Source organism: Phascolarctos cinereus, unplaced genomic scaffold (genome assembly GCF_003287225.1).
Source record: "Phascolarctos cinereus isolate Bilbo 61053 unplaced genomic scaffold, phaCin_HiC Scaffold_4;HRSCAF=312, whole genome shotgun sequence".
NCBI classification, from domain to species: Eukaryota; Metazoa; Chordata; class Mammalia; order Diprotodontia; family Phascolarctidae; genus Phascolarctos; species Phascolarctos cinereus.
Genome location: NW_027555847.1, coordinates 89,259,452 through 89,403,630, shown reverse-complemented (window position 1 = coordinate 89,403,630; position 144,179 = coordinate 89,259,452). Strand labels below are relative to the sequence as shown.

General features: G+C 46.4%; 1 protein-coding gene and 1 long non-coding RNA gene across 2 annotated transcripts; both read right to left on the bottom strand.

Annotated features, from left to right (window-relative positions):
* Positions 1-67,461: 67,461 nt before the first annotated feature.
* COL7A1 (collagen type VII alpha 1 chain) lies at positions 67,462-127,221 on the bottom strand. Its single transcript, XM_078152403.1, is given in 120 exon segments — positions 67,462-68,017; positions 68,768-68,941; positions 69,040-69,132; positions 69,347-69,439; positions 69,770-69,802; positions 70,007-70,055; positions 70,184-70,237; positions 71,028-71,105; positions 71,304-71,420; positions 72,323-72,385; positions 72,634-72,696; positions 72,885-72,938; positions 73,093-73,146; positions 73,498-73,578; positions 73,764-73,799; positions 74,152-74,223; positions 74,525-74,596; positions 74,990-75,046; positions 75,157-75,192; positions 75,590-75,625; positions 76,223-76,267; positions 76,454-76,513; positions 76,668-76,703; positions 76,948-77,019; positions 78,228-78,344; positions 78,706-78,765; positions 78,991-79,026; positions 79,322-79,366; positions 79,501-79,545; positions 79,820-79,861; positions 80,024-80,046; positions 80,049-80,058; positions 80,743-80,811; positions 80,988-81,059; positions 81,156-81,191; positions 81,376-81,438; positions 81,672-81,704; positions 82,013-82,057; positions 82,832-82,867; positions 83,257-83,292; positions 83,976-84,020; positions 84,664-84,726; positions 85,053-85,097; positions 86,030-86,098; positions 86,689-86,733; positions 86,840-86,875; positions 87,207-87,407; positions 87,931-88,044; positions 88,414-88,449; positions 88,569-88,616; positions 89,316-89,351; positions 89,526-89,561; positions 89,788-89,883; positions 90,151-90,186; positions 90,299-90,334; positions 90,544-90,588; positions 90,787-90,849; positions 91,210-91,245; positions 91,718-91,798; positions 91,998-92,033; positions 92,131-92,166; positions 92,735-92,815; positions 92,996-93,043; positions 93,505-93,531; positions 93,812-93,856; positions 93,994-94,065; positions 94,296-94,340; positions 94,844-94,879; positions 95,100-95,180; positions 95,332-95,367; positions 95,474-95,533; positions 95,629-95,682; positions 95,983-96,015; positions 96,217-96,255; positions 96,479-96,514; positions 96,663-96,707; positions 97,997-98,032; positions 98,362-98,406; positions 98,655-98,690; positions 98,916-98,975; positions 100,048-100,110; positions 100,271-100,321; positions 100,428-100,454; positions 100,859-100,927; positions 101,075-101,143; positions 101,245-101,280; positions 101,598-101,633; positions 102,106-102,168; positions 105,308-105,367; positions 105,492-105,527; positions 105,706-105,732; positions 105,849-105,884; positions 106,002-106,174; positions 106,318-106,464; positions 106,695-106,821; positions 108,680-108,816; positions 109,048-109,194; positions 109,599-109,733; positions 110,262-110,414; positions 111,377-111,499; positions 111,614-111,760; positions 112,135-112,260; positions 112,510-112,653; positions 112,912-113,031; positions 113,203-113,346; positions 113,573-113,698; positions 113,880-114,026; positions 114,344-114,478; positions 114,670-114,819; positions 115,154-115,270; positions 115,414-115,560; positions 115,710-115,826; positions 116,286-116,415; positions 116,510-116,673; positions 123,028-123,189; positions 123,370-123,463; positions 124,731-124,887; positions 125,103-125,283; positions 125,989-126,068; positions 126,912-127,221. Coding segments are annotated over 120 exon segments (8,793 nt in total). The 5' UTR covers positions 126,926-127,221; the 3' UTR covers positions 67,462-67,991.
* Positions 127,222-127,299: 78 nt separating this feature from the next.
* On the bottom strand, positions 127,300-129,535 carry LOC144456627 (uncharacterized). The gene is made up of 3 exons (XR_013485625.1): positions 129,443-129,535; positions 128,869-128,958; positions 127,300-127,504 (listed from the first exon to the last, which is right to left on the bottom strand). It is a non-coding gene; the product is annotated as an uncharacterized LOC144456627 (long non-coding RNA).
* Between the last annotated feature and the right edge of the window lie 14,644 nt (positions 129,536-144,179).

Sequence of the window (144,179 nt, the reverse complement as noted above, 5' to 3'; positions counted from 1 at the left end):
CACAAATCATATTGAGGTCCTTTCTAAAGCCGAGAAGCAATAAAAGCTTTGGCAAAATCTCCTCATACAATATTCATAGCCCGGGGGAAGGAGAGGTGGACTTGCCCTTAATACATGAACTCCTGTTTTGTTTAACTTTCTGCTAGATTGGGAAACCTCAGCCAACCCTAGTCCTCCAGCCTTTCAGGGTAGAAGCACCTGGCCTCCTTCCCCACGTTCCAGGGAAACAGACCCATCACCCTTGCCAGGTTGGGTCTTACCTTTGAGCTCTTGCTGCCATGGTTCCTCCTGTCTCTGCTTGCAGTGTCCTCCCTGGCCCTTCCCCACCCCAGAAGTCGGCACTAAGGTCTGTCTCCTCTGACTTCCTAGGAGGCAGTTAGTATTGTCCCCATTTTACTCTCCAGCTCAGTGACTTACCCAGAGTCCTATAGAGATGGTGACTTAGCTGGCTTGAGACCTCAGGCCTCCTGGCTCTTACTCCACCGAGGCAACAGGATACTGTGAACATGGGGTCAATTCTGCCTCTGATACTTATTAAAAGTGTGGCCATAGGGGGCAGCTAGGTGGTACAGTGGATAGAGAACTGGCCCTGAAGTCAGGAGGACCTGATTTCAAATCTGGCCCCAGACCAAACACTTGACACTTACTAGCTGTGTGACCCTGGGCAAGTCACTTAACCCCAATTGCCTAAAAACAAACAAACAAAAAGTGTGGTCATGGATCAATCACTTTACTCTGAGTCTTGGCTACCTAGAATAGAAATAATATTTTTTTCACCACCTACCAAATTGGGTTATTTGGAGGAATATAAATACTTTGTAAACTGCAATAATAACTGACATTTCTTTTTTTTTAACTTTGACAGTTTTTAATAGTATTTTATTTTTTCTAATTACATGTAAAGACAAATTTTAACATTCATTTAAAATTTTTTTAAAAATTCATTAAAAATTTTCAAAATTTTTCCCTCTCTCCCTTACTTCTCCCTTCCCTAAGACATTAAGCCAGGGGTGAGGAACCTTTGGCCTCAAGGCCACATGTGGCCTTCTGGGTCCTCGGGTGTGGCCTTTTTACTGAGTCCAAGTTTTACAGAACAAATCCTTTGATTAAGGGGATTTGTTCTGTGAAGTTTGGATTTAGTCAAAAGGCTGGACCTAGAGGGCCACACGTGGCCTTGAGGCAGCAGGTTCTCCACCCCTGCATTAGCCAATTTGATATAGGTTATAGATGGGCAATCATGTAAAATATATTTCCATATTAGTCATAATAACAGACATTTGTATAGAATTTTATTATAACTTAGAGCTCACCTGACTACATCTCCTGGTCTAGACGATTTGGGGCAGCAGGGCAGGGCAGGGTCTGCTTCTGCTAAATTCCGTCTCACTCAAGCTATGCTTCAGAACATCAAAGATCCATGACTTGTGCTGGGGTGGGTACTCCATCCATGAATGCAAACTGCAACCTCTCTATAACTTAGAAGGTAGGCTCCAAGGTTGCTGAGGGCCAAAAGCTCATGCCCCACCCCCTTAGCCCACTTAGAAAGGAGTATCTCTTTCCCTCATTTACCTAGGTAGAACCTCAGACAAGATACACAGTCTATCACCAAGCCCACAATCTACTTAAAGGGTATGATTTCAAGGATACCAAGACTCATCTACCTTCAAATCCCATCTTCATCTGGGTATATAAATTCAAAAAAGCCCTAGGTGAGAGACAGGGGATCTGGGTTCTCATCCTAGACTTGTTATTAATTTGTGTCACCCTGAACAAGTTATGTCCCCTCCTCTGAGTTTCAATTTCCTTCTCTGTAGAATGGAGGATAACTAGATGTGTGTGTGTGTGTGTGTGTGGTGTGTGTGTGTGTGTGTGTGTGTGAGAGAGAGAGAGAGAGAGAGAGAGAGAGAGAGACATATGGGTAGACATTTTGATACAGAGATACAAATAAAGAGATAAACTGAGTACTTATGAAGAGCTTACTGCGGGGCAGCTAGGTATTACAATTGATAGAACATAGCTTGAAAGATTCACAAGTTCAAATCTGGCCTCAGATACTCACTAGCTGTATGACCCTGGGTAAGCTACTTGACCCTGTTTGCCTCAGTTTCCTCAACTGTCAAATGAGCTGGAGAAGCAAATGGCAAACCATTCCAGTATCTTTGTCAAGAAAACCCCGAACAGGGTCACAAAGAGTCAGACACAACTAAACAGCAAACATGTGCCAGACACTGCGAAACACTAGAGGTACAAACACAAGTAAACAAGACAATTTCTGCCTTCAGGGAGCTTGTACCCTAGAGGGAGCAGACATATAAAGGTAAACTGAGACAACGGAGGTTGCTTACATAAGGGCATGGTGAGAACACCTGAAATTGCTGGAGATTGAAATGGTCTCCACATCCAGAAAAAGAACCGATGGAGTCTGAATGCAGATACTATCTTCACTTTATTTTTTTTTTTGGCATGTTTCTTCTTTCACAACATGACTAATATAGAAATATATTTTACATGATTGCACATACATAACCTATATCAAATTGCTAAACATCTTAGGGAGGGGGTGGTTGGGGAAGGAGGGGGATAATTTGGAACTCAACATTTTTTTTAAAAATGAATGTTAAAAACTATTTTTACATGTAGTTGGAAAAAATACTATTAAATTTTTTTTTTTTTGTGGATCTCTGCTCCCTAGAAAAATCAGATGAAAGTTTACCTGTCAGAGCCAAGGGACCCAGGGGCAGAGTCCAAGTTTCTAGCAGGGGGGGAACAGGATGATGATACTATCTCTTTGACATACAGCCAGAATGACACAGTAAGGGGCAAAAGCAAGGTTTAGACCCAAATGTGAAGACCCTACGTTTCCTTTTAACTAAAGGCCATAGTATCTGGAATGGGCTGGTCAAACCTGAGGGGAAGAGAGCCTATCAACCAACCCACCAATTAATCAAAAAGATTTTTCTAAGCATCTCTACAAAGAAAGCCCTCAAGGAACTTATATTGTACTGGGGGAAACAACATGTTTTTATACCTATAGCTATAGATATTGATACACACATTTATGTGTATAAATATATGTGTGTATATATACACATGTGTGTATGTGTGTCTATATATACATATGTGTATATATCTATATGTACATGTATATGTGTGTGTATACATATATATACACATATACATGCATACATGTAACATTTACAAAGGGAAAGGTCTCATTAGGAAGTTTCAAACATTTAGGACACAGCTGAGCTGAAGGCACATGTCTCATCACTCGCTTTGGTGAAGTATCCAAGGGCTAGACTAGAGGCATAGGAAGCACTCAGTAAATATTGATGGCTGGATTGGTTGCACATTCCTTTAATTACTGAAGTGGGAAGAGGGAGGGAGGTTTTGTTTTCTCTGACAGCAAGAGGGAGAGAGTATGAGAGAAGAGAGGAGAAGCTGGTATGTCATAGAAACATGGAATGTTGGAGCTAGACAACATGTTGCTCGAGTGATGATGATGATGGGAACTGACATTTCCTTGGCTCCTTAAATTTTTCACAGCACTTTATGTTCATTACCTCTTTTGAACCTCACAACGACACTGTGAGACAAGTTGTTCTAATAGAGTAATGCAGATAGAACCCTGGAGTTGGAGTTGGGGGACTTGGGTTTGAATTCTAGTTCCAACATTTCTTAGTTGGGTGACTTTGAGGAAGGTCCTTCATCAAGCTAAGTCTCAGTTTCACCCACTGGAAGATATGATGTTTAGACTAGAACCTCTCAGGGTTCTAACTCCTCCAGCTCTAGTAAATCCAGTGATCAAAAGGGACTTATGGCTCTCCATCTCCATTGCCCAACTGCATTTAAATGGCAGAAGTTATACAGGACCCACCAAGAGCCCCCCAACTGCTTTGCTCCTACCCTGGCCATTAGCCCAAGGTGTCCTCCACAGATAGCCACTGTCATTCCTATACCTTATATCAGGTTGTATCCTTTCTCCACTTCTCTGAATTAAAGCTTCCCTGTCATTCAAGGCCCACTTCCCACATGACTTCTTCCTAGTTACCTGCTTACAACAGGCATACCTACCTCCAGTCAGTATCACCAAGTTTAACAGATGACTGACTGTGCCTACAATAAAGACCCTTTCCACATTTCTGCCTCTTGAAATTCCCTTCCTTCAAGGCCTATCTTGGGTTCCACATCCTCCGTGGAGCCTTCCCTGATGTCCATGGCTGGAAGTAATATTTTCTATTTCAAACTTTCTCAGAACAATTTGTCTAGACTCTCCATTCAAAAATTCATTTAAATAAACTTTTATTAAGCAGCTACTATATTATATATAAGGGGCTGCATTATCATCTAATTTTCCTTTGTATATTACTTAGGTTTATATGTGTTGCCATCTCCCCTACTAGAGTATAGGCTCCTTAAGTGAAGAAAGGTTACTTTTCATCTTGGTATCACAGACCCAAGGAGAGAGCCCTTGATACATGTTTGTTGAAATGTATTTCATGTAAGTGGATCATATGGGCTAGGCAAGGAACCCAGTCCTTACTTATTAGCTATGTGCCCTGGGGCTAGTCACTTAGCTTCTCCAGGATACCATTTCTTCATCTGTAAAATGAAGACTTACACTGGACCAGGGGTTGGACTTCTAAGGTCAATTCCAGCTCTAATTCCTACAATATTGTGACCTGAATTTGAATCTTTGCTCAGATACTTACTCACTTTGTGACCCTGGGTGAATCGCATGAGGGTCTTTGAGCCTCACCAAGTAAGCAAAATGAAAGGGGTCAACTAAGTGATCTCTAAGCTTTTAATCTACTGCATCTGCATTCTTCATATGAGGGAAGGATCTCCACTTCCACCTATCAGCCCTGAATGAGAAGTGAATGCTAGTTTTATCTTCATTTTGCAGAAGAGGAAACTGAGGCTCAGTGACTTGTCTAGGGTCACATAACTAGTAAGTGTTTAAGGTAGGATTCAAACCCTTCTCTTCTTGACTCCCAATCTATAGTGCCTGTATAAACTTTAAGGTACTATGGAAGTAGGGGCTTTTATTCTGTTCTTCATGAAGATAGCCTCAAGTGTCCTTAATGGCTTTTCCTTCCCTTGGAAACAGTGCCTCATCCATCCCCAGATTCAAATAGTAAGTGCTTGGGAGTTACTTGGACCCAGTTTGAATCACTCAGAGCTTTCTGGCCTCTCTGGGACAGAGCCACGTCATGAATCCAGAGCTATAGAAAAAACCAATCAGAATTGGGAAATAGTTTTAATCTTTTAATGCTGTTTAATTCAGTTCATTTCTTATTTCTTCCCAATATTTTTAATCACCTGCTTTACTGAGAATAAAAACTGGGTACCAGGGAGTGGCAGGGCAGGATGGGCCATTGGGATGTCTTACCCTCACGGCAGGCCAGAGCATGATGAAGGTGGTTTGCCTTGGTTTGGTAACAGGTGTGATATTGGGGAAAGGTGAGCCCTGGAAGAGCTAAGGGGAAAAGCTCCTCCCTGGTTCTCTCCATACTAGTGCTCTGAGACAAAGCTCTGAATGCCCTATGGTAGCTACAGCTAAAAATGCCAGGCACATCGCTCTCCTTCCCTCAATGCATAGCTGGTGCATCAACTATTCAGGGGGAAACTTCGGAAGGAGCGAGCTGTTAGAAGGCTTGATTTGTCTTTCACTCCCAGAGACAGGCCAGGCAATTGATTTGCCCATTGGGACTACTGTGGGTCTCAATCAGAGGTTCCCCAGGCTTTGCCCAGCCCAAACATAGTTCACCTCATAGTTAGTTCATGCCCTCACCATGGCATAGAGGCCAGGTCCCTGGCCTCTCAAAGACTATTGTCAGAGGATTGCCAAATCTGGCAGGCTTTGACTGCAGGCCCAACCAGGATGGAATGTATTTGGGTCTTCCAAAGACAAGTCTAGCCAAGCTCAGGGAAGTTCATTGCCAGAAGTTTGGGCACCAGATAACAAGGATAGTTTTGGCTGTGGAAATTCATATTCTCCACAAGAATGCGTAGGGGCTTGGGATCTGTGTTTGCAGAGGGAATAATAACAATGGACAAAAGTGTAGCTCATTGTAATGTTAAAATATTCATTCATTAATGTATATATTCCAACATTAAATGACACCTACTATGTGCAAGACATTGTGCTAGGTGCTATGTGTGTGTCTTGGGATATAGAGATGAATCCCTCCCTTCAATGAGCTGACAGTCTAGCAAGAAGACATGCACACAAAGTTATAGTACTAAGCAGCGTGTGGATATGTCATGGGGAGCAAATTAAATTCTGTGTTAGTTCAGAAATAGGAGAAATCATGTCTAGTTTGGAATGGGGAAGGAGATGAGGATTAGGGAGAGCAAGAGAAAAAAAGAAATGAAAGAAGAGAGAGGGGGCAGGTAGGTGGTGAAGTAGATAGAGCACCGGCCCTGGATTCAGAAAGACCTGAGTTCAAATCCAACCTCAGACACATAACACTTACTAGCTGTGTGATCCTGGGCAAGTCACTTAACCCCCATTGCCAAAAATAAAAAGAAGAGAGTGAATGGAAAAGAGAAGGGAGAAAGAAGAAGAAGAAGGGAAGGACAGAAGGAAGAAGGAATGGAAAGAAAGAAGAAAGAAGGGAAGGAAGAAGGGAGGGAGGAAGATGGAGTTGGGGAGGAAAGGATGGAGGGAAAAAAAGAGGAAAGAAATGGAAGAGGGAAGTAAGGAGAGATGAAAGAAGAGAGGGAAGAAAAGGGGAATGGACAGAAGGAAGGAGGGAAGGAGGGAGAAAAGGGATAGAGGGAGGGAAGGAAGGAAGAGAGGAAAGGAGGTAGGAAAGAGAGGAAGGGAGAAAAGAAGAAAAGAAAAAAGAGAGAAAAAGGAAGGGAAGGAAATAGACTAAGCTGCCAAATGCTAGATCTCAGCAAAGGCTCTTTAAATATAAATCACACAAACTCCTATGTCAGATAATCCAATTGCAGTGTCTCTGAGCTGCTAAGGTCAGGAGCCTCTGCTATCTGGCATCCACGCTTCTGTTAACTGACACTCCCATGTCTGATCAGTGCAAGGATCACTGATGCTCAGAATAATGACCCAAGGCTCTGGAAGATCCCAAGGGGCCTTTCTGAATCATCCAGGCAAGAGTAAATTGTGTCTAGAGCAGTTCCAGGGTTAGGTGATTCTTAGAAAACAGTCAATCTGTCTATGGTACATGGAAGTACTCTCTATTAACCAGAATATTAGATTCACCAGAACGTGACATTCCCAGATGATGCCAGATAAGAGAGAGATGACTTACCGGCTCTGCAAACCTGAACAAGTCGCTTTTCCAAAACCTCAATTTCCTCATCTGTAAATTAAGGATAATAATTCCTGCAGTACCTATATCATGAGGTTGTTGGGAGAAAAGTTATTTTATAAGCATTAAAGTTCTATAGAAATGGGAGCTATTATTGTAATTGTTATTATTTTTATGATGAAGAAGCTAAGGGCTGTCCAATTCTGCTACAAAGAAATAGGGAAGGAATAAGAAATTCCTGGCCTTGAAGTGCTCAAAATCCAAAGATCCTAAGGTAGGGAAACTGCCTCAATCCTAAAGTACAAGATTTAATTCTTTTAAAAACGCACCCTCCCTGAATTCTCTGTGTAGCAGCTGTCCCCTATGTGGAAAATACAAAGTGTTGATAATACAAAGTGGTGAATATTCTGCACCTGCATCTTTTTATAGAGGAAAATACTGAAGTCCAGATAAGTTCAGTGGACTTGCCCAAGGCCACATGGCAAGTTAATGACAAAGTGATTTCTAAGGATGGATAGGATAAAGTGGCCTCTAAGAATGAGCAAAAAATTAGGAGGGCATTGCATGTCAGGAGAAAGATGTGAGCAAAGGTGCTGATACAGGAATGTACATGATGTGTTCTGGGAGAATTGACTGGGCAAATTTTGCTTAGAGCAGAGGAATCATAGACTAATTAACACAATTAAGTGGCTCTCATTTCTATAGCCCTGTAAGAGATACAAGACACTTTTCTCACAACACTTATGGGAGGATGGCAACGACTAGTTTTTTGTGCATTTCACAGATAAGGAAACTGAGGCATAGAGGAGGTGATCCAGCTGTGGGCTCACCCAGATGGTAAATATCAAAGAAGCAAGGATTTAAATGTAGGTGTCCTGACTCTAAGTCCAGTACTCACTCCACTACAACAAACCTCTGGGGGACTGTGAAAGGAATATGCGGAAGAGAAGAATGGAAGAAAAGAAAAAATGAGATGATGTCAGTCTGTCAGTCAAAAAGTGTTTATTAAATACCTACTAGATGCCAGGCATTGTGCTAAGTGATGGTGCTACAAAGAAAGGCTACAAATAATTCTTGCCTTGAAGGAGCTCACAGTAGAATGTAAATCTTTGCAAACCTTAAAGCAATCTAAGAATGCCTAATGTTTGGGGCAGCTCCATGGTGCAGCAGACAGAGCACCGAGTCAGGAGAACCTGAGTTCAAAACTTGGCCTCAGACATTTACTAGCTGTGTGACCCTGGGTAAGTCATCTAACCCCAACTGCCTCAAAAAAAAAAAAGAATGCCTAATATGTCGACCATATGGTCTGTGTAGACCATAGGGAGAAGACTCTGGATCAGGAGAGTGGCTTAATCAGAGCTACACTTTAGGAAGATGAATCTGGCTGTATGTACAAGCATGCTCAGGTCTGTCCTGTCCTTAAAAAATAATAGATCTAGAGTTAAAAAGGACCTTAGTTGCCATCTAGTCCAACCCAATCCTCTTCATTTTACAGATGAGGAAACTGAGGTACAGAGAGTTAGGTGATTTTCCAAAAGCCACATAACAAGTAGTAGAGTTAGAATCTGAACGAAGGTCCTCTGATTCCAAATTCCGCATCCTTTCCACTACACCATGCTGCCTAAGCATCAAAACAAACCAACTTTACTGGATGCTTTAGTCCCCTCCCGTGCATCTCCTCCCCTCTGCTGCTGAAGAGCTAAAAAAGAAAGAAACGCACCCCCTCTCCTGCCTTAGCACTCTAACTCCAAAACCATCAATTGCCAGAGATGGAACGAACCCTAGGGACCACCTAGGACCACCTAGTCCACTCTTATTTTATAGATGGGGTATCTGAGGCCCAGAAAAAGGAAGTGACTTACTCAAGGCCATATAGACAGCAGGGCTGTAATTCCCCTCAAGCTCTTCGAGTCTGAAGCCAGAGCTCTCTCAGGGAGAGCAAAATCTCCTTTGAGGACTTTGGGGGGAGGGGGTGTGAAGCTTTAAAAGGAAAAAGGATTGCCATCAGGAACGGTGTAGGTCAAGACTTTCCTGGAGGCAGGGACTACATTGAATGGCCCGAAGCTCTGAGGCTTATTAGACTGAGCAGGATCCCTGACCATCATCTCTTTTGAGATCACTCTCAAACCTCTCTCTTCCCCTACCCAGGCACGGTAAGCTGCTGCTGAGTTAGTCCAAGCATAAACATCCCTGGAGGAAACCAGAGAGCCAGAGAGGTTTCTGGTGCCAGATTCACTCCCGCAGGAGAGATTATGCTCATTTGGAAGGGCTCCTGGCAAGAAGCAAGGAAGACAGGAAAGGAGGGCTGTGTCCCTCCCCTCCTCTCTCTGCATGTGGGCTGGATGCAAATGTGGATGAATCACCTGCAGTCTGATTGCAAGGAAAGCTTGGGCCTCCCAATTAAAGGAGGGAAGGGGGAGGGGAGCAGGGCTGTTTCACCCATTGTGACCAACCACTCAGTGTAATAATAACGAGGATACTCATTGTATAGTATTAAAAAAAAAAGTCATGAAGATAAAAACCACCTCCCCCATCACTCTACCCCAGTTGTGTATCACTGGCTCTGGCATCAAAGAATATGAGTTGAAATCCCACCTCTGAGGCTATTGGTCTAAGTGACCTTGAGCAAGTCACTTAACTTCCCTGGGTCTCAGTTTCCCCATCTGTAAAATGAAGACATGAGCCTCTAAGGTCCTTTTCCACTCTAGAGCTTTCATTCTATAGAGGCAGTACAAGAATTATCAGCATTTTACAAATGAGAAAACTGAGGTCTAGAGAGGATAAAAGTAGTATAAAGTCTACTAAATTTGAAGGCGGGAGATCCAAGCTCACTTACTACTGTCTGTGTGATCCCTGGGTAAGTCATGTTTCCTGGAAATGAGAGGGCTAGACTCAGTGATTCATAAGGTCCTTTCAAAGATAAACATACACATAAACATAAACATTTGTTCAAGGTCATAGAGCTAAGTAAGTAGCAATGCTGAGACTTAAACCCGAATCTCCAGACTCTGGGGACAGTGACTTTTTCATTACCCCAGTTTGGACAGGAAGTAATTCAGCAGAGTGGAAGGCACCCCAGATTCTAGATGGTCCGGTCCTTCCACTGATTTTTCCATGTGGTTCTATGTTCTATGTTCTAAGGTCTCTCCAAGTCTTCTCCTCTTGTTCTAAGGTCCCTCCCCAGATTACCATTCCGTGGCCTAAGGACCCATCAACCTGTTTGGACATTCGCTTAAACTGTCAGGGCCAATTTTCTCAATTCTAAAATCAGAAGAGTAATACTTTCACTGCCTCCATCCCAGAATTATTGTGATGATTGGGGAGAGAATGAAAGGGAAAGAGGTATTTCATCATTTGGGATCATTATGCAGGTATTATTCGGACCTCCCTTCACCACACAGAGACATCCCCCTTGCTTCCCTCCTATGTTGCTCAGAATTGTCCTTCAAAACAGACCCTGCAACTCAAGCTTAACTTTCCTGCTGACTCCCCTTTTAAACCCCAAGTGCTCAACCCTGTGCCTGGCTAAGCTGTTGGGGAGACAGACTCAGGACCTGTCCTCAGGGAGCACCTAACCTGGAAAAGCCAGCCCTCATCCCCATGGAACACTATTAGAAAACAACAGGACCATATGTGACTCAGAGCTGGCATGGGAGAATCCAGCTGGAGGAGCTCAGATAACTTCTATCCTACAACCAGACTCAAAATATAACATCTAACTCCTTCATGTTAAGGTTTGTGAAGCCTGTTACATATTAGAACCTCACAGCAACCTTGTAAGGTAGGTACCCTTAATTTTTGTTTGTTAACCACAGTTTTATTTGAATAAAAACACATAGAAACTAGGTGAACCACAATAGCGTAAAATATAAACTTTATAGAAATAGAGATAAGCTTTGGAATATTTGCCTTTCCTGGGGAAGAGAGAGAAGAGAGAAAAGGTAGAAGGAATGATAAACATTACTATTTTTGGCAAACAAAAACACAGAAACAGCTGTAATCTTTCCTGCATCGCCTCCATGTGGCTTCTGCCCTGTCCTCTGCCCTCTCCCCTCATACCTCCTCCCTGCCCCCAACTGTGGTATTGACATCAGTGGCGGTGGGGGCACTCATCCCCAGGACCTCTGCCGGTCTCAATCAAATGACATTAAATCCGTCTTCTAAGCGTGCTCTTCCTTCTCATTTCTTGTAATACTTCTACCATCTCCCTCCTTCAGGTAGGAAGGAGACAGAAATTCTCTTTTCCCAGAGCAGTAACATCCTCCAACAATAACGATTTCTATCCTGCCCATCAGGATCCTATCCTGGATACATTGCAGCTCCTTGAATAAAAGGGGAAGGGGCTACAATGGCATCATAGGGTGATAGATTTTTTTTGATCTATCATTCTATGATCCATTGTAGCCCCTTCTCTTTTTATTCAAGGAGCTGCATTGACTGGCCAGCAATAGGTCCCAAGCCAAGCCCCACTTGGTCATTGTTTGGGCCCTCATTGGCTCAGAGTGAATGTAAATAACAATTGTTTCTATTTGGGCCAGAAACCCTGAGGGTCTTCCCCTCCCAGATTGATTTTTTTCTTTTTTTGACTAGGTAAAGAGGCCATTCTCTGCCTCATTTCTTACCTAGCCTTAATCACTGAATAGGCGTTGCCTCAGTCAAAGTGAGACCTGTTAAAGGCCTTTGTTTAAAAAGACCAAGGTCTCTCACTGCATTCAGGGCCATCTCTAGTCATCTTGATCTGTATCTGGCCACGGGACCCAGATGGCTCAAGAGGAGAAAGTGAAGCTGGTGACTTTGCACAGCCCTTCCTCACTTAAATCCAATTCACCTGCATGTCACAGCATCACCTCCCTGGTGTCATGGTCCTCTTTGAGAACAATGGACAAACAACAACAGGGTGATAGAACTGGGATGGGTACCTTTATTAGCTCCATTTTCCAGATAAGGAAACTGAGGCTAATAAACTTGCCCATGACTTGCCCAGGGTCACATAGTTAGTCATCATCTAAGTCAGGATTCAAATTCAGGTCTTCTCCCCTCCAAGCCTAGCACATTATCTATTATGCCACCTGGATCTGTCCATGAGGAATGGGCAGAAGGGCCCAGGTATAGAGACCCTTGACTCAAGTTTCCTTGAGTCGCTCTTGAGCAGAGGAGAGAGCCATAAAACCAGAGGGCAATCTGAAAGAGGGCTCCACACTCACCTGACAACACCTCTGTCTTTTGCCTCTTTTTGTATTTGATAAAATACGATAAACATTTATTAAGCCTCTACCAAGTGCCAGGCGCTGTGCTAAGTTTTGGGAATACAAATAAGAAAAAGAAAGACAGTATACAAAAGGAAGCTTAAAAGGGGGTGAGGGGTGCCAGAGGGTCACTGGGGCAGGGCATGATCTTGAGGTTATAGTCAGAACCAAGCAGAGTAGCTGGTGGCAAATGAGGCATTTTATGAGGCACTGGCATTCTGTGTTCTATATTCTAAGGGCCCTTCCACTTCTGCCATTAAATGTTCTGAGATCCCTTGCTATTCTAACATTCTATCATCTCCTGTTCTAAGGCCTCTTCCAGCTCTGACATTCTGTGACGTTATGTGTTCTAAGGTCCACTTCATCACTTACATTCTATATCCAAAGGTCCCCTCCACAGCTGACATTCTCTATTCTAAGATTCCTTCGAGTTGAGCCATACTATGCTCTAAGGCTGCTTTCAGTTCTGTTATTCTGTGTTCTAAGGGCCCTTCCAGTCTTGATGTTCTCTATCTTGTGTCTTAAGGGCATGTCCAGCTTTAATATTCTATGTTCTAAGGTACCTCTAGCTCTGACATTTTAACAATCTGTGAGCACCGTCTCTGGGTAAATATGGAAGGAAGGAAGGAAGGAAGGAAGGAAGGAAGGAAGGAAGGAAGGAAGGAAGGAAGGAAGGAAGGAAGGAAGGAAGGAAGGAAGGAAGAGAAGGAAAGCTTGGCCTCATAGCCAGAACTGTGTCTTTTTCCCAGCTTCCTGCTGCCTCTCAAGGCTCTGATCTTACCCACTGGAGGTTTGGTTAGTGAGAAAAGGCTGATTCTGGAGAGCTCTTGCATCAGTGATTTAGGCTATCTTCCTTTAGGAACTCTCTCGTGCATGACAAAAGCTCTGACCTATGGAAGGCCCTGAGGACAGTCCATCAATGAGCAAATAAGTCTGTCCTGGATTCTTTCCAATGACTTTGCCCTCATAACCCACTCCCCTCCCCTTGGACCACCCCCAACATGATAAACCACTTAATAATCTATGTTAGCCTAGGGTAATCACATCAGATAATTCTAAAGAGCCAGATGGAAGGGGGATGGGAGGAGGGGATCATTCTGGATGGCAGAGGGTGATAGAGGGAGCATATGGGAAGGGAGAGACCATGGGGAAATGTTAGAAATCTCTGAGACCCTCAGCCAACTCAACTAAGCCAAAAGCCAAAACAGGCCTGAGATGAGTTGATCCCATGATACTGCTAGAGGGAAGCTCCACCTCCCCTCCTAAATAGCTCCCCAACAGGCATGCCACAATTCAAATCAAATCAAATTAAACTGACAAATATTTATTGAGTAATAAATATGTCAGGCCTTGTGCTCTGGCCTGCTAGTTCTTTTCCTTTGTTAGGTGCTATCCCCTGATAGAATCCAACATTGCCCATCTCAGCCTGCCCCTCAGTGGGTGTTCAAGAACACCAGCATTGCCTTGCAACGTGGAGGAGAATTGTCATGTCCCACTTAGCCTTGTCATGGAGTGGGAAACCTCTACATCCCAAAGTCGGGGTGGTGGGGAGAGAGGAAAGGAAGAGGAGCAGCTCAGGGTTGAGCAGGTTTGAGGCAGAAGCCTATTAACAGTCTCAGAAGGCCTGAAATGAAGACTTATTAGATCCAATGAGCTCCTGTATATAAAGTGATTTGGGAATCTAAAAGCCTATATATAAACGTCTACTATCGTTGCTATTATTACACAGAGCCAGGGGTTAAAACAGTAAGAGATTAAACACTGTCTTGCTGCTCTAGAGAAGGTCCTTTGTCCATTAGGCACTAAAGTGGGTCCAAATAGAATGCAGAAAATGTTGAATGAGAAGAGTTTGAGCGAAACCATCCTCTGGGTCAGTTAGTCAACAAGCATTTATTAAATAATTATTATTTGCCAGGAACTGTGCTGAACTCTGAGAATACAAAGAAAGGCAAAAGACACCTGCCTTCACCACAAGGAACTCACATTTTAATGGGGAAGACAACAATACAAACAACTCTACGTATAAGATATCCAAAGTTTAATGTAATGGGGTGTGGGGCAGGGCTGGAAAAGGTCCTTGCGAAAGATAGGATTTGAGCAGTCTTGAAGGATGCCAGAGAAGGCAAGGCTGAATGGGATATGCAGACTAAAAAGTCTGGGGCGAGGGGGGCAGCTAGGTGGCACAGTGGATAGAGCACCGGTCCTGTCAGGAGGATCTGAGTTCAAATCCAGCCTCAGACCAATCACTTGACACTAGCTGTGTGACCCTGGGCAAGTCATTTAACCTCAATTGCCTAAAAAGGAAAAAAAAAGAAAAAGTCCAAGGGAGGGAAAAGCAAATCAGTTACTGATAATGTACAGAGTACTGAATCAAAGACAGTGTATTGTACAGGGCAATTTGGTTCCCAGGAGTGTGTTCTGGATGCTCTCCTGAGTTGGAAGGCACAGTGTTAGCCACACCTCCCCAAAGCACTGAATGGTCTCAACTAGGCTCCCTTTCTAGTCCCCTTCATCTCTCCCCATTAGGGTTAACAGTTCACTTAGAGTATCTCCAGTAGAAGTGGTTCATTAGTGTTGGAGCAAATATTCCTCAGTCTTTCAATCCATAGCTTTTCCATCAATGGGCTAGTCCTATTTAGAATAATAGAACCACAGGATTTAGACCTGGAAGGATGTTAGAGATCGTCCTAGAACAGAGGGCTTTTAACCTAGAGTCAGATTGTTTGCTTTAAAGTAACTATATGACAATATAATTGGTTCTCTTCATAATCCTATATATTTTATTTTGTGCATGTACAAACACTAGTCTGACAAGGATATACCAGACTGCTTAAGGGATCCATGATACACAAAAAAGTTAAGAACCCCTGTCACAGAATTATTAAAACTCATCATTGGAAGGAGTTTCCCAAGGTATTTAGTTCAACCTGTACCTGAAGAGAATTCTTTCTATAATATCCTTGACAAAGGGTCATCCAGCCTTTGCTTGAAGCCATCTAATGAGGATGACCCCACTACCTCTCAAGGCAGTCCCTTTTCCCTTTCTGTACTCTGCTGACTGTTAGCAAGTTTTTACCTATATGGAACCAAAAGCTCCTTCCCTATAGCTTCTCCCCAATGTTCCTAATCCTAAGGAAAACAAGTTTAACCCTTGTTAAGAAAAGTCCTTTAAATACTTGAGGATAGATCTCATGTCACCCCAAGCCTTCTCTTTTCCAAGTTTAATATTGCAAAACAAAATGCTGTTTTATCCCTGAAAACAATCATCTTATGGCATGGTCTCCTATCCTGGTAATCCCTCTCTATCTGGACCTGCTCTTCTTTGTTAATATCCTCCCTAAAATAGGGTTCCCAGAACTGAACATAATAAAGGCCTTACCAAGGTAGACAAGCACAGGATTATGATGTCCCTGGTTATAAACACTCTGCTTCCATAAACATAGCCCAGAAACACTACCTTTTTTTTTTCACTGCCATTCACACTGCTGACTCATCGAACTTGAGATCCACTTCCAGATCTTTTTCAATGTACTATAATCTAGTTCTTCTTCTACTTATAATCCACGTGCTCCCTATATTCCTCCCCCTTGATGAGGGCTGGTAAATCTTGCTGTAGAAATTCTGTCTAACCTCCAGGTTCAACACATGAGCCGGAGGATCTGAGTTCAAAACCTGGCTGGGCAAATCTATTAACATCTCTTGAGCCTCAGTTTACTTATCTCAAAAAATAAAGGGTTTAACTAGATGAGCTTAAAAGTCCTTCTAGCTCTAAATCTTATGATGTCCTGGATGGGGTGAGCGATGGACCTCCTAGGTTTTAGCATCCCATCCCTGGGTTACAGGGTTGATCTTCTGGGTCACCATAAATAGTTAATTACCAGATTTCCAATGCTCTGGGGAGCCTGTGGTCTAGTCACATACCTGGCCTAGTATTCTAGTTACATGAATGGTTCCTTAGCTCCCTGCTGCTCTCCCTCCCTTTCTTTTGCTCTTCCTTTTGCCCTTCCACTCCTTAGCTAGTAACAAGGCCCATTGTGGCTTTTCTACCAGGTCTGAAGAGGTCCTGAACTGCCCACTATTTTATCCCATGAGTTCACTGATGAGTCCCCCAGTCCCCAAGGGTGCCAGTAATTTAGACTCACTGATGGGATTGCTCTCAGCTTCTGGAACATTTCATTTTGCTTCCCTTGTGTGTGTAGGTGGTGTTTTGGCCAGGCTCTTTATCACCTTTCCAAGCTGCCAAGCACCTGTCACTTACTGCTCTGGTTAAGAGAAGTATTCAGGGAAATTCATTAGCCCAACCTGGCCTTGCTTACTCAGCAGAGCTGCAACCATCCCCCCAACCTTGTTTGTTGGCATTGCCATCAGTCATTTTGAGACTGATCCTGTCCTTTTCTGCCTGACCCTGGAAAGATGACCAGTACCTAGAGAGACACAGATGAACAGAGATAGAGAAACAGCTCTAAATCTTACGGCGTCCTGGATGGGGTGGGTTGTAGAGCTCTTACATTTTAGCAGATCCCACCCTATAGGTGACAGAGTTGATCTCTGAGTCACCATAAAGGCCAGAAGTACTAGATTTCCAATGCTCTGGCTGGCCTGTGGTCTAGTCTGGCCTAGTCTCCCAGTTACAAGAGGGGGTTCTTAGCTCAAAGAAACAAAGATGATAACAGAAACAGAGACAGAGAGACAGAGACAGAAATAGAGACAGAGCAGAGAGCTAGCCAATCACCTTCAAATCTCCTCTCTTACAGCTCACAGACTCCCCTCACTGGCTGTCCAAGGACTCCCTCTGTTCTGTACTCCCTGGACAGCACCCCAGAGTCTAGATCTGCCCCTCTCCAGCCCCCCATCAAAGCTCACCTAGCCTGTGCTCCACGCCTAGGATCTCAAAGACTCTCACAGATAGAATGGACCCTGAAAGACATCTAGTCTGACTCATATCTGGGTCAGAATGAATCTCTGACATGAGTCAGCCTGCCTCTGCTTAAAGACATCCAGTGATGGGGAACTCACTACTTTCAGGAATAACCCATTCTGCTATGCTCGGGCTAAGGGAAATGTTTTAGGAAATTCATTAACACAGCCCCTTTATTTAGTGGCAGGAGACAGGGTATTTGAGTGATAGAGTATTGGTTTGGGGATCAGGAAGATGCCTCTGATGATTACTGATTATATGATTATAGGAAAATCACTGATGCTTGGCACATTGTAGGAGATTAATAAATGTTTATTGACTGACTAATCCCCTCTGAGCCTCAGTTTTATCCTCTCTAAAATGAGGATAATAATGTCCTGTAGTGCCTACCTCACTTTGTCGTTGTGAGACTCAAATAATTTTAGTATGCAAAATGCTTTGCAAACTTCTAAATTCTATATGTCTGTCAGATCTGTGTCATACTTTCATTCCCCTCACCCCTGACTTTTTCTGCTAAGAGCATCATTAGTTATTTTGATCCTAGTCTTTCTTGCCTAACCAGGAGAGATGGTCAGTATCCAGAGAAAAAGACCAGAGATCTACCTAGAATTTAGCATCTTAGTTTTTAGAGCTCAATCTCCCAGGATCACGGACTTAAAATTGGGACAAATCTTGAAGGTTATCTGGTCTGACCCTCTCATTCTCCAGATGAAAAAACAGAAGCCCACAGAAATTAGTTAAGTGATTTCCAAAGCCATAAAGTTATTTTTTTTCTATTTCATACCACTTGCTTTTTAATATTGTTAATACTTTTTCAATTACATGTAAAAATACTTTTTAACATTCATTTTTTAAAATTTTGAGTTCCAAATTTTCTCCTTCCCATCCTCCCCCTTGCCCCTCCCTGAGATGGCAAGCAATTTGATATAGGTTATACTTGTTATGTATACAGTTATACAAGACATATTTCCGTAATAGTCAAGTTGTGAAAGAAAACACAGACAAAAAAACTCACAAAATAAAATGAAGTTAAAAAATAGTACGGGCAGCTAGGTCACACAGCGGATAAAGCACCAGGCCCAAAGCACTTAATCTGAGTTCAAATCTGCCTTCAGACACTAGCTGTGTGGCCCTGGACAAGTCACTTAACCCTGTTCGCATCAGTTTCCTCATTTGTCCAATGAGCTGGAGAAGGAAATGACAAACCACAAGAAAACCCCAAATGTGGCCAAGAACAGTCGGACATGATTGAAAAATGACTAAGCAACACCAAGAAAATAGCGTGCTTCAATACTTATTCAGACTCCAGCAGTTCTCTCTCTGGAGGTGGGTAGCATTTTCCATCATGAGTCCTTCAGAATTATCTTGGATCATTGCTTTGATCAGAATAACTAAGTCATTCATAATTGATCCCCCTGCAGTTTTGCTGTTACTGTATACAATGTTCTCTTGGCTCTGATCACTTCACTTTGCATCAGTTCGTACAAGTCTCCCCAGGTTTTTCTGAAAGCATCCTGTTCGTCATTTCTTATAGCACTATGATATTCTGCCACAATCATATACTTCAACTTGTTCAGCCATTCTCCAATTGATGGGCATCCCTTCAATTTCCAATTATTTACTGCCACAAAAAGAGCTGCTATAAATATTTTTGTACAAATAGGTTCTTTCCCCGGTTTTTTTTTTTGGGGGGGGGAGAGTGAGGATACAGACATAAAAATAGTATTGCTGGGTCAAAGGGCATGCCCAATTTTATTTTGGGGCATAGTTCCAAAATGCTTTCCAGAATGGTTGGATCAGTTCACAACTCCACCAACAATGCATTACTGTCCCAATTTTTCCACATCCCCTCCAACATTTGTGATGTTCCTTTTCTGTAATGTTAGCCAATCTGATAGGTTTGAGGTGGTACCTCAGAATTGTTTTAATTTGGGGGCAGCTAGGTGGCTCAGTGGGTAGAGCTCTGGCCTTGGAGTCAGAAGGAACGGAGTTCAAATCTGACCTCAGACACTTGATGCTTACTAGCTGTGTGACCCTGGGCAAGTCACTTAACTCTGATTGCCTCACCAAAAAAAAAAAGAAAAAAAAAGAATTGTTTTAATTTGCATTTCTGTAATTAATAGTGTTTTAGAACATTTTTCATATGACTATAGATAGCTTTGATTTCTACTTTTGAAAACTGCCTGTTCCATTTATCCATTGAGGAATGACTCATATTCTTATAAATTTGACTTAATTCTCTATATATTTGAGAAATGAGGCCTTTATCAGAGAAACTTCCTGTAAACCCCTCTCACTCAGTTTTTTGCTTTCCTTCTAATCTTGGCTGCCTTGTGTTTTTTTTTGCACAAAACCTTTTTTTAATTTTATGTAATCAAAGTTATCTATTTTACATCCCATAATTATCTCTATCTCTTGTTTGGTCATAAATTCTTCCTTCTACATAGATCTGAGAGGTAAGCTATTTTGTACTTCCCTAATTTGCTTATATCACCCTTTATGTCTAAATCTTGTGTCCATTTTGACCTTATCTTGGTATACCGTATGAGATGGTGGTCTATACCTGGTTTTCTTTCAGACCGCTTTCCAGTTTTCCCAGGGGTTTTTGTAAAATAGTGAGTTCTTATCCCAAAATCTGGGATCTTTGTGTTTATCATCCAATAGATTACTATGGTCATTTATTACTGTGTATTGTGTACCTAATCTACTCCACCAATCCACCACTTTATTTATTAGCCCATACCAGTTTGTTTTAATGATTAGTGTTTTATAATACAGTTTGAGATCTGGTATAGCAACGTTACCTTCCTTCACATTTTTTTTATCACTTCCCTTTATATTCTTGATCTTTCATTCTTTCAAATGAATTTTGTTATTATTTTTTCTAGCTCTATAAAATAAATTTTTGATAGCTTGGTATGGCACTGAATGAGTAAATTAATTTGGGAAGAATTATCATTATCATGTGGGCTTGGCCTACCCATGAGCAATTAATGTTTTCTGAATTGTTCAGATCTGACTTTATCAATGTGAAAAGTATTTTGTAATTGTGTTCATATAGTTCCTAGGTTTGTCTTGGCAGCAAGACTCCCAAGTATTTTATACTGTCTACAGTTATTGACATACAACTTTAAAATAGCAGGATTTTCACTGAGAGCCAAATCTACTTCTTTTCCCACTATACCATATGGCTTTTATTGTCAGAAAATTCTTCCTTGTATCTATCCAACTAAAATCTTCCTCCCTGGTGCTTCTACCCATTCCTTCTAGTTTTGTTTTCATGGGCCAAGCAAAACAAGTCTAATCCCTCTTGCATAAGACAAACTCATCAAATACTTGAAGATGGGGATCGTGTTTCCCCTAACTCTTCTCTCCTCCAGGCTAAGCAGTGCCAGTTGTGTCAACAAATCCTTACCTGCCACTGATCCCACTGTCCTCTCCATCCTGTTTCCGCTTTTCTGTATCCTCCAGCTTGTCAGAGAGAGCCCTTCCTGTAGCATGACATCCAGAACTAAGCATAACATTTCAGGTGTGGTCTGACCAGAGCAGAAGACAATAAAACCATCCATCACCTGCCTTACTCTGGACACTATGCCTTTGTTCATGTGGCCAGTTAAAGGTCTCTTTATCCTTTTTGACTGATACGTCAGGAGTTCAGGGATAGTGGAATACCAGGATCAAGAATCAAAATCAGATCTGACCCAGAAGGCAATTAAAAACTATACTTATCAAATTATGAAGAGGACACATTATAGAACCAGATAAAATAATAACAAAAATCATTAGAATCGCAAAAGAAATAATTTTTAAAAGAAATTAAGGGGAAATTGTACTCTGAGACTTAAAACTCTAAATCTGTAAACATAAAGACTATTTGGTGCCACTAAAAGATAGAAAAATTGATAGTACAATGTAGGGAAATAATCATAGGTTTGATCTGGAAGGGACCTGAAAGTTAATCTAGTCTAACTCTTTTGTTACATAGATGAAGAGACTATGGCTCACAGAGCTGACTTGCCCAGGGTCACACAGCTAGTAAAGTGTCAAAGGTGATATGTGAACCTAGGTATTCCTGGCTCAAAGTCCAGCACTCTACTATGCCAAACTGCCTTGATCAGAGGTAGATAATATAAGAAGATTAGATATGCAAGAGTCAGAAAAATGAGAAGCAGAAGACCAGTGTTTAATGAGCCCAAGTATATAAATCACCGGAGGAAAGACTCTGCATTTGACAAAAACTGCTATGGAAACTGACAAGAAGTTTGCCAGGAATTATCTTAACTATCATCTTACACCACAAAACACCAAAAGATCCAAATTAATACCTGAATACAAAAGGTCACACGGGGTGGGGGTGGGGGATAGAGGGAAATAAAGGAAATACTTTGCACAACTATCGTTAAGGGGAAGATTCTTGATCAACAGTAGATAGAGAAAATCACAGAGACAAGTTCAGTTACATTATATATATATATATATATATATATATATATATATATATATAAAAATAGATTAAATCTAAAAATAAATAAATAATGAATATAAATATGCAAATAAATATAAACAAAAATAAACAAATTCGGTTACATGAACTTCAAAAGCTTTTTCCCTAACAAAAGTAATGCAGATAGAATAAGAAGAGAAATTGGTAAGTAGAAAAAATCTTTGCACCTGACTTCCAGATAAAAGTTTTCTGTCCAAAATGTATGGGGCATCACACCTACCAGATTGGTCAACATGATAAAACAGGAAAATGATAAATGTTGGAGAAGATGTGGGAAAATCGGAACTCTAATGCATTGTCAGTGGAGTCATGAAATGATCCAACCATTTTGGAGAGCAATTTGGAACTATGCCCAAAGGGCTATAAAAACGTACATACCTATGACCCAGCAATAGCACTTCTAGGGCTGTATCCCAAACAGATCATAAAAATGGGAAAAGAACCCACATGGACAAAAAATATTTATAGCAGCTCTTTTTGTGGTGGCAAAGAATTGCAATTTGAGGGGATGCCCATCAATAGGGGAATGGCTGAGCAAGTTGTGGTATATGAAAGTAATGGAATACTATTGTGCTATAAGAAATGATGAGCAGGCAGACTTCAGAAAAACCTGGAAAGACTTGTATCCACATCCAAAAAAAGAACTATGGAGTTTGAATGCGGATCAAAGTATATTATTTACTCTTGTTTTTCTTCTGTTTTGTTTCGTTCCCTCTTTCTTGTGGTTCCTTCTATTGGTTCTAATTCTTCCTTACAACATGACTGAAGTAAAAATATGTTTAATAGGAATATATATGTATAGCCTATATCAGATTGCATGCCATCTTGGGGAGGGAGGTGGGGAGGGAGGGTGAAAAAATTTAAAACTCAAAAGCTTATGGAAGTGATTGTTGATAAATCAAAATAAATTAATAAAAAAGAAAGAAAAAAGATACAAAATGTATGGGGAACAAGGGAAGGGAACAAGCATTTATTAAGCTCCTGCTATGTGCCAGGCACTATGCTAAGCGCTTTGCAAATATTATCTCATTTGATCCTAGGGAACTGACACAAATATTTAGGAACAAAAGTTATTCTTCAATAAATATGCACTTTTCAAAAGAAGATTGCAAACTATGAATGACCATATGAAAACATTCTCTAAATCATTAAGAGAAATGGAAATCAAAACAACTCCAAAGATTTCATCTCCCATCCTTCAAACTGGCAAAAGATAACAAAAGGTAGGAGTAGTCAATGTTGGAGAGATTATAGGAAGACAGTCATCATTTTTGGTATTGATGATGTCTGAGATTCTTTCCACACCATTAGTATCTTTCCCTCCTTCAGACATCTGTCTTGTATAACGGTCCTTTGGTGCCCTCCTAACTGTATAGCCTCCACCATGTATCTCCTCTATATATAGTTGGCCCAACTTCATCACTTTCCCATCTTTGTTCTCCTTAGTTCCATTTCTACCCTTTCCACAAACACCACAGGGACTGAGATGTTAGGGTCCAGGTGTGGGGGGTTCCAATTTCCTTGGTGGAGAAAACAAGATTGTTGAAATGTTTTTTGTAAATCTTTTCTATTTTACTTCTGTTTGCAGTCCTTCTATTTTTATCCTTGAATGTCCTTGGAAAGATTTTTCTTAACTGGATATCTTGAGTAATTTTTTTAAACTGATTTTTACAATTCATTTTTTCACTTGGCTTTGTGAGATGATATTGTTCATAAATGGCCATCATCCTTCTTCATAGAGCAGGGGCCATTCCCTTCCCCCCCCCTCACTGCCACACACCATAGAGTATGCTCAGAGTTGCCATTCCTGGTTCCAGGCAAGCACATGGAAACTCGGGGGTGGGAGGTGGGGCTTCTTCTGGCCATGTGTGACTCATTACTGAAGGTTGCACATTGTGATATGATAAGAAGCCACTTTATTAATTTGGAGCATGCTCAAAAGGGAGTAGCCCTTCACCTGTCACTTGGCTGAGATTTGTTCATGTGACAAATAATATACTCTGTCTCTAGATTCATCATGAGGGTATGAGGGAGACAGGCTTTGCTCTCATGTGTAGCACATATTCAACTACATGACCTTACAATGAGGCCACTGCATGTCTTTTTCCTCTTTGTTTTCTTTCCTAAGTAGATCATTGAATATCAGCTGCAAGGTAGAAGGTGGATGTGCCCAGGCTTAGAAGTGACCTAATGATGTAAGGCTACTGTGCTGTAAGAAATGACAAGCAGGTTGGTTTTAGAAAAACATGGATAGACTTGCATTAAATAACGCAGACTGAAATGAGCAGAACCAAGGGAATGTTGAGTATGGTAACAGCAATATTGTTTGGAGAGTCACTGTGAATGACTAAGCTATTCTGAGTAATACGATCTTTCAAATCAACTACAAAGGACTTATGAAGAAAAATGCTATCCACCTCCAGAAAAAGAACTGCTATATGGAAATATGTATCGTATTGTATTGTTCCACATACATCTATATCAAATGTTTGCCTTCTCTAGTGCGGTGTTAGAAGGGAGGGAGGGAGACAACTCAGAATTCAAAATGTAACAAAAAAACAAGTATTAAAAAAAAGATATGGAAAAGGGCAGGGGGAAAGAAATGACCTAGTGAGTTCAAGAGGTCCGGAGAATCTGGATCCAGTGAAGAAGTTGATTGTGGCAGATGCAAGATCGGTTGGTTGTGGTGAATTCAGGAGTGAGATGACTGTGGAATAGCTGAGCTCTATGTTCAGAGGAGGTTCAGTTTAGAGTGTGATGACAGTGCAGAGCTGAGATGAAATGTGAACTGCTTAATCAGCAATCTTGAAAGCTAACAAGTTCTGCTGAGATTTAACCATCAGCCTTGTAGCAGTAATTTTGTTACCAAATCCTGTTTTAAGTTTGTTTTTCTTGATTATGTGCTTGTGAATGCCCTGTATTTAGCATTCATTTTGTGTGTAAGATTAAATGACCTAATTCCTTTTCTAATTCATTCATTTATGAATTTCTTTTTGTACCCTCTTTTTGGAGTAATCTGTGGTTACGAGCCATAACCAAGTAAATTCTTAAGTAAAATCTTCCCTGGGATACCGGGGGAGGGGGCAGGGAAGGGGCTTAACAAGCCACTGAATGTGGGAAGAGGGAGCCTCACTCCTCTTGTTAGAGGCAGGCTCTTCCATGACTACAGCTTATTCAAACTGAACACCTGGGTACAGATCAGGGAGTATAGCAGTACCACAGCCTCTGTGGTCACCCAGCTGATTCTTCAAGGTTAGATTTATAAGATGTTAGAGATGGGTTTATAGTCACAGTCAAAGATTCTATCACTGAGTTTTTGAAGCTTTGAAGTATAATCCCTACTTTCTTGACACCCACCATCTCCCAGTTTCCACTTTAGTCACTCTCCAATTGGATCAAGTGCTTGCTAACCAGTTGCATGAGAACTGGAGATCACCAGCTCTGAATACTCTGACTGGGCTAGCTCCCCTTGCCCCGTGCCAGGAAACTGAAATAATGAAGAACTTTTCGTTGCAACACTTCTCACAGGGAGACTTCCCTTCTTAGAGAATGGGACACAGTAGGGCTCCCATCTACAACTTCCCCACATGCAGCAGGTGTTCTGTGCCTTGCTCCCCCAGCCATGTGTCTGACACATAACCCTGTCTGATGCCCACTCTGTTCACCTGCATTAACAAATAGCTACCTTAATAGAACATCAAAATTGGGAAGACCCTTAGAACACAGAATGGTAGAGCCAGAAGAGGTATTAATATCGAAAACAGAAAAGCCCTTAGGAGTGACGTTACTCAACTCTTTCATTTTACAGTTGAAAATACTGGGCCCAGAAAGAGGAAGGGGTTGGCTCAAAGTCACAAATCAAGTTAATGACGGTGCTGGAGCTTGAGCCCGGGTGCCCAGGGCTCTCTCCCCTGTCCCATGATGCCTGTAGCTTGCTCTTCCTTCAATTTCTCTGACTTTGGATGTTTGCATGAAAACAGCTGTTCTGCCTAGGAGCAGCCCTGAGGACTTCCTTTCTCCCTCACGGTTCTGCACTACTGAATCATCATCTTCCAACCCTCCTCTTTCCCCCAAAACCCAGCAACTACCAATCACCAAGTGACTAAATGTCAAGGATTTCAATGCCAGTCACGGATTCTACAGTAAATGAGCCATCTCTTTATCCTTACCTCACCACCCACCTCTCTTCAAGGCTACAAGTTATGAATATTCTCTCTCCCTCTGTGTATGTGGGAGAAAGGATAGGAAGGGAAGGTCCAAGGGTAATAAGGAAAAGGGGTAGGTTATAAGTTGGTTTTGAGGGTGGAGAAAAGAAGGGATGGGACAGTATGTCCCTAGCCAAGAGCTTTAGGGCTGTATGACTCGAAGGGTCATATGGCTGGCTCTGCTATATGACCTTGGACTAATTACTTTCCTTCCCTGTGCCTTTGTTTCCCCATTTGTTACTCAATTCATTTCAACAAGTATTCATTCAGACCTTCTGTGCCTCCAGTTCTGGGTCAGACTGTTGGGTAGCTCAAAGACTAGAGTTGAAGATAAAATCTGGCCCCAATTTAAAGTTCTAAGTCTAGAGGGGACAAAGTGTAAACCCAGCCCCTAACCTCAAGGAGCTAGTTTAGAGTCTGGGGAAGACAAAAGAGGAGCAGGTCTAGCTTCTACCCTCAGAGGGCTAATAGTTTAGACAGGAAACTGGTCTGATCCCTGTCCTCAGAGGGCTTACAGTCTAGAGGAGAAAGAGTAGCCCCTCTCCTCAAGGTGCTCAGTCAGAGGAAAACTCACTCAGGAAACAGTTAAATCACAAACCCCAAACTGTGATTCATGTGTCAGACTCAAAGGGAGTGGAGTAGTTAAAGAAAGCTTCATGCAGAAACTGGGATTTTCATGGGGCCCCAGAAAGCATAATGCATTGTTTCTGGTTACAATCTTGCTCCTTAGCACACGTGAGGAAGCTGGTGCAGAAAACAGCAAAGAACTTCTCTGATCTGCTGTCTCCTCCTCCGTCCTTTGGGGTTAAACCATTTGGTCAAAGCCACGCAGTGGGTCAGTGAGAGAGGCAGACCCGGAGCTCAGATCTCAAACAAAGGTCCCTTGGGTCACAGGGTCATGAAGTGGAAAGAGTCCTAGCTCTGTAATTAACAATGGAACCCTGAACAAGTGAATTCTCTTCTCTGGGCCTCAGCTTTCTCATCTGCAAAATCGGTGTCACAGAGGATTGTTGTGAGGAAAACAGTGCCTAGAACACTCTCAAGACCGTGCTCCTTCAACTCACTAAAATGTCCATACCTTTCGACCCAGTGATGCCACTGCTGGGAACTATCTCAAGGAGATCAGCAGCAAACAGAAAGTCACTATATAGTCAAAAATATTTATAATGCTTTTTGTAGCTACAATGAACTGGAAACAAAGTAGACGCCCATCAACTGGGGGGATGGCAAAACCAGTTGAAGTATGCTAATGTAGTAGAACATTGCTGTGCTGTGAGATACAGAGTAACACGAGGAGACTTATATGAATTGATACAAAGTGAAGAACTAGGAATACAATATACACAGTGACTGCAACGATGTAAACAAAAGGAACAACTGAAGAATGCTGTAAAATTATAACGACCAACCTTGTACCCAAAGAAAAGATATGAGAAGGCATACCTAGCCAAGACTACGGGGATGGAAGACTTCAGATAAAGTCAGCTTTTTCCTACATATTCGTTAGTTTTGCTAAAAAAAAAATTCTTTTTATTCTTTGGCCTAAAAGATGACTCTTTGGAAGGGGAGGGAAAAGGTATGTGCTCGGGGAAACCTGAGTTCAATGTTTCTGCAATTTACTCCCTTTGAGACTTAAGTAAATCCCTTCTCTCTAGACCTTAGTTTGCTTCTTTGTAAAATGGGGGAGGGGGATGTTCACTTAATCAATGATCTCTAAGTTCTCATGGCTCCCATAGTTTGAGTCTGAACCTACGAGCCTCAAGAAATACGGGTGGTGTAAAAACAAATATATCAATTAAATGATGCTTTTTTAATAAAAAAAAAATGCAGTGTATGTCTTCCTTCTTTTTAAGACTCTCTCCCAGATATGACTGAAGGCCCTTCTGGGATACACCGGGGGCCCTGAGTTCCTAGGAAGAAGGAACCTACTGGATTCCAAATTTCATTCCTATTCAGACCAATGTTCTTTGGTAGAAATGCTGCAGCCCACATGTGGGACCCTGATTTGGGGTGTTAGTGGCTGAACGGACAATTTTCTACAATGGAAATGGCTGATGACCCTGAGACCTGGCATCCAATCTGTCTCTGGACCCTCTGCATCACCTTTACAAGCAGCCATCCATCTGCCACTGCTTAATGAGATAGCTCCCATTTCTCTAGCCCTCTGGGGCTTACAAAGCACTGTCCTCATAATAAACATGTGCAGAAGGTAATGAAGGAGGGATTATTATTTTGCATCCTTCCAACCCTCAGCACAGTGTTCTGCGTATAACAGATGCTTACTAAATATTTTTGTATTCTTTTATCCCCATTTTACTGATGAAGAAACTGACACACAGCAATGAAGCCATGATCCCAATGCCACAAAGTTAGGAAGTGCCAGAAATGAAACTAAAACCCAGGTTCTCCTACTCTGTGCTCACTGCTGTTGTGTCCTGGAGACAGGAGATGAATCTAACTATTCCCATTTTCCAGACAGGAAGACTGAGCTATAGAAAGGCTAAGTGATTTACCTGAAGTCACAAGGAAATGAGCAGCAAACATATCTGGAACCCAAACACTTTGCAGAAGCAGTAAATGTTGAAAGAGTCCAGAGAAGGCAGACTAGTTAGTCTTCAGGAAAAGCTTCTTAGGGGCAGCGAGGTGGCGCAGTGGATAGAGCACCAGCCCTGAAGTCAGGAGGACCTGAGTTCAAATCCAGCCTCAGACCAAACACTTGACACTTACCAGCTGTGTGACCCTGGGCAAGTCACTTAACCCCAATTACCTAAAAAAAAGGGAAAAAAAGAAGAAGAAAAGAAAGGAAAAGCTTCTTAGAAGAGGTGGACAGAATAATGATAGCTCCTATTTCTAAAAAGCTTCCAAGTTTACAAAGCAATTTCCTTACAGCAACTCTGTAAAGAAGATAATACAAGCATTAGTATCCTCATTTGATAAATAAGGAAACTGAGGCTCAGAGAGAAGTGACTCACCCAGCTAGGAATTGCTAGAGCTCAGTCTTGAACTCAAACCTTTGACTCCAGGTTCAATGCCCTTTTTAACTAAATAGCCTGTCCCTCAAAGCTTGCTTAATACAGCCAGTTCAGTCCCTTCTGAAAAAGAAAGCAATAGCTGCTCCTATAATAGTGAGGTTGGAGGCAGGGAGACATTTAAAGGTGTTCTCCATGGAGATGTTGGCCTTTTTGAAAGAGGGGAGAATTTGGAGATCCTTTGTTCATTTGAGGTTCTGATGGCTACTCTGGTTACCAATGAAAGTGTGCATATTTGGGATCAAGAGTGAGGATTATATTTTTACACTTTAACTACATCAAAAGATGAATGGCTGTCCTTGGGATGTCTGCCAATTTTGATCTTTCCTACTGCTCCTCCCCCCCCCCTTTACTCCCTTGCCCTCCATCTGCTCCCTCTGCCTTTATCAAGATGGTGACCAAATCTGCTGACCTCAGTTTCAGACTACTGGGGGCAATATGATATACTGGACAAAACATTGGCCCTGGAGTCAGGAATGGAGCCATAACCAGGGTAGAGCTGGCAGGGCTTTGTACCATGGTGGGAAATGTATAGGATGCAAAAATCTAATCCAAGTTGTCCTTCAATAGAAGGTGGGGAGAGAAGAATAACCTCAGATGTTGGCTGAGGAATAGGGAGGAGATTTGGGTTCTGGGCAGCTATGACAACAGTAGACAGCCTCTGAACTCACTCCAGCCCTCCCCAGTGTTTCCCTTCCCTCCATATTTTCCAGGAGGGCTAGCCTCTCCCTTTTCTCCACAAGCAGTAATCGTCAAAGTTAGTGACCTTGATAATACCTGCCCTCTCATACATTGTGGGGGATGGAGTCTCATGGAGATCTCTCTAGTGAATTTTAAAAAAGAATGTGGGACCCCAGATCCTATAAGTTCAACTAGTTGACCTCTAGCATCCCTCTCAGCTCTAAGATTCTATCCCTTAAGCCAAAGGTGTCAAAAATGCAAATAACATGCTAGAGTGTGGCCCAACCCAGATTAACATGTAATTGGGAAATGTTTAACAAAGTAAACATATATATACATATATATATATATATATGTATATATGTATACACACACACAATAAAATACAAATAACGTTAATATGTAGTTTTCTAAGTCATATGTACCATTTAGTGGCCCTCATTCGTATTTGAGATGGATACCACTGCCTTAAGCCACTAGACTTAATTTGCCTCAATTACTTCTTGTGTTATTTTCAGATCATGAATTACAACATTGATTTAAGGACACATTCAAGTTTTCTTGTCCCATTTGGTGCTGCTTTCCCTGGTGCTGAAATTGCTCATTACAGCTCGGGGTAGGAAATCTGGGTTCAGTGTTTCTGCCATTTATTCCCTTTGGGGCCTGAGGCAACCTCTTCTCTCTGGGCCTTACTTTGCTTCTTTGTCAAATGAAATGAGTTAATCTCAATCAACGATCTTTAAGGTCCCATCCAGCTCTGATATTCTGAGTTTGAATCTTCAAGCCTCAGTCTTCCTCTTTGTTTTGTCCGTCAGCCTCACTAGGTGACCGCTGGGTTCCCTGCTGTTTCAGCTAACTCTTCTGCTCCCTCATGTCCACTGCCACTCCCCATACACACCGCACATACCCCGACTTTGATCCCTGTGCCCTCTCTTTTTTACCCCGACATCATGCCTGCGGATGCCCTTGAGAGGGGCAGCAGGCCCTAGACTGTGCCTCTGCTGCCCTCTACTGTTGTTACTGATCCTAAGAGCCCTAAATCCCTCTGTTTGACTCAAACCAATTCAACCAACATTGACTGAGCTTCTACTGTGTGCAGAGATCCTAAATAACCCAACCTCTTTAAAGGAAATAGAATTAGACTTAAAGGAACTACCAAAGGGGAGCTGGGGCGGAGAAGGAAATTCTATCAAGTCCTATCAAACTTTTAGAGAACAATTAATACCTCTGCTGCCCAAATTAAGGCAGCTAGGTGGTGCAGTGGATAGAGTGCCCAGCCTGGATCAAGAAGGCTTGTCTTCCTGAGTTCAATCCAGCCTCAGACACTTAATAGCTATGTGACCCTGGGCCAGTCACTTGACTCTGTGTGCCTCAGTTTCCTCAACTGTAAAATGAGCTGGAGAAGGAAATGGCATACCACTCCAGTATCTTTGCCAAGAAACCCCCAAATGGGGTCATGGAGAGTCTGATACAACTGAAAACAACTCAACAACAATGAATTCCATTAATCCATTTCCCAAGGCATGGAGTACCAGGAATTTCCATCAGTAGATAGAGCACCCACACTGACTGGAATGTAAGAACTCTGAGAGCAGGGACTATATTTACTTCTTTGTATGCCCCTTCACCCCTAGCCCTTAACACAGTGCCTGGCACATTAAAAAGTACTTAGTTAATGAATTAATTGGTTGATTAAATCACAGATCATTTAGAAGAAAAATGTTGAAGAAGTTAAATCATCATTTAATAATGTCACTTTATGAATAAGAAATACATGGATCAATATTTTAAAGGATCTGCAATTTCCTTGCTGTAGTTCTTCTCTTCACCAACACAGGCCCCAAGGTCTTTCCACACCTTAGTAAATAGGTCTTTGCCAGTGACTGTGATAGGAAAAATTCATCCCCTGGTGGCCCCTTCATGAAGTGGGGCTGACCCTGAGGCCGCAGATACACACACAGTTCATTATGAGGCTCCTACTCAAAGCCTTTTGAGTGTAGTAGGGCTTTCCAGAATTTACACTCCACTAGCAGAGCCTTCAAGAACTTAGGGTTACCTTCCCACCATGATGACACTGAAGGGGAAGTCTTTATGGAAGAGAGACATACCAGATACTCATAAAACATTGTGAATCCTCATTATTATATGTCCCCATCCAATGATATACCTGAGACAACCAGGTTGCTAACTAACCTGGAATTATCAATGCCTGTCGGAGGCCATGTCTTAGCTGGTGGCAGTGCCCAGCTATGGGAGAAGCTTCCTGGAAATTCAATTCAACAAGCATTACTATGTGCCAGGCACTATGTCAAGCATGAGATACAAAGAAAAAGTAAAAATAGTTGTTGCTTTCAAGAAGCTTACATTCTAACGGAGAAAACAACATGTGCAGAAATAGCTCCATACAAAATACAGATGAAGCAGATACAAGCTAACTTTAGAGGGAAGGCATCAGCCACTAGGAGGACCAGGAAATGTACCTGCAAAGGTGCTCCTTAAACTGTTTTGAAGGAAACCATGGATTCCAAGATGAAGAGAAGAGGGAAATCATTCCAGGCAAATGGGACAGCCAGTGAAAAGACACAGAGATAGGAGATAGAGTGTTGTGTGTGAGGAACACCACTATGACTGGATTGTAGAGTGTATAAAGGGGAGCGTTAAGTAAAAAGCCTGGAAAGACAGGATAGGGCACCCAGGGATGCAGATCAGAAGGGAATAATGTGTAGTGAGAGCAAGGATGATGGCATGGGAACTTATTGAGGGATTTGGATTTCAGATTTTGGTCAAAGTGAAGACAAAGAATAGGTTTGGAAGTAGTGAGACACAGGGAGAGATGAAATATAAAAGATTATGATCAGATAAAAGAATTTCGGAGCTTTTGAAAATAGAAATGGAATACTTGGGAGTAGTGACAAGATCAAGGGTGTGACTACCCCTGTGTGTAGCTGAGATGGAGCAGAGGTGTCAGTCATGGGAACTGTGTAGATGAGGAAATGGGAAGTTGGGGCATTTGAGGGAACACCAATATCTATCCTGAAATCCTTTCTCTGAGGGCGAGAGTTAGGAAAGGGACTGAATTCATTGATAAAGAAGGAAGAATGTCAGTAAAGAATGGAATACACCAGCATCTGGATGAGCGCTAAATTTGGAAAGAGTGAACCTCAAAGAAGGACAGTTTTCAAAGTGATTGTAAGGGAAGAGTCTGAAAGCAGTGATGAGAAACAAGAAATATTCTGACTCCCTCACTGGGACTAGTGAAACCAGTCCTGGAAAAGATGACCAGAAATTTATCTGGGGAAATCCAGGTCTCATAGAGTACCAGAAGATGGAAAAAAACTAGCTGAAGAAGTCTAAAATAAAAGGCAGTTTGTTCATGATAAAGCAGGAGATGAAGAGGGTGTAGCAGAAATGAATGAGTGGAAGCAAGAATTGTCTTAGATCCCCAGACTTAAAGAAGGTCAGTCTGGAGAAAGGTTCCATCTTCCTACCAGTCCATGAGATCCCTGAGCTGAGGACCACACAACCATAGATTGTCTTCAGTGTCTAGCACTGCCTAGGATCTCACACATATTTGGGGCATCACAGAGATCTATTCATAAGTAAATGAATGAAGATGTTTACCTGACAATCCAGGACCACTCAGAAATCCCCACTTCTGGTTCCAATCCAAATAAGAATAATAATTCAATTTAATTCAATTCAATAAATGTATATTAATCATCTACTATTTGGAAGTAGGCATTAGTGATAGACAAAAATGAAACCTTCCCTGTCCTCAAGGAGCATAGAATTTACTTGGTAGGGGAAAGGAGATGATGATGGAATATAACATGTATGCAAATAAGTAGATTAAAAGTATATGTAAACTCTACAATGCAATTTCAGGGGGGTGTGGATATTGTGAACTGCCAAGACTGAGGAGTCAGAAAAGTGCTAACTTACATAGGAAGTGGTGCCCGAGCTGTACTTTGAAAAAAAGACAGTCTATCAGGGGTGGGGAATCTTCGGCCACAAGGCCACATGTGGGACACACTTGAGGACCTAGAGGGCCACATGTGGCCTTGAGGCTGAAGGTTTCCCACCCCTGGTTAAGTGGAGGTGAGAAAGAAGTGCATTCCAGATGTGTACAGAAGCAAGAGATAAAAGTTGTGTGTGGTCAGCAGGCTAGTTTGACTGGAAGAAAGTTTGTGAAGGAGAATAGTGCAAAATGAGACTAAAAATTTCATCTTTTCCATTAGATTATGAGCCTCCTTTAGAGTGGGAGGTCGTTGAAGTTAGGGACTATCTTTGGCTATCTTTCTAGCTCTAGAGCTTAGCTCAGTGCCTGACATATAGCAGGCATTTAAAACATGTTTATTGACTGACTATCTAAGAGGCACTTTGCATTTCATAAAGCCCTACTATACATGGAGCAGGGTGGGGTGGAGGGAGCAGCTAGATGGCACAGTGGATAGAGTGCCAAGCCTGTAGTCAGGAAGACTCATCTTCCTGAGTTCAAATCCAACCTCAGACATATATTAGATGTGTGACCCTGAGCAAGTCACTTGATCTTGCTTGCCTCAGTTTCCTCATTTGTAAAATGAGACAGAGAAGGAAATGACAAACCAGTCCAGTGTCTCTGCCAAGAAAACCCCAAAAGGGGTCACTAAGAGTCAGACATGACTGAAACAATTCAACAAGTACACATGGAAAACCAAGCGATTTGGTAGAAAGAACTCTGCATTTTGGTATTAAGAGACCCGGGTTCAAGTTCCATTTCTGGCACTGGCAAGTTATTTAACCTCTATCCATTTCACTTCACTCCTCTGTAAAAATGGAGATGGCAGTACTCACACTCCTACCTCACAAGAGCAGGGTGAGGACAATGGTTGGTCAGCTTTTAAGCCCTATAGAAATGGTAGCAAACGGTATTTGTTCTTCAAGCTACCCCAACTCCTCCCCTCCCCCACCCTGTATCCTGAGGTATTTGGAGAACATAGCAGAGAACATTTTACAGATGAGGACCCTAGAGATGAAGGGGAGTCTTCCAAAGTCACCCAGAGAGTGAGCAACAGGCTTGAGGGAACTCGAGTCTCTTGGCTCCAGATCTAGGGCCCTGTGTACTAACCACACTGCTGACACAGGCAGCCAGGTGCCAGCGAAAGCGGGTTTTTGAGCTGCGAGTCAATGGTGAATCATGGGCTCTGCCCCACCCATCTTCCCCCAGCCAGGAGGGCAAAGCCATCCTTCAAGAGACTGTGCATTGATTAACTGTCACGAGGAGATCACATTACCTTTTGAAACATGCAGTGGTAACACGTAATTGGGCTGGGCCAATCGATGGGTGATTGTAACTAAAAGGATTTTGTGTACATGGAAAGGCAGTCAGCACTCCATACAGAGCGAGTCCTTGAACACAGCCATCCGTTATGTGGCTGTGGCCTGGGGAGGTTTGTAGCTTTATTTATCCTTACCAACCACGGCTAACTCCTAGCATAGTGAAAAGAGCACTTGATTTAGAGACAAAACATCTAGCTTTGCTACTTAATTATCACCCTGGACAGATCGCTTTTTCTTATTGGGACTCAGTTTCCTTCTCTGTAAAATGAAGAGACTAGACTAGATACCTCATTCTAGCCCAGACATTCCATGATTCTACAATCATGAAGAAGAGGAGGTGGTGTCATGTAAATAGAAAGAACACAGCATGAGAAGTATTGTGACCTTGGGCAAGGCCTTTCCCTTCCTCTTGTCTCAGTGTCCCCACTCGGCAAAAGGAGACTATATTGCCCCTAGGTTTCCTTCCAGCTCCAGATCTATGCCTTTATAATCAGAGAGGATGCTGATCACTTCCCCATCTCCCTAGAAGATGGAACAAAAGGGGGAGACCAAATCTCGTGGAAAGGGGTTATTAAAGACATAAGGAGAGCTTTCTTGGCTATAAGTTTAAATTAAGGCTTGAACAGGCATGTGGAACCACAATCTCTGGAAAGCTTTCAAAATCAGATAAACAACCCTCTGTGTCAGATAGTTCACTGCCTGAAGGGTGAGGAGACTGGGCCAGAGGAGGCCACACCAGGGAATGTAGTGGGGTGGGGAGAAAACGCTGTGGTCCCATATCCCCTCAGGCCTGTGCCTGTCACAAATAAAAAGTTCTGCAGAAGGAAGGAAAGACCAATCAGAAAACTCATTAACTAGAGTTTTGTTTACACTTCTATAACCGAGGAAAATCATTTGTTCATTAAAAGTGTTCTTTCAACCTGAAATAAAGTTATTTGCATTTGTGGTTAACTTTTCTCATCTGTCTCTACTGATTTCAAATCTTCTACTGCCCTCCCATTCCACCGTGCCCTGGATAACAGGCTCCCTCTCTACTGTGAACTAAAACCCCTTAAACCTTGTTTTCTTTACCTCACTCCCTTTCCATCTTCCAGCACTAAAATAAACCTGTTGTTTTTTTTCCAGAAGGCCCTGCATTCCTTGGCAATTGCTGGGTTCCCCTCCCACACTTGACAAGAAAGAAGAGTAGACCCATTCCCTGCTCCTCATGGTCATTTCCAGACTACTTTGCCACCATCCACTCAGAAACTTCTGTTGGGGTTCGCTCTGTCCAATTATGTCAGTGGGACCAGGTCTTTATCACAATTATCTCTACCAGCTCCAAGTCAAGTCAATAACAAACATTTATTAAGCACCTACTGTGTGCCAGGCACTGTGCCTAGTGCCGGGGATACAAAGAAAGGCAAAAAATAATCCCTTCTCTCAAAGAGCTCACAGTCTAACATGTAAACAACTACGTACAAACAAGATATACACCGATAAATTGTAGCTAATCTTTGAGGGAGGCACTGGCATTAAGGGAGATGAGGAAAGCATTTTGAGGAAGGTGGGATTTTTACCTGGAACCTAAAGTAAGTCAGGGAAGCAAAGAGATGGAGATGAGGAGGGAGTGTTCCAGGGATGGGACACAGCCAGGGAAAATATCCATTCAGGAGATGAAGTATCTTGGGAAAGGGCAGTAAGGTATAAGAAGATTGGAAAGGTAGAAAGGGACCAGATTATGAAGCGCTTTAAAAGTCAAACAGAGGATTTTCTATTTTATACTTTGAGTTATGGAGCCAGTAGGGCAGCAAGGTGGTGCAGTCAGGAAGACCTGAGTTAAAAATCCTACTTCAGACACTTCCAAGCTGTGTGATCCTGGGCAAGTCACTTAACCCTCTTTGCCTCAGTTTCCTCATCTGTAAAATGAGCTGGAGAAGGAAATGGCAAACTACTCCAGTATCTTTGCCAAGAAAACCCCAAAGAGGGTGGTAAAGGTCAGACACAGCTGAAAAACAACTCAGCAACTAGAGTTTATTGAATGGGGAATGATACGGTCAGACCTGTGCTTTAGGAAGATCAGTATGATAATGGAGCATGCTGGAATGGGTCTCTGTTCTTCTCTAAGGAGTTTTCCTAAGTGTGGGAGAGAAGAGGTATTAGGCTGCCTACCAAACAAGGTCTACAGAACAATGCTGACCTCATTGTTGTGTGCCTGTGAAACCTGGACATGGTCTACCAGTGCCATGCCAGGAAACTCAATCGTTTCCATTTGAATTGTCTTCGGAAGATTCTGCAGATCACCTGACAAGATAAGGTATTGGACAATGAGGTCCTTTCTTGAGCTGAACTGCCAAGCATTCAAACTCTTCTGCAGAGAGCCCAACTCCAATGGATTGGCTACATTGTTTGAATACCAAAAATACCTTTGCGCAAAAGACTGTTTTACAGAGAACTCACTCAAGGCTAGTGCTCATGGAGGTCAGAAGTGGTACAAGGATACTTTCAAGGTCCCTCTGAAGAATTTTGGAATAGATTGTGAGACATGGGAGATACTGGCACAGGAACAACCTGCATGTTGTGCCCATATCAAAGAAGGCATTTTGTTCTATGGGCAAAGCAGAATTGCAGTAGCTCAAAAGAAGTATGAGATACACAATTTTAGAAACATCTCTACTCCAAATGTTCATATGGACTATTTGTGCCCAATCTATGGTAGAACCTTCTGAGCTGGTATTGGTCTGATCAGCCACAGCTGGACACACTGTACGTGAACCCCAGCATAGTGATGCCATTCTGGTCCCCTTCAGGAATGAAGTGTCAACAACAACCAGAACTGGAAGGAGTTCAGGATGTGGCTCACAGGCTTCCCACCTACTTCACTATTTATCTTCATATTGAGAATTTCAAAATCCATGTTGATTTCTTTTCAGACACTCTAGCCTCTCAGTCTTTTATCTTTCTCCACATAGTCTCAGCCACACTCAGAGATAGGTATAGGGATATTTTTACATTTACCATCACCCATAATAGTTCCACCATCCACCATAATTGTATTCTGAAATTGCGCTTTCTGATCATAACCACTTATCTTTCTATCTCAACTCTCCCCAACCCTCCTAAATCGAATCTTCATCCTCATTCCAACCTCCAATCACAAAACCTCTGTTCTCTCCAGTACAGCCCCTCCACTCTGGCCTCACTTTCCTCCCTTGACCCATAGAGTTGAACAAGTCAACTACATACTCTTTTCTACCCTTGAATACCTTGTCTCTTTATCATGTTTCCAGTTACATCTTAACAACCTCCAATCCTGAGTTATCCTCACCACACGCCTTTTCTGCTTTCAAGCACATGCTGCTGAATACTGCTGGAGAAAGGGTAGACAGACACTGCCAATACAATGAGTTGGGCCCAAAATGGAATAAGAGGAAGGAAGCAGACTAGATTACTTTTGGGAAGTTGCAAAGTCCTTTTAATGACCCCAAATTGTCCCTGAAATATAGACCAATCTTTTTAATTCTAATATTCTTCTGGTGCTGTTTTGTTACTGTGAGTCATAGAACACCAGCTTATATGCCAAGGTCTCTCCCTTTCTTATAAAAAAAAAATCTAAGTTGGATCCTTCTATCTCCTCAATCTATCGTTCTCTGTCTTTTTCTTTCTCGTAGCTAAACTCCTGAAAAGCGACATATATATTCGTTGTCTCCCCTTCTCACTTCCTACTTGATTCTGAACCCTTTGCAGTGTAGCTGCTGACTTTACCAATTAATTGAACCTGCTTTTCCCAAGGTTAATAATGATCTCAGCCCCTCAACTCAATGGCCCTTTCTCAGTACTCATTCTACTTTATCTCTTTACAACTTTTCACTGTCAACTATTCCTTTTTCCTAGCTATGCTCTCCTCCCTTGCCTTCTGTGGTCCTGCTCTACTCTGACTCTCCTTCAGCTGTTTTTCAATTGTCTAAATTCCATGACCCCATTTGGAGTTTTCTTGGCAAGGATATTGGAGAGGTTTGCCATTTCCTTCTCCAGCTCATTTTATAGGTGAGGAAACTGGGGCAACATGGTGAAGTGACTTGGCCAGGGTCACATAGCTAGTATGTTTCTGAGGCCAGATTTGAACTCAGGAAGATGAGCCTTCCTGACTCCAGGCCAGCACTCTATCCACTGCCCCATCTAACTGCCATGAAACACCTTCTAAGTGTCTTTTTTGCTGAATCATAATCCCTTTCTCACCCACCAGGCATGGGTGTCCCCCAAGGCACCGTCCTGGACCCATTTCATTTCTCTCTCTTTCCATTCTAATTGATCTCATCAGTTTTCATGGGTTCAATGATTATCTTTATACAGATCACACACCCCACACACCAATCTACATATCTAGTCCTAGTCATTCTCCTGCTTTTCAGTTCCACATTGCCTTCTAGACATCTCTTCCCAAATACTCCTTAGAGATCTCAAGTTCAAAACACAATGTCCAAAATAAAATAAAACTCATTATCTCCCCTTGTCCCAAACTCAGCTCTCCTTCAAACTTTCCTCTTTCTATTGAAGAGGCCATCTTACTTCCATTCAGCCAGGTTTACAACCTTAGAGTCATGCCTGACTCTTCTTTCTCCCTCAACTTCCATATGAAATCATTTGCCAAGTCTCATTGGACCTATCTCCCTAACATCTCTCCAGTCATCTGACCCAACACTTTATTTCATACCTCTATCACCTCTCACCTGGACTTACTGATCTCCCAGATTCCAGGCTCCTAACTGGTCCTTCTTCAATTTCTCTCCTCCCATTCTCCTTCTACAAAGCTGCCAAACGAATTTCTAAAACACAGGTCTGACCATGTCACTGCCTTTCTCAAAAAAAAAAATTTCACTGGCTCTTTAATGCCTGTAAGCTAAAATACACACTCTTTAGCCCGACATTTAAACCCTTCCACAATCTAGCCCGTACCTACCTTTCCAGACATTGCATATTATCCCCTTTACAGACTCTGGGTTCCAGACCAACTGGCCTGCTAGCTGTTTCCCACACATTCCATCTCTATACCTTTGCACAGACTTATCCCCCATGCATTGACTGTATACTTCTTCCTCTCCTACACCTCTGGGAGTCTTTAGCAACTTCAAGGCTCAGCTCAAATATTACCTCCTACACAAAGCTTTTCCTCTAGTCCAGGGCATGCTGTCCCAGAACAATGGGTTAGGAAGACCTGGATGTGAAGTTTGCCTCAGTTGCTCCCTAGCAAGGTAACCCTGAAAAAGTCATTTAATGTCTCTCATCTGCAGTTAATAAAATGGAGATAACGATACCAGTAGTAGTATTTATCTCATGGGGTTCTTCTGTGGATTAAATAATTCTGGAAAGCACTTTGCAAACTTTCAAGCTCTGTATAAAATTATAACTAGTTATAGCTAGAATTTTCTGTGTACATGCTTATATACCTTTCACAGTTACAGGTGGGGGATAGATTCTTAACTAAAACAAGGGATTGGGACAATGAAAAATGACAAAATAGATTAGTTTAATTATGCAAAGTTGAAAAGCTGTTGTGCAAAATGAACACATCTTAGATAAGAAGGGAAGTGGTTTTTAATAGCAGCTCTTCTGGAAATTGAGGGGGTGTCCATCAATTGGGGAATGGCTGGATAAGTTGTGGTATATGATTGTAATAGAATATTATTATACTATAAGAAATAATGAGCAGGATTTCAGAAAAATCTGGGAAGACTTACATGAACTGATGAGGTGAGCAGAACCAGGAAAACATACACAGTAGCAGCAATATTGTACAATGAGCAACTATGAAAACTTAGCTATTCTCAGCAATACAATGATCCAAGACAATTTATGATGAAAGGATATATGATAAAAAAAAAAATGCTATCCACCTCCAGAAAGAACTCATGGAGTCTCAATGAAAACTGAAGCATGCTTTTAAATTTTTCTTTATTTTTTTGTGTTGGGGTGGGGGTCTGTGGCTTTTTTGGTAAAACAGATAATATGGAAATATGTTTTGCATGACTTCATATGTATAATCTGTATCAAATTACTTGCTTTCCCAAGGAGGGGAGGGGAAGGGAGGGAGAGAGAGAATTTAGAACTCAAAATTTTAAAGAAACAAATGTTTAAAAAAATTTTACATATAACTGAGAAAAAGGAAAGAAAGATAAGAAAGAAAGATAAAAAGAAGGGAAGTGATTGGGGAGAAAGGGGTAGAAATCTTTGTATCAGATATCTTTGAGAAGGACTTACCACGCAAAATATATAGACAATTAAGAAGTATATGTAAGATCAAATGCATATGACCAAAAGTTATTCTCCAATAGATAAATGGTCAAAGAACATGAACAAACAGTTCTCAAAATAAAAAAAAAATCCAAACCATTAACAACCATATGAGAAGAATTCTTCAAATCATTAATAATAAAAGAAATGCACATCTTTAAAAATTCTGAGATTTCACATCACACCCAGAAAATTCCCAAAGATGAGAAATAATGTTGAAAAGGTTATGGAAAGATGAGCACACTTAAGTATTGCTGGTGGAGCAGGGCATTAATACAACCATTCTGGAAAGCAATTTATGCTTATGCAGATAAAAATGAATAAAATGTCTATACCCTTGGCCCAGAAATTCTACTGCTATGCATATACCCCAAGGAGTTCATTGGCCAAAAAAAGAAAAAGAAAGCACTTTATGTATTGGATGAAAGGGGAAAAAAATAGGCTACGTAAACTATATACATATATGTGTGTACATGTATATATGTGTATATGTATCTATATAGATATAGATGTAGATCTCTCCATATGTGTATATAGTGATGCCTACAGCTCAGAGGCACTTAGACTTGACCTTGCCACCTCTATCAAAACAGCAAACATTTTGGTGTCCTGGATTTAAAGCAGAGGGACAGAGGCATTTCAAGCTGGTTAGTCTTACATTCTTTTGTTCTGTTCCTTTTATATTTCATACTAAAAATAGCATCAGTCTCCCAACACAGGGAAGTTCCACTCTAAAAAACAAAACAGAAAAAAACTCAGGCTAGAAAAATCTGAAATAAAAAAAAAAAGATCAAGAGATGAGCATTAGACACCATTCTAAAGGATTCTTCACTTTAGAGGAGGATTCCCCAAGGAGCATCTAAACAGGCCACTCCAGGATAGCAGCTACTTGTTTGGTTTAAAATTAATGAAGACTTTACCTAGAGGCTGGAGGGGGAAATGTCCAATGAACTGATGTATTCAAGTTTTTGTTTATGAGCACTGGAGTTGGTGTCAGAGGACCTGTGTTCAAATGTTCAACTCTATCTTATTACCTGTGTGACCTTGACCAAGTCACTCAAAATCCTGGCCCTCAGTTTCTTCATCTGTAAAATGATTGGCTAGGACTAGACAAACTCCAAGGTCTCTTTCAGCTCTAAATCCTGTGATCCTGTGATCTATTTGGAATTGAGGGATAAGTGCCTCTGAAGTGACTATGGGTGTCATGCGAAAATAAGATTTACTTTATATATACCTTTTCATTGAAGATTCCTTAGGCTACATTAACAGAAGCATACTGTTCAAAATGAGAAAAGTGATCTAGCCCTGTTGTCCTCCGCAATTAAAATAATTGCAAATGCCCTTGTGGATCAGCCAGGGTGATCCCTAGTCCTTGCTGTGATCAGATCTAGAATCACAGAATGTCAGAGCTTGGGAGGGATCTCAGACGTCACCCAGTCTGAACTATACCTGAGCAGGACTCCTCTGTATGACCTCTGCAACAAGAGATTTGCCTGGAGTTTTTCAGGGAAGGTGAGTTCATGGACTCCCACCCCAGCTCATTCCACTTTGGAATTCCACCAGCTGTCATGGTGGAGAAGTTTTCTGCCTCTCTGAAATTTATCCCAAATGTTCCTAGTCCTGCCATATAGAGCCAAGCACACAGGTCTATTCCCTCTTTCCCATGGCAGCCCTTCAAATACTCAGAGACAAGATCATACCTTCCTTAGTGTTGGTATCTCTAGGCTAAACCCTGATTTCTTCAACCCATCCTCATAGGGCACGTCTCTAGGCACCTCCTGGTCCTAGTCACTCACTTCTAGAAATGCTCCAGCTGGTCAACATCCTTTCTAAAATGTGGTCCCCAGAACTGCAAAGCATTGTCTAACTAGGGTACAGAGGACAACAGGGCTAGATAACCTTTCTCACTCTGAACACTCCGTTAATATAGCCTAAGGTCACATTAGGATGTGCTTAGTATAGTTCCTGGCATAAACTAGGTGCTTAATAAATGTTTCTTGATTTAATTAATGGATTTGGAATGAGGGGGCTGGGAGGGTAGAGACAAAGAGAATGAAGTATTCTTTAAGGAGGGAAAACCTAGGTGAGGGCAACTGATGTTTTAAATCAAAGACAGCTCCCTCTCCTCCATTTTTGCCAAAGTAATTTCTGCCTGACCTCTAGAAGAATGACTGTCTAGTCCAGCTTGAAATATCTCCAGGGAGGAAAACTCTATAACCACTGTCAGGATCAGGACAGTCCTGAAAGCTACAGGTTGAGCTGATTTTGCATGTTCAAATCAAACGAAGTCAACAACCAGTTATTAAGCACTTACTGTATACTGTGAGCTAGGGTTAAAAACAAAAGCATGAAGAAAAACAGCCACTGCTTTCCAGAAGCTTACATTCTACTGGAAGAAGACAACACATAAAAAGAATTGAACAGGGAGACAGGGTTGGGCTTTTCCTCAAAATGGAAGTTTAGGGAATATTTCCCAATGGGTGAAAATGCCCTAGGGTTGGAGGGAGAAGGCAACAATGCTTAAAAAGATAAGTAAGTGATCAGTGGAATAGGTTAGGTACACAGGGCACAGCAGTCAATGACTATAGTAGTCTACCGTTTGATAAACCCAAAGACCCCAGCTTCTGGGATAAGAACTCACTATTTGACAAAAACTGCTGGGAAAACTGGAAAACAGTATGGCAGAAACTGGGCATAGACCAACATCTTATACCATATACCCAAAAAAAGTCAAAATGGTTACATGATTTAGATATAAAAGCTGATACTATAAGCAAACTGCATAGAGCAAGGAATAGCTTTACCTCTCAGATTTATGGAGAATGGAAGAATTTATGACCAAACAAAAGATAGAGAACATTGTAAAATGCAAAATGGAGAATTTTGATTACATTAAATCGAAAAGGTTTTGCACAAACAAAGCCAATGCAATCAAGATTAGGAGAGAAGCAGAAAATTGGGAAAGAATTTTTACAACCAGTGTCTCTGATAAAGCCTCATATCTAAAATATATAGAGAACTGAATCAAATTTATAAGAATACAAGTTATTCCCCAGTTGATAATGGTCAAAGGATATGAATAGGTAATTTTCAGATGAAGAAATTAAGGTTATTTTAATTTAAGTTATTTTTAAAGTTATAAAGCATATGAATAAATACTCTAAACCACTATTGATTAGAGAAATGCAAATTAAAACAACTCTTAGGTACCACATCACACCTATCAGATTGGCTAACATGACAAAACAGGAAAATTATAAATGCTGGAGAAGATGTGGGAAGATTGGAACACTAATGTATTGTTGGTAGAGTTGTGAAATGATCCAACCATTTTGGAGAACAATTTGGAACTATGCCCAAAGGGCTATAAAAATGTGCATACCCTTTGACCAGCAATACCACTTCTAGGGCTATATCCCAGAGAGATCATAAAAATGGGGAAAAGACCCATATGTACAAAGATTTTTATAACAGCTCTTTTTGTGGTGGCCAAGAATTGGAAATTGAGTGGATGTCCATCAGTTGGGGAATGGCTAAACAAGTGGTATATGAATGTAATGGAATACTATTGTGCCATAAGAAATAGTGAGCAGGTGGACTTCAGAAAAACCTGAAAGGACTTATATGAACTTGTGTGGGACAACAGCCACACTAGAATTAAAAGTTCAGAGGCTGAGTCAGAGATCAGAAAAGGTTTTATTCTTTCTCATGAGAAAGGGCACAGCCCTCATTACTCAAGCAGCGACAGCTAGGGAGTGCAAAGTCTGTTAGTGGGGAACAGAGTCTTATAGTCCTATCTTGATATCCCCTCCCCATTCCTGAACCTTCTTCCCATTGGTTGGGTTTCAGAGTGCGCAATCTACACACGGGTTTCTAAGACCCTTAGTACAATAATATCCTTATTTGGAAATATTTGCCTAGAGACAAAGGCTCAGGAAGACTTTTGATAATCTACTAGAAGTTCTGCCCAGAGACAAAGGATAGGGGAAGACTTTAGAAGTACCGCCTAGAGACAGATAAGCAGGAAGCCCCTGGCGGTTAAGCTAGCAGTCTTTCGCAATTTTTACCTTGCTAGAGGAATTGGAGCACAGGTTAGCTCTTGCTTAATGCACAGCAAATGTTTGCAGATTCATCAAGTTTTAGTACTTTGGGGGTACAAAGGGAATTTATGAGTTTTAGTACTGAGGAAACTTCATCCATCTCACTCAAGCTGATGCTGAGTGAAGTGAGCAGAACCAGGAGAACATTGTACACAGTAACAGCCACATTATGTGATGATTGACTTTGATAGACTTGGCTCTTCTCAGCAATGCAAGGATCTAAGACAACTCCAAGACTCATAATGGAAAATGCTGTCCGTGTCCAGAGTCCGAATGCAGATTGAAGCACACTATTTGCTCTTTTATTTTCTTCTGTTTTGTTTTGTTTCTTCTTTCTGGTTCCTCCCATTCTTTACAACATGACTAATGTGAAAATATGTTTAATAAGAATGTATATGTAGAGCCTATATTGGATTGTACACTGTCTTGGGGAGGGGTAGAAGAAGGAAACAGAGAAAATTTAAAACTCAAAAGCTTATGGAAATAAATGTTGAAAACTAAAAATAAATTAATTTAAAAAATTTTTTTAAATATAAGTAATAATAGAGACCTACGGAGCTATGTACAATCCTCCTTTTCTGTTCTACACATACATACAAATGCCCACTGTCTTTGAAATTTAAGTTCAGAATAAAAACAAAATTAATTTTTGAAAAAAGTAAAGGATAGAAAAAAGAGGTAAGGATGATGGGTGGTGTGATACTATTGTATATTAAGGAGATGTAGTCGTATGAAGAAATCCAGGAACCAGAGCAGGGAAGCAGGGTGGAGATCATTTGGGTAAAGAACAATGGAAGAGGGAACATAATGTTACAAAACACCTGGGTGAAAAGAAGAAAGGAATGAGGGGCTTGAAAACAGACCACAAAATCACCCCTGTCAGGGACTCATAGAATTCTAGAAATTTAGAGTTGGAAAGGATCTTAGAAGGCATTTGAAGATACCCTGAGAGATTCAGTTTTGCTTTGAACTCTCCCAGTAACAGGGAACTCACATTCCATGGAGCTTACCCATTCCACTGTTGGACAGATCCCATGGTCATAAAGTTCATAGGCTCACAAATTTAGAGCTAAAAGACCCTCAAGTCCAAACTCCTCACTTTACAGATGAGGAAACTGAAGTCACAAGAGGTTAAAAGACTTGCCCAGGACCACACAGCTAGTGTGAGACAAAGGTAGAATTTGAATGATCTCTATCAAGTCCAGCACTCTATCCGTTACATCATGCTGCCTTTCATGAATTGAAATCTTCATTGTTGCTGCTATACATTGGAGGGGCAGCAGATGGCATGGTGAATAGAATGCCAGGCCTGGTGTCAGACATGTCTGAGTTCAAATCTGGTCTCAGACACTTACTAGCTGTGTGACCCTGGGCAGGTCACTTAACCCTGTTTGCCTCAGTTTCCTCATCTGCAAAATGAGCTGGAAAAGGAAATGGCAAACCCCTCCTGTACCTTTGCCAAGAAAACCCCAAATGGCATCACAGAGAGTTTGCACACAATTGAAAAATGACTGAACACACAATGAAACACATTGGTCCTGGTTCCACCCTCTGGGGCCAGGCAGACATCTAATCATGCTGATGACTGGCACTCTTAACAAGTCTTTACATATGCCTAACCTAAATCCCTCACTCAGCAGCTCAAATTCCTCTTCTTTGGTTCTATTCACGGTAAAATGGAATCCCTCATTGCAGTCACATACAGAGGAATTTCTCAAGGACAATGTTTCTTTCCCTTTTCATAGAGTCTGCCTGCTATTTCCATAATTCAGCTCAGAATAGAGCCAGACACAAAGCTCTGCTTGATTACATCTGGCCTGTAGGGCCACATTTCTCTGATTTCTGTGTTGTTCCCCTTTGTTCTTTTTCACAGCTTTTCAAATTATCCTTATCCTCAAACTATCAGAAGCCCTCTTGCAAGGGTACAGCTTTTGAAAGGGCAGGGGTAAGAAATGATTAGCACTTTCAACAGAGTGAGACAAGAGTAGTAAGTAATACTTCAGAAATTTCCTAACCTCTATCCCTTTTCCTCTTTCTAGCGTCTCTCCTTAATGCCCTTCACCTTTCTATATTTGTCCTTTTCCTGCCTCCTTCTCTCTTCTATAAAAATAGGGAGGTTGGATCACATGGTCTCTTAGGTTCCTTCCCCCCCTCTATGATAGAATAGGATAGTGCATTTTAAAGGTCTTACAATCTAACTTTATTTTTGTCGACCTGAAAGTTGGTTAAAGAGACAACAAGCTAGGTGATAAGCAAATTCATATTGTTTTATTCCCTTAAGTTAGTGCATGTACATGGGATCAGAGCTTTAACTCTGACTGACTCAAGCAATTTTAAGAGGAAATTTAAACTCTGACTCAGGATGACTGTGTTACTCAAAAAAAAATATATATATATATATATAACCCTATGTTTTTTTAACATATAGCATGGGAAAGGAAGTTTCTTAGCTGAATAGGTTGTAAATACAATAAAATAGGAGAATGTCAAAGTGTCCATTGAAATTATAGATCCAGTATATCTGTGTTTCCCCTACATAACATATGTCCATAGGATACAAAGAGAAGGAAAGTCCCACTATTCAAGAAAGTATCTGGTCCCAGGTATTCTGTCCTTAGTGATCACAAACAGGAAGAATGCTGGTCAGTTCCACCTGGTCCTGTAGTTGCTGACACAGGAAGGGGCATTCTTAGTTCACTCAGAAAAGACTAATTCAGGTTTTTGGCCCTTATTGGGGCTCAGCTGATTATCATTTTGCAGAATGAATGAATGAGGGGGCAGCTAGGTGGCTCAGTGGATAGAGCACCGGCCCTGAAGTCAGGAGGACCTGAGTTCAAATCCTGCCTCGGACAAAACACTTGATACTTAATAGCTGTGTGATCCTTGGTAAGTCACTTAACCCCAATTGCCTAAGAAAACAAAAAACAAAACAGAATGAATGAATGAAAAAGCAATTATTAAGTACATGCACTATGCTAAACACTGGAGGATGGAAATAGAAAAAAGCAAGATGGTTCCTGCCCTCAAGGAGTTTACATTCTAACAGGGGAGACAAAAACATAGAGGGGAATGGCCAGAGGGATGTGTGTTTTGATCTTGGATGCCACAGAAATGGTAACTGAAACCACCAAAGGCAAATGGTTAACTTGTCCTTTTCTGGAAGAGTGGAGTGATAATGCTGATTTGATATAATCCTGAGATGGAAATGGAAAGCGGGAGAGGTTGTGGCTGCACTGGCATGCTGTCTAGGCCAAAGGATAGCCAGAGCAGCAGTGGTGCTGGGGCTAGCTAGCTATGGTGGTGGTTCACCCATGGGAGCCCAGGGCCCTAGGGCAGAGCTGGAGTTGGAGATGGGGGTTTGAGCCGTAGAGGAGGTCGAAAGTGAGTCCAGAGAGCTCAACGGGGAGCCCAAAGTATTCAAACCCCTCCGATTCCAGGTGAAAGGCTGGACTGATCAGTGGTCACCTCCTGCAGGAAAATTATAGGCGCTTAAGTATCAGCCACAGCTGGCAACCAAGAAAGCCTGAGCAAGGGGGCAAACCACCAGGGAAAGAAAGGAGGAAGGCAGGACAGAGAAGGACAGGAAGCCACCAGTGTCTGAGAAGGAGGCATAGAACAGAATGCGAGCTTTGTCTCTTAAGGGACTCAAGGACAGAAGTCTATTGAAAAAAGGGGTAGCCACACCCCCAACAGACCCAGCAGGAGGACTCCACCCAGCCCACCACATCCTGGTGCCCTGAGGGAGCTCTCAGGGGTATGAGGAACAGAGACAATTCTGGTGCTTGGGAGCTCCTCCTGCTCCCAAACAGTGCCCTAGACATCACTGGGGCAGCCTGCTAGGCAGGTGGGAGAGGTGGTTACCTGCACCATATAATTCAAGCAAGCCCCAGGATTCATGAAGTCCTCTCCCACAACCTGCCACGGGATATAAAATCCCACAATTCAACCTTTATTTCCTTTATTAAAGCCACCTAGCTGACCCAGCAGATAGAGCCTTAGGCCTGGAGTCAGAAAGACATGAGGTCATATCCAGCCTCAGACTTTTAATAGCTGTGTGACCTTGGGGGCAAGTCACTTAACTTCTGCTTGCTTCAGTTTCCTCAACTTTAATAATAGCACCTACCTTGCAGGGTAGTTCTGAGGATCAAGTAAGAGAATACTTATAAAGTGCTTGGTACCTAGGAAGGGCTAGATAAATGCTTATTCTCTCCCCCCCTCCATATCATCATCATCATCATCATTATCATTATTAAATAGCATGATAAACTTGGAGTCAGGAAAATCTGGGTTCAAATACTGCCCCTGACACTTGCTAGTTGCATTACCCTGGGCAAGTCAAGTGACCTCCCTAACACTCAGTTTCCTGATACATAAAATAATAACAATAATGACATTGATGCTGAGGATTCCTGTAGCACCCACCTCTCGTTTTGTGAGGATCAATCGTCAACCAGTCTACAAGCATTTAAGAGCTTATTATGTGCTGGAGATAGAAATAAAGGCAAAAACACATCCCTCCTTACATTCTAATAAAGGAGACAACATGTAAATTACTATGTACTCCAAGAAGATAATGTTTATAAAGCACTTTGCAAACTTTTAAGTCCTATATGAATATTGTTCATTATTAATAATAGCTCAGGGGCAGCTAGGTGGCACCATGGATAGAGCACCAGCCCTGGATTCAGGAGGACCTGAATTCAAATCCATCCTCAGACACATAACACCTACTAGCTGTGTGTGTGACCCCAGGCCGGTCACTCAACACCATTGACTAATCCAAAAAAAAAAAAAAAAGAAAGAAAGAAAGAATAGCTCAAACTTATATAATGCTTCCTTCCATTCGAGCCCCATGGCGACCCTGTATCAGGTAGTCACATTTTATTATCCCCATTTGACACACGAGAAAAGCTTAGAGAGAAGTTGTTATTGTTATTTGTCCTTCATTTTGGAAGAGGACCAGTGACATCACAGGGTGATGTCTTGACTGGTGCATGAATTGAGTTGAAGTGAAGCAGAGTTGCACAAAGCTGTCAGCCTCACTCTCTCTTCCTGAGTCATCGAAGTCCATTGGCAGGACAAAAGTCAGGACCACGGGATTTAGCCTGGGTTGCAGTGGATGCCTTTGGTATCTTCGATGTCTGACAGAGCTCTAAGCATCCCGCAGCATCTGCATCAGCCACCTTCATGGCTGTTGGAATAAATTGTTCTCATTCACCCATTCCACCGGAGAAAGTCTTCACATGCGTGGCACCCCCTTAACTCAAACCCATTGGTTAGCCTCAACCTGGTTTGGCCTGTCTGCCAAGATGCTTTTACCCAGGTGTGGTTACTGCTCATGTTACAGCTTGTTGGAGCTGCAGGTGCCAGGTGGATACCAAAGGTGGATAAGCAGCCCTGGAAAGGGTTCAGCAAGCCCTCACACCAGAAGTTCTAGTCCTCCTTGAACACCCATATACCCCTCCAAGAGAAGTGACTTGCTCATGGTCATAAACCAGTATGGAGCAGAAGCTGATTTCTACTAGATGCTTTACAAATATTGTCTCATTTGAGCCTCACGACAACCTTGGAAAGTAGGTGCCATTGTTATCCCCATCTTACAGTTCAGGAAACTGAGGCATACAAAGGTTAAGTGACTTGCCCAGGGTCACACAACTAGATTTGAACTCATCTTCCTGACTCTAGGCTCAGTGCTCTATATACTACACCACCTTAATGACAAAGGACTGTTTCATATTTGTCTTTGTATTTCCAGCTCAGCACAATTCGTTAAGCTTCATAAATGCCTGTTGAATTGACCAGGTGAGAGGACTGGAAGCCTTGCCATAGGGGTGTTTGGCCTAAAAAAGACTTGGGAGCTAGGAGTAGGGGAGATACATAACTGTACCCAAGTATTTAAAGGACTGTTCTGCTTGGCTGCAAAGGAAAATAAAGGGAAAAAAAGCTAAATATTGAGGGGGGGGCAGCACAGGGAGGAAAAGGGTGGGGGGAGGAAAAGAGAGGCCAATTTCTATTTTATAGCAGAAGGAACTTCTGGCAATGAGAGCTATCCAAAAGTGAAAGGGGCTGCCTCCAGACGTGGTCAGTTCCCTGCCTAACAGGAGTTTTCTAAATAGAAGCAAGAGGACAACTTTTTAGGGATGGTGCAGAGGAAATTCTGAGGTGTATGATCTGAAGTTCCTTCTAGTGCCCATATTCTTTGGGTAAGAACACCATTGTCCTGAAGCATAGGAGCCTTGGACACACAAGGGCACCTCCTTCTGTACACATGGAGGGAAGGTCAGTGCACATGGATGGGTAGCTGTAGAGTGATCAGATACTGGGATTTGTATGTGGTTGGGTGCATCCTCTCTGATTTCAGTTTCCTCCCCTGTAAAATGGGGATGATCTCCACCTTTTCCTCACAGGGCTGTTGTAAGGATGAGTAGAAGAGACTGGATAGGAAATCCTTTGCGCAGTAAGAAGTGTGGGAGAAAGATTGTTATATAGAAGGATTTATAGGAAGGAGAGCTTGATCCTACTGTATCCACTGCTTCACACCCCAAAGTTCTACTCTCTCTGGGAAGGGCAATCGCTAGTGGAATGGAGAGAATCCTGGTAAGGGGAAGGTGAGGCCAAGTATAACCCCCAGCTCCATCTCTGACTATAGATCAGATAGATTAAGCTCTGATTGAAATGTAGCTTCCTGTCTGACATTTGCACAAGATAAAGCTGTGGGCAGACCCGAGGTTCATGATCCTCCTGCAAACAAGTCAGAGCAAGATAGCAGCTATGGGGATCAGCCAGCTCAGCCTTGGCTCCAACACATGCTGAGACCCATTAGGGGATGTTCCGTCAGCCCAGCAAGGACACCAAATCTACCTGTCCCAGTCAGGGAGCCTCACGTAGAGCCTACCTTCTGGATCCTTTAATGATTCCTGGCTGGAGCAGTCTTCCCTTCTCTCCTTTGTGCCTGGGGTTTCCTCCTTAGTAACACAGGGGATAATGATTCCTGCCTCTCATAGCCCCCTCAGGTGTTTTGTGAGGCTCACCCAAATGAGGTCATAAAAGCAGGACTGTTTTGAAAAGAGTAAAAAGCAGGGGGCAGCGAGGTGGCAGCTAGGTGGCAGCTAGGTGGCGTAGTGGATAGAGCACTAGCCCTGGATTCAGGAGGACCTGAGTTCAAATCCAGCCTCAGACACATAACACTAGCTGTGCGACCCTGGGTAAGTCACTTAACCCCATTGCCTAGCAAAAAACAAACAAAAAAAAAGAGTAAAAAGCACCACGCAAATACAGAGATTTATTACAAACATTATTTTTTTTTCTGGTTCAGGCTGGAGACTGGAAGGCATGGCAGGCCATTCTGTAATTAACAGTGCAGCTTGGCTGGACAAATAAGCCCTCTGAGGCAAGAAGAAAGTATCAGGGGGATAGAGAGGGGGAGAAGAGAAAAGGAAAGAAGAAAGTGGAAGAAAGATATGGAAAGAGAAAAGGTACAAGAAGAGAAATCAAGAGGAGGAAGAAGAGAGAATCAAAGAGGAGAAAGGAGAAGAGCAAAAAAGAAAGGAAGAAAGCAGAGCAAGAGAAAAGGAGAAATGGAAAAAGGAGATGAAGGAAAAGTGGGAAAGAAAGAAAAAGAGAAAAAGAAGAGATGCTGAGTAGAGTAGGGAGAGATAGAGAAGAAGATTGGGAGAGAAAAGTGTGGGAAGAGAAAGAAGGAGGGAAAGAATATAAAAAGAGAGAGAGAGAAAGGTGAGGGAGAGAAGAAAAAAGGAAGAAGAGGGAAAGGGGCTTAATGAGAATGAGAGATGGAGAGATGAGAGAGGGAGTCAGACCCACGGAGTTACAGAGGAGATAATAATCATAGCACCTACTTCACAGGGCTGTTAGGAGGCTCAAATGAGATATGTAAAGTACATTACAAACCTTAAAGCACTGAAATGCTGACAATGATGATATTGCTAGCGAGGAGGAAGAGAAGAAGGCTAAAAGAACAAGCAAGGGCCTGAAGAACATTCTTTCCCAGGTCACAGGGAGTAAACAGCAGGTATGGGGTAACAAGTTAAGCAGGGTTATTTAGCCGATCATATTTGTCCTTTCATCCTATTGTTGCAGTTTGGGGTGCTGGGAACCCCAAAACATAAGGGTACAGGGCAGGTCTGCCTGGAAAGAATTCAACCACTCAAGTCTTCTTTCAGTCAGAGTATGGAGGTTTATCATAACACCATTATAGCAGGCCTGATTCCTAGTAAATCTGCAACTTCATGGGGATGAGAATTACACTTATATACAAAAAGGGGGGTGGCGGGAAGGAAGGGTCAATGAAAGGGTCTAGATGGGATTAAGGAGTGGTAAGTAGCCTGGGGTGGGCCAGGTGCTGATAATGAAAGGAGTTAAGTGGGAGAGAGCCACAGTGAAAGGGCTGTTAGTATCTAGGAAGGCTGGGACTGGGCTGTGTGGGAAAGCTCAGGGACCAGGCTGCTTTCAAAGATATGGTCTTTTCCTTTTAGAGGTCCAGGTCCCATCACCCCATCACTACTACTAACCTATTGACTAGATGGTTTTCCTAACATAAACGTCTTTTTCTCCTCTGAGAATTTGCCACAAAAAAATGTGTTGTGTGTATATGTATGTATATTTAACTCTGAGCCCCTTCTCTCCCCCAGAAACACCCCACCTCATTGTTATCTCTCTCTCTCTCTCTCCCTCCCTCCTTGAATGATCCTTCTCAATGCCTATTTCCAATTGCATTCTCAATAAGTATGCCTAGATCAGCAAATGCCTGTGCTTAACACTCTTTATAAGGACAAAATAAACATTTAAAACAAAGAGGAAATGCCCAGAGAAAAAAGGTGTGAGGTTACTATGAGAGAATCCAAGGGAAAGAAACAAAAATATAGAAATATTACCTTGGAGTCTATGGGGAGGAAATGTTTCCCCAGCACTACAAATCTGTCCTAAAATTCCTTGTGTCAATCAGCCCACACAACCTCAACCCAGAGTCCTGGCCACCTTTCTGGTGGTAATGGTCTCTGCCAGAGCTTCTACCCCCCTAGCTCCATGAAGTTTCTTGAAGCCCCCCCCTTCTCCATATGAACATATCTTATCAGGAACCGAGCTTCTCTCCTATCCTGGCTCATACCTAGACTCTCTCAAACTGACTGATTCTTGAACCTTTTGGCTGTCTTTGAAGAGCTACATGGGACATAGCCAATCATTTCTTAGTAAATAGCCAGGTTTCCATTCACTCAAGGAACTTGTTTATACTTCATAAAGGGATTGCCCATTATAGCCAGATTTTTACAGTATTTGGTATTAGCCCCTTATTTTCTGTAATTAGATCCTGGGCTTCTTGGGCTTTGGGGGATTCCTACTCAACTCTCCTGTACAGGGAACAGGGGCTACCAAAGGAGTCTCCTGAGCAGTGAGATGAAGATAGCTTTGGGGATGCTAACTGTGCCCAAAGGACATGCTTCTGAGTCTATGGTTAAGAATACAGTATAACACAGAGCAGGACCAGCCCAATCTCCAGGAAGAAGACCTATCCCAAGACTATTTCACAAAAGCCAATGTCACAGTCACATATTTCTTATTCAGTGTAATACAAAGAAAGGAACATGGGCTTTAATCATCAACAAATATTCTTTCAGTGCTTACTATGTGCCAGGTGTGTGCCAGGTGTCAGAGATACAAATACATTAAGAAATGATCCCTACTCACAAGGAGCATGAAGTCAGAAAGCCAAATCCTATCTCTACTATTTAGCACTGGCCAACTTCTTTTCCCTGTCTGTACCTCAGTTTCCCCATTGTTAAGAGGACACAACTAGACTAGTTGGTCTCTTATACATGATAGGCACTTAATCAATGTTTGATGAACGAATAAGAGAGCTCTATCCTGGACCCTCTTTTCTTCACTCTCTATCCTCTTTTTGGTAACATCATCATCTCTATTCAAATACCTCCCTCATCTCTTACTTGGCCTCCAGTCTTCCATCACCTATTAGACATGTCAATTTAGACATCCTTTGGACATCTCCAACTCAATATGTACAAAACAGAGCTCCTTATCTTTCCCCAAAAACCTACCCCTCTTTACAACTTCCCTATCTGTTGAGGACAGCACCATCCTTCTAATTTCCCGTATCTCAGTGTTGTCTTCAGCTCTTCGCTCTCCTGCACCCCACACATCTGATCAGTCTCCAAGGCCTGTTGTTTCTACTTTCTCAGTGTCTATCAGGTCCATTTCCTTCTCTTTACCTACACAGATACTAGCCTGCTTCAGACCCCCCATCACCTTTCACCTAGACTATTGCAGTAGCCTCTTCATTGGTTGTCTTGCCTCATGTTTCTTTTCACTCCAATCTAGCCTCTATACAACCACCAAACTTTTCTTCCTAGTTAACTAACCAGTAAGAGTGCAGAATGTTAACTCTCTCTCTCCCTCTCTCTCTCTCTCTCTCTCTCTCTCCCCCCCTCCCTCTTCTTTCTCTTCCCTACTCAGTGAACTCCAGTGACTTCCTATCACCTCTAGGAACAAATATAAACTCTTCTGTTTTATATTTTAAGCACTTCACAACCTGATTCCAACCCATCTTTCCAGCCTTGTTAAACATCCCTCCTCTTCACACTCCCCGGGATCGAGGCCACATTGGTCTTTTTACTATTCCTCATACATGATCCTCCATCTCCCTTCTCCATTCCTTTGCATTAGCTGTTCCCCCTGCCAGGCATGCTCTCCCTTCACATCTTCATTTCCTAAGATCCCTAGTATCTTTTTTTTGTGTCATCAGCCCTTTTGGTAATGTGGGAGAAAAAATGGAACCACTATCATTTCATGACATCTTGATGGACTAACAATATGTGAATCCTCCAAACACCAGGCAGCCTAATATTAGAAAGTCCCCAAGTCCTATGAAAGAGCAGGGTAAAGTAAATGGTCTCATGTATTGTTGTGACAACTACTTGCTATCCTTGGATAAGGAACCCTGTTGAAATTATAGAAGTATCTACTAGTCCCTTCCCCTTGTCTCTTGCCCTTTAATAGGGAACATTTTCTTGTTCTGATAATAAATCCTGTTGCTTGCATTCCAGATACTCTTCTTTTCTCTCTTTATCTACCCTTCCCTCTCCTGGGAAATGTTTTATTTTTCTATCCTAAATTGCCATAAAATGCTGCTGGTTTTGATTATGTACTCTAAGCAGGCCTGAAAGGTTATAAAAACCAAGGACCCCATGTTATAACAGGATATAAAAAACCTGTGTACCCCAGGATGCTAGATTTGATGTCAACAAGAACATCTCTAGAATAAAAATCTCTTCACTTTCAGTTTGGCCTCCTATCTCTGACCCACAGTCATCAGACCACTGCTGCTGGGTATGCTTCTCCCAAGGAATCAGGAGAACTCCCTGACAGCAATCTGGTGAAACCTATGGAACTCTTCTCAAAATATTTTAAAATAATTAAAGGAAATGTTAAGTTTCTGTTAGAGGTTAGTGAAAATAAATATGCAATTTTCCCCATTCAGCTCCACAGACTCCCTGAAATCTATCCACAGACCCCTTGAGGTCCATGAACTACAGGTTAAGAACCCATGATCTAGGGGCAGCTAGGTGGCGCAGTGGATACAGCACTGGCCCTGAAGTCAGGAGGACCGGAGTTCAAACCTGGCCTCAGACCAAACACTTACTAGCTATGTGACCCTGGGCAAGTCACTTAACCCCAATTGCCTAAAAAGGAAAAAAAAAAGAAGAAGAACCCATGATCTACCTGAAACCTTTCTTGATTCCCTCCCCAACAGCTAGTTTCAGTCTTGTCCAACTCTCTGTGACCCCATCTGGGTTTATTCTATGTTGACCTGTTGTCCTATCCTCTTTCTATCTGTAGACTGAGAGGTCTGGAAACCACCACTACTGCAACTGATTCAGTCACCCCAAGGCCAGCTGCTGGTTTGCTGGGGCCTGGCCTGCATTGGACTGCACTTCTCTCTCACCCTGGTGTAACAGACCTTTCCCGCTGACCTTCTAAGTTTCTTGGCCTGGAAAATTGTTTCACTCTGTCTTTTTGGGAGTTCTGCCTCTCTAGAATTTGTTTAGAGCCAAAGGTATTTGGAGGGGTTTGGACGAGTGCTCAGGCCAGTCCCTGCATTAACTCCACCATCTGCATACCCATCTCTTATAATAAACAATTTTAAAGAGCAGGAAGGGGAGAGGGTGTGGAAAGTTCTATAAAACTAAGCAACGTATCAAAAAAGCCTAACGTTTTCTGCAGAATTCCACACCCATGATCTCCCAGCTCTTCTAAGAATCAGAAGGCTCCTCATCTCTCTTCTTTGGAGCTAACTTTATTTATTATGATTTTTCAGCATCGTTTCACTTGTTTTGTTGCTCTTTCTTTTCCCATTGGCATAGTCATTGTTTATCTCATTAGCTCTGCTTACTTCACTCTGTATCAGTTCATATAAATTTTTCCATGCTTCTCTGTATTCATCATGTTTACCATTTCTTTTTTTCTTTTTTTTTTTGAAGCAATGGGGTGAAGTGACTTGCCCAGGGTCACACAGCTAGTGTCTGAGGCCAGATTTGAACTCAGGTCTTCCTGAATCCAGGGCCAGTACTCTATCCACTGTGCCACCTAGCTGCCCATGTTTGCCATTTCTTATAGTACAGTAATATTGCATTGCATTCCTATACCACAATATTTTTGGCCATTCTTCAGTAGATGGGCAATGACTTCAAAACCAACATAAATTAACTGTGAAAACCAAAAGAGCTCAGGATGCTCCTTAGCAAACATCCAACTTACTTGCCAAATGGAGAGAAATGGCTTCCAAAGGCAATACCGGGTTAAGAATATTAAATCACTTGTTAAATATTATGAAGGGTATATTTGATTATAAGCAGTATCATCTCATGAATCAGAGGGAAGCAATGAAGAATAGAAACAATTAAAAGAAAGCTTGGCAAGATATACAAGCGAGCAGGCATCAGAAGGGTATTCATGGATGCAAACTGAAAGATGATTACAAACATAAGGAAAAGGGGAAAGACTTGGAAAAAACATTGTGGCAAAATATTTTCTCCATTAAAGATAGTGGAAGCACCACCCTTAGATCCTGACCTCATGGAACTAAAGAGAGTGAAAATAGAAAAAATAATCGAACCAAGTATATACACAGGAGATCCATACTAGAGGTGACGCAATTGTGACAATAATGAGGGACCAACATACGAGTTATCTAAAGAAGAGGAAAATACGAAAGGAGTGGGAAAAAATCTTGGTCCTCATTAATACCCAAAAAAAGTGACCAAGAGAACTTGAATTTCTACCATCATAGTCCATTCTTCCATTTCAACAAAATCTTTATTAGTATTAGGAAAGTATTAGGAAGGAAGAAGTAGGTATTTGTAAGCAGTCTTCAATAATGGACCATACCTTTGCCATTTCACAATTAACTGTAATGCTAAGAAGAATCTCAGAACATAGACATCAGAGATGGGAGAGACCTTAGAACATAGAATGTCATAGCTGGGAAGGACCTTGAGAACACAAGACATAAAATATCAGATCTGGGAGGAACCTTAGAACATAAGACATAGAATTTTAGGACTGGAAGAGGCAATAGAATATAGAATGTGAGGGCTAGAAAGGATCCTTGGAATATATAATATTTCAGAATATCAGAGACAGCTGGGGGCAGCTAGGTGGCACAGTGGATAGAGCACCAGCCCTGGATTCAGGAGGACCTGAGTTCAAATCTGGCCTCAGACAGGTAACACTTACTAGTTGTGTGACCCTGGGCAAGTCACTTAACCCCCATGGCCCAACCAAAAAAAAAACCAGAATATCAGAGACGGGAGCTATGGAATTAAAATACTATACCTGTTATATACCTTCTCAGTTCCTACCCACTCAACAGTGCCTCCAACCTCTATTTTTAAGAACTGACAGCATCATTTTTTCCACATCTCAGACCCAACCAGGATCTTTTAAATTGTTATCTAGAAGCAAAGTGGGATTTAATTGATTATTTATTTTCCCAGGCAGCAACACAAAGAAAAATAAAGCTGTCATGTTTTTTTTCAGGGCAATTATTGATGGTAACGAGGGTCCTGCTTGGGTATTTCCTTGCTCCTCTGATTCACTTTATTGTTCTACCTTTGGGACTCCAGTCCGATTGATATTGATTCATTAATAATTACTCTGTGGGCCCAGTAATTCAACCCATTCTACATCCAGATAACCAGCCTGTTCTGCAGCCCATATTTCTTCATCTTGCCCACAAGGAAATCATAAGAGACTTTATCAAATCTAGTGTTAAATGCAAGTATATTTTATCCAAAGAATCCCCCCTAATCTTTTAATGTAGTGAAACTGTCAGAAAAGAGAATGAAAGTAGCATGACTTGTCCATAAGGAACCTGTACTGGCTCTTAGTGATCACTTTTCCAAGGGCTAAGAAACCAACCTTTAGATAATGCATTTTAAAATTTTGCCCAGAACTAAAATTGAGCTGCCTTCCCTGTAGTTTGAACTCTCCACCTGGCCACTAACCTCCTGTGGGATGAGAATTTGGTCAGGTCCCAAACCCAGCCTCATGCACACCGGTGTAGCTGGTTGCCTTTTGGAATAACTCCACCTCAGCATGGGAGGGGCCTTTCTTATCAGAGGGACTGCTCACCACCTGGCCCTACTTTCTTTCTAGGAAGGCTTGAACCAAAGAGTTAAGCCCCTGCCCTGATGTGCTGCTCATGTACCTTGTGGGATTCCTTAAGCTCCTACACGTGGGTCACATGGAATTTCCAGGGGCCCCAGGTCAAGAATACCACCATCCACATGTAAAGGGTGGGTGAGTTTTGCATCAGAGCCAAGGACCTGGGGAGGCAGAGGGTGGACTGGCCGCACCACTTTTTCTACTGTAAACACCCCAAACTATGGTTTTCAGACTTGGCCGCTGGTTTATCTCCGGCTCTACTTTGTGGCCAGACTTCTAGGAGTAGTCATCCACACTCCTTGACTCTTCTTTACTGCCTACTCTCCACTCATTTCTGACCCTACCCCTCTACCAACGCTGGGTTTTTTTCATTTTTCATTTTTTTAATGTTTTATTTTTTCCCCAATTACCCAACACTGTTCTAAGTTCACCCATGACCTCATAATCCCCCAAACCCATCATCTCTTTTCTGTCCTCGTCCTTTATAGTTTCTTGGCAGCACTGGACAGTATTGATTCACCTCCCCCTTTCTGGATATTCTCTTTTTCATTTTCTCCTGAGACATTGCTTTGTCTTCATTCTGCTCCTTCCTATCTGACTATTCCTTCTCAGACCCCAACGTCCTCCCACCCCGCCCCCATCCATAAGTACGGGCAACCTCTGAGATTCTATCCTTGGCCTTCTCTTTTCTCTCTCTACTCTCTCCCTAGACAACTTCAATTACTTTGTATGCAGGGAAGCTTGACCTTCCCCACCCAGTCACCTCCCCCAACCAAAAAAAAAAAAAGGACACAGACTAACCCTTAACCAGAGGCCCTGACTGAACTCTGACCCTGGCTGTGGACAAAGCTCCCTGCCTACAGTCAAAAACTTAGCCCTGAGCCCAGATGCAAACTAAGCCTTAAAAGGTCCAGAATGAGATCAGCATTGTAAGGAGAACGGCATCTAAGGTGTCGAGCTGGAAAGAAGAGTCAATACATCAAACAGTACTTTTGATCACTGATCCCACACCTCCTGTGGACTCCTGTTGAAAAGCTCTGTACTGGACACTATAAGGAGATTTAGAGAAGGCAGGCCCAAGGGATCAGAGGCAGGGAAGGAATGGCAAAGGCACAGGGGGCTTTCAGGAGGCACAAGAAGAAAGCAAATAGCCCCTGGAAGCCTCAGAAAGCCCAGGTCTCTCAGTTGGATGAGACGCTCATCTTGGCACTAGGGAAACAAGGAGGGGCATGGAGGGAGAAAGGACGGAATGAAGCAGAGGAACAGTATCAGGGTCACATTAAGGAGGGGCTGAGGCAGTCAACACATCTGTCCACTCTGGAGGAACCACTACCAGATCTACTACCACAAACAGCTGCTACCCTCTACTGGCCAATGATCGCCTGTCCAGAAGCCAGCTCCAAAACATGCCCGGGTGTCCACGGACACCCAATCCCACACTCCTCAGAGAAGCTCACAAGCCTTGTCGGCCAAGAATTCAGCCCTAAGGGGCAACTAGGTGGCGTAGTGGATAGAGCACCGGCTCTGGAGTTAGGAGGACCTGAGTTCAAATCCGGCCTCAGACCAAACACTTGACACTTAGTAGGCAAGCTACTTAACCCCAGTTGGCTTACCAAAAAAAAAAAAAAGAGGAATCCAAGAATTCAGCCCTAGGAGGAGGGATGGCCAGTCTAAAAGAGCAGTCTGTAAAAGCGATTCAATTTAATCTTCATGTGGAATGCAACATGGTGGAAGTAAGTGTGGGGAAGGGGTAGATACAGAGTCTAGCGGCAGCACAGAGCTTTTGGCCTTGTGGAGCTCAGTCTTTTAAGAGTCTGTAGGATCAAAGCTCTGTCAAGGAATCGAGGTGCTATGATGGATAGAGTACTGGAAGACCTGAGTTCAAATCCAGCCTCACACGCTCACTAGCTGTGTTACTCTGGGCACGTCACTTAATCTTTGCCTGCCTCAGTTTCCTCATCAGTAAAATGTAGTAATAAAAATACCTTGAAGGCAATCTAGGTGTACTTTTAAAGTGCTTTCAAAGTGCTATATAAATATTAGCTATTACTATTATTATGGAGAATTGGGAGAACTGGAGAACTCTTATTAGGGAGACCTGGATGACCTGTACAAGTCACTTAATCTCCTAGCGCTCAAGGCAAGACACTGAACCAGCCTGAACCAGATTAAAATGTAGTTGGGGAATACTTGACAAAATAAATAAAAATACAATAAAACACAGATAATATTCACGTGTGGTTTTCTAAGTCAATGTGTGATTTAGAAACCCTCTCCCACACCATGCTTTAGGAAACTGTCTAGAAGGTAGAGTCTTCAGTGACCCACCTGTTTCCCTGCCAGCTCCTCTTTGCCTTGTGTGTTCCAAAGCTGTGTTCCAAGCAGCTGTGGCTATGGGGCATCATGCATCTGTAAGCTGGGGCTCAGAACCAAAACTCCAGCTTTGCAGAATTGGTTTGATCTTGTGAACTTCCCCAAAAAAATTTCAGTCTGCACTGGGGGGAAGAAATGTCCTCATCCAAGAGTTCCCAATACCAATGAAATCACCGGTCTATTTCCTATCACACACTTGAAGACAGCCATCAGGTCCTCCCTGAGTCTTCTCCAAGCTAAACATGATGATAACAGATTGTTTTCTCACACTTTAAAGATCTGCAAAGTGCTTTACATGGATTATTTCACTTCATCCTCACAATAGCCCTATGAAGTAGAGATTACAGGTATTATTTTACCGATGAGGAAACTGAGGGCTTGGAGAGTTATAAGTGACTTAGCCAAAGTCACACAGCCTGTCAGTGATGAAGGTGGGTTCTGAATCATGTCTTCCTGACTCCAAGTCTAGCCCGATAATATACAGAACTGCCTCTCGTCACCACTTCCTTCATGATGGCATGATCTCAAGGGCCCTCACCAACCTGGTCACTCTCTTCTGTACACTTCCAGGTTGTCAACGTCTTTTCTAAAATGTGGCACCTGACTATTCACACCTCCTTCTCATTCCATGCTTGGTGATCAGTGATCTGCCCACTTCCCGTTGTCTGGTTTGTCCTAAATTGCACAGCGGTGGCTTTGGTGACAGGACCAAAAGCCCTGAGTTTGACGTCAGAGAAAACTCTAGGTTTTACAGAATGGATTTAATTTGGGGAACTTCTCAACAAAATCTCCCTTTCTCTTATTTTGGCTTAGGGTTTTCCTAAGAATATTAGAATTTGGCTCATCTTCACAAAAAGAAAAGGGCCCTTCACTCAGCAACCACACAAACTAATAAAACATGGACTATAAGACAAATTTTATTTAATAGAAAATGCAAAAGATTCACATCTAAGCCCACAAACTGTCAAAACTCAAATTTCCTCTCCAAAGTCCTGTATCTCCAGGGAGCTCTCCCTGACTTATAGTACTGACCTGGGTGGGCACACCTTGAAATGGGAAGTGACTCCAGTTGCTTAAGAGTCGAGCAATACTCCCCCTGTGAGCCCTACTTCTCCCAAGGAGCTATTCAGTTTTATAGATATATGCTACTACCCTAGAGCATACTCCATCCCTCAAAGGGAAAGCGTTTAGAGGCATCTCCCTTCCCTGAATCTACAAAGTCCACATTAATTCACAGCACTAGTGAAAGAAGAGACATAGGTTTGTGCCTCCCCACTGTGGCTCTCCCTTTGTGGTTCCTTGACACTCTCTCTCTCTCTCTGTCTCTCTCTCTCTCTCTGTCTCTGTCTCTGTCTCTGTCTGTCTCTGTCTCTCTCTCTGTCTCTGTCTCTGTCTCTGTCTCTGTCTGTCTCTGTCTCTCTCTCTCTCTCTCTCTCTCTCTCTCTCTCTCTCTCTCTCTTCTCTCTCTCTCTGTCTCTTTCTCTCAATGCAGGAGCTCCCTCCTTCCTCATCACTGCTGGTTCATGTTCTTACAGTTCCCCTGTCAAGCCAGCAACTCCTCAGCACTCAGCCACTGTCCCTGCTAAACATCCCCAAGGCATGGTTTTCTGGAACACATGGGTCCCTGGTGCCCATGGGTCCTTACAGCACATGGCTCCCTGGAGGGTTAAGGTGGCTATGCAGGCTTCATCCCCTCTCCACCAGAAAACTAAGTTTATGTATCCAAATGGCTTCTATCTGTCCTCTCTAGCTTTCCCATTTAAAGATCGATTCCAATGGTGCAGTCCAAGTGTATAAATTTGCAGAGAATCAGACATCTTCCATGAGGCAACCCAAGAATAGGACAAGAAATTCACATCTTGTCAAGGAAATTTCATACTGTTCTAAGGAGATGCCATCAATGCCAAACTAAAGCCTTTATCATTTGGAAGCAATGAGGATTTTTGTGCTTTTTTATCTGGAGATGTCTTTGCCAGAATTGAGTGCCCTGCAATGAGGGAGGGACCAGAACAATGTCTGAGAATCCCCTCTATACATTAAAATGTGGAACTCTTCCCTTGTGCCCCTGTGGCAGACAGCAGAACTAGGAACATGGGCAGAAGTTACAAGGGAGAAAATTTCAACAAAATATAAGTAACAACTTCCTGATATGAGCACTGACCAAAAGTGGAATAGGCTACCTTGAGAAGTGGTGAGTTCCCTATCATTGGAGGCTTCCAAGTAGAGACTGAATAAGCCACTTTCCCAGAGTATTTTAGAAGGGATTCCTGCTCAGGTAAGGGTTGGATTAGAAACATTCTGAGATTTCTTCGAGCTCTGAGATTTTGTGAAGAAACTATGTCCACACAAAGATTGGAAATTGAGAGGATGCCCATCAATTGGGGAATGGCTGAACAAGTTGTGGTATATGATTGTGACAGAATACTATATAAGAAATGACAAGCAAGATGCTCTCAGAAAAACCTGGAAAGATTTACATGAACTGATGCAGAATGAGGTGAGCAGAACCAGTAGAACATTACATAGAATAACAACAATATTGTATGATGATCAACTGTGAATGACTTAGCTGTTCTCAACGATACAATGACCTATGACAATCCCAAAGGACTTACTTATGATACAAGAATTAATGGAGTATAAATGCAGGTCAAAGCATACTTTTTTAAGCTTTATTTTTCTTGGGGGTTTTTTTGGTCTATGTTTTCATTCACAACATGACTAATAAGGAAATATGTTTTACATGGCTGCACATGTATAACCTATATCAAATTTCTCACCTTGTCAAGGTGGGAAGGGGAGGACAGGAAAGGAGGGAGAAAATTTGGAACTCAAATTTTAAAAAAACAAATGTTAAAAATTGTTTTTACATGTAATTAGAAAAAAATATAATTTTTTTAAAACCACAGTCACATAGTCACCAAACTGGACATTTTGGAATATAAAGTATTAAAGCCCAAGCTGGAGGCAGAGAACCAGCACCTCCTACAGAATTCCCAGAACTGTTTGCTTCTTAGAATAATGTTACAGGTTCAACTCTGGACTTCATGCTCTAGAGGCTGGGGGATCCACAAAACTGAGGTTGTCTCTAGTACCTTTTCCCAATCTTCTCAATTTCCTAGAGGAGCCATCTAAATCAATCACTGGAGACATCTTACTGTCAAAAGCAACTTTACACTCAGCAGGTCAGGAAAAAGTAACAGAAGAAAAGCTATTTCAGAACTTGGATTAAATGCCAAGGAGAAGGCAAGGAAAGAAAACCCCTTGAGAACAATCATAAAACCAGCAGATAGTTACTTTAATAACTGGCTCGGATGGAGGGGAGGTGGGGAGGAAACAAAAGAGGGGGAATACACCATCCACTTATTTTTTTGGAGACAATCAGGGTTAAGTGACTTGCCCAGGGTCACAGAGCTAACTAGTGTCTGAGGTCAGGGTCCTCCTGACTCCAGGGCTGGTGCTCTATCCACTATGCCACCCAGCTGCCCCAACACCATCTACTTTTAAGTTTAGCCTGCATTACTAACATTTTCTTCATCACTTTCTTTCAAGTTTAGTCAATCAGCAAAACAATAAGTCAAGCTCTGATTGGTAGCCTTTGTTGATTCCCAAGATGTAAGTGCTCACACTGAAATGTAAAAATTGGTTCTCCAGAACTAGTATGAGCTTCTGGCTCCAGCCCATCCCTGGATGAATCTCATTTCCCTGTCTCTGGAGAGTTTGGGGAACATGGGTGCACGATGCTACACACACAGTCAGACAGCACCAGTCTGTTGGTGGGTTATGCTTAACTGTTTTTCTTTATTACAAGGGAAAGTTCAGGGGCATGGGGCTTATGGGGAAGTAACTATGATGTAAAAAAAAAAGGCATCAATAAAATATCTTTTAAAGGGACATGAGATGAAAATAAACCAAGCTGAGACAGCAAAACTGTTCCTGTCCCAGGGAGGGTGGTCAAGAACAACTAGAGTAGAAATGAAACAAGAATCTAAGAGCTGGGGCCCAGAGGTGGAGATGAAGCAAAACCCTGCACCTACTAATACCTTATCGGCTTATCAGAGAGAAGCGAGCCATTACTGTTTTTGACCACTGGATTCCCACCCACCAAAACATAGAAGACCCAGGAGCAGCAGAAAGGGAGTGAGGCAAATACCACAAAATGGAAGTGAAAACAACACCAACAACAGAAGAACACTATGTAATTATAATGACTAAGTTTGTCCCCAAAGAAGACATAAGGAAATTCACCTCCCTTACCTCTTTGCAGATGTGGGGGACTATGGGTACAGAATACTGCATTTACTGTCAGACTTAAATGATGTGTTTTGCTGAACTTTATTTTTCTATTTTTTTTTTATTCTTGGGACAAGGGATGACTATGTAAGGCAGGAGGAGGGATATATTTGAAAATGAAGGTGAGAAAAAACAAGAGATATTAATTTTCAAAATATTTTAAAAGAAAAGGAGATAGAGAAATAGACTAGCAAACCCCATGGGTATTCCAGCTTCTGTGCCCTCATACTCCCCTGCCAGCCCAGCATCTGTGGCCCTCATACTCCCCTCACCCTGGTGACTTGACATCCCCCATAAACATACTCATCCCAGCCTCCCCAAGGATACCCCCCGTCAGCCGCCACAAGCATCTCCCTGGTCTAGTGTCCCTCCAGACATCACACATGCCCCTCTTCAGCACCATTCACTCTTCATTCTTGGCCAAGTGAATCCCTGATACCAGACAAATACAAACCTCCTCCCAGCCCCAAGATATTCCCCATGCCCTCTATGCTGCCCCCTACCCTTAGCTCCCAACATCACCCCTCACAGACACAAAGCAGGACACCCTTGAAAACAGCAGCTTTAATGATTCCAAAACATGCCCCAATCTGGGATCAAAGAGGTGGAGTGGAGCCCACAAAGGAGCGGCCCCTTCTCCGTGTCCCCTTGTCCTTGACCTGGGTCAGCACCATCAGAGCCAGCAGCCGAGCAGGGGCCAGACAGACAGACAGACAGACAGTCCATTGGAGGTCAGCTCTGTTAGCACCACCTGCCCTCATCCCCCCAATCATTTGGGCCTGGAGGACAGGGGCAGGAATTGAGGAGGGAGGCAGAATTCTGGAAGGAGGGGGACCAGGGAGACCGCTCGGCCCTTTCACTGGTTACAGTTTCACGGATATTGACAAACATACATGCACACACCCATGTAGCACCAAGTTCCCATCGGGCCCCATCTGAGGGAGATAAAGGGTTGGGGTGGGAGGCCAGGCCCTTCTGCAACCCCCAGTGACTCCTCCAGGGGTCAGTACTCACTCCCCCTCAGCAGCAGGGCAGGGACCAGTGCCCTGGGACCCAGGCACTCTGTCCATCCTGACACTTCAACTCTGGGGAGCAGGGGGAGCACCTAGCGAAGATGAGAAGGAGGATGACTGAGCTGTCCTCTCAGGACCCTCTGTCACCCTCTGCTGTGGTTCCTGGCATCTCTCTGAAAACCCACCTCCTCTTCCAGAAAACTCCCCAAACAACTCCATCCTGCCTGGACCAGGCCTTCACAGCTTAAAGACAGCCTCCCCCTGCCTCCCCACCCCAGACGAGGGGCTCCATGAGGCAAGCGGCTGTCCTGCCCCAACTCAGACCAACATTTGTTATGACTGTACGAAGCTGTTTGCCTGTCTCCTCCACCAGATCGTCAGCTCTTAGGAGCTGCCACTGTCTTTTTGTATCATTCTTGTCCCTCTTTGTATGCCCTGGGCTTAGCATAGCTCCTGGCACATAGTAGGAACTTAATATGAATTGATTGACTCCTCCATCAGAGTGGAGATTCCCCTAAAGCCAGGAAACATCTCCCTCTCAGACCAAGGGCTCCCCAAGGGCAGGGGCTGTGTCTCCCCATTTGAACCAGGGGCTCCCCAAGGGCAGTGGCGAAGCCATCCCCTCAAACCAGGAACTCTCTGAGGGCGGGGGCTGTGTCTCTTCCTTCTAACCAGGGGCTGTCTGAAAGGAGGGACCAAGCCACCCCCTCAGACCAGGGGCTCCCCAAGGGCAGGGGCTATGTCTCCCCCTCTTCAAACTAGGGGCTCCCCAAGGGCAGGAACCAAGCCACTCCCTCAGACCAAGGGCTCCCCAAGGGCAAGAGCTTCAGGGTAGATCATACCTGGGCCTCCATGGGGTAGACATTGTCGTTCACAGTCCTCACGGGAACTGAAGCGGTTGGCATTGCCCTCACAGCCACCAAATACAAAGGGTTGACAGCCCCTGCCTGGGCGGTGATACCATCGTAGGGTGTAATTGGAGCAAGAGCCTTCATCCATTGGCAGAGAGCACAAACCTGGGACAGAGGCCAATGAGAAGTTCAGTGGGGGGGAAATGGGGGGCACCTCTGAGTCAAGGGCTCCAGGCAGATGTAGGGGAGGACAGGGGTCTCACCATCACCAGCAGCCCAAGGCTCCTCAGTAGCGTCACCCTCCACGTCTTCATAATCCTCCATGGAGTACTCATCATCTTCTGGAGGCCCCAGCCCTAGGGAAAGGAGAACCAGGACCCAGACTTTAGGTCCTGGGTTCACCCAGCTCCATCCACCCAGCCCTCTGCACTCACCACCTCCAAGAAGTCTCATTGACTACCCTATCCCTTCTGATCCTTGCATCACCAACATACAGCATCGAGTGGTCCCCCTGTTCCCTCCCTGGACCCAGGCCAGATGTGGCTCTCGGGCTGCTTCCTGAAGATTCACCTTCCTCTTCAGCATGGGAGAGCCTCAGCACAGGTATTGGGTGGGGCCAGGAGCCAGGGCCTGGGGTATCTGCAGAATAACTGGGAAGGGGTCCTAGGAGGGAAGACCACCAAGAATCATGGGCACAGGCACCCAGCCAGCCACTCTTCTACCTTGGACAGAGGGTGGGGCCAGGGGTGCAAAGGTGGATCCACGGTATTTGTGGGGTTTGGGGTCATGGGTCAGAGAGAGGTTAGAGGGGAGAGTCAAGTTCAGAGGGAAGGCTGGGATTAGAGGGGTACAGATGGAGATCAAAGGAGAGGGGTTCCTACAAGTCAAGAATGAGGAGATGAGGGGTGAGTGAGGAAAAAGGATTAAAAGTCAAAAGGAATGGACAGGGCTTAGAAGTGAGAGATGAAGCATGATCCCAGATATGAGGCTTACTTGATCCTGAGGAGATGAACTGACCCCCACAGGCTGAAGAAAACAGAAGGAGAAGGGCACATTCACAACCTGAGTCAGGTATTATTTCCTGCCTCAGACTCTTATCTCCTTCCCTCGACCCCAAATTATACACAGGGAACCCCAGGTCCCTGACATTTGGTGGGAGTGGGGGAGAGGAGGAATGGACCCTTATCACACAACCCTGGGATTCTCTTTTCATCCTCCCCCACTCCTCACCACAATGCTGACTCATCTCTTGTCGGACGAAGCTCCGGATGTCAGATGCCTAGAGGGCCACAGAGGTAATACTTAGCCCACTCCAAGGTGGGAGAGGTCTTGCCCTTCCCCCCTGTTCCATCCTCTTGTCTCCTCCCTCATTCCTCTCCTCCCTATGCCTCTGAAAGTGCCACTCACCGTCATAGATGGCTCCCCCTTCTCTCCTCGGGGGCCCATGGGACCTGGGCTTCCCTGTGAGGGACAGGAATTCAATTCAGGTCACCAAACCCTTGAGTGCCTACTGTATACAGAGCCCTGTGCTGAGCTGGGAGAGGTACTAAGTTAACTAGGTCCCTGCCCTCATGGAGTTTAGCCTTCTAATGGGATGACACTAATGTATACCTATAATACCCAATACAACATAACCAGTGCATTAATTATAAAACAAAGCGCTCTGTAGGATGGAGGGGGAAGGCTGTTGACAAGAGGGGATAAATCAGGGTAGGCTTCCTGGAGAAAGCTGGCTAGAAATTCAGCGATTGTATGGGAGGAAGGAATAGGTCATGAAAGTGTGTAACAGTGACAGGGTGAAGCTAGAGAGAAGGAGACACAGGTGAGACATTCCAGGATATAGAAACCCCAGGACTTGGAAACCATTTGAAAGGGAGAGGGAAGACCCCAAAGTTACAGACGTGAGAAAAAGGATGAAGGTGCCATATGCAGGGAGGAATAGGCTTAGAAGGAAGGACATGATATACCCTCCTGATCCCTGGGGGCCCCAAGAGGCCTGGCAGCCCCAGCTCGCACTGAGAAAGAATGAGATATGAGTCTAGCCCACTCCCACCATGACGTGAGCACTCCCCAGACTTGGGCAAGGCCCCTCCCCAAATGGAGCCACGCCCCCCCGATGTATTATGAATAATAAGTTGACTACCCTCCTCTTCGTCCAAGGAGATGCAGACCAGGGGACCAGTCCAGGCCTTCAAGAGTCCCTGAAACTTTCCCAACATCCCACAACATTCCCTCAGAAGCCCAGACTCACCTGCTCCCCTTGCTCTCCTGGGATTCCAGGGACCCCTCGGGCACCAACCACACTCTCACCAGGGGGACCCCTCTCCCCCTGCATGAGACAATGAAGGGGAGAATGATGAGCCAGAGGCTCCAACATCCCCTTTCTCCCTTTTCTTTTACTGAGAGAAGACCCTGCTAAGGATATGGCTGGTGTGCCTGCAGCGAAAAGCTCCAAGGCTGAGGATAATTCCCGAGGATTAGGGATGCTGCCAAAGACCACAGAGAGGATGGCAGGAGAGTTACTCACCTTTTGCCCCTGAATGCCCTCGGGACCTTTGGGGCCGATGCTGCCTGGAGGTCCAGGGGGTCCAGGAGCTCCATCACTGCCCCGGGGGCCATGGATCCCCCCAACACCAGGAGCCCCCTGGGGAAGAAAGGGGTAATGATGATGAAGATGAAGAATAGCGATTGAAGCACTCAGAGCTGCAGCCTGGGGTAGCAGGTGGAGAACTGACCCCTGGCTCTGGAAGTCCATGATTCAAATCTAGCCTCTAGTACATACTGACTGTGAATGTGGACAAGTCCCTTGATGTCTTGGTGAGCCAGGCACCTCTCTAAGACTGAGGTACATCTTACGGTGGCCGTCTGCACCAACGAAGTTACAAGCCCCCACTAGAGGGTAAGCTCCCTGAGGACAAGGACTGTCTTTTGCCTCCATTTATATCCTCAGTGCTTACCACGATGGTTGGCACATAGTAGATGCTTTGAAAATGTTTGCAGATTGACCGAAGTCCAAATAAAAACAGACTGATATTTACATATCAAGAAGAAGTTTGCAAAAGCCTTCAATGTAAATTATCTCAAAGCTTCACAGCAACCCTGTCCCCATTTTACAGATGAGGAAACTGAGGCTCCAAGGTTATATGCCATGCCCAAATTCCCATAGCTAGTGTCAGAGATGGGATTTGAACCCAGGACTTCCAGACTCCTGCCCAAGTTCAGCACACTATCCATTAGGCCACATTGACAAAGTAATAAAAGCAGACCTTTCTATCACCCTTGACAGTTGACAGTGTGTTTTCCATGTATCATCTTCACCTGATTCTCACCCAGGGACCTTGGGATCCCTGGTGCTATGTTTATTAATCCCCATTTTAAAGAGTAATTAGGCTCAGAAAGGTTGAGGTCAAGGCCAGCTAGAATCCCTCGCACCAGTAATTGGGGAAAAATAAAATATATTTTTTAAATAGAATTCCTTGCACCAGCTTCAGCCTGAAGGTATGTGGACTACTCTGATATGGAACCATGATGTCTTCTCTTACTTACCCGCTCCCCTTTTTCACCCTGGTCACCCTTGGGTCCTTGCTGACCATCAAAGCCTCGGTCACCCTAGAGGAGAGAATGGCTAAGTCTCAGGAGGTCTCTATCCTCCCCTACCACATCCCCAGCCTCCTCCAACTCTATCCTTATCTCCTGCATCCCATCAGACTCCCCTCCCCTCCAGCCCCCTAATTCTACCTCGCTCCCCACCAAGGGGTATGTCTACACTCACACACATATCCTTAGCAGCCTGGTGGGGTTAAGACTCAGATTCTAATACCAGAGAGAGGAAAGAGGTCTCCCCTCCAACTTCATACCTTAGGGCCAATCAAACCCTCCTTTCCTGGGTGCCCCAACAGGCCTGGCAGCCCCATCTCCCCCTGGGAAGGAATAAGATATGAGTCTAGCCCCATTTGCCCCCATGAACCAGATGTTAGTACCCCCAGATTAGAGCAAGACCCCTCCCCAGATGAAAGCAAAACCCCCTAGACTTGTGAGTCCACTTCCTCCAGATGTGATGGAGGGCCCCCCAGTTATGTTTGCCCCTGACTACCCCCACACCCCTCACCATCTCTCCTTTCCGTCCAGGAAGTCCAGGCCGCCCATGGAGACCTGCTTCCCCCTAAGGGTGGAAGAAGACCAAAAAAAAAAAACCATGATGAAGGAGATGGTAAGTCAGTCATCTGAAGAAGTGCCTCAGTCTGAACTCCACCACCCCATGAAAGACAGACCATCTTCCTAATATCACCCTGTCCCTTCCCCAAGATATTCCTTACCTTGTCCCCCTTGTCCCCATCTTGGCCACAGGCCCCTTTCAGGCCCCGATCTCCCTGCAGGACAGATGCTGATGAGACCCAAATTCTGATCCCCCTCATCACCAGTCCCATCTCCCACTACCTCAACCCTGACCCACTAAAGTCATATGCTTTTGGAGCTGAAAAGAACCCTACAGACCCATCTAGTTCTACCCCCCCTTATTTGCCAGAGCTAGAAACTGAGGTCAAGGAAGTTACTAACCTGTAGCTACAAAGCAAACTAATGGTAGAACCAGGGGGCGGGTCTCCTAATTCTGGAGTCAGGTCTCTGCACTGTGCCACACCAACCAACTCCTTCCCATCACCTTGACCCGCAACCTCATGTCTCCATCCTTCCTGGACACAACTCCCACCCCCTGCACCTACCTTGGGACCTCGGGGGCCCATAAAGCCTGGCTCTCCCTTCCCTCCATGGGCACCAGGAGCACCATCTTTCCCAGAGAGGCCCTGAGGGAAAGAGAGTGAGGGCCTCAAAGAGGACCATGGATCATGTGCATGGAGAGGGGCTGGGACCGAATGGAAGGTGGGGGAGGTTAAGAACAGGGAAGGGTCCTAGTAGGCAAGGGTCATAGGCAGCGTGGGCTATGGATGGAGAAACCATAGATGGGGGCTCAGAGGAAAGGATGTCTCACCGATGCCCCGGGGATCCCTGGGTCACCAGTGTCGCCCTGTGGGGAAAAGACAGTCAGAGTCGGGGCAGGGGAGAGGGGTGGGTAGAATCCCGGAGGCTTCTGGGAATGAAGCCTGAGTACACAGGAAGTCCTGGCATCACCCACAGCTAGCACATGGAACCCATAAGTTAGGGGCAATCAGGCTAAGACCTGATCCATGCCACACACAACTACCATAAGCTAGGGATAGCCCAGAGAGGACATTTCCGTAATCCACACACGCATAGTTGTAGGACACACATGATATACAGGTAATCGTAAAGTGGCTCCTGTGAGGACATAACGGATGCATAAAGCCAGTACAACATATACAATGCAACCAACATATGCCTTTGAGCTGTGTCCTCACCTTCTGCCCTGTGGGGCCTCGAACCCCCTGGGAACCAGGAGAGCCTTTGTCTCCCAGTTCTCCCTTCACACCCTGCAGAGATCGGGGTAGAGAGCATGTCAGGAGATACCATCATAGATTTAGAGTTGGAAGAGAACCCAAAGTCCTCAAGTCCAACCCTCTCCCTCATCTTACAGAAGAGGAAACCGAGGTACCAAGAGTGACTTGCCCAGGGTCATTAAACTATGAAGTATTTGAGCTAGAATTTGAACTCAGGGCTTCCTGAATCCAGTCCAGCACCTTATCTATTCCACCAAGATGCTTCTGGAGAATAGCACCATTCTGCCCCCTTCCCCCATCCCACCCAACTTTCTGGCCCAACCACTATCCTCACCTTTTCCCCAGGAAGGCCAATGTCCCCTCTGGCTCCTTTGTCACCATCTAAGCCTCTCAGGCCTCGGTCACCCTGAATTGGGAAAGGGAAGGGACAGTAATAGAAAAAAATGAACTTTTCCATTTGAGAAATGTTATCTTCCCTAGGGCAACTCTCCAGGTTCAATTCTAACAAACATACTAAGTCCTTCCTTCTTGACCCAAAACGAAGAGGGAAGATGAGATACGCTGGAACATTTTGCTGCCTAACTTCATCATTCCTTAGATTCTCCACCAGGAATTGGCCAGACCCTATCCCTCAGGAGTCTAACCCCTACTTAGAGATCATCCCAGGTATCTGGGGACCATGGCAGATTGGGGAGAGGGCAGGGATTTTCCAGGAAGCCCGCCACTCAGAGAAAGCTTCCCCCCACCCCCATAGCCACCCCAGGCCTCTGCCACCCCATTTCTCCCTTTCCCGACTCACTGTCTCTCCCTTGGGGCCTCGGAGCCCAGGAGGCCCCTCGATCACAGCTGTATCACCCTGACAGAGAAGGAGAGGGAGAGAGAGCGCTGTGACTCATGGGTATCCCCCCTTCCATCTGTCATCTCCTTCCTTCCCTCCATAGCCTCCTTCTCCCTTCCCCATCGTACCTTGTCACCCTTCGGTCCAGGGGCTCCTGCATCACCCTGCCAGAAGAAGGGGAAGAAAGAGGGATAAGAGAGGGGGGAAAAGGTGGTCACTTAGTCCAGGACCATTGAGTTTCATAAGATCATAGGACTTGAAGCTTAGAGATCATCTAATCTGACCCCTTCGTTTTTTCAGATGAGGAAACTGAGACCCAGAGAGGGCAAGAAATCTCCCCAGGATCACAAACTCTGGGAGGGGAGGATGGGTGGAGATCTCTCTCCCTTAGCACCTCTACTCTCAGACACCTCCCCTCTTCATGGTCTATAGACCCCAACCCTCACACATGAGTGCTCCTGCACACACACACACACACACACACACATATATATGCATGCATACATGGTTATGTTCCCACGCTCTTTGGGGCCTGGCCCCATCCTATCCACACATACTCACCTTGTCCCCTCGCTCCCCCCGATTCCCTGTAGGGCCCTATGGGAGGGGAAAAGAGGAGCAGAATTAATGAAGCCATCTGGGGAAGGGACTGCGGGTAACTCCTGGGGAAGAGGGGTGGTGTCTCAGAAGACATTAAGGGTGGAGATACCCAGCCTGGGCTCTCTCGGAGACATGGGTGAATCTCTTTGGTCCTCATGTCCCAGGGACAACACTATGTGCAAAGTCCTGGATTCAGGACTCACCGGTGGCACTAACCCAGACCCTGCTTCCAAGATGCTTGTGATCTAATGAGGGAAAGGACAAGTACAGAAATAACCAATGCTAGCAAAGTAAAGCAAGGACGAAAGGGAGGCTCCAGCAAATGCTATGAGAATGTGGAAGAGCAGAAATCTCTTTGATGGGTTAGGGTGCCGGGTTCGGGATCAGTTGCCCACTGAACATGCTCATCTCATAATATTGTGTATTACCTCCCTGCTAAACAGTGAGCTCTGAGAGGTCAGGGACCAGTCTGAACAAACTTTTACCTCCCCCAGCACCTGGAGATAGATTCTGCACACAGTAGGTGCCTAATAAACTCTGAATGAATGAAGTATGCGCAAGGTTTACACCACAGAAGGATGCTCCAACGCTTACCGCGGGGCCTCTGTCTCCCTCCAGACCAGGACGGCCATTTTCACCCTGGAGGAGAAGTCAGGTTTCACCAGAATGCCGAGGTCTCAGAGACAGAGCAGCAAGAGTTTGGGGAATAAGGAACTGGGGTAAGGCTAAGGGTCCATGGAGTGACCTTCCCCACCTCCCACGCTAGGAGCAGGGGTCACTGCCTGGTCACTGCTAGGAAGACTCCATACTCAGAGGAATACATACCCGGATGCCTGGATCCCCTCTCTCTCCTCGGGCGCCTGGCTGCCCCACTCCAGGATCTCCCTGATAAAGAGATGGATGAGCTTGCCAGATGTAGCTGGGGTGGGGGTGGGGGAGAGGGGGGTGGGGAGAGAGGGGCCAGGGACCAGGGCACCCCCTCCTTCACATCTCTCTTCCCTACTTTCTCCAAGTGTCTCCCTCAGCCCTCTCCTCCTACCTTGTCTCCTTTGGGTCCAGAGGCCCCGGGTGGTCCCTGTGAACAGACAGAAAAATGTGAAGAGGAGGAAAATGGGAGGGGACACAGGGTTTTGTGGAGATGGGGGTTTAGCCCTCATGCCCTCTGGGGAAGGGTAATGTCCCTCAGCTGGCCAAGGTCAGGAGGGCCCTGGGAGATGACATCCATATCAATGAACACAGGAACATACAGATGGTCAGATAAGTGGTTATGGGAGCATTCAGACACACGGACACTCAGATGCATCAATGCTAGGACTCACTGCTGCTCCAGCTTGTCCTGGGAGCCCAGGAGGCCCTGGGATCCCTTCTTTCCCAGAAGGCCCCATCAAACCCTGTAGGAGAGATGAGAGAGTGAGGGAACTAGGTCCCCACATAGAATAAAATAAGGTCAGGGGGGTGGGGTCCACAGTGAGACTCTCTCCTAATCAGAAATGCAGAGAGCTTACAGAGAACCCTCTTCTAAGCCCTCACATCCTCCCTAAGTTGGCTCCCCCTCCTCCTGTTGCCACCATCTTCCTAATCACTCAGGATCCAAACCTCAGCTTTATTTTTAGATATAGAGAGAAAAGAAGGAGTAAGGTGCCAGGGATGGGGTCCTTCCCATCCTACCTGCATTACCCATCACAAAGTCCCCCACCTGAGTTCAGGCTCTAGTCACTTTTTATCTGAATTACTACAATAGATCCCTATTTAATTTCAGAACTTGGTCTCCAAGAAAGGGGCCTCAGAGATCAACTCTTTCATTTTACAGATGAAGAAACTGAGGCCCAGAAATAGAAAGAGACTTGCCTAAGGCTACATATGCAATAAATAGCCAAGCCAGAGTGGCACAGTAGAAAGGACGCTGGTTTTGGAGTCCAAGGACCTGGGTTCAAATCTTGTCTCTGACACTGACTACTTGTGTGACCTTAGGTTCACTTAACTTCTCTCTGGACCTCTTTTTTTTTTAATCTGCAAAATGATAGAATTGTCCTAGACATCCTCCAAGTTGTCTTCCAGTTGTAAAACTATCATATGATGGGATCTTCCACTTCTCTTCCCAAAATAATGCTCTTTCCATTATACCCATTAACATTGTGCTTCCCCGTCTCAATAAACTGCAATGGCTCCCTATTACTGCTAGAATGAAATATCACCTCTTCTGTTTGGTTTGGAAAGCCCCCACCTCTCCTTCTAGGCTCACTGCACATCACTCCCCGTGCTGCACGTCACACACGGCCTGTATAAACTGGCCTTTTCTCTGTTCCTCATATTCAACACTCCTCCCTGCCTCCTCCAGAAATTCCTCCCCTCCCTCAAGATTCCTTGCAAGGACCACTCTCTACAGGAAGCCTCCAAGTGCTCATGCCCGCCCTTCCTACCCACACACTAAGTTTGTTTTGTATTTTGGCACAGTAGATAGGGCCCTGGGCCTAGAGTCAGGAAGACCTGAGTTCAAATCAGGCCTCAGACACTTTCTAGTTGCATGACTCTGGGCAAGTCATTTAACCTCTGTTTGTCTGTAACTTGGGGGTAATAATGGATCCACAGTCCCCCTTACCCTCTCTCCAGCAAGGCCCGGCTGCCCAGGTTCTCCTCTGGGGCCTGCCTGGCCAGGGAATCCCACAACGCCTGGTGTTCCTGGGGGTCCCGGAGGACCTGGAGGGCCTGAGTCTCCCTAAAATAGAGAGAGGCCCAGATCATGAGGCAGGGTCCCTTTCATCCATCCTCCCTCCCCTTGGTTTGTACCCACACCCCCAGGTCGTAGGTCACAGGATTAAGAGCTAGACGGGACCAAGACACACTAGGATGGTCCCCTCTTTCTACCAGGGAGGAAACTAAATCCCAAAAAGGAGGTGAGACAGAGCTCAAAATCTGTCGCTTCTTCTCCACCCCCTGCCCCCACCCCCACCCTGCTATTTTTCAGCCTCTTAGGATCCCCATCCCCTTACAGCCAATTTCTCCTGCCCCAAGCCCCCCAAATATGTCTTCTTTTCTACCCCCAAACTGCCAGCCTGAACTAGGGGGGGCACTCTCACCTTCAGGCCTGGGGGCCCATCTGATCCAGGGGGGCCCTGGATCCCAGTCCCCATGGAGCCCTGAAGGGAGAAGGGCAGGTTAACTCTGGGGCCTTGGGGGAATCTAAGAAACCCCATAATAGCCTCAGCCCCACCCCCCAACACCACCCCAGCAAAGACCACCGTAAGTGTTAGGGGGGCGTAGAGGTCCAGGAGATAGGTCCCAGGCTGAGAGGGGAGAGAGAGGAAGGGAGCCCAGCTGGAAAATGTACGTGGTGGCTGGGGGTGGAGGTCAGGCACACTCACCTTTTCACCTCTGAGTCCTGGTGCCCCTTTCCGGCCCTGAGAAAGAGAAACACGTGAACCGGAGAGCTCTAGCATATGACCTTGGAGACGCATGCTCAGACATGGGGTCACAGGCGTGTATGTGCTCAAACATGACAGCAGAGACACAAAGGTGTTCAGACACACATATGTACATAAAATATATTATAATGTATATATTATACAAATGCACATATGCCCCCCAGGATGCGTCCAAGTATGTACGTCTTTTTATGCACCTGAGCCAACACAGGTGTGTATTCATTCATGTTCCTAGATGTGCTCTCCCCTCGTCGGACCCCCCTCAACTTACATCCTCTCCTGGATCGCCAGGTTCCCCAGGCTGTCCGGCCTCACCCTGCACAAAGGGAGGAGAGGAAATGGGGGCCCCAGACCAAACATGGGCTCCCCTTCTCCAGAGCTAGGCACCCTGCCCTCCTCCACCCTCCCACCTTGGATTAGTGACCTTGGAGAGAAGGGTCCAGTCCTCACCTTCTCTCCCCGAGGCCCAGGAAGTCCTCTGTCCCCTTTGGATCCCTGCAGGGATGGGGTCAGGGAAGAGAGATCAATGGGATAGGCTAAGGGGGAAGTCATTGACTCCCCAGTCATGAAGGGTGAGGAGGGTCACAATGGCTACTCTGGGGTGGGCATGAGAGGCCACAGATCTCCATCCTTGGGAATCACAGGGGTCAGTATAGATACTCTGGGGGAGATCACTGATCACGGGTTCACTCTAGGGGTGATCACAAGGGCTATGATGGTCACTGATTAAAAATTACAGAAATCCCAGAAAGTGAAGAGACACACTCACAGGTTCTCCCACTAGGTCCCCAGCGAGGCCTCCAGGGGCTCCCTGAGAACCAAGAGAAGGGAATCAGGAATGGGGAAGGGGGGGCCCTGGAGAGAGGGGTCTTCTCCACCCTCCAGGCCCCAGAGTCACTTCCCCACCCAGACTTTTCACCTGGCCCAAGTCTTGTCCCATTCCCTCCCTGGGGTTTGGTCCTGACTCACTCACCTTCTCACCCTTCATACCAGGGGCCCGACCACAGCCTGGGAGGGGAGAGAAATAGTGACTGAGTGCATCCCCTGAGAGGACCTGTCACCTCCTCATTTGTACCACAGTCCCCTCATCCATGACATATTTGCATGGGATCGGAGGGACCACAGAGAGGGGACTGATTTTTACTTTTCAAAGGTTTTCTGTAGAATGGGCCCTCTTAAGAACAGAAGCTAAAGACATATCTTTAGTGTCATACATAGTTTGTGTTGTGGTTGTTGTGATCATGGGATTAGGTAGGGAGGGAGCATAGTCTAATCCCCCCCTTTATACAGATGGGGCAACTGAGGCCAAGATCATAAGGTCATATGTCCAATGAACATGAGAAGAAGGTAGATTTGGACCTACCTCCTCCGACTCCAAATCTGAGTCACTCTAGAACACAGTTTACAACACGCTTCACATACATGTTTTTCTCATCTGATCTTCACAGGAGCTCATGAGATTTTTGCTCATATTCATTTTATGGAGGAAGAAATCGAGGCCCAGAGAGGTCACTGACTTGCCCGAGGTTACAAGGCTAGTTATTGACCAAGCTGGAGCTTAAAGCCGGGTCTTCTGGCATGATTCTGGGATGTGGACAGCTGGATGGTTTGGGCTCCCAGCAATGACTGAGGTAGAGGGAGTGCAGGGGGAGGGCTGAGGGGCAAAGGGGTGGGGTCACATCGTCCAGTTACCTGTCCCGGGAGTCCTGCAGCTCCAGGCTCCCCCTTGGGTCCAACAGGGCCAGACAGGCCAGGCGGCCCCTGCCCCAGAAGAACATTAGACAGGCAGACCTCTGTCCCACCCTCTCTTCCCATCCCTTCCCTATCAGCCCTCTGACTCCACCCCTTTCACCCCTCCCTGACTTACTCCTGCTCTCAGTCCATCCCTCTGACCCCTCCTCCTCTCCATGATGCTACCCTCGAGTCTGCATACTTACGGGGACCCCAGGAGCTCCCCTTTCTCCATCTTTGCCATCCCGGCCTGTCACTCCAGGCTTCCCTGTCTCCCCCTAAGAGAAAGATGTCACAGGTCATACCATCTGTCACCATCTTCCCCTATCCCTCCTTTTCCAACTAATATCCCCATTCCTTGCCCAAAAACTCACCACTTGGCCTGGTAAACCTGGTGCCCCTTGTGGGCCCTAGGGGGTGGAGAGAGGAACATATCAGACATGATGGGAAGAAGGAAAGGAGGCCGTGAGAACAGGACAGGGATTGAAAAGGAGAAACACTCCCAAGGGCAGGGCTGGGGGCTAGACAGAGCCTGGGAAGCTGGTACAGAGACCTAGGGTGTCCTCCCAACCCAAGACAGACATAAACGCTCACCACAAGGCCAGAGGAACCTGGGGGGCCAGGCAGACCCACGGCTCCTGGGGGGCCAGGCAGGCCCTATGTGAAGACACATATGGACAAAGAAACTGAAGTCAAAGTTTCTCAGAGGGAATAAGCTCCCCGACACCCCCCATTCCCCCAGGCAGAGTCTGAGTGTCTAATGGGAGACCCCACCTTGGGACCTCATCAGGAGACAAAAGATCAGGAGAAACAGCCCCCTACCCATGATTTCCCTATACTGATCCTAGGTGAGCAAACCCTATGACCCCCCAAAGACAGGAGTCACTCACCCGCGCAGGTGGTCCAGGCTCACCAGGCTCCCCCTGCAAACAATCCAAGTAATCCATGCACCTGTAGACCCAACCTGGGCTCCCAGAGACCAGACCCTTCCTCTCCACACTCCCTCTTGCCCTAGAAGGGCCAATCTCTCCATCCCTCCAACTGCCACCTGTCTGATGTTTTCTTTGCCTAAACAGCCCCCCTAGGAAGTGTGCTCCCCATCACTCCCACCCAATTCCTTTCCATGTCCTTGGGGGAACGCTGCCCCAGGAGAGGACCCTGCCCTTCCCCACAGGGCCCCTGGGCCAGCTGACCTAGTGACACATGGTACACAAAAACATCTTTCACTGACCTTCAAGCCAGATGGACCCTGGGGTCCTGGGGGACCAGCAAGTCCCTAGAGAGAAGGTTCAGAATAAAGGGTCAGAGGTCAAGGGACAGGGTGGACAATTAGAAAAGTTTACTCAAACCTTGGGGCTTCCTCCCAGTACAGCCTTAGAATAAGAGGCCATGGCAGGATTTGAAGCCAGGTCTGACTCCAAATACAGCTCTCTTAACCCCATTCCATTACACTGCTTCTCAGGACCTTTGGCCCATCATGGCCCTCGCTTCCTCCACGATAATCTCAGGTTTCCTCCCACATCATCTCAGGGACTCCAGCCCCTCCACACAATCTGGTCAGGCAGACCCAGGTGGCTTCCCTATGACCACTGGGGCAAGGTGGACTTGGAGCTAATTTAGATGGGAGACATCGTTATGACATTACCTGGGCATGGTCCTCCCTCCCCCCACGGCCCAGGTCCAGCCTCTGTGACCCAGAGGATCTATTCTCATTGACTCTTCTGCCCTCCAAGAGGACAAGGAGAGATAGGTAGTGTTGTCTAGAAGGGGATACTTATTGGGTAGCTGAGAGCCATGGCCATAGACCGGGGCTGTAGTTGGGTCACCAACACCACCCCCCTTCACTCAATGGGGCCACCAGGGAGCGCTACTCGTTTGTGCCACCAGCTCCATCCCTGCACCTGACTTGACGGTTCTGCTGGTTTCTGGGCACCCCTTCTTACCACCAAAGACCTCATATTCGCCTTCCTTCCTATTTCTCATAAACAGAGAGGAAAAAGACCCCACCTCCCCGGGTATTACCCCAGAGGCATTACACTCCCTCACTCACTGGGGCACCATGTGGTCCTGGGTCCCCGTGGTTGCCCTAGAGGGAAGGAAAAAGTCTGATGAGAAAGGCCTAGGGCCAATACCCCCACAGCCTCCTCACCCACAGTCCTGCCTGAACTAACAGATGGAGAAACTGAAGTATCCTGGTTTACAAGACCAGGAAGTCCTTGGAGGGAAAGGAGAACCCCAAGAAAGAGGGTGGGGACACAATCAAGAGAAAGAGACAGGTCAAGGAGGTTTCCAGGGCCTAGGAACAGAGGCGGAGGCCTGGAAGTGGGGAGCAAGGGGGTTCCTTGGGGAAGCAGGAACAGAAAGGATACCAGAGAACATGGGGGAGCAACTGTGTCTCTAGGGTAAGAGAACAGAGGAGACCCTGCAGGTGAGGGGGGGTGTCTCTGGAAAGTGAAATCTTTGGGGGTTACTCACTGCTGGGCCTGGGGCTCCTCTTGCACCCTGAGGACCCTAGATGGAGAACAGATGAGATGAAGGTTTCCTCTACAAGCCCATAAAGGTTGGGGGACACTGACCTTCAGTGGAAGTCAACTATGATTGTGGCCATGGACCTTTGGTATTGTGAGAAAGGTCTGGGTGGCTAGCACTGAGGGTGGGAGCAGCCCCAAGACCTTTCAGTAAGAGTCCCCTAAGGGATAGTGGATACAGCACCAGATGGAGGGTTGAAAAGACCTGGGTCAAACCCTGCCTATGACACTTACTAGTCTTGTGACCCTGAAACACTTAAACTTTCTGGGCCTCAGTTTCTTCATCTGTAAAATGAGGGTCTCAATGACTTCTAAGGTCCCTTCTAGCTCTATCTATAATCGATGATCCCATGATTTATAATCAAGGGATATAATTATAACCTTCCCTTGGCCACCCTCTTCCACCCCTGTCTTGCCAGTACCTCAGTTGCCTAACAATGAAGGAAAACCAGGGACCAGATATTCCAGAGGCTGAGTACTACTGCACCTAGAAGATATGCTGAGCTAACTGACCCACCTTGCTTGGGTCCAAAGCTTGATGTAGGGAGGGGCCTAGGGCTTGGCAAGGGAACAGAATTATTCACCCATTCCACCCTCGAGAAGTCATGGGGCGTTACACTAGACCTGTGACCTGACCCACCCTCTTTTCACCAGGTCCCCTCTCACCGGCTTTCCTTCTGGCCCTGATGGTCCCCGCTCTCCAGAAGGACCCTGGAGAGAACAACATTAACCTTGAAGATTTCAGGGAGAGGCTTCTACCTCCCCCAACCTCCCAGCTCCAGGGCATGGACCCTGGACAGGTCTAGGGTGTCCTAAGAGTGAATACCACCATGTCCACCTCCACCTCCACCATTGCTGCCCCAGGGACCAAGCTGGGGTTAGCCTCTGGCTAACAAGGTCTCCATACATACAGTCCCATGTGCATTGCAATCCACGTGGCCCCTACACACACAGTACTAGGCACACAAAATTGTCCCACCCACATAGTCCTCACATATACAAGCACACACACACACACATACACAGATTAGCTTACATACATGTAGTCCCCCACACGGCTTTATGCACACAGGAGTATATACATGCATGGTCCTGTGTACACATGCAATCCCCATGTGTCCCCACATACACAGAGCCTATCCACATAGTGCTGAGGTCCTATGTTATATCAATTTACTCACAAAGTTTCTCACATGAACTTCCATGCACATACACACTCCTTCCCATGGCCCACAGACACACAGTCCTGGTTGCTCTCATGGGTGTGCCCTGATGAAGGCCCATGCAAGGCTCCACTCAGGCACGGCCTCCCACCCATGCAGTTCAGTGGCCAACGAAGCCAGCTCATGCTCACCGGGCTGCCATCTCGGCCCTTCTCTCCGACCTCTCCACGGTCACCCTTGGCTCCATTTTCTCCCTGCAATTCAGACATCAGGCACTGAACTTTGCAACCCTTAGCCCAGGCCAGGGTACTGCCCCTCACCCTTCAAGGAGGGGCTCAAGGGTATTTATTTATTTATTCAGACTTGATCCATAATAACCACTAGTGAGCCCTGTGATAACCAAGAAGGCTGGATCTCTGCTTGGGGAGGGGATGATCACAGGCTTGGGGGTCTCTACACTCTCTCAAGAAGAAGATAAACCATCTCATCCCCAAGATCCCCAAGGAACCAGAGGAGCTACTTTGGGGCCAGGACAAAGGAGCCCCCTCAGCTGCTGAGGGGACCCAGGGGCGGCTCTCACCTTGTCTCCTTTGGGGCCTCGATCACCATCTGTGCCTGGCTCACCCTAACAGGAGAGGAGAAGTCTGTGTGTCAAATATCTGGATAACCTGGCACCCACCCTCTCCCATCTCCTTCAGCCCTTATCAAATGCCTATCCAGTTCATCCCCAGGACAAGGAGGAGTGAAGAGAAGGCGAAGGAAGAGGAGGAGGAAAAAGAGGAAGAGGAAGAAGAGAAGGAAGAAAAAAAGATCTCATTTCATGAGGTGCAGAAGGAGACATTTTTAGACATGGTCACTGTGTAGATTTGCTACTTTGCTAATGAGAAAATTTCCCTCCTCTGTTTTCAAGGGGGAAAAGTTGCAACAGTGATACCAAAGAAAGAGGGCTATTGAAACTTTTTTTTAAATGCACAAAGGAGAGCAGAAGGAAGCACAGAAAAACAAAACCGTTTTGAAAGTTACATGTAGAATTTACTATATACTTCTTTTAAGAAGCAAGCAGTACAAAATTGAGATTTATGGTTTTATGTGCAATCTTCTTTTTACATTCTTATATGGGAATGCTCATTTTAGGGGGTGTTTAAGTTCAGAATATAAAAATACCACAAATATCAATTGCACCTTAAGCTTTACAAAGTGTTTTCCCCCACAACAATCCTGTGTACAAGTATTATCATCCCCACTTTACAGATAAGGAAAACTGAGGTTCAGAGAGAAAATGCCTTGACTGTGGTGACACACCTAGTAAATGGAAGACCTGGAATTTGAAACAAGGTCTCCAGTATGGGCCACACTGGGGGAGAGGGCACTGTGAGGCTGGGTTTTACTCAAAGGGAAGGGAAGAGAAGGGAAAAGAAAGGAAGGGAAGGGGGCTCAGGCCCCAGATTCTCTATGTCCCCTGTAAACAACAGTTTAGGAAAGGCAGCAGTGAAACTATGTAGGGGAATAAGGGACTCAGGACTGGAGCTGATTATCACCACTGCTGCCCAGACTGACCTTAGGTCCCCTGAGCCCAGGGATGCCAGGCTCTCCAGGGACTCCAGGAATTGTCCCATCCACATCAACCTAGAAAGTAAGGAAATGAGGCGGGGAGGTCTAAGTGAGAATGGCAGTGAGAGGCAGTCACCAGGAAGGTAACCTATATAGACAACCCCATATGGGGAAAGTCTTTAATGAGCAGAATGGATAGTATCATCAGTGCCCCTAATTAAAGATGTCTACAGGTTAATTAATAGATGGCATTTCTACCTGCTCTATGGGAAAGAGTCTAAGAGCACCAGGCTGGGGTGCCCTGATCAGAAAGCTGTGAATCACCCAACCACATGGGTGGCAAGCAGTGACAGTGCCCAGGGACATGGAGCAACAGGAAAATTCTGTCCTCGGGCCACTGAGAATGACAGTCATAGTACACTAGGAATAGAACTGGGAGCTGGAAGGGACCTTGGCTCTCATCTGGTCTAACGCCTGCCTTTTATGGGTAAGCCCAAGTCATACAGGTGCTACATAGGAGAGCCAGAACAGAACTCAGATTCCGTGACCTCTCCACCCGAGGGGTGAAGGGAGAAGTCTAGGGGTCTTTCTCCTAAATGGAGCCTGCTTAGGTAGGGGTGAATGACGGGGCAGCAGGACTGTGAGGACATCTGGGGGTGCCTCACCTTTGGCCCAGGGGGTCCAGGAGGACCTTGTAACCCATCTCTGCCCTGTGGATAAGATGAAAAGAGTCAATCCTCCATCCCTTCTGTCCTCCACTGCGGGAGCTCTTGGGAGGGAGCCGCCTGGGTTCTCCAGACACTCCACCCTACGCACCTGTTCACCACGCTCCCCCTTCTCTCCACGCTCACCCTGAAAAAGCAAATGATATTGTGGGGATCGTGTCAAGCATTAGCCCTTCCCCCCCCATCCCTCCCACCCCGTTCTCATCCCTCATTTCTCCTCTCCACAGCACCCAAGCAATCATACTTGCCCCCCGCCATGGTTCCCTCTTTCATTCTCTTCTCATTCCCCCTCCCACGTGTACATCCTTAACCTCTCAAAGCAATATCAGGATGGGATTGTGGTAGGGGATCAACCGTTCTCCATCCCACTCCTCCCCCTGCCCCTCTTCTTGCTCCTTCCCCACTCCAGTAGAGACACCGTACTCATCACTTCCCTGCTCCTCGTCCCTCATACTCACCCTCTCCCCTGGTCGTCCAGCCTCACCCAGCTCTCCTGCTCGGCCTGGGAGCCCAGGGATACCAGGTTTGCCTGGCTCCCCAGGCTGACCAGGGGGACCAGGGGGCCCCCTCTCTATAAGACCATGGCTTGGAGGTCCCGGGGGACCCATGTCTCCTCTGTCCCCCTTTGGGCCTCGCTCTCCGGTCAAGCCAACAGGCCCCTAATGAAGGAGAATAACTCCATAAGCCCCCAAAGTACCCCTGACCCCAGAATCCCTTGTAAGAAGGTAAAACAAAACTAACTCCCCAGTGGCTGTGGCTCCACTAGCCACATTCCTGGAAGGGCCTAAATCCCTGGCCCCTTGTGATAGTGGACCATTGATTCTAGCACTGGGGAAGGACCCTGGAAATCAAAGTTCAACTCCCTCATTCTACAGATGAAGAAAGAGAGGCCCAGAAAAATAATTTGCTCGAGGTCGCATAGAACTGGAATTCAGACTTCGGACTTCTAACTCTATATTCAATGCCCTTGGGACAGCTAGGTGGCACAGTGGATAGAGTATTGGCCTTGGAGTCAAGAAAGCCTGAGTTAAAATCCTGCCTCAGACACTTACCAGCTCTGTGACCCTGGACATGTCACTTTACCCCCACTGCCTCCCCCACCCTCAAAAAAATCTCAATGCCCTTACTGCTGTACCACATTGCCCCCCTCCCATCATCATCATCCCCAACTCTCTCACTTGCCTCCTTGCCCATTGGCCCACGCTCTCCAGGCTCCCCTTTGTAGCCTCGGAGTCGGTCAGAGATGCCAAGGAAGCCCTCTGAGCTATCTTTCACAATTTGTCGAAGTGCAGACACCTTGGAAAGGGTGAAGGGAATTGGAGATCTGAGACCACTCAGGGATTAAATGGGAAATACAGAAGTGTCACATACCCCCAGGTCTGTCCCCAGAGGCCCTGAGTATGTACCACTCCCATATCCTCTCTTCCCTCACCAGAGGATTGCCCTGCCCTGCCCTGCAAGGAAACATATCCTCTCATCTCACCTGTTCCCAGGAATATCCAATGCCTATCACCCCCTAAAGTACCCCATCCTCTGCCTCTGGGTACTTACCCCCCCTCCCCCCCGCCACAGTCCCTCCTGTGGATGTCTGCTGCTCTGCCTATCCCATGGGTACTTACTCTCCCCTCACAATTTCCACCCCCCCCAACTCTCCCAACATCTTACCTTGAGGCCAAGGGACTCCAGGGATTGTTCTATGTTCTGAGGGGACACAGAAGATGAGAGGTTATGATCCCAGGGCATCCCACTTCCTCAGGCTCTTTGTTCTACCCATCACCCTCATATGTATCTGCCATTTTCCCTTCTAGTGTCTCACTTACTGTCACAGATCCTGATTCCCCTTTCAAGCCACGCTCTCCAGGGAGTCCCTAAGGAAGGGGGGAAAAGAAGGTAAGCAAAAAAAGAAAGAGAAAAGAAAACAAGATAGGCAATGCCCCCCCTGGTTCCCTCTTTTCCCAAACCCCCCCACCTTGCTCCACACAAAGGGGGCATCCCAGCAGTGCTGGATGTTATAAGTACTGCCCTGGCATGACTGGTCCAAGCAAGGAGCCACTATCAGACACAGGCCTGAACTTCCAGAGACCAGGACACTGTGGACAGCCCCTTCTTTACCACCTCTTATTCCCAGCAATCTCCCCCTCCTCCCATTTTCCTACGAAGCCAAGAGGAAACATAGAGAAGTCCATGTGGTCCCCAGGAAGAAGGCAACTGTGTCTACATAGAGGCATATGTATGACAGGCTGTGTAAGCAAGCATTGTGGGCCATGTGAGTAGGTAGGACCAGGTGTGCACATCTGGGACCACATGGGGTGAAGGGATTCTGTGTGTGTGTATGTATACACATGTGCACCTGCACGCACATGCACATCTGTGTATGATGGGGGAATGTGTGGATACACTTGCCATGTTTTATCTGTGTGGGTGCAGGGTTTCTCATTCACTGGGCCCCAGTCAGGAGAACTCATGGAGGTTCATGAGAGAGGCAGGGGCCAGCCCATCTGATGGGAAGGAAACCCCCAAGAGGGCAGGGCAGGGACAGGCTAGGGGAAAGGAAGAAGGAATTTCACCTGTTCACCTCTGGCTCCTGCTTCTCCTCGGTCACCCTGAAAATAAAGATAGGAGGGGGGAAAGGGAGTCAATTAACCAACAGAGAGCTATGGGGAAAAGGAAGGGAGGAAAGGGGGAAGGGAGAGAAGGGGAGGGAAGGGGTCAGCCTCCAAAATGCCTCTCCCACTCAGGTGATACATTCTCTTTCTCACCTTCCCAGGAAAACTTACCTTGGGCCCTGGACTCCCAGCAACACCTGGAAAACCCTAAGATACACAGAGAAACTGAATCATAGAGGATATGGTAGCTTCTAGGTTTGTTTTACACCGTTCCCTTCCTGCCCCCACCCCCACCAGACGAAGAGCCTCCAGGTGTCAGGAAGGAAGCCAGGATCCTGGATCTCCTCTCCAAACTCAGTTTCCCTGTGTGGTCCATCTTTTCCTCAATGCCTGGAACGTGCCCATATGCAGGCAGTGGATATAGAGAAAGTACCTGTCCTGGGGGGCCAACTGGGCCAGGGAGTCCAGGGGGACCTTGTAGTCCTGGGCTTCCTACATCCCCACGATCACCTTTGGAACCATCCCGACCCTGAAGAGAACAAAGCACATGTCACCGACAGCCCCCTCTATTCAACAGCCCCTTCTGTTCTCCGGGACTCCCACCTCACACTCCCATGCTCTCCCCTGACACAAGAAATGATGGAGCCTGTAAAGTCCTACTCAAGGGATTCCGAGAGGCCAGCAACAAGGCAAAAGTGGCCTGGGGGGAAGGGGCAGTAAAGGGGTGATGGATTGAGAGATTGCTGAGGGGAAGAGATCATGTACCAGGAAGAATCTCAAAGGAAGGGCAACTCACGTCTCTTCCAGGGGCTCCGGCTTCACCCTTGTCACCCTAACAGAGACAGACACTTCAGACCAGTTGTCCCCAGGCCCAGGTCCCACTGAGTGGAGATGGGGGTGGAGGGAAAGGAGACCATCAGGGCTGGGGGTGGGGGGCCCTTTACCTTCCTCCCGTCTTCTCCAGGGTCCCCAGGTTCTCCCTGAGTAGAGAAAGAAGATACAACCTCAGTCCAGAATATGTAGATCCCCACCCCCAGGTACCCGTAGACATGTTCTCCTGTGACTCATGGGTAATGAGTGCATGAGCCCATCTGACTGGACATCCAGCATGACTGTCGACATGTAGTTATATGTGACTATGAACCATTCTGGTGCAGGGCATCTCCTCCCAGTCTCACCCCAGACTCACATTTTTTCCATTCAGCCCTGGTTTGCCATCATCTCCAGGCTTCCCCTGTCAGAGCAGAGTCAGAAAACATTGGGAATAAGGTTAGGAGTCCTTCAGGGATCAGGGTCAGGGTTACAATCCTTAATGCCCACCCTACTTGGCTTAAAAATTCCAAGATCAGCCCAAGGTAGACGGGGGAAGGGAAGGACTCCAGCATTGGAGGAACAGGAAGAGGTCATGAGACCTCAAGCCATGGAGACTTACAGTCACTCCAGGAAGACCAGGCGGTCCAGGGGGTCCCTGTTCTCCTCGCAGGCCAGGAAGTCCCTGAAATAACCCTGTATGTTGATGTGGCAGAGAGCTAGGTAGGGAACATCCCCTTCCCCAAATCCCCAAAGGATACCCTCACCCAAGGACAGGACAGAGGCTTCCCTCCAAGGAGAGATGAAACACCACACACACACATAGACACACACATACACACACACCCCACACTGAAGAGAGAGAGTCCTACAACTTCCCATCACCCAACAGACTTTCTCCTCTCCCCCAACCCCTGCTGTCCTTTCTCCATCTTGCTCCTCTCTGCTTCTTCTTCCCTCCTCTCCTGGGGGCTCCTAAAGTGACCCATGGGCACACTGGGGGCAAAGCCATGGGTAGTATCCTGCTCCCTTGGGCTAAACTCACATCTCTTCCAGGCTCCCCAGTTTTTCCACTGTCACCCTAGGGAGAGAGAGGTAGAGGTCAGTGGTTTCCAGAGCCACTGTGCCCAGAAACAATAGGCTCAGTGTGCCTGGTAACCACGGGGTCCTAGTATCATTCGGCCAAAATGTTCAGGCTCATGGTCACTATGTGGGTGTGGTGGAGGGGGCATCTTTTTATCAGAGAAAGATGAGGAATCCCCTAAGTGAATGAGGAGAAGAACCCTTGGAGATCAGAGACTGAGTCTGGGATCTCTCTGAAATGGGGAAAACTGACTTTGGGCCTCTGGGCCCTCTTAGACTGCACCCCTCCCATCTCCTCCATAAGATATGGGAGAGCTACAGTGGAGCTCACTAACTGAAGGAGAGAGGGTCCAGAAGCCAAACTCAGGACACCTGGTAGAGAGAGGCTAAAAGGCCAGCTCACCTTGGGAGGATGGGACAGAGGCCCAAGTCAGACAGGGAGCCCAAGCTCATGTCCCCCTATGACTCACCCTCAGGCCAGGGGGTCCTATTGCTCCTGGCTTCCCATCCAGTCCATTCCGACCATCAGACCCAGGGGTTCCCCGCTCACCCTGGGGAGGGAAAAGAGCACTGTGGGACAACCCACCCCAAACAGTTGTCCCCCACCCTTCCCCTCAAGAGAAGGCAGATGAGCAGGAGTGGGTACTCTCTCCCTCCACCCCAATCCCCACCAGGCTGGTCATCTTCACCATCCCCTCGCCTCCAGCACAGTAAGGGGCAGGGCACAGGCTCCTTCCCAGTCCTCCTCACCTTCTCCCCAGCAGGGCCCCGGTCTCCTGAATCTCCCTGAACAGAACAAGCACAAGGGACTGATCAGAAGGTATGAAAGTGGAGGAGGGGGGAAGGAAAGGAAGAATGATGGGGATGAGGAGGATGCACTCACCCGGGCTCCAGGGGGACCTCGCAAACCTTCAGCCCCCTGTGAGGAGGAAGGGCAGAGGCTTATTCAAGAGGAGGCCATGATCCTCTTGGCTAGCTCCCCAAATCTTACTTCCTCTGGGAAATCTTCCCTGATCGCCTCCTCCCAGCCCTCCTTAACTCTGCGTCCCCTGGACTGTGCGTTCCATTCCCCTTTATCTTGCAATGTTCTCCAGCCTCACTTCCAATTCCTCACTTTATTGTTCTCCCCTGTTCTCCGACCTCACTTCCAACTCCTGACTTTATTGGTTTCCCAGCTCAAATCTTGTTCCCCCACTGCTAATGCTTTCCCTCTGAGACTGCCTCCTGTTTACCCTGAATATAGCTCCTATGCTCCTAGGTACACAGTCATTTACATGTCGTCTCCTCCATTAGAGTTTAAGTTCCTTGAAGGCAGGAACCATGTTTTTGCCTGTCTGCATTCCCAGCATTTATACAGCAAGCACTTAATAAATGCTTCTTGACTGACTGGTAGACCTCTCTCTGAGATCAGGAGATCATCCAGGGAGCTTTCCAAGGAGCCCTAATACCCAAACTCCCTTCTCCCCAGGGATCCTCCTGATACAGACCCTCTCCCCAGGAGCTCCTGGGAGTCCAGCATCACCCTTGGGGCCCCGAGGCCCATCTTCTCCGGGATCACCAGGCTCCCCCTAGAGCAAGAGAAGCATTGGTGTGGAGGTGGTCCACCTAAGCCTGTCAGCCCCATAATCAGCCAGGGAGTAGCAGCGAATGAAGGAAAGGAAAACCCCTCCTTGGTGCCTACCAGCACAGCCCTGCAGGGTCCTCCCAGGCCCCCCCATACCACACACACATACACCAGGCCCTGATACCTTTATTCCTTTCTCTCCAACCCCAGGAATTCCAGTCCCTGGATCTGCCTACAAGTAGACAAGGGAGCAGAGAGGCAGAAGGTGGGAAAGGCATGAGAGGGACACAGAATACAGGGGCATGAGGGGACGTGGGAGGGGAAAGAAGAGGTGTCATTGACATGGAAAGAATCTTGGAGGAATACAGGGAAATATGGGGTCACTTAGTAGATGCCTAGGGGAAACCTAGGAAGGTATTGATGGATCAAAGGGCATGTAGTTTATTCACTTTGGGGGCAGGGTCGTAAATTGCTTTGCAGAAGAACTAGATTAATTCACAGATCTACTGACAGATGGAAGAGAAAGAAAATAAATGTTTGCTCATTAAAATTAACATTTTTGCTAATTTTAATTTGAAATCATAATTTTGCTAATTAAAATTTGCTAATTTTAATTTTTAAAAAAACCATAGGGAAGATATACCAGAGGGACATAAAACAGGGCTGTGGAGGACGTACAAACTCCCAACTTACCAATCTCCCAGGGGGTCCTGGTGGCCCCTGTAGAATTAATCAGATGGAGTCAGAGAGATCAGGGTGAGAGATTACCCCCAACAGGGCCCCAGGAGTTCTTGGGGGCACTGCCTGGGTTCCTTTACTTCAGCCTCCAGATATGGCCCCAACTCTCCCCTCATTTCCCTTCTGAATATTCCTCATCACCCTTCATAAGCTCAGAGGATGAGAGCTCAGCACTCATAAGAGATACTAATTCCCACCACAATCTCCAGCACTCCAAATCCCAAATTCAGACTCCCATGTACCCCAGGACAGGATCACTCACCGGTTCTCCACGTTCACCTTTGAAACCCATTGGTCCTGGACTGCCCTGGTTGGAAGGGTCAGGGGTCAAGAGAGTGAACAGAGGAGTGCAGAGGGGGTCATGGGGAGCAAAGGGCGGGACTTTAGAAGGTGGGGAATGTGATGGAACAGAAAAGGAGATGATGAAGGTGGTGGAGGACTTACATTTCGTCCATCTTCTCCAGGATCACCTTGGTCTCCCTTCTCACCTGGTGTGCCCCGAGTGCCTGGGAGCCCCTGGATAGATATAAAGAAACAGGGCTCAGAGACCCCTCACCAAGACCAAGACTCAGAGACACACCCCAAGAGCGAAGCTCCCTCTCCCATCCTCAACCCCAAGAGAATCCTGCCCTCCTTTCTAAGATCTCAAACTCTTGAAGAGACTTTCTGATTTCCCCCGCATTTATACGTATTCTTGGGCTAACATCATGGGGGAAACATCAAGGTTGGAAGAAAGCCCCACTTACCCGAAGACCCCGGTCCCCAGGCTTTCCAGGCAGACCTGTCTCCCCCTGGAAACAAAAACAGGACTATAGAAACAGAGGCAGATAGAAACAGTTGTAAAAAAAGGCTGACCCAGCTAGAGAGAAGCAGATTGATGGATAAGAGAGATAGAAGATAGATAGATAGATAGATAGATAGATAGATAGATAGATAGATAGATAGATAGATAGATAGACAGACAGATACACAGATATAGAAAGAGACAAACATAAAAATTATCAGAAAGTCACAGAGATCTGGAGAAACAGAGACCCAGGAGACAGCAGAGTTTGGGGTCTTTGAAAAGGGGTCATAGGCTTTGTGAAGATGGGGCAAGGAGCCCCACTCCCACCCTGTACTTGCTTGGCTAGAGGCAGGGGAAAGAACAAAGTGACCTTGGGAAGGTTTTCTCCAGTCCTACAACTGGCCTATTTTGTAGCTATAGTTAGGGGTTGAGAGGTCAGAAGGGTCCTATGGCTGGACAGGGGTGAGAGGTGGGCAGAGAGAGGTGGGTCAGTGGGAGACATCTTACCATAGGACCCTCATCTCCCTTCTCTCCAGGTTCACCCTGTGGGAGAAGACAGGGAATGCTTCCTTGATTATGCTCCCCTTTCTCTGGTCCCTCCCCTAGCCCTCATTGCTGACCCCATTGCTACATATACTTCTCTAACCAGGCCATCCCACTCCCCAACACTGCCATTCTTCCAATTCCTATTCTTCCCCCAAGCTCCCCTCTCCCTCAGCCCACACAACCATCACCTCTCTCCTATAATTTTCCCCCTTCTTACATCTCTCCCTCGAGGGCCAATGGGTCCTGGGGACCCTGCTCTTCCAGGCTCCCCTTTCTCTCCAGAAGCCCCAACATCACCCTGTGGACAAGGCCAGAGTTAGAAGTCTAAAGCCTGAGAAGCTCACACAGACACATACACACATAAACACATCATGCTTTGCACATAATAGGTACTTAATAAATGTCTTTTGAATAGCCACAGTCATAGACATAGACATGTATATACTCACCTTGGGCCCAGCTCTGCCTGTGAGGCCAATGGCACCCTGTGGGGGTGGGGAGAGACAAAGTTGGGATGTGAGCATTGGGGTCTCCTTGGAAATCCTCCTTCTCCCTTTCTGCCCGTACCTCCTCCTCCTCCCATTCACTTACTCGCTCTCCAAGCTCCCCTTTGGGGCCAGGATCCCCAGGAATACCAACTCCAGGTGAACCCTAAGGGAAAAAAGATACAGGGAAGAGATGATTAGAGAGATCCATGTGACCCTTGACCTGATCTTCCAAATCCTTTCTTCCCTCTACCTACTCACCCGATCCCCTTTGGGTCCTGGGGCTCCCCTGGGTCCCTCTGGCCCCAGATTCCCCTGCAGATGATAGAGATGTTAGACCAACTTCTACCCTCCAAGCTGTCTCCATGTTGCAAGCACCACCATCCCACAATTCCCTCATGGTCTGCAGACACTCCACAGAGCCCCCAGGATACCTTTCTGTGGCCCTGAACCCCACCCTTAGGCTCCCCTATCATCATTGTTCCAAACATCTTCTCTTTGATCTGCAGCCCCACCAAGACCCACAGTCCTCCAGACCCAGGACCCTCTGACACCCCCCCAGGATGATAAAGTCAGACCCCCCAAAGCTCCCAATGGCCCCAGACCCTCATACACCTTCTCTCCTTTTACTCCAGCAGTATCGAATCCCTGAAACCAAACAGAAATAAGGATGTTAGGACCTTCCAGGACGCAGTGATTCCCAAGAAATACTGGATTTCCAGGGCACAGGGGGAGTGCGGGAAGGGCACATTCTGCTCTTTAAGGGGTAGCTGGGTATGCCAGAGGAAGGAATTTGGGTCATTACCCTACCATCCGAGTTCCCACCCCCACCCCAGCACCCTTACTCACCACGATCTCCCCAGGTTTGCCAGGCTCTCCAGGTTCTCCCTGAAATCGGGGGAGGGATGGGATGAAGATGGGAGTCCACTGGGACATGGTCCCTTCCCATAAACACACAGGGAAACTAAGGCATCAGTAGGGAAGGAGCCCAAGGTTTCCAACTGGGCTGTATTCCCCAACATCCTAAAGATTCTGGTGGGGGCTGAGGGGGAGAGGATGGGGAGCAGGGGGCAACATTGTGAGGCTTAGTCTGGCTTGAGTTCTGAGCTACCTTCTCTCCTCTTCGACCAGCTGATCCTGGTGGTCCCTGTGAAGGGACAGAGCAGCTCTTTTCAGGGAGAGGAGGAGGAAAGGGGGATACAGCCCCCATCTCCCATTTTCCTCTTCCCTCCAATCTCAACCATCCCCCTTCCCCCATCCCTTCTGGTCCCTTCTCTTTCATTTCCCACACTCACTTCTTGGCCTTCAGCCCCAGGTCTCCCTGACAAGCCAGGCTCCCCCTGTTGAAAGATACAGACTCTAAGAAGGGGTGACTTCCCCCTAGGACACTCCACCTTCCCCCAGGGCTACAGTCAGTGAATGTGCACAGCATTCCAGGCATTCTGTACCTCCCATAATCTCTCTGCTCTTCAGTTCAACCTTCCAGAGACTGTCTATCTAGTCTAGATGATCTGTTCAGAGTTCCTCCCAGTACATTCTAGCCTACAAGTCCTACCATCATGCATGGCCTCCTCTTTAGAGTCTACTCAGTGTGTCCTATGGGCACATTCCAGACGGTCTGTGTCTCCTGTGATGTGCTCAGAAGGGGAAAGCCCCCCTTCCCCTAAAAGGATACAGCTGAAGGAAGAAGAAAGGGGCCCAGGAAGTAGCCCCTTTGAAAGCCCTCTCTGGGACAATGATCTAGTCCTGGCAGGAAGGACTGTGAGACACAGTGGATGTGGGGAGGGTGGGGGTGGCAAATATTCTCAAAGATGGGATATTTGGAACAATGAGGGTCATAAAAGGAACATGGGGTAGGGGTCAGGGCAACCTGGAAGTGTGTTGGGGATCAAGGAAATCATGGGGGGATTAGGAAGGGGGTTTGGAAGTACTGAGAAAGTTCTGGAGATACAAGTTGGCTCTAACAACTTCATCATCTGCAGGGGAATCTGGGGCCAAGGGGTCCAGAGGACCCAAGAGGATTGGGAAAGTAGAAGGGAAAGTGATTTAGAAAGGGTAACAGAAAACATGCCCCCAACACAGAGACTACCTCATACAACCAGCCAATCTAACAACCACAACGTGCCTGAGCAAGAGGAATCTGAGAGCTCCCCATCAACCCTCTCATTTGTGCCAAGAAAGAAGCACAGGCCCAGAAAGAGGAAGGGGTTTGGAAGTTATAGGATTTGTCAGTAGCAGAGACCTTACAGATTTCAGTCCAAGTCTGTCCTTCAGGAAGGAAGGGAAGTGATTTGCCCAAGATACCTTAGGGCCAGGACACACACACATACACATACATTCCTCTGACCCAAACCCAGGGCTCCTTCCATGACATCACACCTTCTCTCTAGCTCACACAGCAATCAGCAACAGAGCTAGAATTTGAACCCAGGTCTTAAGATTCCCCACTCAGGAATCTTTTCAGTGTACCATGCAGAGACCTCCTCAGACAAGAGATATTCCTTCAAGGATTCCTGAAGCTCACCAGTAGGCTGGGGAATAGTTCTCAAGCTCCAGGAGGGGATGGGGGAGTGCAAAGAGGGACCAGAGCAGCAGGGGAATGGGATGGGGCAGCACTGAAGGGACTTACCTGCAGTCCTGGTGGACCTGGGGGGCCTCGATCACCCTGACGGCAGAAAAAAGATAGTCAACATCACTCTTATGTTTATAACACTTTCTAGGTAGGAGCCCTGTGAGGCAGTGGGTGTCAGAATTGATTCCCCCAATTTAGAAGGGAGGAAAATGAATGAGGGTGACTTACCCAAGGCCACACAGCCAGTAAAGGGAAGGAGAGGGGTTCAGATTTCGCCAGGCTATGTCCTAGCTAGAGCATGGGGACTACATACCCAGAAAAGCTCCAGACCCACCATCCATAGGGTCTCCTCATTGAAGCCTCTCACCATGTCCAGCTCCTATTTCCCAGAACCATTCCCCCAACCTGGTGTATGGACTCACCTTCTCTCCAACTTCCCCTGAAGATCCTGGCTGGCCTGGGTCTCCCTGGAAGAGAGAATGGCTGAGGTTATGGGTGAACACGTAGGGAAGCACCAATCCCTAGACTCAGCCTCAGATCCTTGGGCCAGCCCTCATCCTGGACTACCTCTCACCCATTCTCCCGAGTCCCACCCTCACCCCCAGTTCCATGACTGGTCTCCCCACAGGGGGACTGACAGATCAGGGGAGGTCAAACCCTAAAGTAAATCCAAGTGTCTTGACCCCCTGGTTGGCTCACTCCCCTCAACACTCACTTTGCTTCCAGGTTCTCCTGGTGGTCCTCGAGGACCCTAGAAGGAATGAGGATTAGATTTAGTGGATCAAGGGTAGCTCAGACAGGGAGGAAGGACATACATTCCTTCCCAACACTGTGTGTTCCTGAGCTGGCAAGATGCCAATCAGGGGAGCACCATCTTCAACCCCTCCTCCTCTCTCCAAGCCCTGACCAGGCACCAGAACCCCAAATTTGGGATCTATCTTTCTCTCCCCACCCTTCTGCTCAGGACCCCACTCACTCTGTCTCCCGGGTTCCCTGGTCGACCTGGGAGCCCTGGAAATCCATCTTCGCCTGCACCCTGAGTACCAGAAGCATATATGTTGGGGTGAGTATGAGAGATTCCCAGGAGGACACACAGAGGGGTGGGAAGAGTCCTTATTTCAGGTTTAGTCAATGGATACACACACCCAAGAGCTCGTGAAAAGGTCAAAGGGGAAAGTAAGGGAAGATCAGACCCTCTCCCTCCCCCCAATAGACTGTGAGTTCTATAAGGACAGGGGTCTTGTCACAGCATCACCTTAGAAACCTCCCATCCAATCCCTTCATTTTATCAGAGGAAAGCTGAGATGCAGAGATGGGAAGTCAAAAGCTAAAAGTCATGCATCTAGTAAGTAGCAGAATCAGAATTTAAACCCAGACCCTATTAGTCCAAGTCATGTGTTCTTTTCACTTTCTCAAGCTGCCTCTCCCACCATAATGTCTTGTACCTTCCCCAAGTCTTAAGCGCAGTGCTCTGCATTCAATAAACATATAATGTTTATTGACTTGAACTATGAAGGTACCTACCAGGCAAAGTTCATACTTCTCTGTTTGGCATTCAAGACTCTATAAATTTGGTGCTGTTTACTTTTCCAGCCATGCCCCACCAGACTATGTCTTTACTCACACCATTTCCTATGCCTATAAGATGCCCCACCCCATGCTGAATTCCGGCCCATCCTTTACAGCCCACTTCAAGTGCTGTCTCCTCCAGGAAGCCTTCCTTGACTTGGCCCTGGTGGTGATGACCTGTGCCTCCCTCCATCCCCCACTTCCCCAGCACTGTACTTGTCCCGTGAAATCTGCCATGTTTTAGGCATTAAAATGATTTGTTTGTGCCTTATCCACCTTTAGACTGAGCTCCTTGTGGGTCCCTACCTTGTCTTAGCTAAAAATTGTTACCTCCCCTAGTACCTAGCACAAGGACCTTCAAACCATAAGTACTTAATAAATGGTGGCTGAATGTTTATTTAAGGGTCAGAGAGGACTGAAGAGGGGTTCAATGAGGGAAATCACAGGAGACAAAGTAGAGAAGGGTTTAGTATCAGTAGGGATCCTGTATCCAGAATTATCCTAAGGGACATTTACCCATCTTCTTCCTGCTCTCCTACCTTGTCTCCTTTCTCCCCAGGGGGGCCACGGGGACCCACAGGACCTGGATTTCCTGGAAGGCCCTAGGAAGAGAAGGGTTATAACACAGGTATCACAGAGGGAAAAGGGGATCAGACCCTGAAGCCCCCAAACCCATGAGGAAACAGCCCCAATAACTCAGCTCAGGAAATATGGCCCTCAAGGAAAGTTTTTATAACTCCTCTCCATAGCCCCCCCACTCACTGGCAGCCCTGGATCGCCCCCTCCAGCACCTTGACCTGCTCCAGGAAGACCCTGGGAAAGGAGAATCCCGTTAGGATACAGTGAAGGTGGAAGGCTCCCCCAAATCTCATACCCTCCCAAATGCCCTTTCATGCCCCCCCTTGCCCCATTCACTCACCGGCTCTCCTCTCTCACCCTTGTCACCCTGCAAAGCACATCATGAGTGACCACCTGGAACCTCCCCTGCCCCAGAGAGCCCTCTCTCCCCCAACCCCTCTAGCCTCCCATTTCCCTCCTCACAAGTTTCAGGACCCCCTGCTCTCCACCTCTGCCCCTGGGGACCAGGAGGGACTAGGGTACATGGGCGCAGGGAGACAACTGGAGGGGCAGGTAGGCAGTGCAGTGAATAGAGCACTGGCCCTGGAGTCAGGAGGACCTGAGTTCAAATCCAGCCTCAGATACATGATACCCTCTAGTTGTGTGACCCTAAGTGAGTCATTTAATTCCAGTTGCCTCGCCCCTCAAAAAAAAAAAATGAGGGAGACAACTGGAGGGAACCTGCAGGCAGAAAGCATTTGGGAGACGGGAATGTTCAGAGATGACAGATACCTTTATCGATGCTCCTCGGGGCCCTGGCAGGCCTGGGTTCCCATCTGAGCCCCGGAGGCCTGGAGGTCCCTATGGGTTTGGGGCAGGACAAGGGAGGAGAAGAGGCACAGGGTTATCAGGAGGCAGGACCACAGAATCGCTCCCTCTTGCCCCTCCTCACCCCCAGCCCACTCTTCCTTCATCCATCACCCCTGCTGTCCCACAGCCCCAACCTACCTGGACACCTGGCTCCCCTTTCCTGCCTGGCTGCCCTGCTCCTCCTCCTATAACAGACCCAGGCCTCCCCTATGGAACCAAGCAATAAGGAGAGATCATGGATGGTGTTCACTACTTCCCCTTATCCCCCCATAATGGCACTGCCCTCTATCCTTCCCAGAATTACTTACCGGCTCCCCCTTCTGTCCAGGCAGGCCTGGTTCCCCCTGCAGAGCAAAATGAAATGGGGGGAAGGGTCATGGGAAGTAGATGGCTCCCCCAAATCAAGGGAGCCAGATTCAAAGTAAAACTCCCTCCTCCTTCTTCATGAAGACTTCCTGAATTGACAATGTCTAGGCCCTCCCCGGGATCAGTTGCATCCTTTATGTCCATCATTGGACATTAAATCCCTGGTCCCATTTAAAGGTGGGATATGGGTTTGGGGGGAATAAATAAGAGCTCAGCCAAGGGCCATAGGCTGAGGAGGCCACTGAGGCATGAAGAGGTTGAGGAAGCTAATGGTGGGGGGAGGCATGCTCCTTACCGCTTCCCCTCGAGGGCCAGGTCGGCCAGGAGAGCCCTGTAAACAGAGACCCGAGATCAGTCTTCATGTCATGTGTATGAGCATGGGTAATGGAATAAGCAGAGGAGAGCCATAAGGATGGACAAACCAGGGCCAACCAGTCTCAGGGACTCACCTCAAGGGCACTGAAAGTACTTCTTCCCCACCATCACCCCAGACCTTTCTGGCCCCTTGTGGGCCCTACACAGGAGGGTTCCCTTGAGCGTGCCCCTCCCCACCCCCAACATCTCTTCTCCTTACACATTTACACCACATCCTTTAGTGTGGGCTACTCCACCCAGCTGGAACGCAAGAAACTGGGACAAACCCCACCTGCTCCTGGGGGATGTCTGTCCAGTGAGACCACAGGACCAATGAACTATCTTTGAACCTTGAACCACCACCATCCCTCAACTTTGCTCCAGGCGCCTGAATTTCTAGCTATGGCACTGTGTAAGAGGTAACTTTGGTGGGCACAAGATTTACTCACTGTCAGACCAGGACTTCCAGGGTTACCAGGGCTACCTGGTTGCCCATCCACTCCAGGGAACCCCTTTAGGGAACAGAAAGGTCAGGGGTCAAGGTACAAGGAAATGGTCCGTAAGTAATGCTAGAACAGAGAACACTATCAACAGGGCTGAGAATTGACCACCCCCCTCTCCTGAGGACCCAGGAATGTCCCCCACTTTTGACATATCATAACTCATTCACTCTCTGATACATTCATGACTCATTTTCTTCTCTCTAATAAAAACAATAATAATAATAATAATAGCTAACACTCATATAGTACCTGCTGGGCACTGTGCCAAGCACCCTCCAAATATTTCCTTTGATCCTTACAACCACTCTGGGAGGTAGATGCTATTATTATCCACATTTTATAGATAAGGAAACTGAGGCAAACAAACGTTAAGTGACTTGCCAAGGGTCACATGGCTAGGAAGTGTCTGAGGCTAAATTTAAACTCAGGTCTTCCTGACTCCAGGCTCAGTGTTCTCTCCACTGAACCACCTTGTAACTTGGCCATTCATTTTTTCTAACTGCCTTTCTCTCTGTCTCTCTGTCTCTGTCTCTGTCTCTCTGTCTCTGTCTCTCTCTCTCCTCCCTCCCTTCCTTTTCTCCTACCTCTTATATGTGTTATCTCACCTATGAGAATGTGAGCCCCTTCTCATTTCTCAAATACATAGGGAACTGAATCAAATTTATAAAAATAAGAGCCATTCCCCGATTGATAAATGGTCAAAGGATATGAACAGGCAGTTTCCTCTTTCAGAAGAGGAAATCAAAGCTATCAATAGTCACATGAAGAAATACTCTAAATCATTATCAATTAGAAACATGCAAATTAAAACAATTCTGAAAGTGAAGTGAACATTGTATACAGTAATAGCAACATTGTAAGGAGGATCGTGTGAAAGACTTAGCTACTCTGATCCAGACAAGGATCTAAGACAATTCCAAAGGACTTATGATGAAAAAATATATCCACCTCCAGAGAGAAAACTGATGAACTCTGAAAGCAGACTAAAGCATGCTTTTACCCTTTATTTTTCGTGTGTGTGTGTGTTTGCAATGTGGCTAATATGGAAATACGTTTTATATGACTTCATGTGTATAATCAATATCTCAAAAATAGCCTTTTCAATGGGTTGAGGAGGGAGAAGAAGGAGAGAGAGAATTTGGAGCTCAAAAGCAATTTTTAATAAATATTTTTAAATATTTTAAATGTAATTGGGAAATATCTAACAAAATGAATTTTTTTAAAAAATTTAAAAGACAAAAAAAGTGAGCTTATGAGCAGGAACTGTCTCTTACTTTCCCATTTACTTTCCCCAGCACTTTGCACATAGTAAGCACTCAATAAAAGCTTTACTCATTCATTAATTCATTTTGCAATCAATGTCTTATGTATTTTTATCTTTTTTTAAGTTCCCTTAGAGTTACTTCTCCATTTTATTAAATAATTTCTCAAATATTTGGCTTCCTCCTGTCATGTTTTAGATTTTCTTTTAAAATTTTTGTAGTGTTATTTTATATGATCTTCTTTCCATATCTACAATATGTGTGTGTGTGTGTGTGTGTGTGTGATTCTCCTCTCTTCTACCTAAACAACTATACCCTATAGGAAAGAGAAAAAAATGAGAGAGAGAGAGAGAAAAACAGAGAGAGAAAGAGGAAAGAAACATAGGGGGGAAAGGAAGAAAGGAGGGAGAGAATTTGGAACTCAAAAAAAATTTTAATAAATGTTTAAGAAATATTCTAAATGTAATTGGAAAACATCTAACAAAATACATTTTTTTTAAATTTTAAAAGAAAAAAAGTGAACCCCTTAAGAACAGGGATATCTCTTACTTTTCCATTTGTATCCCAGCACTTTGTACATATTAAGTACTTAATGAAAGTTTTACTCTTTCATTCATTTTGCTAAGAGGAGAGAGGAAGGGAAAGAGAGGGGGGAAGGAAGGAAAGAAGGAAGGAAGGAGGGAGGGAGGGAGGGAGGGAGGGAGGAAGAAGAAGGAAGGAAGGAAGGAAGGAAGGAAGGAAGGAAGGAAGGAAGGAAGGAAGGAGGAGGGAGGGGAGGGAGGGAGGGAGGAAGGAAGGAAGGAAGGAAGGAAGGAAGGAAGGAAGGAAGGAAGGAAGGAAGGGAAGGAAGGAAGGAAGGAAGGAAGGAAGGGAGGGAGGAAGGAAGGGAGGGAGGGAGGAAGGAGGAAGGGAGGGAGGAAGGAAGGAAGGGAGGGAGGAGAGACAAGGGAGAGAGGGAAGGAAAGAGAAGAAAATTAACAAAACTAGCTTGTCAACCAAGTCAGACATTGCTGCAAAGTTCCTCTCTCAGTTCTTGAGCTCTGTGAATAAGGCATATTTAGACCATATTCCATTGGGTCTGATTTTGTTCTCTCTCAGTCTACATCTGGCTGGATGATCCAGGATAAGTCACCTCTCCCCTCAGGGTTCCACACCTCTCTCCGAGGCCGTGATGTACAGAGGAGGCACAGACCTACGTTGATAGAGTTTCCTCATCCACCACTTCCACAGATCAAGGAACTATCGGTCCCTATCCCTATGTACACTGCTGTAATCATTGCGTATGTTGTTTTGAAGGTTCTCTGACCGTCTTAGTTCTGCCCACCTCCCCCCAGCTCAGGAGCCATCTCTACCATGAAGCCTGCCTTGATTCCTCCCAGCTGGAAGTGATCTCTCCCTCCCAGGCACATTCTCTGGATCTCTCTTTTGTCTCTACACCTCTTACCTTGTATAATACACTTCACTGTGTACCTCTCTCATCCTCCACTATTAAATCATGAGCTCTTTGAGAGAAGACAGAGGCATTTTTCATCTGCCTACCCTCAGTGCTTTGCACACAGAAATAATTGAAAAAAGGTTGGATGACTTTAAGTGACATGAGCTCGACGCCTCTCTGACATGTTCCCATCCAGCCCTCAACCTCTCTCTCCCTGGCCTAGTAGCCAGTACTGGGCATTTGATGGAAGGCTAGGCCAGTCCTGAGAACATTCCAGGGCATCAGGGGCAGAGCAGCTGACCCTGTCTAGAACAGCTGGCAGTGACAGAGACATAGAGAGTAGGGGAGGATGTCTCATCAGGGGGTCCCCAGGATCAAGGAGCATGACTGGGAAGGGGTCCACAAGACATGAATGCTAGGCAGTCACTCCGTACCCATTCTCCTTACTCACCCTCTCCCCCTTCTCGCCACCTCCAGGTAACCCCCGAGGTCCAGGGGGGCCACTCCTGCCCTAAGAGAAAGGAAAGTGAGTGAGAGGGCATTGAGGGGACTCAGGGAGATGGGGTCTAGTAGACACAGGAAAGGTATGAAGGGAGAAGAGCAGGGAAGGGGGATGATAGGAGAAGGGCAGTTACCGGTTCTCCAGGGGGGCCAATTTGTCCTTTCTGGCCCTGAAAGGATACAAGAAACAATGAGGCCCAAGCCACTGACTATTCCCAAGTCATCCCTCAAGAATCCACCCACAGAATCCTTCAATATCACTCTCATTGTTCCCCCTCCCCCCTGCTTACCCTTCTCGCTGATTCTACCCCCACCCTCACATTCCTCCATCCCCCAACTCCTACTCACAGTTTGTCCAGGTTCTCCTTTCTGGCCCTGGGTTCATACATGGAGCACAGGTAAAGATGGTCAGATCCAAGTACCATCTCCCAATCCCCTTCCTTTCATTCCCTTCATCCCTCCTCCCTGTCCAAGAGCCCCTGGACACTCACCCTCGGACACTGCGCTGGGCAGGGCACAGGCCTCAGCTGTGGACACAGACAAAGTCTCCCTGAAGCCTAAGCAACCTGAGTCCTCCCTCCAGAGATCCTTCCAAAACCCATCCTTGGAGTCCTGGGTCCCCTCTGCCATGCCCACCTTCTCACCTGGGTGCCAGAGGCCACCTGGCAAAGAGCAGTGGCCAGGCCACCAACTGCCTGCTCCAGGCCACGGGCATTGTCCACAGCAATAAAGACCGGGGCAGGCTCCGTACCGGACACCAGACGCCGCAGCTGCTCCGGTTGAGCGCCAGGAATACCCAGTGCAAACACGGAGATCCCTGCCAGAGACACTGCTCAGACCAAGGGCTCCCCATGAGTAGATGCCACACCTTTCCCTCAGACCAAGAGTTCTCCTAAAATGAGAACGATGCTTCCCCCCAGAACTTAAAGCCATGTTATCCTCACAAACCTAAGCCCTCACCTGCAGCCTGAGCCTCTCGAGCAGGACTGATGACGTCATCCCCAGAAGGACCGTCCGCCACCAGCACCAGCAAGCCTGGCACACGGGAGCGCCGCCCACTGCTGCCAGGGGCCAACAGGTACCTATGAGCTGTGTTGATGGCAACCCCTACAGGGAAAGAGCATTCTTAGCCTAGGGCCCCAAAGAGATAATTCCTAACCCTGCTAGCCCTAGGGCCACCCCTTCCTTAGCTAGTTAAATCCAGATGCTTGAGGACAGAAAGTGAGCCCACAAACCACCCCCAGGAAACCCAGGGAGCTATGGGCAGAGGCTGGCTAATGACTTGGTCTGTGTTGTTCGACTCTCAGGACTGTCCTCCTGCCCTCTTGGCCCCTCACCAAGGTTGTTCCCACTTGGATCTGTGTAGGGGATGTCCTGGATCCGCTGAAGGATGGCGTTTCGATCATAGGAGCCATTCAGGGGGACCAGCGGGGAGGGTCGATGACTGTAGGTCATAAGCCCAACCTGCAAGGGAGAAGGTTTGAGATCTGAGATGTGTCTAGTCAGGCTGGCGACCTGGGAATATCTTGTAATTAAGTTCTAGACATGTTCCAGCCCAACCTTTAAAGCCCACTTCATAAGCCTACCACCACTTCCAGCAAGCCTTCCCTGATCTCTCTGCTAAGTATCAACCTCTATCCACCCCCCCAGCCTCACTTAGCACTTCTGTTGGGATTCCTCTCTGATGCAGAGAATGGTATATATTCTAGTTATTGGTGTTTGTGTCTTGTCCACCCATCACACCGAGCTCCAGAGCCCAGAACAGGCATCCATACATAGCAGGCAAGCAATAAGTGCTTGTTTAATCAATTGTCGAATGATAGTTCTCAGCTACATCTAGAGGAAAGACATTGGCTTGGGATGAGGACTGGAGATGGGCATTTCTAGCGGAGCAGCTGTTGGAAAGGAGGCAGGGGAGGAGGCAGTTTAGAGAGAGAGAGGGAGCTGGAGGGGTCCCAGCAAGATGTGTTGATTGAGACGGAAGGTAGCACCCCAGAGTTAAGACAGGTCATGTGTGCTCAGGACAACTTCAGGAGGAAATCTATAAGGGGGCAGGGAGGGGGAAGAATTATGGGGGATGCCGAGTCAGGGTTCAGGATGCTATCAGAAGAACACAGGATGATAGAGCACTGGCCCTGGAGTCAGAAGGATCTGAGTTCAAATCCAGCTTCAGACACATAATGCTCACTAGCTGTGTGACTGTGGGCAAGTCACAACCCCAATTGCCTCACCAAAAAATAAAATAAAATAAAAATAAAATTAAAAACACAGGATGATAAAGTGTTAAAGACGTTAATTGAGTGACCCAAGTTCACCAGACTAAGAAGCTCACTTGTACCCTTGAAGTTCAGAAGTAGACTCTGATAAATGCTAGCTGAATGAATGAAAGGAAGGAAATAAACACTTATTAAGTGCCAGACACTGTACTAGGTACTTTACAAATATTATCTCCTTTGACAGTGAGGGCTTATTTGAAAAGGGGCCCAATCAGAAAGAAATCTCACCATCTCCAGGAACCAAGGGGCTTAATACAAGAATTCAGCCTGGGACCAAAGGTCAAAGTAGCATCAGTGAGTGATAACAGTAAGGCCAGGTAGGCCCTACACCAGGAACTTAGGATTAGAAAGGGGAACAACTATACAGTACACACTGAAGTAATTTTGAGGTTTTACACCCATAACAAATTGTGGACTCAGAGAACCACAGGATTTTAGGACCAGATGGAATTGTAGAGAACATCTTTTCACAGATGAAGAGACTGAGATTCAGGAAGGAGAGAAACGAGCCAAGGTGACTCAGTAAACAACAGGCCAAGAACTAGAACCTGGGTTCTCTGACCTGCAGGCCCAGACTCTTTCCACGCCAGTTTCCTAAGTAATGTTAGACTATACTTATAAATGGATGGAGTCCGATCAATAAAGGTGCCATGAGGTAATGGGAAGAGCCTTGGCCTGGAATTAGAGATCTGAACTCCCAGCTCTGCCACTCCCTAGCTGTGTGACTATGGAGAAGTCACTTGTACACTCAGAGCCTCAGTTTCTCTATTTACAACACAAGGAGAATAGATGTGAGCCCTAGAAGATCCATCCTAGACCTGATGTCCTATGTTCTGTGACTGGGTAAAGCTGGGAGCTGGGGACAGGAACAGAATGAGCTGGGAATAGGGAGAAAGGAGGAATTGCTGAAAAGACAGAGAAGCTAGAATCGAGGCAAGCATCCAGGTGTAGGGCTCCTCTATAGGTGAAACATCTTCCTTTGGAATCCTGATTGGTAATGGTAGGAAGAAACCCTTCCGGGGCTGGTGCAGAGGACAAGGAAATACCTGCATAGCATCTGGTCCAAGTGGCCCCAGGGCAGACACCAGGCGGCTGAGGGCAGACTTCACAATACCTGAGCGATGCTCATTGTCCCTGGTGGCATGGATCAGGAACACAACATCTGCCTGGCCGTTCGCACACCCTGCAGGCAGTGGAGGGGAGAAGGTGTGCCCAAGGTCCTGTAAGCATGCTTCCCATGGCCACCGGCTCCTCCTGGTGCACCCACCACTCACACTTAGCAGACCTGGCTCCCCCAGCTCTTGACATCACTCCATCTTGCATCTCACTGGCCACTGAAACCCAGTAGATCTATCTTCCACCAATCCCCCTAGCTCCACACCCACCCCAAATGCCTGCCCTGTGATCTCTTTACCAGGATGCTGAGTAAGTGAAACCTCAGGACCTCGGCTACTCCCTTGGACAGGTGTTAAGGAAAAGGTGTAGGAGACGCCAGGTTCCAGCCCTGACACTCTCTGGGAGCTCAAGGAGCCTGGAAGTGTCTGCTGGGAGCCAGGGCCAGCTACCAAGGTGGAAAAGAAAGAGAAGATATAATAAAGATTAAGTATGAGGGGCATGCCCTCACCAACATGCAGTAGACTCCTGCCACCAGACAGCTCTAAGAGCTCCCCTAGACCCTTAAGGCCCTCTCATAAAATCACAGGTACACACACAGTACCCTAGCTTGCAGATGTCCCAAATGTCCTTAGAATCCCTACATTATACAAACAACCCAGGAGCTTTTCTCCCACAAAGGACCTGGAGACTTCCTCCCAACATAGTGTTGGGAACACTCTACCCAAGTTTATAATCTCCCGAGAGAACCCACTGCTAGTGGGGAGACGGGTAGGGGTTAAGTCTCTGCCTCCCTCCGCCACACCATCACTGAAGAGTCCCTCCAGCACGCCCATTGCCTGGCACTCTTACTGTAGCCAGAGCCTGGAAGTGGTCTCCAAGACAGGATGTAGCTGGATGTCCCTGGCACCTGCGTCCAGGCCAACGTCACCGAATCCACTGAGGTCTCCACAACACGAAGGTCAGTGGTGAGGAGGGAGGGAACCCCTGAGGGCAGAGCCGGGAGTCAATGTACAGGGTCATAGGAGGTGAACGGAGTTAGGGATGGTGTCTCTGAAGGGGCTTGAGCAGTATTGAGCACAAGGAAGTATTCCAAGAGAGAGAGCAGGCTTTGAGCTAGGACGTGGAGTGGAAGGAGATGGGAGCAAATGAGGGGTGAGGAATGAATGTCCTAGAGAACCCTCCTTAGGGAGGAGAGGGGAGAGGGAAGGGTCAGAGGATTTGAGGTGATAAAGGTAGAAGGAACCTGAGAGATCACACCTCTACTGAGGGCCAGAGTGGGGACATGACTGACTTAAGGTCATGCAGAACTAACACTAGAACCCAGGATTTCTGATTCCCCATACAGGGATCTTTCTACCACACCAGGTTGCCTGGGGTCAAGGGGACTGCCCCAAAAGACAGTGTGGCACTTGGTTCAGGAAGCATGAATATTCCATAGAGAGAAGGGGTGGTGGCCTAGAGACAAGCATCCCAGTTTGGGAAAAGAGCTCCCAGAGAGTGTCAGGCTCTTACCAGTTCGGGCAGATAGGGTCCGTGGTGGGCTCTCCCCTGATCCAGAAGGACCCAAGGTGCTCAGGGTTACATAGTACAGTGTCCCTGGCTCCAGCCCTAGCAGGTCATAGCGGCTGACTTCTGGGCCCAGGACCCTGGACTGCTCTGGGCCACCTAGAAGAGAATAGAGGAAGAGGACGGAGAAGTAGGAGATGGGGAGACGGGAGCAGATGGAGAAGAGAATAATAATAGTAACAATAACAATAATAATACATAACATTTCTATAGCACTTACTAAGCGCCAGGCACTGTGCTAAGTTACAATTACTATCTCATTTGATCCCCACCACAACTCTGGCAGGTAGGTGTTATCATCATCCCCATTTTATAGAGGAGAAAACTGAGACAAACAGACATTAAATGACTTGCTCGGGGTCATGTAGCTAGGAAGTGTGTAAAATCAGGTTTGAATTTTGGTCCTCCAGAGCCCAGGCCCAGCACTCTATCCACTATGCCCAGAAAAGAGATGGAAGATGGAGGGTAGAGGGACAAAGAAGGAAGGAAGGAAGGAAAAAAGAAAGAAAGAAAGAAAGAGAGAGAGGAGAGAGAGAGAGAGAGAGAGAGAGAGAGAGAAAGAAAGAAAGAAAGAAAGAAAGAAAGAAAGAAAGAAAGAAAGAAAGAAAGAAAGAAAGGAAGGAAGGAAGGAAGGAAGGAAGGAAGGAAGGAAGGAAGAAGGATGAGGGAGACAGAGAAAATAAAAGATGAAGATGATGAGAAATGGGAAATGGAAGGCAGGGTACACAGAAATGAGAAAGACAGAGATGGTGAGAGACAGGAAAGCAAGATGAGGAGATAGAGATAGAAGGAGAAAAGAAAGAAGGGGAGAGCAGGAGATGCCAGGAGATGAGAACTATGGGAGAAACAGATGGGAAATGGGGGGAGATGATGAGAGATGGGGAATGGAAAATGAGTGATGGAAGGAAAAACTGGAGATGGGCAGAGAGAGGGAAGAGGACGGGAGATGACGATGAGAGATGTGGCAGATGCAAATGAAAGAGGCAGGGCAGGGCTCCCGCTCCTAAGCCCGCCCCTCCCAGGTGCTTTTGAAGGGTGGTCCTGCTCTGTAACCCTCTCACCTTCGGGCCGCCAGCGGAGCCGGAACCCGCCGGCCCCAGGCACAGGGTCCCAAGCCAGGCGCAGCGCCCGCTCCTCACTCTGCAGGAGCCTAAGTGAGCCAGGAGCAGCAGGGGCCACAGGTGCTGCAGGAAAAGGGAGAGGGAGGAGGGAGGGTCAGCCCGCCCCACCCCGCCCCGCCCAGGACCCGCCCATCTCCTGAGGACCCGCCCCCTCCGGGGGCTCCTTCCAGGCCATACGTGTAGTCACTATGAGGCTCACGGGCGCCCCCTCGCGGTTCCCTATCAGAGCAGTCACTCGGACCGTGTAACTGATGCCTCCCTCCAGGCCGCCAATCTCAGCAGAGTCTGTGTCTCCCGGGAGCATCCGGCTACTCTCTGGGCCGCCTATGGAGGGACAACGACAAGGGGACAGAAACAGGGTGGGAGAGGAACAGGGATATGGGGGACAGGGGCATGGGGTGGGGGTGACGTAGACATAAGGGATAGGACATGGATGGCCAAGAATGGTATGACAAAGATCGTCAGTTACACGCCTAGGGAGGTCAGACCCTCCCCACAGCTCATTAAAGGGTGGGAGGGTTTGAGAGATGAGATCAGTTGGGGGTGGGGGGTTCCCTAGGGTCAGTGAAAGAGATCAGGGGTCAGTGAAACATTGGGTGTTGAGAGAGGGTAAAATGAGTGGAGAGAGTCAGGAGCCAGCAGGGGTGCAGGGTCTCAAGGCAGGATGGGATGGCTGGCCAGAGGATTTGGGGTCATACCGTCTCTTCTTCCCCACACCAGCCTGTAGGATGTGGCACCAGGGACTCCTACCCAGGTGACTCGGACAACATCACTGGATGAGTCAAGGATCTGTAGCCTGGACACAGCACCCACGGGCTCTGGGGCTGAGGGACAAGGGACCCAAGTCACCGAGGGGACAGGATCACATGTCAAAATGCTATCAAGAGTAGGACTGGGAGCATGAGGGGACAGTTCAAAGGAAGAGGAGCTGGGTTGAATAGGGACTAGGGGGGTTAAGGGCAATTAGTCCTGATTTGGGTAATCAGTCCAGAATAATTGAAAATGTCGGTCAGTCTGGGGAGTAGCTGGTCAGTTCAGGATAGAATCCAAGAGTCAGACTAGAGACAGCTTACCGGTCCTCACAGCCACAGAAGCAGCTGCCCCTTCCAAGCTGCCCACCAAGGCTGTTACTCTCACTGTGTAGTCTGTGTTTGGCTCGAGCCCATCGAGTTTGGCTGTTGAAGCTTCCCCAGGGACTAGCTGAGACTGTTCTGGCCCTGGGAGACCAACAGTGCATTCCAACAATCCTAGTGACTGCTAGCTGGACAGTGACCCTCTCCCCCTGCCTGTCCAGTGACCCCTCTCCATAAAGAATGATCCCCACCTCCAATCCCAGACATGGATGCCCCCATGTTAGTGGGGTGGGACAGGGATCTCCCCACTGTCTGGATAAGCCCCACTGCAGTAACCCTGATAAACACTCACTGACCCGCAAATATGAGGCGCAACAGTCCCTGCCCCGCCCAAACCTGCACCTCTGCCTGAGTGCCAAGAGATCCTATAGCTTGTGGCTCCTGGAACGCCCGTCCAGGTGATCCTGACAGATGAGCTCCCAGCATGAGTCACACGAAGACCAGCCACAGATCCTGGAGAGTCTGGGAGAGACAATGGGGTGGACGGGGTGTCTGGGAGAAGGCATTAGTGGTGGCTGGAAAGAGAAGGTCTTGGGAGGAGAATGGGGGAAGCTCAAGAAGTGGGAGGGAACCGCTGGGACATTTGGGGGAGGTGAGGAGGGACAGCCCAGGAGGAGGGGGTCAGGGTCTCACCTGTGAGGAGAGTGATGACTGAGGGGGGACCCCGGTCTGCACCCCGTAGGGCAGAAACTGAAACCTGGTATGTGGCGCCTGGCCGCAGACCCCCAATGTCAAAGGAAGTGGTGTCTGCTGGCAGGGTCCTGGAAGACTCCTGGCCTGCATCCAAAGAGGGACAAATCCATTTGGAGATCCTGTTTCTTGTGTTCTGTCCAAACTCACTCACTCCATGGCCCCCTAAAGATCTCTAGTCTCCTTCCTTTACCCACCCAGATCAAGATCCTCCCTCCCTCCCTCTCCTCCTTCCTGTTAGGCTGAGCCAATGCTGTCCCACCCTGCCCTGACCTTGAGCCCCTCTCACCCCTATGGACTCTTCCCAACTAACCATCTCTCAGCCGCCAGCTTAGCCGGTAACCACTAACTCCAGGCACTGCACCCCAGGACACCTGGACCCGGCCGGGTTCTGATGCTACCACTCGAAGTCTGGGGACTCTGGGCAAGGACTCGGGATCTGTATGAGCAGGGCAGGGGCTGACCTGAGACGCTCCCTCCCACTGCTTCACACATTTGCCTACTTCATGGTTACAGCCACCCCCACCCCCAAGCCTCTCAGGTTAACAGAGCCCTTCTTCCCCCACCAGAGGAGTCCTAGCAGCCCTTGGAGGGCAAACATCCACACATCCCAGCCTCACCAAGCCGAACAGTGAGGGTGCCAGCAGGGCCTTCCCGGCTTCCTGCCAGGGCCGACACACGCACTACATAGCTCACGCCAGGCTGGACTCTGTCCAACTCAAAGCTTGTCTGGTCAGCAGGAAGCCTCTGTGTCTTCTCAGAGCCATCTAGAAGACCAGAGGAAGTAAGCATAGATACAGGGACAACAGGACAGAGACACAGGTGTGGGGACAGAGACCATCACTGGACAGAAATATGGACATAAGGAAAAGAAAGACACAGATACAGACAGAACAAGTGAGGGCCTACATACATCACTCTGGATCCCTAGGAACAGAGTGGATGGGGTCATTGTGGGATGGCTTCCTAGAGGGAGGGGGCCGGTGGGAAGAAGGCTGGACTTAGAGGGAGACCACTGCCTGAGGAAAGAGTCAGCCTCTGTCTCCAATCCCCAAGGAGGTAGAAGAGCACATCCCCCACTCACCTTGTGTGCTGCGTACCACGAAGCGGTAGCCAGAGGCCCCAGGCACAGAGCTCCAGACCACCCTAACCACTCGCCTGGATGGGGATGTTTCAGCTACTCGTAAATCAGACACTCGACCCAGGGCAGGTTCCAGCACTAGGTGGGAGTGGAGAAATCTTTTGAAATTCAGAGTTCTTCCCACTGGGCCCCGGTAGGAGCTTCTCTAATAGAAGCATCACTTATCCCCACCCCCACCAGGCCCCTCCTTGCTGTGTCCTCACCCTGGGCCCACCCAGGGCTTCTCCCTGTCCCTACCCAAGATCTTACCCAGTGTCCACCAAGCTCACCAGTTTGAGAGATGGTAGCAGGTGTAGCAACTTCACGCCCCTCATATAGGGTATAGAGTGTGAGCCGGTACTCGGTGCCTGGCTGCAGCCCCTGAAGCTGGTAACTGGTCACATCCGTGGACAGCACCACTGATTGTGTTGGCTCTGAGCCTGGCAGAGTAGGTTCAAAGGCCTGAACACCTGAGCCAACTTTTTCTCATAAAGCCATTCCAGGGACCCACAGCTGCCAAATCTCCCCTTTGGACTAGGAGTTCGCTTAAAGCAGGGGATACATCTCTTCCTCCTATCGGGGGCTCCCTGAGGATAATGGCTATTTCCTCTCCCTGAGAATGGTCCCTGAGGGCAAGGACTGTGTCTCTCCCTCATACTCAGAGCCAATCACAAGGCACTCTGAGGAGGATGGTATCAGATGGGGTGAATGGAACGGTTATGGTCCAGGCCCAGACTCCCCCCTCTCCAGCACCCCCCACTGTCCCTCACTAACCGCTCACTCGTCTCCATTCCAGCCTGTAGCCCTGGGCCTCAGGAATGTGGGTCCAGAATACTTGGATGGATGTGGGGCCCAAGATGACCGTCTGTAAGTTCTGAATGATGCCCAGCGCTGGCCAAGGACACAGGAAAGTTCAGCACCTCAGTGAACATCAAACCTCCCAACAAAGTCGAGGTCCCCTCTTCCCTCAAAGAATCCCTGGCCTAGCCAAAAGTAGAGTCTCTTAACCCTGACCAACCTCTTCCCAACCTCACCTGTTCGGGTTTTCAATGATGAAGAGGGTCCTGGCATCCGACCATGTATAGGGGTCACAGTCACCACATATTCTGTGTCAGGGCTCAGGCCCTTTAGAAGGGCAGATGATTGGCCCCGGCCAATGTCTAGCTGCTGGGAAGACCCACCTGGGGGAAGTGTGGTTACATTCAATGGAAGAAAAGGGGGATAAGAGGCTAGGGTGGGAGAGAGAGGGTACAACTAGACCCAAGGAAGGAGAATATTCATAGCATAGTGTGTCAGGGATCCCCAGTTTCCCTGATACCCCACATCTTACTCTCTAAATTTCTCCAGGTCACTCGGTAACCAGTGGCTTCAGCCACCGGCCGCCAGGCCACAAGGATGGTGTGGGCTGTGGCATTCTGGATGGAGATCACGGGCCCCTCCAGTGCAGCTGAGAAAGGGAAAGGGTCACTCAGAGGGGTAGGTGCCAAGGGCAGGGGGGAGGGGGAGGTCACTCATAGGTCTGGCTTGTAAGGGTGAGATCAGAAGCTAAGAAGAAAGGCAGCTAGGTGATGCAGTGGATAGAGCACCGGCCCTGGAGTCAGAAGGACCTGAGTTCAAATCCAGCCTCAGACACATAACACTTACTAGCTGTGTGCCCCTGGGCAAGTCACTTAACCCCAATTACCTCGGAAAAAAAACAAAACAAAACAAACTAAGGACCCCAGTAGGAAACCCTGGGATGGGGTTTGGAGGAATCAGTGGGAGTATAAGAGTCCTAAGTGAGGCACGCAGGTACAGGCTATGGGAATAAGGGAGAATATGGGAGTCAGTCATAGGTCCAGACTGAGGGAGGAGTTGAGAAGCCTTGGGAGACCCCCAGGGGAAATCAACGAGAGATATCACTCACCGGTCTGGGCAGTCCCACTCACGGCCTCCCCAACACTGTTGGCATACTGGGCAACCACTGTCACCTGGTATTCAGTCTGTGGCCGCAGACCTTGCAGCCGGACTCTCGTCTCCCTTGCTGGCACAGTCACCTGCTCCCAGGGAACACAGGCCTCAGTGTTGGCTGTTCCTCTGCCACTGGGGCCCCTGGTTGCTCCCCAGCTTTCACTCCTCTTTGCTCCTCACCTCCTGCCGCTGGTCGGGCACAGGCTGTCCTAGCCCAGTGAGAGGGACATACTGGACCTTGTAGCTGACGACAGGACCGCTAGCTGCCGTCCATTCAGCCAAGAGGGATTCACTGCTTGCCTGTGATAGCACCAGATCTCGGGGACCAGAGGGGAGGCCCTCTGCTGCAGGGAGATAGAGGGCGCCATCCGTGAAGATTATGGCGGACAACCCCCTCACCCATTCCCCAAAGTGACAGACGTGCCCAGAGGTCAACGTCAAGGCACAGGACGCCATCCAGACTCAGGACAAAATGGCAGCTGCCTTAGACTGGAGAAGCCAAAGATATGGTGGGAAGGGAGCTGCCCTGAAGGCAGAAGGCCCTGTGTCCTTGACTCTGACATTTGTCTTTATGACTTTGGGCAAGTCAATCACCCCTCCAGAGCTCCCATTTCTTCATCTGCAAAATGAGGAGACAGGATGGACTCTATGATCCAGCTCAGCTCTAAATCCTGCACTCCTGAGTATCAGACATGGGATTTGAACCCAGTTTTGAGAACTCCAGGTACAATGTTGTTGTTTCTCAGTACACCACCCTTCCTCTCCTAATTCAAAGCAGAAGCTCCACTCCTTGGAGTCCTGGGGAAAGTTGTTCAGGGATTGCCTGCGGACTGAGCCATAAGGTCACCCTAGCTCCATGCATGACTCTGCCATCCCCTCAAGTTACCATCCTCCCTCTCCTCTTCACACTCCTAGAAAGACTCATCTACATGGCCTCCAGCCTTTCTTAGCCATTTGTCTACCACTGCTGGTCACCCTCCCCTTCTCCTTAATACTCTCTCCCATTGGCTCCTGGGACACTCCTCTCTCTCAGTTATTTTCCTATTTGCTTGACCCCCTCCTCAGTCTCTTTCACTGGTTCTCCACCCTCTTCTCAACCCCTAAACCTCTGTCCTGTGCTCTCTGCCATTCTCTACACTGTCTTGGTGATTTCATCTGCTTCTACAGGTTCAATTATCATCATACAGTCGTCATACAGAAGACTCCCAAATCTAAATAACCAGCTCCAGTCTCTTTCCCGAATCAAAAAGTTAATCAATCAACAAGGATTTACAACTACCTACCAGGCCACTGCTCGAGACACTAGCGAAACAAAATAAAAAATGAAACAATCTCTGCCTTCAAGGAGCTTACATTCTACGGGGGAAATGAGATACACATAAATAAGTACATAAACTAGAAGGTGATTTGGGGTGGAGATCGGTAAGGGGGAGGGCACTAGCTGCTGAGGGAATCAGCAAAGGCTTCTTGTAGAAGATATTGACTGAGCAGAGTTTTGAAAGAAACAAGGCATCCTATGAGGCAGAGGTGGGATCAGAAGGGAAATGGAGTGTGGTGGGTGTGAGGTGCAGCAAGAAAGCCAGGATAGGTGAAGTGGAGGGTAATGTGTAATAAAGTTGGAAAGGTAAATTGGGACAAGTTTGTGAAGGGTTTTAAAAGCTAAACAGAGGAATCTATATTTGATACCAGAGGCAATAAGGAGTTTATTGAGGAGGTAAGTGACGCACTCTAGCACTTTAGGAAAATAACTTTGGTGGATGTGGGGAGAGACTTGAGTCAATGAGGAAGCTATTGAAATAGTCTGGGCAAGTAACAGTCAGGGTCTGAACTCATCTCCCAGCTGCCCGATGGACATCACCTGGCTGCCCTTCCGGCATTTCAAGTTAGCGTCCAAAACAGAACTCATGATTTTCCTCTTAAAACAATTCCTCTGACTTCTTACTTCCCTGATTCCGTTGGTGAAACCACCATCTGTCTTCCCAGACCTTCAGGTTTGAACCCTCAAAATCAGCTGATTCCTCCCTTTCTCTCGCCCTCCACATTCCATCAGCCGCCAAGTCCTGGCAATTCGACCTCCTCATCTCTCATACCCAGCACCTTAGCTCCACTCACATAGTCACCAGCTTAGAGCACGCCCTCCAAACCATTATAAACCCCCTCTTAATTTGTTTCTCTTTTTCCAATCTCTCCCTCTCTAATCTATCCTCCATACAGCTGCCCAAACTGTCTTCTTAAGGCACAGGTCTAACCATATACTGACCTTCTCAAAAAAAAAAAGTCAGTGGCTCTCCATTGCCTCTAGGAAAAAATATAAATGCTTTAATTTGACATTAAAGCCCTTCACAATTTGACTCTTTTCATTAGAGTGCAAATATACTCTGGGCAGACTGGAATATTACTCATTCTCTCAACTCAGCATGTCATCTCTCATTTCCATATCCCATACCTATAATGGCCTCCAGCTTTATCTCTGCCTTTCAAAAGTCTTATCTTCCTTTGAGGCCCACCTCAGGTAGCACCTTCTCCATGGTGCCTTCCCTGATTTCCAAGTTAAAAGTATTCTCTTCCTTCTCTAGTTTCCTAGAGCTCCTTGTCTGGCCCTCTTCACTGTTTCCACCACCATTGTCTTCTATTATCCATGTGTTGTACCCCATCCCATCCCTACCATCCAGTAGAATGTATGCTCCCTGAGGGTACAAATCCATTCTTTTTCTCTTTGGACCTTCAGAGCTGGGCACAGTGCCTTCCACGACCAGAGGGGAAGACACTGGACCTCCGATTTCATTAGTACATGGTAACAGTTCTCAAAGTGTGGTTAGGAGACCCTTGAGGGTCCCAAGACCTGCTCAGAGAGTCTGTGAAGTCAAAACTATCTTTGTAATAATATGAAGATATTTTAGCTTCTACTATGGTAAGTATAGACAGCTATACCCATAAACAAGAGTCTCTGGCAAGGTCCTCAATACTTTTTAAGAGTGTAAAGGGGATCTGAGACCAAAAGTTCAATAGCTCCTGGTATATAGAACTTCCCCAGGAGGAAACTCCCCCTATAATGCTGGTCAGCCCCTTCTCTGCCACTTAAGGAGTTGCCTAAAGCACTGAGAGGTTGTGACTTACCCAGGGTCATACACTATGTGTCAGAAGCAGGACTCGACCCCAGGTGTTTCTAGCTTTGAGCCAACTCTCTCTCCACTACACCAGGCTGCCTTACTCACAGAAGATGCTAAATAAATGTCTGCAGCACAGATATACATGCCTAGCATACAGTAGGTGCTTAATAAATGCTTGTTAACTGACTGACTGTTGAATGAATGAATGAAATGAAAGAATGAATAGATGGATCAGGTGATACCAGGAAAATAGTTTTGACCCAAGCTTGAGGGACCCAAAGGAAGTAAGAAAACCTCACTTCTCCAGGAGCATAAGGGGCTGAAAGTACAAACACAGCTGAGTTCTCAAGGTGGAAGTCATGTCTGGGAGTAAGAATAATAATAATTTCCATTTCCATAGTACTTTATCCCATACTTTATAAGCCATAACCCTGAGAGGTAGGCAGTTCAAGAATTATTATGCCCAATTTACAGATAAGAAAACTGAGGGGCACACACATACACACACACACACTCACACATACACACCACAAGTTAAGTGACTTGCCCAAGGTCACAAAGCTATAAAGTGTCAAAGTTGAAACTCAGACTCAAGTCTCTCCTAACTCTAAACCCTGTACTCTTGTCACTACACTTCACAGCCTTTTTAACCTCCAAGGACTGGGGCCCAGAGAAGGGTCCTGCAGATTAGAAAGGGGATAACTGGGGCAGCTGGATGGCGCAGTGGATACAGCACTGGCCCTGAAGTCAGGAGGACCTGAGTTCAAATGCGGCCTCAGACCAAACACTTGACACTTACTAGCTGTGTGACCCTGGGCAAGTCACTTAATCCCAATTGCCAGAGAGAGAGAGAGAGAGAGAGAGAGAGAGAGAGAGAGAGAGAGAGAGAGAGAGAGAGAAAGAAAGAAAGAAAGAAAGAAAGAAAGAAAGAAAGAAAGAAAGAAAGAAAGAAAGAAAGAAAGAAAGAAAGAAAGAAAGTATAACTGCTTATGTACCAGGTTAGAGAATCAGAGAACTATAGAACCATAGAATCTCAGAGCTAGAACCTAGAAGGAAATTAGAGTAAGGAAAAGTTCACTTGGATGATTCTCCAGCTCTAGAACTCTGCTTCTAAGCATCATCCCCTCTCTCCTCCTTCCCAGAGGTATCCCTACTCCTCACTAAAGCTAATCCCTCTCCCTGTGCCCTCAATCCCGTTCCCTCCTGCCTCCTCCATCTCTTTTTCACCCATCTTCAGCTGTCATCTTTTATCTGTTATCCTCATCTTCAGCACTGCCCCCTTTCTCCATTGTCTGCAAAAACGTTCAGGCCTCCCCCGATCCTAGAAACAACTTCTCCTTTACCCTGCCCCTCTCCTCCTACTATCAGCCCATCTCTCTTCTTCCCAGAAGCATTTTGTCTACATTCACTGCCTCAATAGCCATTCCTTCCTCAAGCCTCTGCATCCTGGCTTTGGCAGCCTCAACCCTTCTGAACATGCACTGCTAACCACCCCTTTCCTGCTTCATACTCTCTTTCCTTGGCTTCAGAGACTATACATGCTCCTGATTCTTCTCCTACCTCTCCCCCTGTTTCTTCTCTGCCTCCCTCACTGTTTCCTCATCCATCCTTTCCCTAACCTCTAAGGTAGCTGTTCCCCAAGGCTCTGTCCTTGGCCGTCTTTTCTTTCTCTTTCCACTCTCCTTTGATGACGATCTCATTCCCTCCTGTGACCTCTGCTACTGCCTCAATGTAACCAGCTCCCAAACCTGAGTTCCAGTCATCCAATATCACCCATTACTTGCCAGGATATTCCACAAGCACCTCAGACCCAACAGGTCCAAAATGGAGCTCATTATCTTTCCCCCTAAGCCTGCCTCTCCTTCTGACCATTCTATCTCTGCCTGTGGCACCACCATTCAAGAGATCTCCCATACTCCCGACCTTGGGTCTCTCTGTGGTTCTCCTGACCCCTCACCACTCAGCTCCAATGAGTAACCTGGCTCTGAAGTGTCTATCTCTGCAACATCTGTCTCCTCTCTACTCTTGCTCCCATCACCCCAGCACAAGCCCCTGTCAATACCTGATTAGATGATTGCAGAGGCCTCCCAATGGGTCCTCCTGCCTTTCCTCTCCCCTTGCCACCAATCCATCCTTCACATGCTGCCTGAATAATCTTCCTACCACATACATCTGATCACGTCGCTTCTTTGCACAGAAATCTCCAGCGGCTCCATATCGCCTCCTAACGAAAGTTCCAATTCCTCCACTTGGATTTCAAACCTCCTACAAGCTGATTCTCCTCTCTTCTCCTAGTCTTACCTCTTATTATTTGCCTCCAGGTACTATATCCTAGTAAGCCTGGACTATTCACTACCCCTTGTATGCCTCCCTCAGTACTGTCCTACCCCTGTGCCTTCACTAAGGCTGTCTCCTATGCCTGGAATGCCCTTTTTTCCCTCTTTGCCCCTTGAAATCCTAGCTGTTGCTGTCATTCAGTCATTTCAGTGGTGTCCAGCTCTCTGTGACCCCATCTGGGTTTTTTTGGGCAAAGATACTGGAGTGTTTCGCGATTTCCTTCTCCAACTCATTTTACAGTTGGGGAAACTGAGACAAATAGGGTTAAGTGATTTGTCCAGGGTCACATAGATAATAAGTGTCTGAGGCCAGGTTTGAACTCAGGAAGATGAGTCTTCTTGACTTCAAGCCCAGTGCTTTACCCACTCTGCTACAGAGCTCTCCTTGAATCTTAATTTTCATTTAAGAATCATCAGTCTAGAGCTGGAAAGGACTTTAGAGATCACCTAATCCGACCCCCTCATTTTACAGACAAGAAAACTAAGGCCCGAGAGGTTAAGTGATTTTCCCAGGGTCAGTGAAGAGTAGCTAAGTAATAGAATCTATGCTAGCCCAACACAAAGGAGGAAACAGATCCAGAAAGGAAAAGGGTCCCTATGGTATGATGGAAAAGAATGGTGGGTTTGGAGTCTGAGTATCTGGGCTCTAACTCCAGCTCCAAGACTTGGCCACCTGTGTGACCTTGGCCAAGCCACTGTTCTCTGGGACTGTTTCCTCATCTGCGAAAGGGCTAGATGGCCTCAAAGGTCCCTCCCAGATTAAACTCCACGATCCTGAGGAAAAAATCCAAGTTCCAAGCCCTGTGGGTTGGGTCCTGTAAACATCATTCTCCTCTATAAGTGGAGGCATCTCAAGACTGGATTCACAAGCACGGGATGTAATGCTCCTGTAGGATTCTATGCGGTACTTTTGAATGTTTGTGGATTATCCCCCTGCCAGACTGCCAGCTTCCATCTAATCTAAACTCCGCACCTGCCCTGAGACTGAGCAAGCCCGGTTCTCTGCTCCCAGCAGGCATGGGATAACGACACCTGTTGATGTTCAAGTTGAAGAACAGGTGGTGAGGCCTAGCCCCCTTCCTGACTCTCAGACCAAGGCTCTCTCCATTTGAGTTAAGTGCAGAATGCGCTGGGGGCAAGAAGAGGATAATCCTGGTGGTAGAGAGGAGAGGATCCCTGCGTAATTTAGTAGGGACCAGGGAGGTCCTGGAGCATGGGGCGGGGGGGGGGGATCCCAGACAGGGGCACTTACGGGGCAGGATCTGGGGGGTGCCTCCCGTGGTGGTGCAGACACGACGGGACACAAGGGGCAGCAGGGTGCTGAGGATGCTAAAGTCATTGACGAAGTAGAAGAAGACATCTGGTGGCTCCGAAGCTGCCCGTCGAAGTTCTCCCTGATCAGCATTCTTGATCCCTGGGCAGGGGAGGGCACAGGGTATCCAGAGGGAGGATTTCACTTCAGCTGCCCTGTATCCCTCCCCCACACTCCCACAGCCCCTGTGACCCTACTCACCCACTATCCAGAGGGAGGATTTCACTTCAGCTGCCCTGTATCCCTCCCCCACACTCCCACAGCCCCTGTGACCCTACTCACCCACTGCAAACACCTTCACTCCCTGTCCCTTCAGCCTCTGAGCTGCGGGTTCCACCTGGTCCTGAGACTTCCCATCAGTGATGAGAATGCAGACCTAGAAGAAGAGGTGGGTGGCATCAGGGTTGGGGGTGGAGTCAGCAGGTTCACAAGTTGCCAAAGATAAGAGGTGAAGGGACAGAAATAGCTATGGCCTCCAGGGTCAGTATATAGAGGCTAATGAAGCCAAGGGTGGGTTGGGTCAGTCAGGGTTAGGGACTGGAAGACAGAGTAGGCCAGATTCAGAGGTTGGAGGTCAGTCAAGATCTAGAATAATCAATCAATCAAGGAGCACTTGTTAAGCACCTACTGTGTGCCAGCCGCTGGAGTAGGCACTCGGTATTCAAAGACAAAAATGAAACTGTACTTGCCCTCATAGAGCTTACATTCTACCCAGGCAATACACAGACAAGCAAATATAAAATATATACAAAGTACATATACAAACATTTGCAAGACAGCACTAGTATTTAGAGGGGTCAGGAAAGGCTTCATGCAGAAGGTGGCACTTGAGCTGAGTTTTAACAAGGATTCTAAGAGGTAGGCTGAGGCATCCCAGACTGGAGGGCAGGCAGGGGCACAGAGACAAGAAGTGAAGAGCGGAGAATAAGGAATTCAAGAAAATCACTTTGGCTAGACTAGAGAATGACCAGAGAGGAGTGATATATAAAAAGGCTGGAAAGGTAGGTTGGGGCCAGATTGTACAGGATTTCAGATGCTAAAGAAGGAAGAAGAAACAAAAGAGGGCCTCAGGAGTTCAATGAGGAGGAGAATGACATGGTCAGGCTTGTGATTTAGGAAAATTACTTTGGCATCTGTGTGGAGGATGGATTGGAGGCAGGAAGACCAATTAGGAGGCTATTGTAATAATCCAGGAGAGAAGGGATGAGGCTCTGAATTAGGGTAGTGGCTGTGTTCAGGAGGAAAAGGTGGCCAAGTGCCAAATGTTACAGCAAGGCCAGTGAGGATAAAGCGTGAAAAAAGACCATTAGACTGGGCAGTTGAGGAATTGTTGGTACTTTTGGAGAGAGTAGTTTCAGTCAAGTGATGAGGTCGGAAGCCAGATTATCAAGATAGTGCCAGCCAGGTTCAAGAGTCAGGGTCAACCCACATCAGGAGATGAGACTCCCTTGGTAGGGGAAGGGAAAGGGCTGAGCTGGGGTGGGGGTTGGGGGGAAACTTGGGCATCAAATACAAGGTTGTAATGTATGGGTCAGAGGCTGGGAAAAGGTCAGGTTCGGGAGAATGGGAGGAACTCTAAGAGGTGGAGAGACCTGGGACAGAGACTAGAAGGAAAAAATTTGGGGGACTAGGGAAGGGCTCACCTTGGGGACAGGCCGGGCGAGCTGAGGCAGAAAGATATGGTCTGCAACGTGTCGGAATCCAGCCCCAGTGCGAGTATTTCCTCCCTTGTAGGTGAGCTCCCGAACTGCTTGGATCACCTCATTACCAGAACCATAGCTATCCAGGCCAAACTCAGTCCTTAGGGGCAGAGGGAAAGGAGGAGGAAGGAGTCCATTGAGCAAGGGAAGCTTCTATCAGCCTCTGAAGGTGTGTTATGGATTTGGGGTCTCAAGGTATCTATCTAGGAGTCTCTGGGAGTTTCTAAGCATCAAGTCTTAGGAGTCCTGGGAGATCTCAGGGGACACTAGGAGTTTCTGGGAATCTGTGAGGGTCCTAGGTGGCCCAGCCCTCACCGTGGGTCATCACTGTACTGCACCACACTGAAGCGGACACCAGAAGGCCCTACGACCTCAGTGAAGGGAAGCACCAGCCCCTCCATGAAGGCCCGGACTTCTCGAAAGTTGTTTCGGCCAATGGAAGAGGATCCATCCAGCAGGAAGACGATGTCAGCAGCATAGAGGTTGGTGCAGATCACTAGGGGTAGGGACATAAGCTCATAGGACTCAGGGGATACCAATCAGTGGGGGAGAACAGTGACTTCAGGAGCACATAGGATGTGGAGAGGTAGGATATGGAAGATGACTGCAGACAGAGGATGCGGAGCACATGGGACATAGAGGAGCACAGAGAAATATAAGGGGACTCAGGACACAGAATTCAGGAACACAGGACATGGAGGATTTGAGTTAGTGGGAGCCATGGATCACAGGGGACACATGTGTCATTAATGGACACATGGAGGAACATAGATCACAGAACTTTGGAAGACATGAATCACAGTAGGCACAGAACATGGGGGGGGGGACACAGGTCCTAGGTTGGGAGATACCTGGAGGTATTCCTTCAATGGTGTCATCTCCCCCCACCCCCTCCCTGGGGTACCAGCACTCTGCTCCAATTCCATCCCACTTAAGGTCTCTCCCAGAGAGGATATGGATTCATCTGCATATATATAAATCAGGACCTGAAGATGGAACAGAGAATAACAGGGACCTGGGGCTGGGGCTGGGGCTCAGCTGGAGCTGTATATCTGGGGGTGGATTCCTCACCTCCTCCCAGGCCTGTGGGGAAGGCAGAGTTTGAGAAGTTTCAAGTTCAAGAAAGGTTTAGAGGAATTTAGATATTAGTGGGACTTGGGGACTCAGGTCTGAGGAACAAGGTCTTGAGGTCTGTCCATACCTCGACCTCTCTCCCCCTGTCCTTTCACTGACACCAACAGGACTCCTATGAGGACAGTGAGCAGGAACCAGGGCTTCATCCTGGGGAGGCAATATCAGACCGGAGGGATCAGGGTGCTTTCTAACAAACCCTCACCAGGAGAAAAACACTCCCTGTCTTGGCCTCCACTTTCTGCCTCTATGAAATGAGGGGATTGAACTACATAGCCCCTAAGATCCCTTCCAGCTCTGATGTTCTATTCAGCAGCCCCTGTCCCTGCCACATCTGGTTTGTGTCTGACATGGCAGGGGAGGGGGGACAGGTAATGGTATAGACCATCCCTCCCCTCAGATACCTAGCAAAATGTTTGGGAGAGGGATTCACACCCCAGAGGAGCTAGCATCATAGGGAAGAGGCAGGAAGGATGTGGACCCTACCCCTGTGGGCCCACCCATCTCAGACTGCAAAGTTAGTGGGTTGGGGGGGGGCCGGGAAGGAGGTTGGGAAGAGCTGGGATGTACTTGGGTGGCTCGGGGTGCCAGGAGGAGCACAAGAAGCAATAAGGAGGTCGGGGTAGGCTTCTAGGGGTTTATCTCTGGCTGAGGAAGAGGGGGATTTCTAGGAGGGGAAGGTCTCTCCAGGATTTCTCAGTGAGGACTATGGGTGGGCACATCTTTCAGGGTCCTCTTCTGAAACAGTCTCTCTCCCTGAGGAAGTTTCCCCGGGTCTCTCCCTGGGAGGTTCCTCTCCAGGACAATCACTGGGGGTGCGGGTGAGGGTGGGGGTGGGGATGGAGGGGAAGATCTCGGGAGGAACAGAAGTGAGGTGGGTAAGCAGCCCGAACACCCTGCAGTCAAATTCCAGGCGGCCGCCTGGGGAGTAGAGACGGGGAAACTGAGTTCCACTCTCTGCTCCACACCCACCCCCCGGGTCTGGCCTGTTACCTGGAGCTGTCCATCTGTCCAGGGCTCGGCAGGGCCAGCTCCGTCCTCCGGCTGCCCCCGCCGCCTCTCTCCGTCGGAGAAAAGTCCCCGAGATCCCGCGGGGCGGGGGCGGGGAGGAGCAGGGCGGACCTAGGCAGGCCGGCCCCCCGCCCCAACACCGCCCTGCTCCTTCCCTCGGACAAATCCCGTCCTAGCCGCCGCCCGGGGAGGGAGCTGGGTCCCCCTCTCCACACCCCTTCCCGCCCCGGGCCGGCCTGGGCGGGGGAGGAAGGTCTGTCAGAGTCCTGAAAACTGGGGCCTGAGGCCTCCCCTCCCCAGACCGCAGTCATCACGCCCCTCAACCACGCCCCCTCTCCCCCTGCCCCGCCCCCACGGACTGGGTCAGAAACTTGCCACTCCGAAGTCAGAGATCAAGATCAGGAATGCTGCGCCCTACCTGCGCTCCTCCCGTCCCCAAACTCTCCCTGCTGCAGACTCCATCCGTGGCTTGGAAAGATGTCAGAGGACCTGGGTTCGAATTCTAGCTGTGCAATTTACTACCTGGGTGTTCTTAGGCGTAGTATGTCTCACCTCTGGAAATGCAGTTTCCTCCTCTGCAAAATGAGGGGGTTAGCCTGAGATAGACTCTAAATTTAGTCTCTTCCAGATGCTAGGATCCCTCCCCTCACAGATATTAAAGTCCTATTCAAGCATTCCAAGTCCAGTTCAAATCCCACCATCTCCAAGAAGCTTCCCTGATTTTCTCCTCCTCACCCCCTTCCCCTCCCCCAGCCCAAGGACCTCTCCCCACTTTGAGATCCTACATATTCCCACACTCACCTCCAACACAAAGGAAACCTTCTTGATATCAGACCCACTTGATTGGGCCATGCCCTGCCCCCTAGAAACAGACCTCAGGGTCCCTGACTATGAATCGACTAAATGAGAAAACTAGAACTGCTTCTATCTCCTATCTTCTATCAGTTCAGCTCATCAGGAGGCTTGGGATCAGGAGACCTGGGTTTCAATCCTGGCTCTAACCCTTATTAGCTATGTGACACTAGGTTGTTTCACTTGATTGTCAGTTTTCCCATCTGTATAATGGGAATTTCACTTTATAGAAATGTCAGGTGTTATTGTTACCATTGTTACTATTATGACAGGGCATAGGGGATTGGAATTCACGCAGTGCCAACACGGCACAGTGGAGAGTGACAGATTTGGGTTCTGAGGACCTGAGTTCAAATCTCAGCTTTGCACTTACTATTTTCTTAACTTCTCTGGGCCTAGACACCTCCTCTGTAAATAAGGAGGTTGGACGAGATGACCTCTAAGATCCCTTTTGCTCTAAACCTATGATTTTACGAAGAGCATGGGAAAGGGATCTTGGCCGCGGCTGTACACTGGCAGATGGACTGGGAGGTGGGTAGGAGTCTCAAAGACAGCAGGGCAGTTGGATCTTGTGGAATGGTTTCAGGAGGGAGGGAGGCTACAGCTGGAGGTGACTCACACCCAGTGCCCTCCTCCCCCTAGTCACAAAGAAGCAACCGCAGACAAGGCCCAGGGGCAGGGAACCTTTTCCCTTCTCAGACACAGGAAGGGGGAGAGGTGGTAAGCCTTTGGGAAAGAGGGAGGAGGGAAGATTCCTAGCTGCTTCAGTCCAGTGAGAAACTACCTACATCCATTCTCTAGCAGTGAAGACTGAGGCTGTAAGCAAGACAGAGCCTCTGACTCACCTTAGGAGTTGGCACTGATGGGGATTGGGGGAAGAGTCTAGAAACCACCCTGGACACCTGGCAATCCTGCAGACCCACCCTTGCTTGACAGACCTGTGGCTGTGTGCCCATCCTCAAATGGATACAGTGGAGGGAAGGGGGAAGTCAATGGCAGAACTGGGAGAGGCCCCCATGGAAGACAGGGCTCTCAGGAGCCAGCTTCTCACGTGAGGGAAATGTATGAAACATGCATGTACACATACCCACATATAACATCATACATGTGTGTCCCAGTCCCCATTCCATGGTCCCCTCAGTTCTTTCCAGGCAGGGGATGCCATCCAGCTGTGCCACTAGAGGAGGCAGGGGGATAAAGGAGGGGGGGGGTGAGGGAATCACCCTTCCCAGATGTAAAGGGGATGGACCACCCACAGGGACAGCTCACTACAAAGGAATCTACCCAGAAGCAGCCCACGTGGGGGGGGGGTGGCACACATGGAAGGACTTCAGTGCAGGGAACCCCAGGCTACCCTTAGAAGGCCTGATTCAAATCAAGTTAGTCCCAACCTACAGGTCAGCCATAGATATATCTCTGTATCGTTCCATGGCTCTACACAGAAGAGACTTTTTAGAATTTCACCTCTTCCCATTCCCCTTATTCATAGTTATCAGAACTGGAAGAACCCTTGGAACATAGCACATAGACTGTCAGAGCCAGGAAGGACCTTAGAATCCAGATAACAACATCAGACTGGGACAGGAAGTAAGAGATCATCCAATCTAAACCCTTTCCTTCTGTAAAGGGAAAAACTGAGATGGAGAGGAAGAGTCACTTACCCAAGCTCAGTCAGCCAGCAGTCTGGTTCAAAATCCTACTTCAGACTTTCACTGCTATTTGACCTTGGGCTCATCATATATCCTTTGTGCCTCAGTTTCCTTGCCTGTAAAATGGAAACAATAGCACTACCTCCCAGAGCTGTCATGAGGATCAAATAAGAGGATGTATGTAAAGCACTTTGCAAACCTTAGAAAGCATTATATTTTGATTAAATGTATATTATGTATGTAATATGTGCAATGTACATATGACTATGTAGACTAATTATATCCATTATTATTAGGGGCAAAGCTGGACCTAGGGCCTAGGTCTCCTGTTTCAGAGCTTCCAGGTTCTTTCCACCCCACTGTCTGTCTCACCTTTCCTTTCTATAGCTCTGGGCCCCAAGACACTCAGATCTCTCTCCAGCCCTGATGTCTCACTGAGCTGCAGTCAAGGTTTCTCCAATTGCCTGCAGGGCCTCTCCTGGATGATCTACCAGTGCCCATCACTGACCCAGCTTATTTCCTATACACTCCTACTTCAGAAAATCCATCCCCAGGGCGAGCCAGCCTCCCAGTCACCGACACTTGAAACCCCCAAATCTACGCCTCCTCCACTGCTAGTCTCAGGCATCGAATCACTTGCCCAATCCTGCTGGTTCTATCTAGTCAGGTTACATAGGTTCTAGGGAGCAGAGCCAGATTCAAACCCAGGTCTTCTGACTCCAAATTCCTACACTCTTTCCACTACACAATACTGCCCCTCCCAGACTAGGGGAAGGAGTGGTGGGATGCTCATGCCAAGGAAAGCTGCTTCTGTCTGGCAAAGGGCCCACTCCAAGCCTGCTGGGGGAGGGGGGGAGTGTGTTGAAGGGCTGGCCCCAGCTCCCCCAGAATTCACAGTTTCTGGGGGACAAAGGTTGGGCTGGGGAAGCCACTGGAGCCTTAGCTGCCAGGGAGCCCTCAGAGACGAGTCAGCACCTGCCTGGCTGCCACCTGGAGATGGCTGCTCCCCGCCTGCCATCACCTGCCCTGTGCCTCCCTATACCTGGGCCTCAAGCCCACACCTTCCAGACCCGCACATAACTTCAGGAAAAGGGTAGGGGGTGGTGGCACAGAGCCAGGTATGGGGCACAAAATCTCTTTGGTCTGAGAAGGGGGGATGTTGGAGTACCCATTCTGTCCAGACCCAAGGAAGGGAAGAGGGGGGCAGCAATCCCTACTTCTTTCTCCTCCTGCCTAGGGGTGGGGTAAGGAAGATGATGTCAGGGAGATGGTGGGGGGAGGTGGGAGAGGAGCTGCTTCTGTTGAATTGGCTACCAACTCCTTCCCTTCCCCCAGCTTCCTTTTCTCTTGAAGTGCCAAAGCAATATATGGAAAGGAAAGGGGATAGACACATATAAGGTCATATTAAGGACCTGAATGCCAAGGCCCTACAAATACTCAGTTTCCTGGCTGCCAAAAAAAGGCCAGAGCTAGGTCCAAGTTCAGAGCCCCACCACAGAATCACAGAACTTCAAAAAAACCTGAGCAGGCAGGAATCTCCTCTACAGTGTTCCTGACAAGTGGTCATTCAGCATCTAGTAGAAGACCGGTTCCCAAGGCATCCCATTCCACTTCAGGTCAGTTCTGATTGTGGGGAAGCTTTTCTTCATATAGAGCTAAAATCTGCCTCTCCTAATGACACCTGAAAACTGAATCCCTCTTTCACATGACAGCCCTTCAAATACTTGAAGGCCACATTCATGTCTTCCACATTGTCGTCTCTTCTCCAAACTAAATATCCTCAGGACCCACCCTGGTCTCCAGTTTTATACCACCTTCCAAACGAGGCCTGTGGATGCTTGAGCTACCCGGAGTCCTGGCTGCCAGCTGTGCCCCAGCCCTGACACTGAGCATCCTGATGCCAACCCAAAGTCTCAGTGCGTCAGTGGCCCTGGGGCTGTGCTCTGCAGAGGTCCTGGGAGCTTGACCTCAGAGGCTGAGACATCTGGCACCCCCTGTGGCCCAAGTCATCCATGGAGCCCGAAGGGAAGTGCTTCTCCCTCCCCCCAACCCACTCTGGCACCAAGTTCAAGGAGCAGATGTTCTGAAGAGTCATAGGGATGGAATAGGCAGCTTCTTCCAGTAGCCTCAGAGATGTTTCTGCAAGTCTCTCACTGCCCCAAAGTGAAAACACTGGAGGAAGAAGAGAGAGTCCAGGGACACCTCATACCCAGCAGAGGTCTGGGAACTTTAAAACAGGCTTCACCCCTGAAGCAACACCAAAGTTTCCTGGGCCTGTAATCCTTGGATTGAGTCCCCTTGAGCACTTTCTTTGAAAAGGGACATAATATGGAAGATGATAATAGTAATTGCTGTCATTTATATAGTACGATCAATGGCTTAAAATATTTGAAGGGTTGCTATATGGAAGAGGTTTGCTCGCAGCTCCAGAGAGCAAACCTAGGACCAATGTAAGGGGAAGGTGATGTGAGGAAGGGGAAGGAAGGATGAAGGTTCAAGGAATTTTCTTGTTCCTTGTGTATTTCTACTTGTAAGGGAAAAACTTCTAATAAGCTACCTTTGGAAGTGGTGAACTCTCCATCACTGGAGGTTTCTAACCAAAAGCTGAATGACCAACCACTCATCGGTTACCTCCTGGCCATTTCCAGACCATGCCACTTACACTGTGCATGTCTTGAACTCTGCTCCGGGGACCCTGGGCTTAGAGAGACGAGCCATTACATTGGGTACAAGAGGAAGGCTCACAAAGGATAACACTATCGCTCAGAAGTAGCTGGGATGATGATCATGGACAAGAAAAGGAAGGGAGAACCATCTACACAATTACTATTTGGCTTGTCTCCCTCTTTCCCCATTCCCCTGCCACTAGTGAACATCATATTCAGACTTAGTAAGGACACGACCAAAATAAGGAAACAGGAGTTGAAATCCAAAGTACTCACAATGAGATGAGAAGAGAGCATGGAGTTGCCCACTCCAAGTTAAAGCAGGTCCAAATGAATTACATCCTATAGAGATCAATCTAGGACTTTTGAGAACAGATAACAGGCAATAAATGTTCGTGACATGCTTACCATGTGTCAGGCACTGGGCTAAGAAGTAGGGATACAAATGCAAGCAACATAAAGGTGCCACAGGACCAGAGACAGGTAAATGTTGCCCTCACTCAAAGAGGAATACTGTGTGTGAGGCAGGAATCCAGCTCCAATTCAATCTCCAACTGCCCTGGTGAATTTGACAAATGATTGTTCAGCACGTACAAGACCCAACTTTATCTCCTTTCTTGACAGGATTAATAGATTGCTAAATGAGGGGAATGTTATAAACACAGGATACTTGGATTTCAAGAAGACATTAGACAAACCATCACTGTACTTTTATCACAGAATGGAGAAAAGTGGGTTGAAAAATTGTAAAGTTAGATTCATAACTGGCAAAATATTCATTAATTAATTAGCCAGGGGATTCATTAATTTACCAAGTCAACCTGGAAGGTGATCTCTAGTAATATATCACAGGATTCAGTTCTTGGCCCTATTCCTTTCAATGTTATTATCATTGATATGGTTGAAAACAGTTCTAGCGATACCAGTACATTTCACAAGTATGTGCTGGATGACAGATACAGGCTCCAAAAAGACTGACAAATTGAAATGATGGAGTGAATTTAAAATGAATTAAATTTAGTAGGAATAATTCTAAAGTTAGGGGAAAAGCTTTAAAGTTATCACACTTTAGGTTAGAAAAAAATCAAGTACTAGGTGAAGACCTGATTAATATTTTTTTGGATATAGTCAATGTGTCAATCTCTTCTATTTCACTACATGTATTTATCGCAAGGGGTTTTTTTTTCTTTTTCTTTTTAATGGGGGAGAGAAAATAAATTTAATTGAAAAAACAGTTTTTTTTTTTAAAAAAAAAGACCTGGCTAGAGGGCAGCTAATGTGAAAACGGCCTGGGGCGTGGAGTTAATGAACAAAAGCTCATCTATGAGTCAACCTCGTGATGTAGCAGCCAAGAACTTTTATGTGCTCTTAGGCTTCAAGGCTCAGGAGCAGCGATAGTCCAGCTGTTCTCTGCCCTAGTCAGACTGCCACAGGAATACTGTGTCCAGAGCTGAGAACCACATTTTGGCAGGGACATTGACCACTGGAGTGTGCTTGGAGAGTCACCAGGATGAGGAGGGCTGTGTCAGCAAACCTCCTATGAGTAAAAGCTGAATGAAGTGAGGGTGTTTAGACTACAAAGAAGCTGAAGCTAATGAGGAAAACATGATGGTGGTCTTCAAGGACTTAAGGGCTGTCATGCGGAAGAGGCATTAGGCTTGTTCTACCTGGCGTCAAAGGAAAGGACAGAACAATGAGGACAAGCTTAAGAGGGGCAGATTTATGTAAATGATAACTTCCTAACCATCAGTTATCCAAAAGCAAAATGGGGCCGCCTTGGGAAGTAATGAGTTCACGACTGAAAGGTCCAAGCTGAGTTTGAGAGACCACTGGTGGGGGACGTTGCAAAGGGAGTAAACCAGCTTCTAGGATGGGTCAGGCTAGACCCAGGCTAGAACTCTGAGGTTTCTTCCAGCCCTGGGATTCTATGACTCAACTTTTAGAGACTTTAAGATATTCCACTCCAGGTCTGATGGTCTCCTCAGTGTCCTTGCATGCTAATTAGGTTTGTTATTGGTTTCAGAGGGTAGACCTAGGTCCAGTGGGGGGAAGTTTCAAGGAGACATCTTTCTATTTGTAAGGAAAATCTCCTAACAATTAAAAAGATATTCTAAAGTGGAATGAGATGCCTTATTGCCTCGTGCCATTGTCTCCACTTGGGATGCTGTCTCTTTGGAACATTCAACTCCCACGCATCTTCCAAGGCCCCACGGAGGTCCCATCTCTGTCTGGAAGTCTTCCAAGACTAAGCCACTAATTAACTTAGCATGCAAATCTCCCTCAACTCAGAACCGTGGGTCCAACACAATTATCTATTGTGTTCCGGGTGTGTGTGTTGACTTCCCAACCATACTAAAAGCTCCTCAAAGGCAGGGGAAGATGTCTGAGGGTTTTTTGTCTCCCAAACCATGAGTAATCAAAAGAGGGGTGCTATAACCCCATTCTAGAACGGTACTCGCACAAGAGAAAGAAACAAGGCACTCAGTGTGATAGGTCAACCACTCTTCTCCATGTCTCAAAATGGGGATTTATCAGACTGAAAGCCTACCACCTATACTTGAAAAGGGTATCTAGATAGGCTTTCTGGGGAGGGAAGAATATTAATATTTTGGTATATGAATATTTGGCATATGAATACATCGGGCAGGTAGCATGGGGTTACCCTGGAGCAAAGAAGAGGGGCCCCACCAGGAGAAGGAAAGCACAGAGAATCCACCTTACTGAAGCTCAGAAGTTTTGGGACGAGAGGGAAAAATGCTAGGAATAAGGCTTAGGTCAGCCAGCAACAGCACAATGATCCTAGGATTTAGAGATGTAAGAGGTCCAGTCTAATGCTCTCCTTTTGACAGATGAGGAAACTTTGGGCTTGAAAGGAGGAATTGACTTGCCCAAGGTCACACAGCAAAGCTGAGATTTGAATCCAGGTCTCCTGATGACAAATCCAGTCCCCATTTCACTACACTAGGCTACCTGAACACACCTGATAGAAACCTACGAGTGAGAAATGGGAGAAAAGGCAAAAGAGAGGATCGTGGTTAGCAGACTTCAAGGGAAGGAGTGGGAGAAAGCACAAGAGATGAGACCCTCAAAGGGAACCCAAAGGGCATCCTCTTCCCTCTTGTCTGTCAAGGAATGATGTGAAGGGCCTCTGCCCTACATGAGAAAGCATCAGCCAGAATGCCTCTCTGGGCTTGGATGTAGCTAGGACACTAACACTGCCCTATGCCCATGTTCCTTCCTTTGGCAGTACAGGGAGCCTCTACCACTGCAGCCTCTGCTTACTGGTTCCAGAGGGATTTAAAAGTGAATGCAATGAAGGGCCCCAGCCCTGCATCCTGACAGCTTCAAATTCAGGGGATGACGTGACAGGCTGCACACAGCTCCTAACATGCCTTATACACGCAGGATGTTCAGACATGAACCCTGAGGGGAGAGGGGCTCAGCACCCCAGCCCTGCCCTGGACCTGTTGAGCTCACAAGGCTGTTTCTGGCTGCTGTGACTCAGCTTCATCTGCTCTCACAGGAGATGGACTTTTTGTTATTCTCCTTGTCCAGACGATACGTGGAAACCAAGTGGAAAAACACAGCTTGGGGCTTAGGATTCAAATCAAACTGGTGAGACTGATAGGAGGCAGGAGAGAGAAAGAAAAGTATCTTTGTACCCCCTGGAGAAATCAATTCCCCTCTGCAGTCCCCTCTCCTCTCCACACTCAGCAGCCCAAACGTACATTGTAGAGGCCATTCCCGGGGCCAGGCATGTGGGAAGAGCTTCCCTGGGGTTCCTCTCTGGGCTCAGGAGCAGAGCTGACAGAAGGCCCACCAGCTTGGGGAGCCAGGCCTCACGGACTTCAAGGCTTTGGATATCAAAGATATCAAAGGATACAAATCCAGAGACCAAAGCAGCCCACAGGAGGGGCTCACTCCCTATGGCCCCAAACCCATAAACTGAGCATGAAGACAATGCCCAACCCACACCTGTGGCCACTTCTTGCCAAAAGGCTAAGACTCATTTTGAGTATAACTCATTTTGATTCCTGGACAAAATCTCATGCAACAATCTGCACTACACTATGGCTTCATTCAGTGTTGCAGAGCTCTTAAATAAACATAGAAACCTCAGACCCTATTCCCCACCCCCACCTTCCTGCAGCCCTCTCCTGCCCAGGAGCCAAGGGGTCCCACAGTCACCTCCTTCTGTGTTTGTCCTTAAGGAAGAGTTCTTCCTCCTGGTTCCAGCCCAAAGGACATCCCTTCCCTCCCGTGGAGTTAATGTTACTGAGACATTTCCCCCATGCCCCCTCCCATAGCTCTGTGACTGCCCTCCATCCCAATTCTCTGCTCAATATCCCTCCAGTCGAGCCCAGCCAGCCATTCCCCACCCCTCCACCCCCCCCGAGTCCCAGTGCTGAGGTGGAACATCTGTTCCAGTCACATCCAGGGCCCAGCTTAAAGAGATGAAAGGCTCCTGCTGAGCTCTGGTGTGATCCCACCCCCTCCACTAGTAGGAAGGCAGATCCTAAAACCAAACAGCAGGGCTCAGATAAAGAGTTTGGGAAACTTTCCACTTTGGGAGAAAATGCCCTGCCACCCATCTCTCCCTCCCCACTGTTCACCCCTAAGTCCACCCTGAGGTGCAGCATTTAAACTTTAAGAATTCCTGTATGATTTTGTCAGTATGGAAGCTTATTCTTTATGACTTGTTGCAGACAAAGAAAATTCTTATTACTCGGTGACCAATCCTCTAGTGATACAGCTCTCTCTCCAGAGCTAGGCTAGAACTCATATAAGACTCCATCACTGAGCCTGTAACCAAAGCCTCTCCAAACACTGTGCTTATTAGCACTAGGGACACAAATACAAACCCAAACACAGTTTCTGACCTCCAGGAGCTTACCTTTTAATAAGGGGAGACAGCACAAAAGGGGGAGTGGTAGCCAGGGAGGGTATTCTGATTTGGACAGCTACAGGGATAGTGAGGAGGCCATAAGGAAGGCCCCAGAGAGGTGACAAGCAGAGGCCAGGGAAGCTGGCAAGAAATGGTCAGAGAGTAAAGCAGACAGATAGTCAAGGGGCAAATCTAGTAGTACATGTCACAGGAGGACTTGTTGCAGGAACTGGCTAGGGGTGTTTAGCCTGAAGAAGTGACAGAGGAGAGTGCCTGGCACACAGTATGCACTTAAAACATTTCATTTAAGCTTTTGAAGAGGTGTCATCTGAAAGATATTTTTTCTGCCCCCAGAATAAGAGAATGAGACAGGTAGAAGTTACAGAGAGTCAGATTTTGACTCACTATAAGGAAAAATTTCCTAACATGGAGAGTTGTCTAAAATCATTAACTGGAGCAGCTAAGTGGCACCAGCCCTGGAGTCAGGAGGACCTGAGTTCAAATCCAGCCTTAGACACTAGCTGTGTCACCCTGGGCAAGTCACTTAACCCTGATTGCCTCCTCCCTCCAAAAAAAAAAACCCATAAAATCAATCAATCCATCAACAAATATTTATGTGCCACGTACTCTTGGAGACAAAAGTAAAAAGAATGAACTATTTGCAGTAAGAATACATTCTAATGGGGAAAACAAAGTTAATACATACAAGCAAAAAAAAATGCATTCAAGCATATCCAAAATAGTTAAATATAAGTGATCTGGGAAGGAGGGTACTAGTAGCTGGGGAGGGAGGGATGTCAAGAAAGGTTTCATGCAGAAGATGGTTATGAGTTGTGCCTTAAAGGAAGAGAGGGCATCTACGAGGCAGAGGTAAGAGGGAGGGTGCATTCCAGCACAGGGGATGGCCAGTTACAAAGGCAAGAAGACAAGAGAGTGTCATATGTTAGGAACAGAAAGAAGGCCAGTGAGGCTGGAGAGATAGTTTGGGGCCTGGTTGTGTAAAGCTTTAAAAGCTAAACAACGAAGTTTATATGTTATCCTAGAGGAAATCAGAAGCCACTGGAAACAGTTGGACAGGAGAGTCACGTAGCCAGATCTGGACTTAGAGAAAATAACTCTGGCAGCAGCATGTAGGATGGACAGGAATGAGGAGACACTGGAGACCAGGAAACCGAGTAGCACGCTGAACTGAAGTGGTAGCTAGAAGTGGGGTTGGGTTTTGTTCGTTCGTTTGTTTTGGTTTTTTGGGACGGGGATGTAAATTTTTTAAAATTTATTTTAAACTTAAATAGAAAATGAGAAAATGAAAAAAAATTGCCATGTACACAGCAGAACATGAGAAAATTCAATATAAAACAAAAAATTTCCATTTCAAGAAAGTCTTTATAATACATACTACCCCTTGTTTTCAAAGCTGCCCAGCCTTTCTTTGCTTCCTTGTAGGTTTTCTTTTGTGCTCTGCTGTTCAGAGAACTTTTTACTTTATTTTTTCCCTCTCCTCCACCCCCAAAGGCTACAATTAAGCTTGGATATATTTTTATTTGTATGTATATATGTATGGGTGTGTGTGTGTGTGTGTGTGTACATATGTGTATATATATACATATATACACACACACACATATATATGTGTGTGTATATATATACACACATATATATATACACACACATATACATAGACATCTAGAAACACACATACACATATACACATACACTCATACACATATATGTAAGACAATGCTATGCTTATTTCCACTTGTCATCTGTTTCTCTGAAGGTGGATAGCACCTTCCATCACAAGTCCAAGTCTTCCCATGTTTTTCAATCTACACCACAGCAATATTCCAACCCAATCACATTCTATCTGGGAGATTGTCTATGAGAGTTTTTTTCTCAATTTTCTGCATTCCTTCTATTCTTGACTGTATAGGTTTTATTTATACAAAAAAAGTTAAAAGTAATCACAATTATCCTTTTTACACTTCAACAATGCTCTCACCTTATAATATAGTTTAAGGTGTGATACTACTGAATCTGCTTCCTTTACATCTTTTTCCCCTGATTTCCTTGAAACTCCTGACCTTTTGTTCTTCCAAATGAACTTTGGTATTATTTTTTTTCTCAGTAAGATAATTTTTTAGTAATTTAATTGAGATGGCACTAAATAAATAAATGTTAGGTAAAATCATCACTTTTTTAATATTGGCTTTACCTACCCATGAACTTTTATTTAATATTGAATTAATATTACTTCAATTATTTAGATCTGACTTTATTTGTATAATAAGTGTTTTATATTTATGTTCACATAGTTCCTGTGTCTGTTTTAGCAGGTATATTCTCAGGTATTTTATGCTGTCTAGTTATTTTAAATGTTCTAAAACAATATTGAATAATATTGCTGGCACACAGTGTAGTTTCCCTATTTTTCTCTTTTGATTAAATCTATTTTAGCTTTAACTTTGTCTGAGATCATGATTACTACCCCAGCTTTTTTTATATAATAAATTCTACTCTTGCCTTTTATTTTCTTTGTGTCCATCTCTCATTTTTATAGCATTTCCTGAAAGCAACATATTGTTGAATTCAAATTTTTAATCTGCTATCAGTTTCCATTTTATGGGTAAGTTCATGTATTCACATTCTAAACTATAATTACTTATTGTATATTATCCCCCCTTCCTATTTTTCCTCACAATCCTTCTCACCCTATTTACCCTACCCCACCTCACTCCTCTGCTTTCCTTCTACTGGCTACCTTGCCCTTCTGTTCCTTAACCTATCCATCCCTCCAAGAGTCCCTCCCTTATCCTCTTCCCCACCCTCTTCCCTTGCCCTCTTATTTCCTTCTGAATTTAAAGACTTTTATACTCTTCTAGATATATATGTTGCTCCATCCTTAACCCATTCCTGATGAGAGTGTGGTTCTAGCACTACCAGCCCTCCCCCCTACTAGTGTCTTCTGTATCAATTTTTCCTTTCATGCCTCATTTGTATGAGATAATTACTCCTTTTCATCTCTCCCTACAGTTTTACTTTTTTAGAATCACCCCCATCATACTCATTTCAGCCCAAGCCTTTCTTTCAAACTACCCAAATAATGATGACAGTCATAAAAGTACTGATAATATTTTCATATATAAGAGTCCCTTATAATTGGTCTTTAATGTTCACCTTATATTTCTCCTGGATGTCATATGTCAAATTTTCCCTTAAGTCCTACTTTTTTTGCCATAAATATCTGAAAGTCTTTCAATTCGTTAAATGTCCTTTTTTTTTTCTCATTCAGGATTATACTTAACTTTGCTCAATAAGTTATCCTCGGTTGTGGCCCCAGATCTTTTGCTCTATGAAATACAGTATTCTAAGACCTATGGTCCTTGTTCTAGAACTTCAGGGCAATTTTCCTTGATAATTTCTTGTAATATTGTATCAAGATTCTTTTTTATCATAATTTTTAGATAGTCCGACTATTTTTATATTATTTTTTTCACTCTTGATTTTGTTTTATTATTTCTTGATGTCTTATAATATCTTAATGTCTTAGAATAAAGCTTAACTTTACCCAATTCTAGTTTTCAAGGAATTGTTTTCTTCCTTGAGTTTTTTATTCTCTTTCAAATTGATTGACTTTCTTTTCATAATTTTCTTGTATTGCTTTTTTTTTCTAACTTTTCCTCAATCTCTCTTATTTGATTTTTTCTTTTTTTAATTTTATTAATTTATTTTGATTTATCAACAATCACTTCCATACGCTTTTGAGTTGAAAATTTTTCTCCCTTTTCCTCCCCCCACCCTCCCCAAGACGGCGCACAATCTGATATAGGCTTTACATTTACATACCCATGAAACATATTTTCACATTAGTGAAGTTGTAAGTAAAAATTAAAACCAATAGGAGGATCTTAGTTGATTTTTAAAGTCCTTTTTAAGTTCTTCTAAGAACTCTTTTTATACTTGGGACCATTTGACATTTCTGTGAAAAAGGAGGGGCTCAGGGCAGCAAGGTGTCGCAGTGGATAGAGCACCAGCCTTGGATTCAAGAGGACCTGAGTTCAAATTCAGCTTCAGACACTTGACACTTACTAGCTATGTGACCCTGGGCAAGTCACTTAACCCCAACTGCCTCACAAAAAAGAAAAAGGAGTGGCTCCACTATCCTCCTCTGAATATAAACCCAGATCTTCTCTATCCCCATAGTAGCTAGTATCTATGGTTAGGTTATTTCTCCTTTGCTTACTCATTTTTATTTTTTTGTTTTGTTTTATTTTTAACAGCTATTAATGTAATCAACTTCTAGTCCTGAAGTATGGAGGATGATGCCCCAAGCCTCACGTCCTTCTTAATGTTGTTTTCTGAGGTTTAGCCCCTGGGCTCTACCTTGGGCTCTCCTCTACACTCTTAAGCCGTTGCTAGGGCCCCCAACCACACTATCCTGCAAATGGTCTTGCTTCCAGCCTCTAGTGGCTGCAAACTAGAGTTGTCCTCTATGCCCTAGAACTGAAACCAGGGATTCCGCTCTCCAGCAAGTGCCCCCAGCCAGCAGGGTCCCCACCCCTCTGCTACTGCATTCATCAGGTGTGTGCTTGCTCCTTCTCACCTCACCTGGCAGCCCAGCCCGGGATACGTCTGGTCAGTGCAGCTGTGCGTGGTGGACCTCGATGCCCAAACTGTCCTAGAGATGAAAGTTTCTAACCTGCCACCCAAACCTAGCTGGCCCCCGGGCTTGTTGTTAGCTGTTAGTTGATTCTGAAGAGTTGGCCTGGAAGTTTGCACTTCACTCAGGCCGTCTTTCCTGGGCCTTCTCAAGTTGTCTTAGAACAACTGCTTTACCCTGACTTTGGTTTATTTCCACTACTCTATTCTATGTTCCCTCTGAGGTGATGTTCGTCTTTTCGTGTGGAGGAAATTTGGAGAGCTGAAAGTTTTCTGACATACTCCATGATCTTCCCAGAATCTTCTCATAGCTAGATGTTGTAAAGGAAAGAAATGGCAAAATTTGGCCAATGATCGGATAAGTGGTACGAGGGAAAGTTAAAAGTCCAGGATAATGCCAAGGTTACAAATCTTGGGAGACTGGAAGGATGGTGTTGCCTTCAACATAAATAGGAGAGTTTGGAAGATGGGAAGATTTAGGGGGAAAGATAATAAGCTCAATTTTAAACATATTGAGTTTAAGATGCCTCTAAGACATCCAGTTTGAAATGCCCGATAAGTAACTGGTGATGTGGGACTGAAATTTTGGGGAGCCACTGCAGCTGGTTATTTTTATTCGTGAGTCATCTCCTTAGAAATGATAGTGAAACTCATAGAAGCAGATGAAGTTATTGAGAAAGATTATAGAGAAGGAAGAGAACCTAGGATAGAACACTGAGTATTTGATACAGATGTTTAGCCAGCAAACAAGACTGAGGAGTCTTCATACAGGTAAGAGTCAAACCAGGAAAGTAGTGTGATCAACAGTGCAGGAGACAGGTCAAGAAATATTGGGTCAGAGAAAACACCAATCAGATTTAGCAATTAAGAGATCATAGAGAGTTTCTGCCAAGATGGTCACCTGAATGAAAGGCAGGCTTCCCAACTCCCAAAAACCTGAAGTTGACATCATTATAATTATGGATAATTATCTGAATAATTATCAATAAGAAACTATAGTAAGTGACTTCTTTCACCTCAGAACTACAAAAATTGAGCCCAAAGTCCCCAACAGCAAAGCTAGTGCCAACACAGGACAGCCTCCTAGTACGGACCACAGGCTACCAGAGGAAAACACTGCCTGCAAGACTCTATGTTTGAGGGCCTCATGAATGAGGACTCCCCTAAAAAAGCCCCAGAGTGGTCAGAAAACCTCAGAGTGGAGACCTTGTGAACTCCAGGGAGCAGAGCAGAAGCAGTAGGGACCAGCACCATGTGGATCAGGTGCTGAACTGCTCAGATTGGGACAGCTCAGGGCCAATATCTCGGAGCTTCCTAACACTGTCCTAGGATCATACAAAGAGACAGCCCTAAAGACCCACCTCTCAGAACTTCAAAAGATCGAGGTGGGGGTGGGGCAGAATCCAGTGGAAGGAAGTATAGGAACTCAGGGAACACAGGGTGAGACCAAGGAGGGCCATCTTTCTCACCCAAAAGCACAGGTAGGGGCAGAGTGCGGCCCTAGATTAGAACAAAACTCCACTTCAGGAACTAAAGCCAGAGGCATGAATAAATTTAAAAAAACTCCATCCAGCACACAAAATTACTGCTCACTGAGGAATTTCCTACTCAGGTGCAGTTTAGAATAGATAACATGGGAGAATCTCATTTATGGGGCTACCTGGCAGCATTTGGGGCCACTCAGAATAGCTCTTGAGAACCAAAGGCACTTCCAGGCCAGCAGGAGACAGCAGAGAAGACAGTGGGCTCAAAAGCCTTCAACCCCAGTTGCCCTTTTCTCTGTCACCTCTACTTCTTTGGCCACCTACAGGAGTAGTCCCACCATGGACCTCAACCATCCCCTAGACTATCCCACCTGAGGTTCTAAACCCCGAAATCCCTCTTTCTGAACACCCCTCCTTTTCTTCTCCCTCTTCCAATGCCTCACACCCCCCAAATCTTCTCTTTGTCCCGATCCTGAAATCAGATGCCTCAATCCCTTTCAGTACTCCTCGTAACTCCCATCTTTACTCCAACTCCACTTGGTTCCCTTCAGTTTGGACCCTATAATTAGCTTGTTAAAAACTCTTGGGATCCTTATACTTCTACTATTCAATCCACAACCTGGGGCATATGTCCACCCTCACCACTCCCGAGATGCTGAACAGTGAGAGAGGAACAAGAAAGATTGGGCCCTCTATGAATTAAGGCCACATCCCCCAGGCCCTCCCATGTTGCATGTCAATCTATTTATTGATCTTTGATTGCCTCACTAAACCCTTTACTCTCTCCTCAAGCCTCTGATCCCCGTCTTCCAATGCCTTCTCTGTTAAGATGATCTCACTTCCTACTTCTAAGACTGATCCTAGGCTCTCTGATTTTCATCTCCTCCACCTCCAGACCCGTCCAGATCTTCCCCCACTCAGGCATCCTTTGGCCCAATTTCAGATGACACTTCTTGATAAGATGAATGAGGCTTTCACAATCTGGCCCTGTCTTTCCACCCTCACTCCCCACATTCTGAGACTCAGGTAAACTGGCCTGCCTTTCTCTCTCCACCAGG